The following is a 112438-nucleotide window of genomic DNA, read 5'->3' as shown; positions in this document are numbered from 1 at the left end:
ACCGCTGCCTTTGAGAAAGCCTGCTCTTTCCCCCTTTCTTTTTGACCATGTTCCTCTATATCTGTGTCTTTGCTCATGCTGTTCCCTCCTCTAGAAATTCCCTTCCTTTCTACATTGCCCAGCAAATTCCTACTCATCTTTAAAGTCCCAGCACAAAGTCCACCTCTTCTATGAAGCCTTCCTGACTCCCTTATGTAGTTATTAGTCCCTCCCAAGTGCTCCCACAGCTCTTGGTGCATTCTTTATATGTATGACTTGCATGTCAATGTTCTGTTCACTATTAGTCTGTCTGTCTCCCCATATTAGTCTTTAATCTCTTGAAGGTCAGAGACTGTCTCTTATTCTAGGAATAGGACTATCCCTCATACCTTGAACACTGCCAATAAGTGTGGAAGGAAGGGATGGAGGGAAGAATTAAAAAGGAAAGAAAGAGGGCATCAGTGCTGGTCTAAGTCACGGGCAGCTGTGCCCAGTGGCCCAGCCTCCTGGTTTTATCTGCCTCACATGACCCGGTGCCTCCCAGATTGAGCCCTCGGCTTCCTCTCTCCCCCACTCTGGGCCAAGGAGGACACCCTTCCAATCAGCTGCCTCCTTTAGCACCTGCCCAGATGCTCATTAACCCAGATGGCTCCGCTCTGCCCTGAGAGGTGGGGACTGGGCAGAGCTCAGGGCTCCAGTGAGTCTCCTTGACCTTCCTGCCTGTGAAGAAGGGAGAAGAAATTTGGGCCCCCCTATGCCAGCCCCAGAGAGTTATCCTACTGCTGTATCAGGTGGAAGTTTCTGACCCTCAGTGCTCTGATCTTGGACAGACACCTCATCAGCTGTGGGGTTGAGCTGGGGGCCCAACGAGGGGTATCTGCACTGGGAGAGAAACTGAGGCATGGAGAAGGGATACGACTCAAGCTAAAGATGTGAGGAAAGACTGGGGCCAGCCAGAAAGAAAGGCAAGTATCCAGGTCCCCTCTCTGGGCCAAAGGCCAGGTGCTCCCCAGTACCACTTAGTAAGGGCCAATCCTCCAACCTCCCAGTTCTTCAGGCTTCATTCATGTGTCTTCTCTCCACAACACAGAAGGGCTAGGGAAAATGGAGGTTATGAGAACAACAACCTGACAAGAAGACCAGAATAGACCAATTAGAACACAGGGATCCCACCTCCCAGCCCACGTAGTGACCTGCCACACCTCCAGCTTTAAGACCCCAGCTTTCCTGGGAACCTCTCCTTCCAGAGAGGCTGAAGACAGGCTCTGGGGCAGGCAGTAGATGGAGACTGGGTTCCAGTCTTGCAGGAAGTGAAAGGGTTAGTTTTCCTCATGTCCATCGGGCCAGTCTAGCTATCTCACCCCAGAGTGCTGTGAGCCCAGACTTGTCTCTGGTGTTCTCTCAATTTCAATTTCCCTCTTACTCTTCCTTCCACCTCCTTCTGGGAGGCACTGGAAGGAGAAGCTAGGGACCCTTGGCACCAACTATCCCTGGGGTGTCATTTAATGCTGCCAGTAATTACCCTCTCCAGGTTTATTATTAGCTCTCTTTCCCTCATGACTACTCTTGTCATCCCTGGATCAATTGATATCTCTGTGTATGAACAACGCTCTGTGGTTGAGCGTCGACCTATGAATCAGGAGGTCCACACAGTCCAATTCCCAGTCGGGGCGTAAGGGCATATGCCTCTGTTGCGGGCTCTATCCCCAGTGTGGGGCATGCAGGAGGCAGCTGATCAATGATTCTCTCTCATCATTGATGTTTCTATCTCTCTCTGTCTCTCCCTTTCTCTCTGAAATCAATAAAAATATATATATTTTAAAAACAGGGTAGTGATAATAGACACACACACACACACACACACACACACACACACACACTGTGAATGGGAAGAGAAAAGGGCTTCCCTCCACTGCAATTCCTGCTCTAAAACCCTCCAACCCACTGGAAGGCAGGAAGCTGGAAGCAGCATGCAGGGGGTAGAGGCACAAAGAACTCTTCTGAACCAACAGAGCAATCACGTAACAGCAAGCTCAGAAAAAGAGTGTCAAAGGGCCGAAACCGGCTTGGCTCAGTGGATGGAGGGTCGGCCTGCGGACTGAAGGGTCCCAGGTTCGATTCCGGTCAGGGGCATGTACCTGGATTGCGGGCACATCCCCAGTAGGAGATGTGCAGGAGGCAGCTGATCGATGTTTCTCTCTCATCGATGTTCCTAACTCTATCTCTCTCCCTTCCTCTCTGTAGAAAATCAATAAAATATATTTTTTTAAAAAAAGAGTGTCAAAGGGCAAATATGAGGAAGGCAGACAAAACTAGCAACCAATGAATGGGTGTGGGGATGGCAAGAGGGAAGGGGGTTAGGGGCTGGGTGGAGGGAGGCAAAGTGTGTGTGTGGAGGAGGGGGATGGGACATCTGTAATAGTGTCAACAATGAAAATAAAGTTTAAAAAATAGTAAAAAGAAAAATGAATAGCATAAATAAACGTGGCAAAAATTGATAGTTGTTGAATCTGAGTATATGGGGCTCATTATACTATTATTTACACTTTTTTGTATGTTTAATTTTTGTATCACAACTTTAAATTATGTATGTTGCTTAAATAAAGCTGTTTGACACTTTAAAAAAGACAAAGAATGATAAAGAGTGGGGGTAATGGAAGGATAAGGACACATATGTAAAACCTTAACCAATAAAGAAAAAAATAAACATAAAATATAAAATAAAATAATGATAAAGATTTCTCTCCCAAACAAAATAGAGTCCTCAGAGTGAGGACGAGAACACTGCAGATCATTTAGGTGTTTAATTTGCCAGACAGGAGAGCAGCGTGGAGAAAGATCTAGTGACCTGACATTATGCTTGTGAATGTGTTTTGTAAATTTCGGGATGCTCTACAAATGCAAGAAGTCGTATCAGTCCCTGCATAGCCGGGCTGCAGGAGGAAGACCCAGGATGGGGGAGGGGAGCCAGGTGGGGGCACTCAGACCTGCCCCCGCCCCCATTACAGGGTCTTTGGCTTCATGGCTGTAAGATTATAATGATCACACCTCCACGGACACTTCTGACTCCCAGTATCCACCCTTCTGTCAGACAACCGTCATGATTTATGGATGCGACAGTGCGGTCCGTCCATGGCATGTCCAGCAAGTGCCCTTCCGTGAGCAGGTCTGTTTGAGCAGCTGCTGTAGGTGTGAAACCTGGAGGGTGCCTGTTTGCCATGAAGCATGAAGGTACCCCCATGGGCGGCTCCTGTCCTCCCTCCCCAGCCTCGGGTGATGGGAGAAATGTTGGGTCAGGGACCTGGCCCCAGGTGCGGTCCTTGGAGCAAAGGCAAAGTCCAGCCTGCCACAGATGGCCAGGGCAGTGAGAGATAAGGGTCATACTTTGGACTCCACGCCAAAGAGCCCCATGAGGCCCCCAGCATCCCTGAGCCCCTACATCCCTTCTGCTGGCTGCCCCGCTCCCCTGCCTGGTTGAAAAAGGAAGACGAGGCGGAGGGGGGGGGGGGGGGGCGGAGGCCAGGGATAGCCGGTCACTCACTGCACCCCAGAAAGCGAGGTGGCCCCCTCCTCAGCGCGCTCAGCCCCGCGCTTAAGCCTCAGCACTCGGGAGCCTCCGGGGTCCGGCCGAGAGGGGAGCGAGCGCCTGACGGTGGCGCGCGGCTCCAGCCCTTCCGCTCCGGCCGGGTGGGTGGTGAGCTCAGGTGCAAAGGAAAGAGGGAAATGGGGACCCCGCGAAGCGAGCTCTTCTTCCCGGGAGGGTGGGGGCTGCGTCCCGGACAGGGGCTCCTCGGTCCCCCAGGCCCCATGGGCGTCCCCACGGCGCCGTCGGTCCGGCGCCCACGGTGAGAGGGCGGTGCCTGCCCGCGTCCCCGCCCCTGTCCTGCCACCTTCCCTCCGCCCGGCCCTGCGCTGCGCTGCCCGGGTCCTGCGGGCCGCTCGGTCCCAGACCCAGGCCCGGCAGCGGGGCCAGCATCGCTGGGGGAGCCGTCCGCTAGCGGGAGCCCCGCGGGCGGGGGCCGGCAGCGCGACCCGCTAGCGCCGGGACACCTGCAAGCACAGGTGAGCGAATGGGGGCGGGGCGGGCCGGGGGCGCCGGGCGAGAGACGCAGGGAAGCCGAGTAGGAAGACAGCCAGAGAGAGACAGAGCCCTCGGAGGGAGGACTGCTGGGCGGGGCCTGGGAGACAGTGACAGCTTTTCTTCCCGGCTCATAAATCAGGGAAAAGGTAAGGAGAGGGGGCCCAGGCCCACCGGAGAGGGGCCAGCAGCTGCTTAAGAGGCCTCTTCTATTCAAGCCCTGCCTACTCAGAGGGTGGGTCCTCTACCCAGGTAGAGGGGGAAGGGATGGAGCCCCACACCTGGCCCCCTGCTCCCTAGACGTGTCCACAGAAACTGGGAAAGACCCAATGTACCCGGAGACCAGAGAGACCTTGCTTCTGCTCTGCTCATCTCCAAGGCCAAGGGCTCCATAGCCGCTCCTCCCTCACACCGTGTCTGTGGCCAGAAGCGTCCAGGTAAGGGGTGGGCAAACTTGTCAGTGAAGGGCCAGGTGGTAAATATTTTAGATTTCCAAGTCTATACGATCTCTATCGAAACTAGCTGGAAAGCAGTGAGGGCCCATCAGTAAACGAGTAAATGTGGCTGTGTCCCAATAAAACTTCCATTATGGGCACTGAAATGTGAATTTTATATACGTTTTCTCTGTAATGAAATCATATTTTTAATTTCTTTTTCAACGATTTAAACATGTAAAAAGCATTCTTAGCTGGCAGGTTGTACAAAAACAGATGACAGGTCCAGGCAGTCTCCTGTCCTCTCCCACATGACCTCCCTGCGGGCTGCGTATGGGGAAAGGGAAGCTGTAACTGGGTGCAAGGGGAATCCCCTCACCTGGGGGCATCCGGGAAACTGGGGACTTGTCTATCCAACTCCTCTCAGAACTACAGCCTCGTCTGAGGCCAGTGTGGGAGTTTATACGCCAAATGTGCACACACGTGGAGGAAGTATAGTTCCAGGGGCTTTCTAACCAGCAACCGGGGGCATTCCCCACCCCCACCAAGTCAGAGATGAGGCAGCCAGGCTCTCCCAACAAGTGACCAAGCCCTTGACCCTCCATCCTCCTCACTCCCCACCTCCATCACCTTGGTCTCAGGTCTAGTGGCACCCACTGATCAAGGCTGGCCCTTCCATTCATTTTCTCTTTGCAGACTCAGGGGACCCCTTTCTCCTGGACCTTGGAACTATGAACCTTTGGAGGTGACCTAGGAGAGAAGGGATGCAACCTTTTGGTCCTCCAGATGAGCGTCCCCTCCGAGGACTTGTGGAGTCCCGCATTGAGACCTATGGGGGCCAGCATCGGGCTTCGGCCCAGAGTACTGGCAGCAATCTCTATGCCCGAAGAGGCCTCGTGCTGGTGAGTCCAGGCCGTGCCCCAAAGGTGACCTGGGTGGGGCAGAGGGGAGGATGCCCAGGCTTTCAGGTCTCTGCCTTTTACTGGTTCGTGAGCTGCTCTATTCCTATCCCTCACCCTACCTTCTCTCCTGGGTTGGAGAGGTTGAGGAGGACAGTGCTGGGCCAGGCTCCCAGGACTCTGCACTCATCCCAGACAGATGGGGCACTCGAGGCAGAGAGCCAGGGGTGCCAGGCCCTCAGAGGAGGTGCTGTTAGACAGGTCCAAGTCAGGGAGCTGGGGAACTTCGCCAAGCCCTGGGGATGGCACCTCCCAGACTCCCACCTCTCCTGGGAGGAGCCTGTGGGCTCTGAGTCAGGGCTGGAGGAAGAGCAAAGGTTCAGAGTGTCCCTACTATGAAAGTGGGGAGGGGTGTGGGGGCTCCCTAGCTCCACCCTGGCCCCACCCTCCTGGCCTGCCTCCAGTGCTGACCAAGGAAAGGGGTGTGGCGGCCAGCGGTCTTTCCCTCGGCCTCCACGGTTCCCTCCACCTTGAGAGCAGTTCTGCTTCCCGTTGGGGGTATCCCCAGCCTTATTGGAGGAAGATGTGTCCCTGGGAGACAGGGAGGACAGCTGGGGGCTCTCCCAGTCTGAGGGCGGAAAGGCAGAATAGGAAGTCTGTGGAGTAAATCCAACCACAGGCCGATCAAGGAATGTGACCAGGCCTGTCCAGGAGGAGACTTGTGGCCACGGCCTCAGCCTCTCACATGGAAGGGCAGCTGCCCCCACTGGATGGGACGCAGGCTGCATGCCCCTGGGGAGGAGCCACACATGTGTGTGCCCTCATCCCCGGGTCAGGGAGGCTGTTCCCAAACCAGGGAAGCTGTGAGGGACCCAGATGTAATGTGCACCATACATTGTGCATGCAAGCCTAAGGTGCGGGGAGCGCACACGTGAGTGGGCAGACACGGGGAGGACACACACCAGAGCCCAGGCGTGTGCGCACCGGTGTGCTGCTCTGCAGGAGGCCCTGCTTCTGCCCTGGGCTCACTCGAGGAGCCAGCTTGGCATGTCCCTGCCCAGCCCACTCGGCCTCCCTGGCAGCAGCCACTGTGACTCAGGGCAGGAGCGGCTCACACCAAACTGGTTTGAGGGGAGAAGTGAGTCAGTTCAGCTTGGACGGGTAAGGGCCTGGCCCCCAGTCCCTCCCTAGGACTTCTGTGGGAAGGGAGACACCCCCTGACCTTTCCTTGCTCTTCCCCCAGGATCCCGGTCGCCTACGCCTCCAGGACTATGTCCCCTTTGCCAAGAGCTCTGGCCAGACCCGAATCCTGTCTCCCATGAGGTTTCGAGAACCAGAGCCTGAGAAAAGGCTTGGAAGCCCTTTTGGGGCTGGCCCACCTCACTCCCCCAAACTCAAGGTGAGGGGTCCCTCTCTTCCCATTGCCGTGCTCACAACCTGAGCTGTGATGTCCTTCAGAGATATTAGAGCAGCGAGCTCAGGCAGCCCCTCCAATAAGCCACTGGTCCTGTCTAGAGTCCTTCCCAGGGATACGTCTCTAAGCTATGCTTCCTCATAAAAATGTCCACATTATGGGCAAATATCAAAATGCTGCCTGAGACCTCTGGTTTCCTAAGTCCTGTTCTGGTCTCCCCCTGAAGGTCCCGCTAAAGGGTTCTGTCTCAAGAGACCCCCTGGAAGGCACCTTTCTGGTCAGGGAGCCCAGGTCAGACCCCTCTGTCCAGGGACCTTTCTGCAGACCAAAGTGCCTCTCCATCCATGTTCCAGGGCACCCTTGCCCCTGTAATCCCAGCAGGGGTTGATCCCTGTCCCTTAGGCTTCCATACATAGACACACACACACACACACACACACACACAGCCCTCCCTGGGCTGTTGGGCTGCGTGCCTGGGCTGTGGCCACAACTAATCCCTTTCTCAACTCCACCAGGAAGTCACTAAGGCCCATGAGCTGGAGATGAGGCTGTATACGTTCAGCATGTTTGGGATGCCCCGCCTGCCTCCTGAGGACCGGCGGCACTGGGAGATAGGAAAGGGCAGCGACAGCGACCTGACCATTGAGAAGTCCTGGAAGGAGCTGGTGCCTGGGCATAAGGTGAGCCTGTAACATAGTGTCTGTCCCCATGGGGTTACAGACACAAGTACACACATCTCACCTCTGTCTCTTCCCAAGGAAAAGGCCTCGGGTCATGTGGGGAAAGTGTTTGGAGAGATCTTACTCTAGGTCAGTGGTTTCCAACATGGGGCACATGCCCCACAGGGGGACAATTTGATTTTTAAGGGGGGCAACTTGAGAATGAGTTATTAACAGTGAATTTTTTGCATTTCTTATGGTTCTAGGGGCCTTATCTACAGTATATAAATATATAGTGAACCCAGCCAACATTGCTCAGTGGTTGAGCATCAACCTATGAGCCAGGAGGTCCATGGTTCAATTCCCAGTCAGAGCACATGCCCAGGCTGCGGGCTTGTTCCCCAGTGTGGGGTGTGCGGGAGGCAGCCAATCAATGGTTCTCTCTCATCATTGATGTTTCTATCTCTCTCCCTCTCCCTTCCTCTCTGAAATCAATAAAAATATATTTTTTAAAAATTAAAAAATATATAGTGACATATTTATGCATTTCAGTTCTCTATTACTAGTATATGTTTTGAAACTTTATTTGCTATTTTTTCATATCACTTCATATTATTATTATTTTTAACTATTTCTTGGTGATTTCTTCCTCTGTACTTCAACTGTCCTTTCGTTCTTTTATTTTTCTCTTTCATGGATGCCATGTCCTTTGTAAGCCTGTTTAGACCAAGTTAATGGCCTTTTAGGCTTCCTCCACGTGAACAGAAATTCACTTTTTGAATAAAAGAATTATATGTCATGAGGGAGTAGTAATCAGGATTTTAGAGATGGTTAGGTGGGGCATGGCCAAAAAAAGGTTGGGAATCACTGCTCTAGGTTCAAATCCAAACTCTGTCACTTACTAGTGAGACCTTGGTCATGACAGCAAACCTCACTGAACCTCAGTCATCTCACCTGTAAAATGGGGATGACACCTATACTCTGGAGGTTTGGTATAAAGATTAAAAAGTCATCTATAAGCCCTAACTGATGGAATCAGTGGTTAGAGCATAGACCCATGCACTGAAGGGTCTTGGGTTCAATTCCCAGTCAAGGGCATGTACCTGGGTTGCAGCTTCAATTCCTGGTTCCAGTCAAGCTGTGTGCAAGAGGCCACCAATATCTCTCACATTGGTGTTTCTAGCTCTCTCCCCCTCCCTCCTTCCTTCCTTTCCACTCTCTAAAAACCAGTGGGGAAAAATATACTCAGATGAGGATTAACAACAACAACAAAAAAGTCATCTATGAAGTAGATCCAGTAGCATAACAAATGGTAGCTGTTGTTCTGTTCTTTTCACTGTTCCCCAACTGAACCAACCCCACTCCCATCCCAGGAGATGAGCCGGGAGCTTTGCCACCAACAGGAAGCACTCTGGGAGCTACTGACCACAGAACTGACCTACATTCGAATGCTCAAGATCATGACCGATGTGAGCCTCCCTCGGTCCCAGTCCTGGCCCCATCCTCAGCCATATACCCATCTCCCTTACATTTTCTCTGATCCTCCCAGACCAGAGGAGCAGGGTTGCTGGGGGAAGGAGAGGCAGGATACCAAAAGATCCCCCCGATTTGAGACCTTCCCAGGATCTTGGGAGAGAGGTCGACAGTACTGAAGTTGGGGGTGGGGATGCATTAAAGGGCTAGGCTGGGGTCCTGAGAGGAAGAGGCCGGGTGCTGAGACCCTCATCTCTCCCTTCATCTAGCTCCTAGCCGCTGGTTTGCTGAACTTGCAGCGCGTAGGGCTGCTGATAGAAGTAAGTGGGAGTTCAGGAGGGGAGTCTGGTACATCCCAACCTCTGAGCCCGAGAAGTGGGGGGTAGGGCTGGAAGGGGTCACAGAGAGCCCTCTAGGCTGCCCAGTCTGAATTTCCACTGTCCCATTTTCTAGGACACCTGCCCTTCCTACTCCCCTTCTTGGTCTAGATCCCAGTAGCCACAGGTCCCATCCCACTCCTCACCATCCAAGCTTAGCAGTTCTTGTTTGTCCATGGCCAAAGTTGCCTGCCGGTGACCTGCCAAGTCATGCTGCTAAATTCTGCTCCCTTCTCCAGGTGTCAGCTGAGACCCTGTTCGGAAATGTCCCCAGCCTGATTCGAGCCCACCGGAGCTTTTGGGAAGAGGTGCTGGGGCCTACCCTGGGGAAGACTCGAGCCTCTGGCCAGCCTCTGGACCCTGTCAGCCTGCAGGACGGTTTCCTGGCGGTGAGGCATGGAGAAGGGTTTGATGAAGTGGGACTGGGGGAGCCCAGGGGTCCTGTCTGCAAGGCATGTCTACACAACTGGAATCCTTCCATGACTTGAGGGCATCCCGGGGCACAGCCCCTTTCCCAAAATATCACTTCACCCCCTGCCCTTCACTTGACAAGTATGACCTCTGTCCCAGAGGTTCTTTGGGCTTCTGGAGACCCTTACGTATGACGTGAAATTGCAGTTGTCTCAGGAAAGAGTTCCACCTAAGCTCTTATCAACTATAACATCTTACTTCTTAGACAGAGATCCACTGACAAACAGCTGGAAGCAAGAATGGGGCCTGGGTGAGGGGTGTAAAAGGCCACCAGGGTACCTGGAGCATGAAGTATGACAAGAGAAAGAAAGAGAGGCCCAGGATCAGACTTTTCCAAGTTTTCTCCAACCAGGAAGATGTGGGCCTTGCAGAGTTGGAAAGGGGTAGTGAGTTGGGGAGACAATCTCCTGGGAGCCATAGGTGGCCCCCTTCCACAGGACAGGGCTTCTGGGCCAGCCTCAGATCACCACACCCCTGTCGGGTGAAATGGGATCTGCATGTCCTGAAAACGTTTCGGCTGAATTATTGATGGCAGGAGTGAATTCAGAGCAGCAGGGCAGGCAGGGGCTGTGGACAGGAGCTCAGAGAGCAGCAGTAGGTCGGCCTCTCAGGTCCTCAACTCCTCCTTGGAATCCAGAGAGAAGGGCTGGCAGTCATGGGAGGTAGGGATTGGCAGGAGCTGAACTAAGGGTCTATGAGAGGCTGTCTCCACCCGCACCCTACCCTGTACACTCTGATCCCCATGCTCTGCAGCCAAAGCCTGTATCTCATGACCTTCTTTCCCTGCCTGCTCCCCCTCCACCCCCCGTCCCCCTAGATCAGCCAGCGGTTCCAGCCCTATGTCCAGTACTGCCTGAGAGTGAAGCAGACCATGGCTTACGCCCGGGAGCAGCAAGACAATAACCCTCTCTTCCGTACCTTCGTGCAGGTGGGAAAGGGAGTGGCAGGAAGGGAGATGGGCGGACCCTAGACAACTGGATTCCCCTCTACCCCTCACCCCCGATCTCCAGCTGGGCCCAAGGCTGAGTCCATCAATTAGGGTGGGGTAGACTGCTGACCCCCTGCCCACCTTCCCTGGCAGTGGTGTGAGAAGCACAAGCGCTCGGGGAGGCAGATGCTGGGTGACTTACTCATCAAGCCCCACCAGCGCATCACCAAGTACCCACTGCTGCTACAGGCCGTGCTCAAGAGGACCCCTGAGGCACAAGCCCGCCAGGCCTTGAACGACATGGTAGGTGGCCTGGCAGGGCCAGTACCCTGGGAGTTGGAGGGTGGTGTGCGGGAGTTGCCCTCCAGGAACTCTTGAGGGTCTCTTTTCTTGAATGTATGTGACAGTGTGGCACTGACTGGCCAGCCTGTAAGGAGGCTGTGGTTGCCGTTGGTAGGGTGGGATGTACAGGGTGTGGAGCTGAGCTGCTCCTCCTGCCACACCCCACCTTCACCTAGATCACAGCTGTGGAGTCGTTCCTGCAACACATCAATAAGCAGGTCCGCCAGGGCGAAGATCAGGAGAATTTGGTGGCGGCAGCCCAGCGCATTGGGCCCTATGAGGTGCTGGAGCCGTCCAGTGAGGAGATGGAGAAGGTGAGAGAGGGAAGGGGGCTCAGAGAAAGCAAGGTCCCCAGGAAAGTGGATGCAGCAGAGGCCTGGAGAGGAAGGGGTGGAGGTGCCACAGAGGGGTGTGCCCATCATTCCTTCCTGGTGGGGAGGGTCCCAGGGGCAGAGTTCAAAAGAGTAGAAAAAAGGCCCTGAAATGCTTCCTCTCCCTCCAAGCGGAGGATGGAGGACAGATGGAAAGAGCCAGTGCTGGTGACAGAACAAAGAACCATCTTGGCCAGGAGGTACACAGGAGTCCTATCCAGTCCCCTAACCCTCTCCTTTGTGTCCCTCAGAACCTGCGTCCTTTCTCCAACCTGGACTTGATGTCCCCCATGCTGGGGGTTGCTCCTGAGCACACCAGGCAGCTGCTGCTGGAGGGACCTGCGAGGGTGAAGGAGGGGCGAGAAGGGAAGGTGAGGGAGCATGGGTAGGAGCAGAGATGATGTGAGATGGATTGAAGAGAAGGGAGAGATGATGAGAGGTTAGGATAAGAGTCATATAAGATGAAAATGGGAGAGGGGTGTGTGTGTGTGTGTGTGTGTATCTTTGTGTGTGTGTGTGTCTATGTGTGTGACTGGGTCACTTCTGTGTATGTATGGGGAAGAGGACATGGTTCTGGCTACAGCTCTGATTGTTTGTACAACCCTGAATCAGCCACTTTCCCTGCCTGTAAAGTGAGAGAAGGGACCAAGCTGACACCCCCTCCGGCCCTAGCATTCCACGGTGTGCACTTGTCCCTATGTATGTGCACACCCACATGTGCACACTCATGCATGAGCCCCCATGTGTGCACACTCATGCATGAGTCCAGTCCCTGTCCCACCCTTCCCCCTGCTCCAGCTGACCTGGCCTCTTTCTCCTACACATGCCCCCAGCTGGACGTGTACCTGTTCCTCTTCTCTGACGTGCTCCTGGTGACCAAGCCTCAACGTAGGGCGGACAAAGCCAAGGTTATCCGCCCCCCCTTCATGCTGGAGAAGCTTGTGTGTCGACCACTCCGGGACCCTAGTATGTCTCCCCTGCGGGGACTTTGTTCCTCTCCTTTCCTCTTGGCAGAGGGAAGAGGAGTCAGGATGGGCTTCCAAAACAGTCCAGCCCTTGAAGCAAACCTTTTCCCCCACTCAGACAGCTTTCTGGCGATCCACCTCACTGACTTCCAGTGCGTCTCCAGTGCCCTCATCGTGCACTGTCCCAGCGCTGCAGACCGTGCCCAGTGGCTGGAGAAGACCCAGCAGGCCCAGGTATGTGAGAGCCAGGTGTGGAAGGGGTGGCTGGGGGCCCTGGAGCTCAGGAACTGGAGCACAGAGGGGAGAAGGAAGAGAGAGAGGCTGGAGTTGATCCAGACTCAGACTGTCCTCAGGAGGGAGACACAGCCTTGACTATCCCTGACCATCACAAGAGGAGAGAAGAGCCCCTTGAGCCACCTGCTCTGCCAGTCCCTGGGAGAGTCCAAGACAGCATCCCCTAGAAGTTTCTACGCCTTGAAACAATTTACTTCTGAACTTCAGTCTTGTCAACAGACATTAATGGGGCCCTTACTGGCTGCAGGCACCAGCTCAGCGCTAGGCAATCAGAAAGGAGTAAAACAATGTCCCTGCCCTCAAGGAATGTGCATGGCAGCCTAGCTAGACAAGTTAGTGTACGACTATAGAAACATGCATACGTAATGGAACTCAGCCCAGAAGGGAATAATTCGTTCTGCCTGGTGGGTTGGTTAGGAAGGGGACAGACGAGGGGGAGGGTGCGCTGAGAAGCCTTCACTGAGGAGCCCTTATCTGAGCTCCATTTGGGGGAATATCTAGGAATATCTAGGAGTGTTTCAGGGAAACAGGGTGGGAAGGAAAGGTATTTTAAATGGAGACACGGAATGTGCAAAGGTCGGAGATATGAAACAGCTGTGTGGTGTGTTGAGAGACGCACCAGTCTGGGAGTTCGTATCACCAGGACATAAAACACAGGCAGGCACAGCGGCAGAGAGGCTGGGAGGCAGGCCCCGCCAGCTTGCCCATCTCCCATGCCACGTAAGGAACTTGAACTTTGTCCTTCAGATGACAGGGAACCAGTGAAGGTGCTGAAAGTGATGTGGGCAGATGTAGGTGATTAGAGCTAGAGGAGTTCAGAAGGCAGAGCCAAATGGAGCTGTACTGGCACCACAAACGGAGCGAATTAAAGTAGCAGAAACGTGTTCTTTCCCAGTTCTGGAGGCCAGAAGTTGGAAACCAAGGGGCCACACTTTCTCTCCAAGGTTCTAGGAGATAACCCTTCCTTGCTTCTCCCAGCTTCCAGCTGTTCCTTGACTTCTCTATTCTCTGCCTCTGTCCAAATTTCCCTCTCCTATCTCTCATGAAGACACCAGCCATTACATTTAGAGCCCACCCTAAGTCCAGAATGGTCCTTAACTTAGGATCTTTGCACCCTCTTTCCGAATAAGGTCATATTCCCAGGACCTAGACAAATCTTCCTGGGCTACTGTTCAACCCACTACAGGAGCAGAATGACCAAAGTAGTGTGAGGAGTGGAGCTGGACTTAAAGGACAGGGAAGATCATGAGCAGAAGAATCAAGGGAGCACTTGGTGGGATTTGTTTGGGGGCAGTGACCTTGTGTGTCTAAGTCTGGAGCAAAAGAGTTTATGTGAGCTTGTGATTGAGAGGCCAGGCTCTGCAGGACCCCAAGAGCTACAGAAGAGGGTGGACTGGGTGAGACTGGAACTGAATTGGGTTGATGAGAGAGAACCACCATAGATTCTTGAGCCAGGAATGCCATGGTGAAATCAATGTGTTTTGTCTTTGTCTTGAATTGTCAAGTGACTGTGACAGGTGGGCTGGGGGAGGGGAAGATTGGTGGCAGGAGATTTACTCTGCTGGTTTGGGTGTAAAATACTGAGGTTTATTTAATGCCATGGTCTTTGGGACATGTTGCCAAAAAAAGGCAGGGGGCGGGGGGGAAGAGAGGAAGAAAGGAGCTAAAGAAGAAGAAACAGGTGAGCCTTAGGGAGACTGGTTAAAAGCCTACACTGAATGAATGAACATCTAGGCTCAAACACCAGTTCTACCTCTCACTAGCTGGGTCATCTTGGGTGAGCTTCCATTTCTTCGCTTGCAAATGGATATACTGTTATTATTTACTAGAGGGCCAGTGCACAAAAATTTGTGCACTTGTGGGGAGGGGGGTCCCTCAGCCTGGCCTGTGCCCTCTCGCAGTCTGGGACCCCTTGGGGGATTGGGGGATGACCACCTGCTGGCTTAGGCCTGCTCCCTGGGAGATTGGGCCTAAGCTGGCAGTCAGACATCCCTCTGGCAGCCCAGGAGCCCTCGGGGGATGTCCACTTGCCAGCAGGGAGCAGATCTAAGCTGCAGTCAGACATCCTTAGCGCTGCTGAGGAGGCTGGAGAGGCTCCTGCCACCAGCGCTGTACTGGCAGCTGGCAGCCTGGCTTGTGGCTGAGCAAAGCTCCCCCTGTGGGAGCGCACTGACCACCAGGGGGAAGCACCTGCATTGAGCGTCTGCCCCCTGGTGGTCAGTGTGTGTCATAGTGACCAGTGATTCCCAGTCTTTCTTCTGTTAGGGTCAATTTGCATATTACCCTTTTATTATATAGGATAGAGGCCTGGTGCATGGGTGGGGGCCGGCTGGTTTGCCCTGAAGGGTGCCCTGGATCAGGGTGGGGGTCCTGCTGGGGTGCCTGGCAAGCCTGGGTGAGGAGCTGAGGGCTGTTTTCAGACTGGCTACACCCCTTTAGGGAGGGGGGTCCTGCTTGGGTGCCTGGCCAGCCTGGGTGAGGGGCTGATGGCTATTTTCAGGCTGGCCACAGCCCCTTCAGGGTGGGGGTCCCTGCTGGGGTGCCTGGCCAGCCTGGGTGAGGGGCTGATGGCTGTTTGCAGGCTGGCCACAGCCCCTTCAGGGTGGGGGTCCTTGCTGGGGTGCCTGGCCAGCCTGGGTGAGGGGCTGATGGCTGTTTTCAGGCTGGCCACAGCCCCCAGCAACCCAAGCTCCCAGTGGAGGCTGGCTGGAAGCAGGTATCTGGGATTTATTTATCTTCTATAATTGAAACTTTGTTGCCTTGAGCAGAGCCAGCCAGGACAGGCAGGAAGCTTGGCTTCCTCTATCGCCAGGGCAACCAAGCCTCCTGCTTGCTCCAGCTCCATGGCTGCCAGTCGCCATCTTAGTTGTGTTAATTTGCATATAGTCTCTCTGTCTGCAGGCTGAGGCTGTATCCACCAAGCCAAACTGGGCTTACATATAGTCTCTCTGATTGTCTGGTGGACGTGGCTTATAGGTGTGGCTTGTGAGTGTAGCAGAGGTATGGTCAATTTGCATGTTTCTCTTTTATTAGATAAGATAACAGTCCTTGCTTCACAGAGAAGATTCCAAGGTCATTCTGATTAAGCAAATGCATGGTCACAGCTCTGAAACCCTTCCACAGAGACCAAGGATGGTTGCTCCCCAAGGTTCCCGTATGAAAGACTGCTTTGGCTATGGTGCCCCTGACAGAAATGAATCCTTAGAAAGAGAAGCCTGTTTGTTAAGTTGTTGTTTCCTGGGAGTTGTTTCCTAGGGTAGCAATATTCAGTTTTAAACAGAATCACTTTGGAAATGCGTCAGTGGGAGACAGCCAAGGGGAGGCATCTTGGAGGCTTGTCGAAACATGGAAACACAGACCTGAGTTCAGGTGAGAAATGAGGGTGAACTATGAAAATTGCTAAAAGAGTAAATCTTAAAAGTTCTTACCAAAAGAAGAAATTTTTTTCTAACAATGTATGGTGATGGATGTTAACTAGACTTAGTGTGGTGATCATTTCATTATATATCCTATATAATAAAAGCCTCATATGTGAACTGGTCGGCCATTCAACCAATCAAAGCATAATATGCTAATGATAAGCTAAGGCCGCTCAACCGCTTAATATGACATGCACTGACCACCAGCAGGTAGACGCTCTGACCGGTAGGTTAGCTTGCTGCTGGGGTCCAGCCGATCAGGACTGAGTGAGATGGGCTGGACTTGCCCTGGAGCCCTCCCACAGTCCCTCTCCAGCTGGCCAACCTCCCGCATCCCTCCCTGACCCCGATCCTGCACCAGTGGGGTCCCTCGGCCTGGCCTGTGCCCTCTCGCAATCCAGGCTGAGGGGGACCCCCCAAGTGCACAAATTTGGTGCACTGGGCCTCTAGTTTATATATAAATATGTATATTTATATATTAAATCATAAACTTGTACACCTGAAATTAATATAATGTTATATGTCAATTATACCTCAATTTTAAAAACAGAAGAGGCATTTTGAACAAGGAAAGAAATCTTATTGTAGATTATTTCTAAAGAATGCAACTTCATTATGTTTAAGGTGTTTAAGTCAAATTAGTGTTCCTCATAGAGCTTGCTGTAATGAATAGATAACAATGATTTGTCATTAGCACATCAGGCAGTTAGGGCTTCTGAAACTTCTGAGAATATGTGAAGAGTCTGTTCTTTAAATAATTTTAAGCATTCTTTCCAAATCTTATTTATGATATCATATCATAATATGGACAGATTATTTGAGGAAAGAAAAACCAGAGCTTAGTCTCTGTTTAAATACCGTATTAAAAATTCTGAATTGGGGGAGTAAAAAATAAATATGGGTTTTTTGCCATTTAAAAAAAAGAAGAATGAATTAAGGGTGAAAGGAGGAACCTTAAGATTGTATGTCCTCCAGCCCTGTGGGCTGCCACTTCCTTAAATACCTAAAACAGGATGGTGACAGTCCCCAGGAAGGCAGAGATAGGGGACAGGGTTGGGTGGGGGATGAGCGTGGTTTTAGTGGTGACTGGTCTCCAGCTGCCCTGCTTCAGGCCCCCTCATTCTTCCCTCTCTCTATATGACAGGGTCCTTCTCTCTGTCCCACTCTCCCAGCACAAACACAGTGTCCACATGGCTGGACTGGCCGACAACCGGCACCACTCCAGTGGCCAGTCGAGTTGACCTGAAGGCTGGATAGGAGTGGAGCTGAGGACAAAACTGGAGACCAGCCCAGCCTGTCAGGACCGCAGGTGGGGCCCTGACCTGCAGGCAGCCTCCCTTCTGTACCAGCCCCGCCAGCAGGACCTTCTCCTTTTCCTTTGGTTCCTAGTCCCAGGACAATACCCCCACCCCTTCTCCTTTTAGAACCCCCAAGGGACCACAAAAACGTGCTGACATTTTATTATGCAAAATAATTGAGCCCCCTGGTAGTCTCACTACTGACTAACAGAGGAAACGAGGTCACTTCTGATGCCTAAAACTCCGGCCTCCCTTTGCAAAACAAAGAACGGAAGCTTTGAAATTAATTTGTCTTGCTGTTATCTCACACCAGATTCCCAGAGAACCCCCGCTCTCTATCGCCATCAGTCACTGTAAACTGCAGAGGGCAGTAGAGGATCTACAGCCAACCCCAGGGGTCAGATATTTTTTCTCCCCTCACAGAAATGCAGATGGAGATTTATTCCTGGCGAGTCTGCCCACAGTGGCTTAAGCTTTTAGAGAAAAGGAGCTTCTCAGGGGAAAGCAGACTGAATCTTGGGAAATGCCCATATTTAGGGGATGAGAAGAGGAAAAGACACCAGTGACAGGAACAGAAAGAGATGAAGGCCAAGAAATGAGAGGCGGGGCGGAGCCCAGCTCGGGTTGTCTGTGTTCTCGCAGGAGTCATTACGTGTCTCAGGGGAACTGCCGTGACAATGGGAACTGCGTTGTTTGTAAACTGTTTGGCCCAAAGCCCAGCCCGAAATGGGCGCTCCATAAATGCTTGTTGTTGTCATCATGAGACGGGTGGGGGACCTCAACATCTGGGGGCCTCTGGAAGGAGAGCGGGTGGATCTGGGAGCCGCCCCAGGGGCAGCGAGACAGGAGGCATTTCCTCTCAAGGCGTCAGGTCCCCGCCAGGGCAAGGGAAGAGTGTGTGCTGAGGGGGCCCTCCCTCCTGTTCCCGGCTGCTGGGGTGTCACAGTCTGGCTCAAGAACCAATTTCCTCTTCCTTTCCCACCCTGCCCCCAGCATGTCTTTCCTGTTATCCCTGCTGAGAAAACCTCTAGGTTACTGGAGAGGCTTTGGGGTGGCCAGGGACCCTTCAAACAGCCCCAGCCCCTGGTGTCTGAGGTCCCTGCCTCCCTGCTTCTTCCTGGGGCAGGGCCAGGGGCAAGGTTAGTGGAGATGCTGGTATTGGATGTTCCTTACAGACACCCCACCCCCATTTCCAGTTATTTTCTTCCACACACTGTCCCTATCCTGAACATCCCAAACACTGCATTGAACTTTGGTCTTGTAGGGTAAAAGGGCTTGGCATCTAAGCAGGACAAGCCGGCTGTCCTGGCCACTCCCAGGCCCCAGAATGGCCCCTCCCACACTCAACACGGAGAGGGGACAGGGAGAAGTCCCAGGCCCTGGCCTGGTGTGCTGGGTTCCTGCTCCCAGGCACCATCATCCCTTGCTCTAGCCAACAGACCAAGTCTTATGGGACCGCTAAGAATCCTCACAGTGCTTTCTCCCTCTGGAGACTGACTGGACAGCCAGGGCAAGGAGAATTGGAAATAGAAGCTCATGTCGCTGATGTCATTTGCCTATTCCTGTCCACCATTCTCCAATATGTCTCTTGTCCTGATCTCCCTAACCACTGTGTTCCTGAGAAGCTTTAGGGAGGTCTAGGCACCCAATAGTTGCTGGTTCATATACCTGAAGTGGGGAGATATTCAAATGCTTACCAACCAGAATGGCATGGACACCAACCAATCAGAGTGGAGCATTGGGAAGGTGGCGGGTCTTAGAGGTCCTCTGCTGAGCAGAATGCTAACTGTCCCCTGCAGTTGCTGGATTTGGGGGAGCAGGGTAGTCCTAGGGAAAGGAGGCAGAAAGCTCAGACAGCAGCCCTTGGCTTACCAGCATGGAAGTACTTGAGTATTTTAACGATGGCCATCCAGTGAGTACTGACATCAGCGCTGCCCCCAGCAGCCGCCAGTCCCTTTCACCACACCTCCTCCTTCAGCCTCTCCTGGGTTCCGTGGCCTTCCCTCCTCCTCCCCCAGCAGATGTTATCCTTTCACAACCCTGAACCCTTTCTGCTGCCCTTGATTACTGCCCTGAGACTCAGGGAAAGGCCCAGTCCCAGTGCTGTTTCTCTCTACTGTGCAACTTTGAGCAAGTCCCTTCATCTCTCGAAGTCTTGTTTTCTCATCTGTAAAATGGGCTAATATCCATGCTTTTCCAACCTGCAGGGTGATGGTGTGTCTCAAATGACTGTGTGCATGTGGAGGTGCTCTGTAAACCACTTCTCAGATGTCACTATTTTATTCTGATGATGCCCCTATGAAAATGTTGAGGCAGGAAGACAGAAAACATAATGTATCCTCTCTCCAAACCTCTTGAGACAGCCTTGTTTTCATCTCTGAAGGACAGCAGAGTCCTCAGTGCAGGACAAAGCCTGCCTCTACCCATCCTGGTGGCAGGAGGAAGAATAGCCTGAGGATGCAGGACTTATACCCCACCATCACCACCAATCAGGGAGGGCTTCCTGAAGGAGGAAGCAGACCAGATAGAGGGCTTGCCAAGGGGCATGAGAAGCAGGAAGAACTGTATATGGAGGAAAGAGGGCTTTCTGTCCAAGAGTTCAAATCCTGGTTCTGTCCCACTTCCTTACTGCATGATCTTGGCAGTCACTAACCTCAGTCTCCATTTCTCAGTAGCAAAGTAGAAGTAAAAAAAATGGTATCTGCCTCATCTGGTTGTTGTGAAGACTAAAGGAGATAATGTATGTAAAGCACTTAGCCCAGTGCCTGACATACAGCAAATGCTCAATAATCGAGGATCTTTTTTTTTTTTTTAGATTTTTAAATCTTTTAAAAAATTTTATTAGAAAGAGAGAGAAGAGAGACATCGGTTTGTTGTTCCACTAATTTATACACTCATTGGTTGATTCTTGTGTGTGCCCTGATGGGGGATCGAATCCGCAACCTTGGCATATCAGGATGACACTCTAACCAACAATAATCAAGGATCTTAATGGAAGTATTCCCTTCCCAGGTCACCCTGCAAAAGCTGAAGGCACAGGAATATGTCCAACAGAAGAGGGAACTCCTGGCCCTCTACAGGGACCAGGATCAGGAGTCTCTGGGCACCAGGCCCTCCACGCCTTCCCCAGAGGGCTCTCAGAGCAGCGTGGAAGGGAGGTAAGACCCACAGGGACCACCAGCTCTCCCACAGGAAGGAGGCTGCAGGTAAAGAGGGAGAGACGGGGAAAGGCTGCAAAATGATATGACAGCGCTTGGGGCAATTAGAAATAGACTGGGGAACCCAAGCTACAGGTTGGAGAACAGGTTGGCATCAGCCATGTGCAGGGCCTCCTGGGGCAGCCTAGGAGGTTAGCCAGCCTAGGGTTGGCGCAGACTGAAAGAGCTAAACACAAGAAGCGTTAACTCCCTGAGAGGAGCAGGCTCCCAGGCTGGGAATGAAGAGTGAAGGCCGGTAGGGATTTGCAGAAAGTCAGAGCGGCAGGGACCAACTTAGTTCAAATTCCCAGAGTGTGAAAGGTTCATCCTTAAAAACAGCTGTTCAGCAGCATGGTTGGAGAAAAAAGAGCCATCAGGGGGATAACCTCGGATGTCAGGAACCCCACAGAAAATACCTGAGCACTTACTTGAAACAAGGACCTGGACCAAGTGTTGTGAGCTTACGGTCCAACCAGAGATGATAAAACAGTGTAAAGGCGATACCAAATTAAATTGGGAGGAGGGACCATTTCTGAATGGAGTGATCAAGGGATACTTCCTGGATTTGAACTCGACCCCTGAGCATCTGACTCTGACCATTCATTCATTTGTAGGAATTCTGAGTTCTGCACCGTCATCCCCCACCTGGTGGTGACGGACGACACGGATGAAGACATTCCCTCGGTACCAGATGACACCTCAGACTCTGGCTACAGCACTCTGGTCCCAGTCTCCCCCAAGGAGTCCCACTCCCCACTGAGCCGGCTGCGCCCGTGGGCCCTTCGGCGGCACCCCGGCTTCACCCTCTCCGCCCTGGACCTCCGGGATGTTACTTTGCGCCCCCAGCCTCCTGACCCCCAAGCTCCCCAGCGCCGAAGCACCCCTGAACTGCCAGGGGAAGTTATCCGAAGAGGAAGCAGTCTTCCCAGGGGAGAGCGGCCCGCCTGGTCTGAGGAAGAAGATGGGACCTCGGTGGGAGGGAACGTGGTAGTGGAGACCTTGCATAGGGCCCAGCTTCGGGGGCAGCTCCCACACTCCCCGACCCACGCTGACTCTGCTGGGGAAAGCCCCTGGGCATCCTCAGAGGACGAGGAAGAAGAGGGGCCCCTCTTCCGGAGACCCTCCCCTGGCCCCCTCAGTGCTGAGGACATGCTCAGAGAGATCCGGGAGGAGCTGGCCAGCCAAAGGATCGAGGGCAGCCCGGAGCCCGGGGACAGCGGGCCTCGGAAGCTGACTCGGGTCCAATTGCAGAGGATGCGTGGGCCCCACATCATACGGCTGGACACCCCCCTGTCCACATCGTAAGTGCTGAAGGGAAGGTGGCCTGGGAGGGAGCAGAGGGGAAGGAAGGCCAGGACGGAGTGGGCGGGGTGTCAGGGTAGGAGGTCAGTGGGGAGGGGTCGGTAGAGAAGGGCAGAGCCAGAGCAGGGGCCATGGCAGGGCCGGGCCCTGAGCCTCACTCTTCCTCCCTTGTCTTTTCAGAGAGGTGTGAGGAACACGCAGAACCTTTGGTTTGGCATTGCTTCCCGAGGAAATCTCTCCCAAGAGTGCTGGTCACCACCACCCCGCCCCCCAGGACTGCACCTCAAGGTCCACACTCCCCATGAGGAAGCCTGGCCCGGAATACCCCGGGCATCCTACTCTAAGAACTCTGGGGATCGAGCGCTGTACATTGTGTACCATAGACACCGAAGCCCCACATAAAGTTGTGCATAAACATGACTGCCCGTCAGCGCTGAGAGGGGGAAGAACCGGAGGGGGCAGCAGTGCTCACAGGCTGCTCCTCTGGCAGCGGGCATGATGGTGGCGGGGGACCTGGCCCGAGTGGACTTGTCACCATCCCACCCAGCGGGACCCAGGTCCGGCCCAGGGCTCCCACCACCACTCAGAAGACCACTCCCTCCGGGAGCAGAGCTTTAATTCTCCAGTTTTAGTGTATTTACAGAAGTCCAAGCTCCAGCGGGAGGCTCCAGGGTGTGTGCTTGTCCCTGCCAGGGAGAGTCCAGCTTACTCTGTGCTTGTCCAGGCAGGGACTGGAGGGGTGCCAGGTTTCGATTAGCATGACATAGTTGATATGGATTGCTTATGGACTGTGGAAAAGGCCCAGGGACCAACCAGGGCTGCTAAAGGGCCTTGATGGGTCCTCCAGGCGAAACAGGAAGGAGGCATGGCGCCTGCCGTCCCCACAACCACCCGCTTGGGCTCGGGGCACACTCAGACTTTCACAACCGCACACAACGCATCTATCCATCTACATTCTCTCCCTCCCTCTCTCTCACACACACACATACACACACATGCACACGCACAGCTGACCCTCCGGCAGTGCTCAGCTGAGAGAGCTCTGAACACTGAGGGAGTAGCACCAACTAAGTGGCTGCCAGCTCATGCCTGCCCCTGCAAGACCCTTCCTCTGCAGAAAAAAAGAGGTCCAGAGGGCATCTTGCGAAGTCTTTCAGAGGTCCCAGGGCAAGAAATCGCCGTCTTAGGGTCCTCGGGTCCTCGGGGCAGGCCCCTCCCGGGGGCGTGGCCTCATCGGGGAAGGTGCGGCTGCAGGGAGAGGGAGGCGGGGCCGCGCAGAGCCGCCTTGATGTCCTCCAGGCAGCCCCGCAGGTCCATGTCGCGGAGCACGAGGCTCAGCAGATCCAGGGTGGCCTCGCGTCGGGGCGTGCGCTGCCGCCAGGCCGCCAGCATGCTGTAGTGCGCCTCCCGCAGGCAGCGGCCGTTCTGCAGCTCCAGCCGCTCGATCTCGTTCTCGCTCAGCCCCAGGCGCCGCATGAGCTCCTTCCAGCGCGACGGGGGCACGCTGTCCACCACGGCGTACAGCATGGCTGGGTCCGCTGCAGGGAAGCGGGGGGTGAACCTGGGGCTGCGGCTCCCAGGCTCGCCCGGGCCTGCCGGCTCCCGGCACATGCACGTGCTCTCTTGGAGCCCCGCCCGCCGGCACTCCCACCGGGATTCCTGGCTGGGCTTCCTGGCTGGGTGCTCACCCTCTGGGCGCTGCGTGTAGGTGCTGCCCTCCCACTTCTGAAGAAGGGTGGCCGTGGGCGTGGAGGCTGGAGCCGCTGTGAGGAGAGGGCCGGCCTGCTGGTGGGATGGGGCCATCTCTCTGGGCGGTGGTGCAGCTCTGAAGTCGGGCCAGTCACCAGGGGTAAAGGTGGAACTTGGCATGGAGCTGGGGATGGGACTGAAGCCTGTGGTGGGGCTGAAGCCTGGGGCGGAAGGCAGGAGCTCCGGCACCCCCTGAAAGAGACGAGGTACAGCATTCGTGGGGGAGAGTGAAAACAGCCCGGCCCTCTTCATTCTGGATGGGGTTGGGACTAGAGGGAGTTAGGGGATCCTGAGGGTCAGAGGCAACAATACCTAATTTGGTTCTTACAAGATTACAAGGGACAGTCAGAGAAGTGGGGGGTGGGGAGAGCGGGGGGAGGGATGCCTGGTTTCATCTTACCTCCTTTACAGGTGTCGATTTCCCACAAACTGAGAAAAAAAAGAGAGACAATATGTCACAAATTTCACTTCCTCTCTCAGCCCTGGCGCTCATACCGGTGCCGGCCCTGGGGACTTGTGGTGACATGCTTCAGGGCCTATGTAGTCCCAGGGATGAGAGAGCTACTGATGCAGTGTGACCTCTTACCACCATCCAGGGCCACCTCCCACCAAGGGAGCCCCACAGCGGACTAGGGGGATGCTCACTCCCCTCCTCACTGGTGCGCTGGTGCCTCTTACCACACCGGTGGGTCTTACCACCCGGCCTCTTCTCACGTCCCCACTGGCACCCTTTCCCTTCCCAGAGGCCCCACTCACCAATGGACTGGAGCTTGGGCTTCCACCGTTGGAAGTGGCATGTTAAGCCCATGAAGAGGAGGCATAAAAGGCAGAAACCAAAGAAGATCACCAGGGACAACAGCACTGGGGACAAAGCAGATTGTGATCAGGGCGGGCTGCAGGAGGAAGCAGGGCAGATGGGTGGGTGCAGGGGCAAGGGCAGGTGAGCATGGGCATCCGGTTATTTCTCCTCACCTGAGTCCGGAGAGCCCCCAATAACTTCACCTGTGGATGGGCACAACTTCGTGCACTCCGTGTTTTTCTCACAACTAAAAGAAGAAATTGCGCAGGTGAGTAGGGGCCCTACCATAGGAATACAGGTTAAAAAATAAAGAAAAAAACACATTGTTGAGGATTCTCTGCTTTACAAGTATTTTAACTACCTCTTGAAAAAGAATGAAAATTAAAGCTAGCTTGGGAATTGATGCAAAGGAATGAAACAAATGAACCACAAAATCATCTAATTTAGCCCTAGCTGGTCTGGCTCAGGGGATAGAGCGTCAGCCTGCAGACTGAAGGGTCCCGGGTTCAATTACAGTCAAGGGCATATGTCTGGGTTGTGGGTTCAGTTTCCAGTAGGGGGCGTGCAGGAAGTAGCCAATCAATGATTCTTTCTCATCATTGATGTTTCTATCTCTCTCTCCCTCTCTGAAATCAATAAAAAATATTTTTTAAATAACAATTTAAAACTGGAATTGATCTTGAAGAGGCTGTGTAGGAAAACAGTTAAAAGCAGTCAGGGTTGGGGGTTTAATTCCAGCCCAGTCATTGGCTAGCAGTGTGACTCCAAGCAAGTCATGTAACCTGTATGTCTCGGTTTCCTCATCAGGAAAACAGGGATCCTACCCACCTATCAGGATTGAGGACTGAGTGAGAAAATCCTGCCTGACATATAGTAAGTGCTCAACAAATGGTAGCTGTCATTGGATTGTTACTTTATCATTGTTCTGCTGAAGAGAATACTGTGGCAAAGAGGTTAAAGAGCTTTTTCTCAAGATGGCACTGCTATAGACAATACCTGACTTTGAGGGAGGGGTCCAACATGCATGTGAAAAATTTAAAAATACACATTGCTGGCCGGCACCAGAGAGCACTCTAGAACAAACACATCTTCCCATGTTGGGAGCGGTCACTGGGCAGCGTGGAGTGATGAGAACTCCATGGGAGGCCTAGAAGGACCTTGAAGATGTGAGTTCTCACCAGGAATCTGAAAGCAGAAAGATTCAGATTCACAAGCTCATGATGAGAACCATATGGGATGGTTTGTCTCTTTCAAGCAGAGACAAAACTTAGCGGGGGAAAAAGAAGAGTTTCTTGTCAGACATTTTGTAGCTATATATCGTGGTTCTTACAGCTTCGCCAAGTGGATGTCATTATACCGTTACTTTATTTTTTTAACATATTTTATTGATTTTTTAGAGAGAGGAGGGGAGAGGGAGAGAGAGAAACAAACATCAATGATGAGAGAGAATCATTGATCAGCTGCCTTCTGCATGCCCTCTACTGGGGATGGAGCCTGCAAGCCGGGTTTGTGCCTTGACAGGGAATGGAATCGTGACCTCCTGGTTCATGGACCAATGCTCAGTCGCTGAGCCACACTTACCAGGCATTACCCATACTTTAAAGGTAAAAAAAACTAAGACTCGGAGATGTTACGTCACTTGCCCAAAGGTGCACAGCCAGTAAATGGCTAGGTTGAGATTTAAACCCAGGTCAGTTCAACTTTAGAGCTCTCAGAGTTTTTTCTTTGCAAGCAAGTATGCAAGAACATCCAGGAGTGAGGAGGCCTGGTCAAAGGGACTGGGGAGGAAATACCATATTGCATGAAACCTACGAAACCATCAACACTAGGAGGCACTGTTATTTGCATAAAACACTCGCACAGAGCTACCAGTTAAACCATGCTACAGCATCCACTGTTGTCAGATGCAGTCTGATTTCAGAGATGTGAATTAATTATAGGCACTGTCACCCAAGAATTTCAATGTCAAAAAAAGAAGAATCTGAATGCCTGAGTTAGGAGAACTACAAGTCCCTGGTGTCTGAGCCTCTATCCCCAAAGACTTCTTAAGATTTGACCGATAAGTTGGGGGAAAGGAGAAGGTCTACCTGCTGTCTTGACATGAAGTGTCTCCCACTCAAACAACCAGTGGGAGCCAGAGCACCCTGGGGTGTCCCCCTTGTCCTGCTGGTGGCTCTCACCACGGCCACCCCGTGCTCCCTGACCCAGTGCCCAGCAGCTGGGAGATACTCACTTATCACAGGGGACGCACTTGTTGTCTTTTAGGAAGAACCCTGCGTGGCAGGCGCACACGGTGTTCTGCTTCGCACTGCCTGTGGAGAGAGGGGCGGCACAGTTAGAGGAGGGCTGGCCTGCAGCCTGAGGAGCAGCAGGGAGCCGGGAGGGCCCGGGATAGATGGCCCGAGTGGAGGTGTCCCCACAGACTGCAGGAGTATGAAGGATAGAAAGTGCTGCCTCTTGGGGAAGGAGTGCAGAAACGGGGAGACCCTCCCCCTAAGACAGGGCCCACCCCTGCAATGAGGATGGGGCTGGGGTCAGGAGGGCCATGCTCACAGGGGATTTGCACCGTGCCATTGAGGCAGGGGCTGCAGTTCCGGCACCGGAAAAGAGTGTCACTCAAAGACTCCTGGTACTGGTTCTTCTTGCAGCCACACACGGTGTTCTGGTCCACTGTGCAAGGAGAAATCTCCACCTGGCCCATTTCTGGTGAGAGGAAGAGATGGGGTAGGAGCCTCTCCTCTCTCTGTGGCACGCACTCACGCCCACCGACGCACTCTATCACACAGACACACGCACTTCTGCCCGCACCCAGCAGCACAGACTTGCACACCCTTCTCAATGCCCACCTGGCCCATCCCTACTTGGAGCCCTTGCCCTCTCCTGAGACTCACCTTTCCGGCATATGGAGCAGCTGATGCATTGACTGAGGTAGTTCTCGGAAGCAGTATAGGTGCCATTTTCACACTTCTTGCAGTATGTGTCCCGCCCTGGGGCTGGACAGTCATTGTACCGGTAGGTCCCTGTGATTGGGAGGGTCTGGATTAGGCTGCAGCCAAGAGCTCAAGGAAGGAACTCCATGCTAGGGAAAGCAGCCTGGGCCACCTCTCCAGAGAGGAAAGGAGGGAGAAAATCTCAGTCAGAGAGAAGCAGCTAAGTTAGGAGACTTGGGGACAAAAGGAAAGAAAGTAGCAGGACCCATAACGAGGAGATTCACGGTTACCACTTCCTCCTACCTTTATGGCACTTCGTACAGCAAATGGAGCTATTAAGAGAGTGGGTGTATTTTCCGTGGGGACACTGGCTGTCTCTCTTCTCCCGGGTCCTGGAGTGAGGGACCAGACCAATAACCCCTGAGGGGTATATTTCCACCACCAGCACCAGGAGCACCTGGGGAAGAATGAGTAGAGGAGATCCCATCAGGATCTAAGCTTGAACAGCTGGCACCGTGCAATCGCGTGCTTAATTGTCCTCTAGTTGTTCTGTGTAGTAATGACCTATGTCCCTTCAACTCAAGTCTGGGAGACCCCAGGCCCAGCTGTATCTTTATCCTGATTTCCCCATAGCAGCTAACAGTGTTGGACACAGGGCAGATGTTCAAGGAAGGTGTTTTGTTTTTTTTAATTGGGAACTGATAGGTCACCTCAGTTCTGCCCCTTCCTTCCCAATAAGCAGTCCCAAGGATTGAGCTTGTTTCTTCATCTGAGTGCTGAGGTGGCCAGGGGATCTGTGCACTTTTCCTCTTTTATGTTATACCAGCAACAAGGTTCTCAGTCACATCACAGTGGAATGGAGGTAAGTGATGTCCCTGTGGGCACCACTCCTGGGCAGCACGCAGAAGCAAGAGTTTCTTGATAAATTTGTATCAAAAACTCACTCAGAATCCCACCCTCAGACTCTATGCCACACCCCTTCCACCACCTAATCTGCACAAATACTCCAGGTCGGCCAGGGCCAGTGGGAGGGGAGTCAAAGGATTCAAGGATTCGGGGAGGGGGGGGTGGGGGGGGGTAGGGGGGTGACAAAATTCCCATGAAGACAGGAGTAGGCAAAGGCATGTAGGTTACATGCAGCTGGCACTGGCCAGAGGCTGGGGATCCAGCTCAAGTCTCAGTCAAGTCAGGATCGAAGGGGGGACTCGGGGGGGGGGGGGGGGGGGGGGACCAGGAAGTCCCGAAGCTCTTTGCACACCTAGGCGTTCTGGAAGCCTCGGGGCAAGCCCATGGCAGCTGACTCACTGGCCCATTTCTGGCTTAGGTGCCTGGACGGCAAAGCCAGGGGTCAGTGCTGAGCTCCATCCAACCCAGACTTCGCTCTTTGTCAGCCTCTTGCTGGCTTTTCCTAGTTCTCGGTTTTTGTTTCTCTGCTGTAAGAGCTGTTTATGTAAAGAAAAGAGGATGTCCTCAAAGTACATTAAATAATGGGGAGCCACAGACTCATCAGGTCACGGAAACCTCGGCCCCAGTGGCCCCGCATATCAACAGGCAGTTAGGCAGCTCACACACCTCAGTCACCCCCTGGGAGACGCTGCAGCAACCCAAACGCCGGGGCCTCGGGCACCCACAGGGGAAGCCTCGCTCAGAAACACAGCAGCAAACCCGAGCAGCTCCCCAAGAGGCATGTCCCCCTCCTCAGAGGGCAGCGGCCCTTCCTGGCCCACTCCGGGCGGGTGGGCAGGCGGGCAGGCAGGCAGGCGCTGCACCATTTCCCCTGAGCAGGACTGGGGCTTCCAGGGCAACAGGAAGAGTGTGAGAAGTTAATGAGAAGAACTTCCTGATCCCAAAAGGAGCGCTTTCCCCGAAGGAGAGCTCAGCACCTAAGGTCGTGGGCACTTGGCATTCCATCCAGGAGGCTGGGAGCTAAGCCAACCAGCAAAGGCAGAGCCAGGAAGAACTGGGGGAGGGGGGGGGAGAGGGGGGCGTGGGAGGGGGGCTTCCAGTCCCAGGACAGCCTTGGGGGGAGCTTTTCAGGGACCTCAGCCTGTGAGGAATAAACTTCCCAGGACGGCGGGAGGGAGGGAAGCTTTCTCGGCCACGTGTCCCCTCTACAGCAGCACTTTGGGGGTTAAGTCAAATCCGGGAAAGGGAAATCTTTTCCCAGAAGCACCGCCCAGTGACTCAGGCCAGAGGGAGGGAGAGGACCTGGGGGAGGGGAGAGGGAACCAGCAGTTCCCCAGCTCCTCAGGGGTCATGAGTCAGCAGAAAGCCAGCCAGCAGTTGGTAGCACCCGATCCCTTCCTCCTGTGCGCCCCCTTTCCTCCCTCCCCTCCCTCTCAAAAGAGCCAGGCAACCGACCCCTGTCCCACTAGGCCCCTGTATTTCGGGAAGTGGCTCCCTCTCCCATTCCATCCCAAAGGGAAGTCTCCCTCGACCCCTGGCTTCCTCCCATCAAGTCACTACCCACCCCTCCCTGAGAGCCACTCAATCCCTTCCCCAATTTCTTCCCACCCCCCAGCATCCTTCCTTTAGACTAGGCCCCGTCCTGGCTCCTTCTCCCAGTTCAACCAGTCCCTACAGATGAGCCCCATCCCTGGGTTCTCTCCCAGGCCCCAGTTCCAGAAGGAAGCCAGCTAAGGCTGCCCCCCTCCCACCGGGTTTGCTGCATTCCCACAGCTTGGCTGGTTCTGACCAGTTAGGTTGAGTTTGGGGACTTCTCTGGGCTCCCAGATGATCCTTAGGAAATAAGGCCAGTTCTGCCTCCTCAGTCCCTCCCCAAACACACTAGCAGCACAGGAAAACCTCGGAGCCCCGAATACCCACGTCCAGGAGAGAACAAACAAGAAGGGATGCCAGACAGTCAGTACCATCGCCCAGGTCTCTTGTGGGCCCAGCAGCGGCACCGTTTGTTAGCACTGGCTGGCTCCAGTGAGCACCATCCTTAGCAGCTGCATCTTGCAGCAAAACAGCAGAAGCAGGTGAGCTCAGAGCACCCAGACCCCAGCTTGTGTAACTGTAACTTGGAGCAGGGGAAAGGCAGGAAGCCGGGGGTGCCTGTGGAGAGACAGCTGAGGGGGTGGCCCAGCACCCCTCCAACTCCCCCACAACTTCCGTCTGGGGAGGCTTTGAAGTTCGACTTCCTGTGCTGGGGCTGCAGCAGGGGGTGGAAAGCGACCCTGTGGTCTACTCTGACCCAGCCACCTCGCCAGACTGCTCAGCTCTTCCCTTCCCCCGTAAGAATTTTTAAAAGACTTTTATTGGTTTTTAGAGAGAGAAGAAACGAGAGAAACATCAGAGGGGAAACATGGATCAGCTGCCTCCTGCACACCCCCTACCAGGGATCGAGCCCGCAACCCAGGCATGTGCCCTGACCAAGAACTGAACCAGCAACCTTTCGGTGCACGGGACGACACCCAACCAGCTGAGCCACATGGGCTAGGGCCCCTGTAAGAATTTGTCCATTACATTGGGTTTGTTCACTTAATGTCAGAACCTTTGAGGAGCTCATGAAGCTTCTCTAAAGCCCTGTTGCAATCCCACCTCCCTGCCCTGAAGCCCTCCATTAATGAGGCTTCCCCCACCCAAGCTCATTAGATGCTCAGCCCCCTGTGAACTTTAATAACACGAATTAACTTTATGTATTCTTGGCACTTATCATAATAGAATTATCTTGGGTGAGTAGATATGATCTTCCCACTAGACCATAAACTCTCTAAGAGACCAGAGAGAGTATCTTGGTCAGAGATAGTGGCCTATCTTTTTGGGTATCTTCTCAGCACCCAGAACTGGGGGAGCAAAAAAAACCAAAAAACAAGGTTGACCTAATGGCTGATCGGCCCTCCACTCCAGGTGAAGCCAATGACTTCCAAAGAGGGAGTCAGTGTCCCCCCTCCCCTTAGGAATATGTTTATCTTCAGGGGAGAGTTCTTAAAGTACCCGCCTCCATCCCACACATGCACACCCTCACTGGAGATTGTGATAAGTGTCCCCCCACTCTCCCTTTGAGAGTCACTGGTGAGTAAAAGCAGCACCTACGAATGATACAAAGGCCGATAAGAGTTTGAGAACCTCTGCTCTGGCTTGTTAAGACACGTGATTCACTTGGCTATTCCCCGGACCCTTCGCAGGCCCCAAATTAAATCCATCAATCTCCTGCCCTAGAGAAATGCCGCACCACCAACTTCTCAGCACCAATGCTGAGACCTCTGCCACCTTTCTCTCCTCGGGGCCCTCCCCACCTCTGCTGCCATCCAGTCTGTCATTCCTCTTGCCAGTCCCTCCTCTGTGATCTCAAGGCCCTCTCCATGTCCATGGTTGCCTCACACCTGGATTCCTGCAACTGCCATCCAGCAGACTGCCCAGCCCCTTTCCTGCTTCAACCCATCCCACAGACTTTCTTATCTGCACTCATGCTTCAACTTGCACCCACATGTGTGGGAATCTTCCTCTCCAGAGCCTGACCTTGACATCATTTCCACAGGTCACTGCTATCCTGGAAGTAGCAGAGGTGTCTCACTACTATTCTGAACACATTCCTGGTCAGTGGGCCCTCAGAGAACCCTTTCTGAATGAATGAATGAATGAATGAATGAATTCCTACACCTGGGACCACGGTTCAAGATTCTCTTTTCATCCCCTCCCACACTCCCTCCAATTTTCTCATTTCTTTCTTTCTTTTTTTTTAATCCTCACCCGAGGATATTTTTCCATTGATTTTTAGAGAGAGTGGAAGAGAGAGGGAAAGACAGAGAGAAATATCAATGTGAGAGAAACACATTGATTGGTTGACACCCGCATGCACCCTGACCAGGGACTCAGCAAGGGGAGGAGCTTGAAACCAAGGTACGTGCACTTGACCGGAATTGTGCCCTTGACCGGAATCAAATCCGGGACCCTTCGCTCTGCAGGCCAACGCTCTATCCACTGAGCCAAACCCACTAAGGCTCATTTCTTTCTTTTTGTAAATTTTTAATGTTTTATTTTATTTTATTATTGATTTTAGAGAGGAAGAAAGGGAGAGAGAGAAAAAAAAAAAACATTGTTGAGAAAAACATTGATTGGGGGATTGAGCCTGCAGCCCAGGCATGTGCCCTGGCTGGGAATCAAACCAGTGACCTCTCAGTGCATGGGACAACACTCAACCAACTGAGCCATATCAGCCAAGGTTCATTCTCATTTATTGTTCCTCAACATGGTCTTCCACTCCAGCCAAGGTGTTCAGCTTCCAGCCACCACCACGCAACACAAAAACCCCTCTCTCCCTTCTCTAATTTTCTTCAACCAGTCTCCCTTCTTTCTAGCCACCCTGCCGGTCAGTGACTTCGAATCTCAGCGCTAAATCCACTTTTCCTTTCTCTTTTTTCTCCTCACCCCAGAATATATGTTCATTGATTTTTAGAGAGAGAGGAAGAATGAGAAAGAGAGAAACATGGATCCGTTGCCTCCCATATGCACCCCACACCCCGACTGTACCCCATGCCCTGACCGGGATGGAATTGCAACCTTAGGTGTGTGCCCTGACCGAGAATAAAACCTGAAACCTTTTGGTCTATGGGATGACACTCCAACCAACTCAGCCATCCAGCCGGGGCAAATCCACTTTTCTACAAGGTTTTCTCTGCCTCACCCCATCTAACCAATCTTTTGTTCCTTTAGTCAGTCAACAAATAGTTAAGGAGCAATCAATCTATGCCCCAGGGCCCTGGCCAGTGTGGCTCAGATGGTTGAGCATCGACCTGTCCCAGGCACCAAAAGGTCCCCAATTCAATTCCTGGTCAGGGCACATACCCAGGGTGTGGGCTCCATCCCTGGTCAGAGGAAGTCTGAAGAGATTTCTGGAAGAGAAAGTTAACACCCTGAGGAAGGAGAGGAAGGAGCCATAGGTGGGCAGGGACTCAGAAGAAACGGCATCACAGGTGGGAAATGCAACTGATCAGTGTTTCTCTCTCTCTCCCTCTCCTTTCCTCTCTCTCTAAAAAAATAATCAATAAAAACATATATTTTTTCAAAATCTACGCACCAGGGAGGTAGAGATGAGACAACACCGCTCATGCTCTCTTGAGTTCTCCACGGTCGCAGACAGCCACTTGTAGGCTCTGCAGTCTGTGCAAGGTGTGCTCCGGGAGCACAGACACCAGAGTTGGGGTCTGCTACCCAAGAAAAGGCAGCTGGACAACACTCCATCGGTGTCCCAGGGCACCACGGCACGATGCTTTCGTGAAGATTTCCCTCCACACTGTTCCAAAATCATATTTTTGCTGGAAGCTGTCTTGGCTCCTAGACTGTAAGCTCTTTGAGAGTAGCAACGTCCTGTTTGCTTGTCACACTCTCTCCTGTATTCTTTCCCACTCCCTCCCCAACACACACACACACACACATACACACACACAAACACACACACACACACACACACACACACTGTGTGCTCTGAATTGCCCACTGAATGGTGAGCAGCTGGAAAGTTCATGGACAGCCTTATCCAGACCTTGCATACCACCTGTTTCCCCTCCAACTCCAGGCTGAGGTGGTGTCAGACTCTCAGCTGGGCTGGATCAGATCAGCCCCAGCCCCCAGACACTTTCCTTTATTTGTTTGGGCTACTGTCCCCTGTTTTCCAAATGCAGTAGCTATCAAGTAATGACTACTGTACTTTTCTATGGACTCCTAGCACTAACGATGTAAAAGCTAGCATTTACTGAGCACTTTCTATTTGCTATATCCTGTCCCTCTTCTAGAACGTAGACTCTATGAGGGCAGTGATTTTGTGTATTCTGTAGTCCCAACATCTGGAACAATGTCTCTAGCACAGAGCAGACACTTAATAAATTGAATATTTAATTTATATCAATCTATTTAATCTTCCAAACAACACTATGAGGTAGTGACTATTGCGTCCATGTTAGAGATAAGGAAACGATGGCATGGAGGGCTTACATAACCTGCTCAAGTTTAGGCAACTAGCATGTGAGGGAGCCAGAACTGAATCTACTGCCAAACAAAGAGAAGATAGCAGAGCTGCTGGATGGGGTGACCTGGGAGGCCAGCCGTGAGAGAAGCGAAGAGATGGGGCTGGGAGACAGGAGGTGGGAGAACCCGAAGATTAGGGTAGAGAGAGGTTGCCTGGGACACTAAGGTCTAGAAATATGGAAAAGAGAGGGAGAGGGAGGGAACTCAAGAGAAAGGGTTTCCAAAAGGAGACTTTGAGAAGTCTGAGGATATTTCTGGAAGAGAAAGTTAACACCCTGAGGGAGGAGAGGAAGGAGCCATGGGTGGGCAGGGACTCAGAAGAAACTGGGCATCACAGGTGAGAAATGCACCTAGCCAGGTGTGTGTGTGGGGGTGGGGGTGGGGGGGGCGGAACTTGGGGCATCTGCACAGGGTGACTCCAGATGCAGAGAGTGATAAGGGATACCTGACATAAGACCAAGGCAAGAGAAAGGGACATTTTCCAGTGACGAAAACAACTTTCTTCCAACTTCCTCAAACTGACTCTAGAAGAAACCAAGGGATTGTTGTCTAGGGCTGTGGGGAGAGGCCGGCAGGCAGGCAGAGGGACAGTGTCCAGGTGGAGCTGGTGCTAGCTACCTAGAGAGGAGCAGTCCAGCAGAGGCCACCAGCCTGGAAACTGAGGCAGAGGCAGAGGTTGAAGAATGCCCCCACTGGTACCAGATTTACCACTGTAAGTGTGGCGTCTCAAAACAAACAAGAAGGTCCCCAGTGGGAGACCTCAGCCTGGGGGGAGCCCTGGACATGCTCTCCACAGGCGGCCCATGCCAGTGCCCACTCCATTCCCACATAGCTCCCACCATATGCCACCCCAAACTTACCACACCCACCTACCCTCTCTCCCAGACTCTGTTTCCCCACTTCACTATCGCCCAACTCCTGCCTCTAGCAGGGTTTGCTTTCCCGCTGGCAGCCGCACCTCCACACCCCAACTCACTCCTGGGCCGGCCAGCTGACCAGAGGGCCCGGCCAGAGTTCTGAATCATCTGGAATCCGAGAGACTGACTTCTTCCCCGACTCCTTTCCTTTCCTACCAAATCTGCCCCACCCTCAGCCATCACCTGTCCTCACTTTTTCAGACACCCCTTAAGCCCAGCGAACTTCCTTGGCTGTCAGGGGCCAGGGCTCCCTTTCATTCCCCACCTTTCAAACTTCTCCCCTGCCCCTGATTCAGGGAAACCTGGGCTTCTGGCTGAGGTCAGGCCATGGGCCCTCTCCCGGCGGCGGGGCGGCGGCAGCGAGGGCTCCTTCCAGCCCGCCGGCGGCACCCTGCGCCCACCAGCCCACTCCGCCCTGGTCCCTGGTCTCACCAGTGGCAGCAGTGGGCCAGGCACGGTGGGGAGGCCCATGTCCGGCCAGCTGTGGCCTCTTACTCCCCCATCAGGGCTCAGGCAGTGGAGGCAGCAGTGGTGGCGGCAGGCGAAGTGGCATCCACCGAGTCCCGGAGTCCCGGGATGAGCCGGTCAAGAGGTCCCAAGAGGAGCCCTGGCCTTAGGTGGGGGAGTGAAGGGTTGAGCTTGGGATGAAGATCAGGATCCAGTCCCAGGGGCCTCAAACCCTGAAGGCCAGAACCCGAGCCTGAGCCCGGACTACGAGAAAGAGGTGGGAGGGAAAGGGAGAGAGGCTGATGGGTGTTGCAACAGCAAGACAGGAAGGACTTGGGGGAGGAGGCTGGAGGAGGCGGGTAGAGGCGGGAGGAGGGGGCAAAGGTTTTTTAACTCTTTGTAGCACAGTGAGAGGCTCCACAGTCCTGGATCCACCAACCTGACCCTCCCAACCAAACACCCACGCGCAGTAAGCCCCCTCCCTCCTCACCCCCATTCCCTGTCTTCTCCCAATTGAATAGCAATAGACAGAACCAGGGTTTTGGGTTCAGATTCCCTGGGGTACAGTTCAGAGTCCTCTGCTTTTTAGCTGGGTGGTCTTGGACAAACAATCTAAACTTTCTGAGCCTACTTTCCAACGTGCCAAATGGTGAGACCCCATTTCAAGTGGTTGCTGTAAGGATTGATTGAAACAGGGCAGATATGTGTCTGATACATGACAAGGACTCCATGTTCCTCAGTAACTCTTCCCGTTCTCCCAGAGTTCTCCACTGACACCCTCATCTCCCACTTTCTTGGGAATGTACCCCTCCAATCTAAACCTCCGAGTAAATCCTAACCCCAGTTTTCTGCCCTGGCTTGTGGCCTTCACACCCTCCTCCCAATCTGGTTCTCACCCAGCCTGTGCTAGGCTGCGTCTCACAGCTGCTGAGCCTGGCTCTGCCACCAAACATTGGTGGGACCTCCACTGGGTCTTGGCTCCCTCGTTATGGAGTGAGAAGAACAATGCCTATCCCACCAACACAGGAAAGCGGTGTCACGAGGTTTAATGAGATCACATCTGTGAAAACGCTTTGGGAATTCCAGATATCTCAATCAGATATTACTAATACGTTCCCAGAGCCCTTTTCCCAAATATCATTCTGTATTTCAGTCCAAAGCGACCTTCGAGATCATCTACTGCACCTTCTTGTTTTATAGATGAGAAAACTGAGAGCCAGAGACACACAGAGCATGTTCCCTGAGGACCCTGAAACCCAGGGGCCCATTTTGCTACCTTAGACACATGGCCACTTTTCTGTCTGTCCCTCTGGTTCAGACACCACTCCCTGACTCTGAGTATTTTATGTCACCCCAATTCGTGCAGGACATCTCCAAAATGAATCACACAAGGGTACAATGTTCACTCAAATATCCTCTGAACAAAATGACCTTCCCTCTACCCAGCCCAGGCCTGTGGTCCTCTGGTGGCTGAGTTTGCTAGAAATGCAGGAAGACAGAGGAGTGAGGTCCAAGGGCTTTGTGACTTGGAATAAGAGCTCCTGGTTCCTTCTCCCCTTGATCCAGCAGCTCAGCTTCCTACCCCAGAGTCCACCCTGCCTGGCTTTTCCTGGCCTCCCCTCTCTGATCCTAAGGACAGAGCATCCATAAGTGAGAATGGAGCTTGGATGTCCCCACCTTGGGCTGATTTCACTCCACCCCACCCCCCAGCCTCTGAAGAACTGGAGAGTTGAAGCTGGACTCAGAGGAACTCACCTCTACCAACACACAGGGAGCCTCCAAGGATAGTACAGTGGACCGGAAGCAGGCCTCTCAAAGCAGAGTCATTGGAATCAAGTGCAAGAGTCAGAATGCCCAGTTTCCCCTGTGAAGAAGCAAGGAGGGCCATCGCCTCCTCACCTACAAAACGGGGAACACCCCAGTACCCTCACGTCATAGGCACTGATAAGTAACTGCATACAAAGTGTTTAGCAAGTGTTTGTGGGATACCAAGGATTCAATAAGAAAGAGGCAGCAATATTAACCGTTTGTGTTAATAATTAATAATGACCTCAATGTCCTAGTTTTAATGTTACAAGGAATTTTAATAGTCTCTGCCAACTGTTCAAGCCATTACACATAGCCTGGTAGAAAAAGAGAATCTCTATCATTGTTCAGGATAAATGCTAATTCACTCAATAAGTTTAAAGTTTTGAGAAATGTGGTATTAAATTGTTTTTATTTTATTATTTATTATTTTTTTAATCCTCACTCTAGATGGAGTAGAAGTGGGGGAGGGAGGGAGAGAAACATCAATGTGAGAGAGACACATTGATTAGTTGCCTCCTGCACCCGCCCCAACCAGGGCTGGGGATCAACCTGCAACCCAGGTATGTGCCCTTGACCCAGAATTTAACCCACAACCCTTTCGTCTGAGGGCCGATGCTCTAACCACCGAGCAAACCAGCCAGGGCTCAATAAAATTGTTTTTAAAAAGATGGTGAGAGGTAGATAGACCTATGAATATGAAAAGCTAACTAGTTTCATGGAGAAATTTCTTCCAGGGAAAGAAGAAGGAATAATGGTGAGAGAGAGAATGGGATAGATGGAGAAATCGAAGAGGAGCAAATTAGGGGATGACAGAATTGGTTGTTAGGGTCTATGGAGCAAAGGATAGAGAAGAGAGCTTCAGATGGCAGAGTCCCCCCTCTCCCCCCATCACCTCCCTCTCTTTCTCTCACACACACACACACACACACACACACACACACACACACACACTCCACAGCAGTAGAGAGTGATCCAAAGGGCACTGGACTCCAGATGAGGATGATGTGGGTTGCAGCCGCAGCCCTGCCATCCTGACTCTGTGGGTCATAGAAAGAGACCCAGATTCCAGGCTGGTTCTGTAAGAATCATGAACTTGAGCAAGTTATGTCGCCTGCTAAGGAAAAGAAGGCAACTTAACTGGATCTTCCCTAACACTCAAATTCTAACTCCTAACCCTGAGGTCCAGGGGCAGCATATAGATACGGGATGGAGAGAAGGAAACCCCACAGAGTGGAAACTCCACAGGCCAAGACAACTCCAGGTGAGGAGGAGCTGATTACCATTATCTGTAACAAGTCAGCTGTCCAACAGGACTGCCCACCCCAGCCAGAGGACAGGCCGCTGGGGACAGGTGGGGCAAGGCTGGGCTGTGGCAGAGAGTACACAGGGCTCTGACGGAAGAGACTGTTGTAACACCATCATTTCCCTCTCATCAGCTTGAGTCTAGGAAAGGGAAGTCGGAAAGCACCGCATCAGTTCCTGGTCACAACCTTATCCATCTCTCCACTCCCTTCACCATCTCTTCCTCTTTTCCCAAGATGCACTTGGCTCCTCAGGACAGGGAGACTGTAACTGAGGGGAGTAAGACCAGGGCAGTAAGGGAAATGTCCGCAAAGTGACAAGGAAGGGTAACTTCTAGGTTTCAAGTGTCATGCTGCAGTGGGGGGAGGAACCCGGGGCTTGAAAACCCGGGCTCCACTCAGACATCCCTCAGTCTCTCCTCTATTGAAACCTGGGAGGGCCTGGCTGGTGTGGTTCAGTGGTTGACCATTGACCCATGAACCAGGAGGTCCCAGTTTGATTCCCAGTCAGGGCACATGCCCAGGTTGTGGGCTCGATCCCCAGTTGGAGGTGTGCAGGAGGCAGTTGATCAATGATTCTCTCTCATCATTGATGTTTCTATCTCTCTCTCCCTCTCCCTTCCTCTGTCTGAAATCAATAAAAAACATAGTTTTAAGAAATAACCTGGGAGGATTCCCACTGCTCTCACTCTAGGATGATGCAAGAATGAGAATACACAGGCTTTGAGGGTCCAGAAGAATGTGGCCTGAGTCTCATCCTCCTCCACCACAACTGTGCAGTTGATGGGGAGGAAGCAGATGAGGACGTTATGTTGCAGCTGGGTGGTGAGTGGTGGGTGCTCCGCGAGTGGAATGAAAGATTACCGATGATGGTAACTAAAGTTGGGAGGAAAAGGACATTCAGACAATGGACGGGTGAGGGAGTACTCGACTGGGGGAGGTGGGGGAGTTATCTCAAGCACTGCCTAGTAGGTCTGAGGGGAGTGCCCACGTCTTTGCCCTCCCACCCTAACATGGTGATGGGCACATAACAGATGCATGTCAATGTCCATGGAGGAACTAGCAAGACAGTTTGTCTCTCCTGAGGCCCCCAAAGAATGGTCATTTCCATAGTGAAGCTGAGGGGTCAGAGTCTGTCTCCCTCACCCCCACCCCAGGACCTCCTAGGAGCTTGAACAGAGACCCAGGGACTCAGATCCACTCCCTACCCCCTATAGGGCACCCCATTCAACTCTCCAGACATTTTTTTATGCAACAAATATTTATTGAGTGCCTGTCTACTTGCTCCAAGTCAGACACTGGGCTAGACCCTGAGGTTACATAAATGAACAACAGTCCCTGACCACAAGGAGCTCACAGTCTAGTTGGGGAGGCAGACACAAATGAACAGGAAAGTAAAATGCAAAATCAGCATTCCAACCAATGATATGGTGCACTATGGGAGTCCAGGGAAGAGGGGAGTGATCAATTCTGGGGAAGACAAGATGGGGCAGAAGCCTTCATAGAAGTAGTTGTGTCTGTGTAGGATTCTAAGGGATGCATAGGAGTTCTCCAGCCAATGGTGGGGAAAGCTTCCAGGTTTAGGAAATAGTTTGAGACGACTTGCAGAGGTGTGAAGGATACAGGCAGAGTGCTAGGATGGGCTGTGGGGGTGGGCGGGGGGGGGGGGGGCGGTGGTAGGGGTATGGATGAAGCTGGAAGAGTCCTGGGTCCAACTGGAAACGCCAAACCTTTACTGCACTGGTCTGCTCCAGCCCCTACTCTGGGGAGTCATGGAAGGGGACTTGCCCAAGAACTAACTCAGGGGGCTTTTGGGTGAGCTTCCCCACCCAACTTCAAGAAGAGGAGCAAAGGTCCATGTCACTGGAAAGCAGTGTGGCCGGGCCAGTCAGAACTGGCTTCAGTCATCCTTGGGTAGGAGACCTGGGCATGCCTTTGTGTGCCCTTGTGTGTTTTGTTCTGGTCTTCATTTGTTTCCTAGCAAAGTTCCTTGTCAAAGCTCCAAGTCTGACTTGGCTGATCCAAGGGAAAAGGAGATTTCTCTCCACTTGGATGAGGAAGCCAAAGGGTTCTAGAGGCAGGACCAGGGGGTACTGGGCAGGAGCCAAGGGCAATTCTGGGCAGCTTCCGTGGCTCCTGTTTTCCAAGCAATTTCTGTAGCTCCTTATTCACCCCACTTTCCTCCTCCACACCAAAGGCAGTTGGGGCAGCTGAGAACAAGCCCAAAACATTCCTTAATCCTGCCAAGGTCTGTCCCCACCCACCAAGGGAAGCTGCTTGCCTCGGGGGCTGACACCCTCCTTTCCTCTCAGGTTTCCTCTCAGGGCTCCTCCAGGGTGAAGACAGAGGAGCTGGCCCCTGCCAAGCTGGATGGAGCTGGGCAGGGGCCCAGGGTGGCATAGGCTGGTGGAGGGGCAGTCAAGGTTGGGGAAGTATCAGGGCTTGGCAGGGATGAGGCCAGGGAGGAGAGCTTGGGGCAAACGCTGGAAGGGAGGGAGGAAGCTGGAGTGGAGGCCACCTCCTGGGCACCTCTGCCCCCTCGGCCTGGAGACCAGTATCGGCTTCTGAACCTCCGGAGCAGCATGAGGAATGTAATGACCATGAGGTCAAAGATGAGCTCCGCCATCTCCACCACAGAGAGCACCGAGGAGCCGAACCACAGGCTCCACTGGCTGCCCAGGTTGGACAGGAGGGTGACCATCTGTGAGGGCGAAAGGCACACTGACCACTGGGCAGAGGGCCCAGGGTGGGCTCCGGCAGAGGAGTCCCATCCTTCCTTACCTGAGGTACTCAGCCACCCCTCTCAGCCTCTCGGTGGCCCCCTGGACCCCTTCTGTCCAAGTCATACCCACCTGGCACACCCTTCCCTCCCTCTACCCCAAGAGGCTTCATCCCCCAGCCAAGTTCCCCTTCTTCCAACCCTCTCCCCCTCACCCCTCTCCTTGGTCCCCTACCTCAAGGCCCAGACATCTTGGCCCAACAAAGGCAACCCCTTGTTTTCCCTGACCCCCCAGAAAATCACAGGCTCAGTGAGGCAGGACGTACCGTGACGGAGGGAGACTCAGAATTGGTTTTGTAGTTCAGCTCCTTGAAGAAGACATTGAGTTTGGCAACTCCGTTTCTTTGGAGAAGGGGAGAGGGTGGGAAGAAATGGCAGAGGATTAACTTCTCGGAACCTCACAAACACCCTCCTCTAATCAACTGTATCAATCCTTCTTTCCAGATTTGATTTTCCTCCCAAGGATTCCTTTCTTGGGGCTGGGACCAGGGTAGGACTGACCTCTTGTTTTTGATGGTGTAATTATTCTGTAAGGATAACATCCGGAAGACCCAGTCCTGGGAGAGAATTGGAATGTCAAGGGGGCCACCCATACTCTCCAGGTTTACAGAGTTGGGGGTGGGGTCAAACACACCCACATACATATACCCAGAGAAGACCACAGGGTCATACACACATCCCCTGTCCTTCCCCTTCCCCACTTTACCTGGGATGTCACTGAGGGCCATCTCGAGTAACCTGCAGAGAGCTTGTAACTGGTCACACTGGGAATGGAGAGAGGCACTCAGTAATGGGGGTGGGGCTCTCCCACTCAAAGGCTTAGCTGAGTACCTGTATTCCACCCAGCCAAGCAGCCCGCTGCCCAACCTGTGTCCAGGCGAAGGGGACACTCACCTGCACGGCTTCAGGCACTTGGTGAAACAGCCCAGGCGATCTGAGGAGAAGGCACCCTGGAGCTTATAGTAGCAGTAGCCTGTGGGTGCAGAGCGGACACCTCAACCTTCTCTGCCCCACACCCAAGAGGCCTCTCAAGATCCCGGGCACCCCATTCACAAGAGTATCAGATTACAGTGATGTCTCCTGAGTGGCTGCACCCAAAACAGTTTAAGAAATTAAGCTAATTTGGGGGGGGGAGGGGCGCGGTGCACTACACCTATGTAAAGATGTGTAGGATTTAAACAAAAATTAGAAAGTCAGAAAGAATGGGAACAATTGTGTAAAGTAATGAGATTAAAGCACAATGAGATATCACGTCATACCCACTAGAATGGCTATAATTGAACAAAAGACCAACGTCACCCCAATAAATTCAATTAAAAAAAGGACAACAGCAAGTGTTACTGTAGAGAAACTGGAACCTCCTACATTGCTGTTGAGCATGTAAAATGGTGCGGCCACTTTGGAAAACCATCTGGCAGTTCCTCAGAATTTTAAACATACAGCTATGATCTGACTCAGAAATTCCACTTCTAGGTATATACCCGAGAGACTTCAAAACATATGTTCACACAAAAACTTGTACACAGATGTTCATAGTCACTATAGTAAAAAAAAAAAAGTATAAAAAACCCAAATGTCCATCAAGTGATGAATGAATAAACAAATGTGGTCTGTCCCTACAATGGAACATTACTTGGCCATGCTACAAGATGGATGAATCTTGAAAATATCCCAGTCACAAAGGACCATAGGTTACATGATATATGAAATGTATGGAATAGGCAAATCTAGAGACAGAAAGCAAACTAGTGTTTGCCAAGGGTGGGGGGGGGGGTGGGGAGAGGGAGAAGGGCACTGTGGGTGCAGGGAATGGGGAACTTGAAGAGTGCTAATGGGTACAAAGTTTCTTTCTGGTGTGATAAAAATGGCTGTGGCCATTGTTGCACAACTCTATGACTATACTAAAACCTAAAACTATCTTAAAATTGAATTGTGCACTTTAAATGGGTTGAATTGTCTCAAAAAGCTGTTACCAAAAAAAAGAAAGAACAGTAGGTTTATAGATTCCCTTTCTCCCCCATTTGCCAAAGTCTAAGTAAGGTTATATTGTTCTTCTTGCTACTCTTAGTCACCCAGTCTGGAAGTCCTCCTTCATTTCTGACCCAAATTTCTCAGTCTACCAGGACGGGGGATCTTTAATTAGGAAGACTGGGAAACAGCGGGGTCCTTTTCTCTGGGGAGTGAGCAGTCCTTAGGAAACGCAACAGACTGAATTTTTAACCCAGTGCCTTTCCCTCCTCCTCACAGCTTCTCAGCAATCAGTACTGTTATTTTTCTCCCACAGATCTTCAAACTCACAAACACTTAGAAATCACTGTTTGGGGGCCGAGGGGAGCAGTGGGCAGGGAGCCATGTCTCCCCTCAGGGTCTCAGCTTGCTTATCTGAGAGAGGAGAAGGTGAGGCCAGGAGGAAACACTCCAGCTCAGATGCTCTATGATTTTCTAAGGTCAGAGACACAGGAAGGGAGGCCACAATGACAAAGTCCAGCAGGGGAGAGAGTTGGGTGGAGCAGACCCAGGAAAGGAAGGAGGTGGCAAGATCAACACAGACAGAGCCAAGACAGGCAGACACGGAACTCCAGGGTCTGCAGGGCCCCTGCCTCGTCCTGAAAGGTGTGAAGGTGTGTGTCCTCCAGCAATGGCCAGCCACCCACCTGCAGGGGGAGAGTTGGTCCCAGGGGAACCGGGGAGAAGGAGACCCCGGAGGATCAGTCAGCTGCCACAGATAAGAGCATATGCACCAGGAAAGCCAACCCTCTGTTCCCACGGTTTCCTGTTTAGGATTTTCTCTCCCTCGGCTTCCTAGTACACAGCTTCCCTGCTGAGTAGCCCAGCTGTAGTGAACAGAAAAGGGGATCTGTCTACTCCCAGACCAGGATAAGGAGGAGACTCCCGGGCTCTCCAGACTTCTTTGATTGTGCCCTCCTGGAGGTAACAACTTCTTAAATAAGCAACTCCAGTATATGTATTTGGTTTATAAAGCACATACCTGCTACTATTGAATTGATGCATTATGTACATTATAAAACATACATAAAATGGGATGTGTAAGAGAATGATAGAGACACATTTAACTTCTGGTATTTCCTCCCTGCACCCAGTGAGTTATCCCAGTGCCTGGCCCGGAGCCTTGAGTGAGACGAGGAAGCTATAGACAGAGTGTGCACAGAAACCTCAGCAGGCCCCAGAGGGGACAGGGAGATTTTTCACACACTCTTCCTACCTTATGCTGCAAGTTATTTTAAATAGAGCCATCCTACATAATAAAGAGCTAATATGCTAATTAGACCAGACAGTGGGAAGGGGGTGGGCCCGTGAGGCAGCTGGGGCTGCTGCGAGGGCCAAGCCCCTTGCACTAATTTTGTGCACTGGGCCTCTAGTTCCTTTATAAACACACAGAAGCCAAAACAGAAGGGGAGAAACTGTGAGGGAGGGACAGAGATAGTGCATAGAAAACTGAGAAAGGCCAGTCTAAGGACTGGAAAACAAGAGACAGGGAGAATTCATCAGGGCCAGTGTGAAGCAGAAGCAGCCCCACAGATGAGGGTGCTAAGAGGAGAGGGCTCTCAGGAAAGGCCTGGTCGATGGGCAGCCCAGGGGCTCCCTCCTGGACTCTCACCCCAGGAATCATGCTTCTTGTAGTCACAGTACTCCACATGCTTGGGCCGTGGGTAGAAGATGTAGGCACAGCCACACTCCTTGACCATGCTCTCCTGGAAGCAAGAGTGAATACACACCTACAGAGAGGAGAGTGACAGGGGAGGAGGTCAGGCCTGCCCTCGCCCACAAACAGCCCAGAAGAGACAGAGAAGGGAAGGACAAACAATTCTCTGTGCTGCACATCCATCCCTCTTTCCCCTGTTTACACACACACACACACACACACACACACACTCACACACACACACCCTTCAGTTTTGACTGACCAACAGTGCAGGCCTGGGAGATGGTTGCCATAGAAACAGACTGGCCTCACCTGCTGTGTGTACTTGGAATGGTAAAGGTTCTTGACAGGGACGTCACTGCCATTATAGGTACAGTCTCCATAGTTGCCCCCAAGTCTGTCCAGGGTTTCCTGTGAATATACACACACCAAGATGTCAGAGGTCGCAGAGCAGAGCAGTGGCCCAGGCCTCCTCCTGAATCCTCTGTCTTCCCTCAGTCTCAGGTTGCATCTCCTACCCTGCCAGCCTGTCCTGTCTGCCTCCCCATTTCAAAACATGCTCCCAGTGGCCCCAACATCCACCTCAGTGCCACATTCAAGGACACCAGGCCCACAGCATCCCCTGGAATCCTAAGCATGTTCTGAATCCCTTCTAAGCACTCTCATCCAAGGCCCACTCCTCTGCTCCCTTCTTCCTGGTGTCCACTCTTCCAGCCCCTCGCCCCTGGTTTCTGCTCCTGGAGACCTCCACATACTCAAGGTCCCAGCCTGCATGATCCCCCTCCTCAGCCTCTGGTTGTCAAGTCCACTTCCCATGCCCCTAGCCAATCTAGGGCTCTCCTCCCAGGCTTCCCAGGCAGCATCCTTGCCTTCCTCATGCTGATGGAGGTCTCCACACCAGGCCGCAAGTTAAAGCCACCATCATCCATAAAGGCAGGCTCATCCTGCCCGTGCACCGTTACCCTGGCCCCGGTCACTGTGGACAGCAGCGGGATGAAGTCATTCTGCTCTGTGCGCAGTGTCAGGGACAGACCTGGGGTGTGTAGAGGGAGCAGAGTTGGGGGAAGGTCTTGGAAAAGCATTAGGGGATAGAAAACACACTCCCACCCTGCCCAGTTCCTAATGCTCCAAGGAGAGCAAAGCAGAAAGACCTATAAATGGATGTGGCAGCCCCTGTGCTGGAATCTGGGGGCGGGCTGGAAGGACTGGGACAGGGTTCCTATCACCTGGAATGGACAACGTGGTACCCAAGGTGGAGAAAGAACAGCGAGGACTCCTTCCAGGACTGAGATAGGCACATTACGGTGATGCCCAGAGGCTCACGGTATCTCTAGGATGGAGCTCAAGGTGGGTAAATGTGGGTGGGCAGGGCAGTAGGAAGGGCTGAGGCAGAGGTCAGGGATTGAGAGTATGGGGTGTTGCTCACCATTGTTGACCCCAGGCATAGAAGACATCCAGAGGTTGGAGTTGTTCTCGCCATTGAAAGTGTAGCAGTTTCCATATATCGGGTGGTGAAAGTGAGAGTAATTCCTATTCAGGAGGGAGATAGAGAAGGGTCACAGAGAAAAGGGACCAGGGAGGGAGGGACTTTCAGAACCTTTTGTTTCCTGGTCATCTTCTATGTGCCAACAGCCTGCGAGGGCATCATCTCCACAGCACAAAAGAGGAAGATGGGGCACAAACAGTGATGACAACTTGGGAGTCAAACCCAGGTCATTTACCTGCTAGCCCGGGTTTCTCCCAGCAGGCCACCTGACCTGCCTGGCCTTGTGACCTCTCTTGTGTCACTGTGTTGCATTATGGAGACTCTTGCAGTGTCCCTAGCTTCTCACATGTCTACATCATAGTTCACCATTTGGATTCTGATCTCCTTAAAGACCGGAGCCAGATCCCATTCATCTCTGTATCATCTCTGGGTTAACTGCATAGTTCTTGGCATATAGGAGACAGTTAGTAAATAGTTAATAAATGAATGAATGAAATGGAAGGGAACAACAGAGAGTAAGGCCAGTGGTGAGTATGGAGCTGAGAGGAGGAAGATCAGATCCCAAGGCAGAAATGAGTAGGGTTCTGGTTGCATGGCTCTGAGCAGGTCATTTTTTCTAAGTTTATTCTTCTCGTCTATAATAATAAAAGTGTAATATGCTAATTATACCAGACAGCCTAACGACCTTCCAGACATCATTTCAGGTGTCTTTCCGGACGAAGCTGCAGTGGCGGGGGCCAAGGCAGAGAAGGTTAGGGGTGATCAGGCAGGCATAGGGGTTAGGGGTGATCAGGCAGGCAGGCAAGCAGTTAGGGGGGATCAGGCAGGCAGGCAGAGTGGTTGGGGCAATCAGGTAGGCAGGCAGGCCAGCGGTTAGGAGCCAGCGGTCCCAGATTGCGAGGGGGATGTCTGACTGCAAGACTGGGCCTAAACCGGCAGTCAGACATTGCCCGAGGGGTCCCAGATTTCGAGAGGGTGCAGGACTGAAGGACACCTCCCCCCACTCCCCCACCCGTGCAAGAATTTCATGCACTGGGCCTCTAGTCTATAATAATAAAAGCTAATATGCTAATTAGACCAGACGTCCTTCTGGAAGACCAGCCAGACGAAGCTGGGGCTGCGAGGGAAGCCTGGATCCCAGGGGCCAGGGGAAGGAAGGTCTACTCTTGCATGAATTTTGTGCATCGTGCCTCTAGTTGTAAAATAAGGAGATTGGAACAAGGTGATCTGGAATATCCCATTGGCCTTGAAGAAAGAAGGCACAGAGGTGTGAAATATTGGTGCACATTCTGGAAAGCACTAGAAAGTCAACATTTCCAGAGCAAAGGCTGGATTCAGGGAGTGATGGAAGAGGAAACTATGAAAGAGAGCAGAGGCCAGGGCTGAGGGCCTGTGAGCCCTGCTCAGTGGTAGAGGGGACAGGTGCCATGTGGTGGATGCACACTATGCAGCAGGTAACAGAGCAGATGCAGCAACATGGATGGATCTTAAAATGAGAGCTTAGTCAAAAAAGTAAGAGGTGAAATGAGATATACAACACAACACCATTTATATTACATACACATTGTGCAAAAACAGATACAAAGAGATACACACTAAGTATATTGTAAGAACATATGAGAAGCATTATAACGTGAAGAGCACAGACTCCAGAACTAAATGACTAGTATTTGAATCATAGCTCTAACATTAGCTGTGGGACGAATGAAATCACTTTATCTGTGTGTGTTGTAATTTCCTTATCTGTAAAATGGGATACTACTTACCTCACAGGGGTGTTATGAGGATTAAATGACTCTCAAAACAGTGCTTAGCACTTAGGAAGAGCTATATAAGTTTACTATTAACATTATAGGGATTTATTAAGATGGCTAACATCAGCCCTGGCCAGGTAGCTCAGCTGGTTAGAGTGTTACTTGATCCCCAGTCAGGGCACATACAAGAACCAAGTGCCTTCATAATAAGTGGAACAACAAATCTCTCTCTCTCTCTCTCTCTCTCCTCTCTCTCTCTCTCTCCCCTTTCCCTTCCCCTCTCTCTCTAAAATCAATTTTTTTTAAAAAAAGATGGCGAAAGTAAAAAAGACAGACAATAATAAATGGAGGATGTGAAGAATTTAGAACTCTCATACATTGCTGGTGGGAATGTAAATGGCACCGCCACTTGGAAAACAGCCTGGCAGTTCCTCAAAATGTTAAACATAGAATTACCATATGACCCAGCAATCCCACTCCTAGGTATATACCTAAAAGAAATGAAAACATATCCATACAAAAACTTATACAGGAATGTTCATAGCAGCATTATTTATAATAGCCAAAAAGGGGGGGGGGGGGGGGGAGGATGGGACACAAAAGTCCATCAGCTAAGGAATAAACAAAATGTGGTATATCCATACAATGGGATATTATTCAGCCACTGAAAGGAATGAAGTACTGATACATGCTGCAACATGGATGAATCTTGAAGACATTATGTTAAGTGAAAGAAGCCAGATGCAAAAGAACACATGTATGATACATTTATATGACATATCTACAGTAGGAAAAGCTATAGACACAGAAAGTAGAATAGTGGTTTCCAGGGCTTAGAGGAGAGGAGGGAATAGGGAATGACTGCTAATCAGTACAGGCTTTCTTTTTGGGGTGAAGATGTTCTAAAATTAGTGGTAATGGTTGCAAAAGTCTTTGAATATACCAAACACACACACACACACACACACACACACACACACACACAAAACAACAACAACAACAATAAATGGTATATGTTAAAAGGATGGTTTTAATGGTATGTGAATTATATCTCAATAAATTTGTTTTTAAAGAAAAAAATGTTGAGCCCTGGCTGGTTTGGCTCAATAGATAGAGCGTCGGCCTGCAGACTGAAGGGTCCCAGGTTCAATTAGGGTCAAGGGCAGATGCCTGGGTTGCGGGCTCGATCCTCAGTAGGGGGCGTGCAGGAGGCAGCCGATTGATGATTCTCATCATTGATGTTTCTATCTCTTTCCCTCTCCCTTCCTCTCTGAAATCAATAAAAAAAATATATTAAAGAAAAAAATATTGAGAGAAGGGGAAAGGGTGCCTGACATTGGGGAGAAGAGTTGGGTGAGAACGACATGATAAAGAGCTTCAACTTGATTCTGAAGGCCATGAGAGATGTTGAAGGATATTAAACAGGACTAACTGGCACAGTTAAGTACAGTGAATTGAAGTAAGAACAGTAATGTATAAAGCTTCCTGTGATTACAGAATGAAGAGAGGATATAGAGGCAGAAAGGCAAATGGGGAGAGGGTGGTGATGGTGGTAACAATAACCTAGGTGAGAAATAATGAGGCTCTGAGCTAAGGAAGTGACCTAAGCATCAAGACTGAGATGAACCTTGGTCTTTCCATTGATAGGGAGGTAGGAGCATAGGACAGGCAGAGTGAAAGGATCAGTGGGAAGGTGACAGACAGCTAGAGAGAATGGGTGGCAGTTGTGAGCTGACCCAGGTTCAGGTGCTGCTACTGTCCCACTTCCTGGCAGCTCCTGTCCTCAAACAAACATAAGACTAGATAGAGGCAGGAACAAAATCGTGTGCTGGGCAGAGTGTATGTGCCAGGTGAGGGGTGGAGGCAGAAGCAGGTGACACCTGGCCCTACTGCCATTCAGCAGCGACATGGGAGGGAAGGGCTCCCTGTAGAGTGGAGAGGCTGCCTCAACACCCTTCCTCAGCCAGGCAGAGGCAAGAAGATGGCACCTGAAAATTAAGGATCCGAATCAGGGAGGGAAAGGTAGGGGTAGGAGGAGCCAGAGACTACAGAAGGAAACTTCCCTTACACCTAGCCTCTCCCAGCCCTCAGAGAGCTAGCAGCTGCCATGACCTCTTTACAAGGTCATTATGACAGGAATCTTAACAGAAAGAATCCCTGGGGGAAAAAATCCTTAAACTAGGGCTGGCCTGGTGGCCTAGGGCAAGTCACTTCTGCTTGAGTACAGAGTAATGAGACTCAACATTCATTGTAGTTTACTAAGTGCCCTAGAATTTGACATCTCATGCACTTGGAGATGTATGTTATCACCATCTTCATCACTAGAGTAAACGTGCCAAAAGGGCAAGGATTCTATATATTTTCTTCTCTGATGCATCCCAAATACCTTAGACCAGTGACTGGCACATAGCCTACCCGTGGTCGGCAAACTGCGGCTCTCGAGCCACATGCGGCTCTTTGGCCCCTTGAGTGTGGCTCTTCCTAAGCCTTAGGAGTACCCTAATTAAGTTAATAACAATGTACCTTACCTATATAGTTTAAGTTTAAAAAATTTGGCTCTCAAAAGAAATTTCAATCGTTGTACTATTGATATTTGGCTCTGTTGACTAATGAGTTTGCCGACCACTGGCCCAGACAGTCAAAACTATTTGTTGTATGAACATTGAATAAATCTCATTTTCAGCCCATTTTACAAACAAACAAACAAGTTCTAAAGAGTGATTTGAAATGCCCAGGTTCACCTGGTCAGGAAGTAACAGAGCCAAAGCAGGAACTCAGGTTTAACCCCTCACTTAGTCCATGCTATTTCCACCACACGCCTGCCCATCTCATCTGAGAAAGTGGAGGATGGAACCAGACGACCTTCTGGGCACTTTTGAGTTTGATGCTAGTGAGAAAGAGGCCTTAGATAGACAGGGAACCATGCCTCCAGCTCTTGGTTTCTCAAAGCTGGACCTCCACCCCAACCTTCCCAGGGCAGCCATCTGAGGCTACTTCACTCAGATCCAGCCCTGCAGGGAGCAGCAGAAGTCCTACAGAATGATCCAGGGGACAGAGGTGTGGACCTGAGGTCAATGCATCCCCTCCTCTGTACAGGCATTTATTTAGTCAACAAGCATTTCCTGGGTGCCACTCCTGCTGAGCCTCAGGCTGGCTCTGGGAGGGAGACACCAGGGGTGGGGAGCACAGAGGCAGGCAAGACAGACTCACGCCTGGCTGCAGGAGGCCTGGTTGAAGCGACAGCTGAAGATGAAGTTGCCCAGCTTGTCCTCCTCCAGGGATGTGAAGGAGTCTGGTAGTCTCGACAGAATGTTGATGTAGTGGAAGCGATACCACTCCCTCACCGCATCCACCCCTGATGAGTATGTCTGGTAGAAGCAGTCGGATTTGTTCTGGTTACACTGGAAACAGAGACCAGAGCGTCAGAGGGCCAGCAGCAGGGGTCAGGCAGCAGGGCAGGGCCAAGATCAAGGACTGAAGGGTCTAGGGTCCTGAGGACTGACAGACAGGAGTGGGGAACCAGGAGTAGACCAGAACAGAAGGCAGAGAGGAGCAGAAGCCCGTTGGAGAGTGGACCAGAGGGCATGGGATTAAGGGAGTGGGGGGCCGAGGAGACCAGAAGCTGTCATTTATACAGTCTCGGCCAGAAAGTGGAGCAAGGATTCTTCTCTCCATTTCACTGATGGGAAGACTGAGGGACCAACAGGTTTATCCCAGCAATAGAGCTAGGACTAGCTAGCTATGATTAAAGGAGGCTTCTCTTTCTTCTTCCCCCTGCTGCTCTCCCACTTCCTCTTCCTCTCTTTCTTTCTTTCTTCTTCTTCTTCTTCTTTTTTTTTTCTTTTTTAGAGAAGAGATCGGGCACATTCAGGGTGGTATGGCCTTTCTCTATTTTTTAAAATTTTTCATTGAAACACATTTTAAGTCTGCGTTTTTACAGTCTCCTGATTCTCTGCTTGAGACCTGCAAAACCCCGGTTCCCTATCACACTGGAGGTTCCCAAATAAGTCCCACCAGGGGGACCTGTATTTCAGAAAGGGGCATTTTCCACAGCAGATTTGACTTCCGGCCACCTAAACGCTCCCACAGAAGCCCCCGGAGAGGAGAGACCCCACAAGCTGACGCTCAAAGAGATGTTATTTCGTTTTATTTTTCAAAATGTATTAATTTTGACAGCCAGCTGACGAATCGCTGGCTCATCACTAGCCAACAGAGGCGGGGTGCGGAAAGGGCGCGGGGTCCGGGGAGTGGGCGGAACCGGAAGGGCGTGGGCTGCGCCCGTCGGGCCGGGGGGCGGGCCATTGGGGGCGGGGCCTGTGAGCGGGGAGGGGCCTGTGGTGGCCGGGGGCGGGGCCTGAGGGGGCGGGGCCTTACCAGCTTGAAGCCGATCTTCCAGTCCTTCCAGTTCACCGGGGGGTTGTTGTCCCGCAAGCTGGAGGCTGCGCTGCGGGCTTTGCGGGCCGCGGCGGGCGAGGCCGGGTCCCACAGGAGCTGCAGGGGGTGCGGCAGGGTCTCCCGGAGGCCGCGGCGGCCGCGGGCGTGGCTCCCGAGGGTGTTGAAGGAGTTGTATTTGTACAAGTCGGAGAGCGTCTGCTCCGTGATGCGGTCCAGCTCCTCCAGATCCCCTTTCATTTGCGTGTACCTGGAGGGGCGATGGGGAAAGGGTTGGCTAGGGGGCAGCTCGCCTGGCCTTTGGCCCTCAGTTTCCTCCTCTGAAACTGGTGAGGCGGGAGGAGGAGGGTGGACAGGTGTGTCCGCCGGGATTAGCGGAGGCGACAGTGAGCCCCAGCGGTGACGACATTTATCGTGGCCAGTGTCCTGTTTATTGAAAGGGAGAGGCAGGCGGCGCCCGCCGATGAGGCGCTGTCCTCCCACTCGCCGCGGCCTAGAAGGGAACCCGGAACTGTGTACCCCTCCCCGAGACGGAAGAGGAGGTGGCCTTGACCTGGGCCCCTCACTCATCCCACCCGAATCCCCTCGTGGCGGGGGGGGGGGGGGGAAGGTGGCCTTTGGTCCTGTCTGCCACCCCGCACCTTCTAAACCAGGGGTTCTCAATTGCACTTCTACCGAGGAACTTCAAAAAATACCAATGCTGCACACTAACTGCCCCTCCCCACCAGGATTAGATTTTAATGAGTTTTGGGTGGGGCCCAAACTCCCTAAGTTAAACACTGCAGGATAAATAATCACATTCTTCCTAATACTGGTCCTCTTACCGTCTCTATCATGAAAGTACAGAGTAGCAGGGCCTTAGGGATAGAACCTTCCAAAACAAAACACACGCACACGGACACACACCTAGAAGTAATAGATTAAACAAGGTTGCAGGATACAACATCAATACACAAAAATTGATCATATTTCTACATACTAGCAACAAAAAATTGGGAAATGAAATCATAAAAACACCATATTAAATAGCATAAACAACATCAAATACTAGAAATAAATTTAATGAAAGATGTGCAAGACCAACCTCTACACTAGAAATCCTGCTGAGTGCAAAGACCAAAAAAATAGAGAGTTATATGTGTTTATGGATCAGAAACCCAATGGAGTTAAGATGTCTCCCAAATAGATCTTTAGATTCAACACAATCCCTATAAAAACTTCAGCAAACATTTTTTTAAAGAAATTGACAGGCTGGTCCTAAGACTTATATGAAAATGGAAAGAATTCAGAAAGGCCAAAACAGTTTTAGAAAAGAAGAGCAGAGTTGGAGTACTTACTCTTCCTGACTTTAAGACTTACTGTAAAACCACAATAATCAAAATAGGGTAGTACTTATGTAAGGACAGACAGTAGATCAATGGAACAGAATAAAGTCCAGAAATTAATTCACACATATATGGTCAACTGATTTTTTCCTAAAGCACCAGTCCAATTCAATGGGGGAAATGTGTGTGTGTGTGTGTGTGTGTGTATGTGTGTGTATTGATTTTAGAGAGAGAGGAGGGGAGAGGGAGAGGGAGAGAGAGAAACAGCTATGCAATAGATGAGTTGCCTCATACACACACACCGACCTGAGGAACCCAAAACCTAGGTATGTGCCCTGCCCAGGAATTGAACCAGTGACCTTTTGGTGAATGGGATGACTCTCAACCAACTGAGCCACATCAGATGAGGCAGTAAAATAACTTTTTTTTAACATTTGGTGCTGGAACAATTTGCATACTGTACTGGAGGAAAAAAATGATCTTCAACCTCTACCTCAGTTCATACACAAAAATTAAGGCATTAGACCCAAGCATAAAATTCAGAACCATAAAGACTCTCGAAGATATACACTGAGTGGCCAGATTATTATGACCACCTGACGTTTGTAGGCAAATTTGCTATAATTTCGAGTTGAAGTTGCTAGAGGGCCAGACCATTATAAATAGGTTGTTTACCACGACAGTAGAAGTGATTTTTTTCTGAAGATATGGGTAAACAACACGATTTAACAGCCTTTGAACATGGGATATAGTATATATACTGTTTATCTTCATGACCTTGGGATAGGCAGACATTTGGAGGATAAATATCTACGGAAGAATTCCTCCTGAAATATAAAGACCTCTGGCATCTCCAGCTGCAGCCTCATCCCCTAATAGGAGAAAATGTAGCTCAGGTTGAAGGTGTGTGTGTGATATTCTGAGAGATTTGTTTGTTACTGGTAATTAAAAGAATAGCTGTAATAGCTAGTACTTATTGAGCCAGGCACTGTGGTATTAGAATGTACATTATTTAATGTCATCTTTAGAGTATTCAGCATACTATTAGCCACTGTTAGCTAATACTATTGCTATTCCCTTTTACAGATGAAAAACCTGAGGCGGGTGACTTGTTGAAGGTCACACAATGCGGAAGTGGGTCAGAAAGCTCTCTAACCATCACACTGCCCTTCACTGTGTCCCTACCAGCTCTGGCTATTTCAGGAAGTTGTAAAGGTGCCCCAGAAAGAACACCAGAGTTAGTCGGCTGGATGTGGGTCCTGGTGTCCCAGTCACACTTTCTAACTGTGTGATGTTGGTAAGGACACTTTCTGAATCCAACCTATTTCCTCATCTGTAAAGTGGGCCTAACACTAAATCTGCCTACATATGAAGCTTTCAGAGGTTAAATTAGAAAACAGTCAGTGACTTCTTGTCCTGCAAAAGAAGGACCCAAGTGAGAAGTAACCAGGGCTGAGGGGGTGTAGAATGCAGACATGAGGGCTTCAGCAAGACAGTCCAGCCCTTCTAACCTTGACCTCCTACCCAGGTCATGGTCACCACCCTCATTTTCATCTGCTCTAGCAGCCCTGCACTGGGGAGGGGGGGAGGGGTGTGAACCGTTGCATAATTCGATCAGGCAGGCATTACTATCTCCATTTTACAGTTGAGGGATCTGAGGCCCATCAACCAGGCAACTTCCCCCAAGGTCACTCAGCTAGGACGTACAGGGAGTAAGATATGAACCCAGCCTTTTTGGACTCCATGGCCCCAGCTGTTTTTACGACTCTGCCTTGAGGCTTGGAAACACTTAAGACTAGGCAGCATGCCCTAACCAGTTTGGCTCAGTGGATAGAGCGTCAGCCTGCGGACTCAAGGGTCCCAGGTTCGATTCCGGTCAAGGGCATGTACTTTGGTTGCGGGCACATCCCCAGTAGGGAGTGTGCAGGAGGCAGCTGATCGATGTTTCTCTCTCTCATTGATGTTTCTAACTCTCTATCCCTCTCCCTTCCTCTCTGTAAAAAATCAATAAAATATATTTTTTTAAAAAAAGACTAGGCAGCAAAATCTTTCCTGGCAGCTGGCCATCTCCCCTCCAGCCCTTCTTCTCCACCCAGGACAGACTGGCAGGGTCAGGGACACTGGGAGCCTTGGGGCTGATACCCTGTTCTCTTCCTTCCTGTGTCTCCTCCTCCCTCCCTCTTTCCCCTAGGTGATCTTCTCTCACATGATCCTCATGCTCAACAGGCAACCTTGGGATTAGCCCAAACCCTCATTCCCCCCACACACACACCAGGCAACCCCTAGCTGAGCACTCTCAGTCAGCATTCTGGAAGTACGAGACAGGACTGGGCACCGGAAACTCACCAGCTTCCTCCCCTGCCATGTGCATCTGGGGACCTAGTCCTCCTTCCTCCAGGATCACCGAAGTCTTCACTTCCCCAGCTCCATTCTCCTCCACATCTCAGCACCTCCAACCTGTCTCCCAGGTTGGCCATGCTCCCTCCACCATGGCCCCTATATGAACCCGGCCAGCACCACAGCATCTCCTCACCTGTGAGCCCCCTGGGGACAGTCCTCCCCTCCAGAGTTGGTCCTGAGCTCTCAGATCACATGTGGAAGCAGCCTGGCTGTGACATTTTAAGAGTAATAGATGCTCACAAACCAATAATTATTCAGAGGATAGACAGCTAGGGTAGTGAGAGCTCTAGAAACCATTTCATCCAGGGAGAAGACACAGGAACTAAGTTCTAACCAGGCTCATAACCTTGCCAGGTTAGGCAGTTAGCCTTGGAGAAGTTACTTATCCTCTGTGCCTCTGTTTCACCATCTATACAATGGGAGTATTGATAGGACCTGCTGCATGGAGTTGCCATGAGAATGAAATGAGCTAACCTATGAAAAGTAGTACAGCTCAAAACACCTGGCCGAGTAGGTACGGTACAACTGCTGCTGTTGTTCTTATTATCATTACTGTTACTATCACTATGATTGGAGAAGAAAACGCTAAGGAGACACAGGAGCACTGCCTGCCAGGCATCTATCATGTGACTCTGGTCTTAATAAAAGTGGATCCTAAGATCAGATTCTAATTCTGACCCCTCCACTTAACAGCTGGGTGATTGCAGAGCCTCCATATTCTCACCTGCCTCCTCACCTAACAAGCTGGTTATGAGGATCAGAAAGCAATCGTGGACTTTGCAAGCTGTGACAAAGTTTCTGCTCTCCTAGGGGCACCAGAGCTGATGACCGCTGGGTAAAGAAGGAGGCAATGTCTTTAGGGTTGCTTCAAAGAAACAGAACCAAGACCAGAGGGTAGATACTATCATGAGGTCAGCTGCAGCTTTAACTGAGGAAGAACTTTTTTTTTTTTTAAATATATTTTATTGATTTTTTTTACAGAGAGGAAGGGAGAGAGATAGAGAGTCAGAAACATCGATGAGAGAGAAACATCGACCAGCTGCCTCCTGCACATCTCCCACTGGGGATGTGCCCGCAACCCAGGTACGTGCCCTTGACCGGAATCGAACCCGGGACCTTTCAGTCTGCAGGCCGATGCTCTATCCACTGAGCCAAACTGGTTTCGGCGAGGAAGAACTTTCTTACAGCAGCTTCCCAGAGATAGTGAGGTTCCTGAGCCCATCACTGAGAGGACAGTGGGAGGAGTCGGCTTTAAGGGTCTGGGTTTCTGTCCCTGCTAGGCCTGCCACCCCAGACCCTGGTTTCTGGATCCTGCAGAAAGTGTAGATCTCCCCACCAGGGATAGAGACTGGAAGACCTAGCTCAGATCCCTGCCCTCCCTCCCTGCAGCTTCTCCCTTTGGGGAACGGCCCCTCTCCTCACCCCATTCCTGCTGCCCTGCCTTCTGCTCTGCCATCTCCGGAGAGTCCATGACCTCCATCGTTGTTAAGAACCTCAAGTCCTTCCATAGCTCAAGCCTAAATCCTTCTAAGAATTGGGTGAAAAGTTATGTTCTGTTTTCCATAGATGGGAAGACTGGCCCTCTCTCTTGGGTGAACAAAACCACCTCCTGTGTTGGCCGGAAAGAAAGGAACCACAGTGGCTGACCCTTTACATTGGACTCTTAGAACATCCTTGCTTAGAGTGGTAGGTCTTTAGCCTTTACCCCTTTCCTGGAAGTTACGAAGCAGCAGAGAATCCTGCACCTCCTCCTCCTTCCTCCCTCTCTGCTGGCCCAGCTGCCACTAAGTGGGCATCCCTGGTCTGATTTTGCCTCATTCAGTTGCCTTGTCTACTGATTCCCACCTCCTCCCTTCTTCCCCTGTAGGCGTCATTCATCTCACCTCTGCTTCCTGCACCTGCCACCAGCATGATTCACACTTGGGTCACTACCTACCAGGCTGCATTAACTTATCCACCCACTCCTGCCTCTCTTCTTAAACAGAAGCCAACAGCCCTAGACCCCTCCCTCCTGTACTTCTGACTAGTACCCCCTCCTCTTACTGCTGCTGTTCCCCAGGGACTCTCACCAGCTGCCCTCCCTCCCTCCACCCCCCAACACTGGATGCCTCTACCTGGCCCCTCAAAGTGCAATGGGAGAAAGAGCTTTGAAATCAAACACATTTGATTTGTTACTCGGCTGCTAACCGAGGAGGCACTGGCTTCTGGGGATGGGGGTGGGGGGGGATTGTTTTTTAATCCCAGGTTTACTACCTGCTTCCTGTGTTAACTTGGGCAAGTTATTTAACCTCAGTTTCCTCTTCTATAACATGAGAGTAATACTGGTACCTACTTCAGAGGTCTGTGGTGAGGATTAAATAATTAATGTAGAATTTAATTTGTCTGACACATATTAAGTTTATATAAGTTTTAGCTCTTGGTGCTCTTGTTGTTGCTTTAGTTGCTGTGTGACCTTGCTCAATTGTTTCGCCTCCATTTCCTCTTCTGCAAAATGGAAATAATAATAACGCCTGCCTCCATGGGCTTGTCGGGATTAAATGAGGTAGTGCTTGTAAAGCATCCAGTATCCGGTCGAGCACATAGCAGGTATTCAATAACCTCCCCCTGCACTGAGGAGCTTCCCCTTTCTCCCCTCCCTTCCTGGGTTCTCTCTCCACTAGATCCTGCAGCAGCCCAGCCCATCATGCATGAGAAATTTTTTTTTTCTTTTTTCTTTTTTTAAATTGATTTCAGAGAGGAAGGGTGAGGGAGAGAGAGATAGAAACATCAATGATGAAAGAGAATCACTGATGGGTTGCCTCCAGTACGACCCCTACTGGGGATCAAGCCTGCATCCTGGGCATGTGCCCTAACCAGGAATTGAACCCTGACCTCTTGGTTCATAGGTCGGTGCTCAACTACTGAGCCACACCGGCCGGGCACAAGGGATTCTTTCTGTATGGGTGCCTGTCTCCCGGCCTTCAGGCACATGGAGGCAGAGGCTCTGGTTTTCATTCTCTGAGGCTTTTTCCTGGACTGTCCAGGGCCTGCACCCAACAGAACCTTAGAAAATATGCAGGCCTCAACAGATTCACCCCTGCCCTCTCCATTTCTCACCTACATCGTTCAACTGCAATAGTTTTTGAGCACCTACTACTCTGCCTGTTGTCCCTCCTGCTTCCTAGCCCTTCCCTCCCTGCTGGCTCAGAGCAGTCCAGTGTCCTTCCCCTCCACCAAGGCCAAAGGCGATGAGGGTTGGGGAAATGGGGGAAGGATTAGGGCAGAAGAGCTACAGAGGTCCAGGAAGAAGAGGAGCAAAGCCAGTGGCCACCCAGGGAAGAGAAAAGAGGCTGAGGGAAGAATAACAAAGAACTGGGAAATGACATGTAAACATCTCAGGAAACTTCATTTATTCTACATCCCGAATCTTGGGTATTGAGACGAGGTAGGGGTTTGTGACCAGGCAAACAGAGGGTAAGTCACAGCTCAGTTACTATCTCTGTGGCCCTGTGAGTTGTCTCTTTTTGCCTCAGTTTCCTCTCAAGTGCCCAGTGGGGTATTAATAGTACCTGTCTTGGAGGATTGTTGGGAGAATTAAAGGAGGGGCCTGTAGAGGACTCAGTAGTGCCTGGTGCATAAAGCAGCTTCGTAGTAAATGGCCCCTTACCCTGGACACTCTACAAAACAGCCCAGCAGTTTTTTCCCTGCAGGACAGGACGTCCTAACCCTTATTAGCCCAAGACACACCTTTGGGTACAATAGAATATATGGGACCTTCACCGCCAACATGTGACCAAACCCAATCCTCCATTGCACGCACACCCAATGTGTTTGCTCACCCACATACACACACTCACACAATTGCAAACACACGCACCCATAAATCTTCCACTCCTTGAAGGTAGAGACTAGACCTCACACAATCTTTATTATAATTAGCACAGTGCGCTGCAGGCATTTGTCTATATGCCTCGCGCTTCCATTTTTTCTTTCCCTGTACCCGGCAAACTACCTGGCCTTCCATGAAAATTGTCTGAATTAAGAAGCCCATCTGCCCGGTGCCTAGCCCTGTGTCTGGCTTGCGGCAGGAGTTCCCACCGTGCAGCATGGCTGAGTGACCACAAACACAAGGTACATACAAACACCAGCCCCACCCTCCTTTCTTCTCCACAGTTTACCACTCCCTCTGGCTTCCAGACCAAACGCTGGCAAAAAGCACTGATGAGCCCTAACCGGTTTGGCTCAGTGGATAGAGCATTGGCCTGCAGACTCAAGGGTCCCGGGTTCGATTTCGGCCAAGAGCATGTACCTTGGTTGCGGGCACATACCCAGTGGGGAGTGTGCAGGAGGCAGCTGATCGATGTTTCTAACTCTCTATCCCTCTCCCTTCCTCTCTGTAAAGAATCAATAAAATATATATATTTCTTTTTTTTTTTTTTTAAAAAAGCACTGATGAAACCCAAAACTTCAGGACACACCCCGGCTCCTGGGCAGGGGTCACCTCCCCATTTCCGCCTGGGTCTTTGGGCGACCAGCTGGACAAGGGAGCAGGGGAACAGCTATCCTGTCCCATTCTCCTTCTGGCTCCCTAACTCTCCACCCCCAATCTCAAGACTCACCATTGCTTTGCCGCCATCCCTCATTTTGCTTTCTCCAACACAAACTCCCCATCTGACCCAAGACAGACATAGCAGTGTCTAACCCAGGGGTGGGCAAACTTTTTGACTCAAGGGCCACAATGGGTTCTTAAACTGGACCGGAGGGCCGGAACAAAAGCATGGATGGAGTGTTTGTGTGAACTAATATAAATTCAAAGTAAACATCATTACATAAAAGGGTAAGGTCTTTTTTTTTTTTTTACTTTTATTCATTTCAAACGGGCCGAATTCGGCCCGCAGGCCGTAGTTTGCCCACGGCTGGAACCCCTGCCAGCTCCCACCACCCATGCCATAGCACCTGAGATAGGTTCTTCTCTGGAGGAGGAGGCCCTGTTCTTTGCTCTCCTCTCCCTCCAGGGAAAGGCTGGGGATGACCTCCACCCTGCCCTTTTGGAAGTTACCAGCATCTTGACCTCATCAGCGCCCCCTACTGCTTGCAGGAGGAAGGGAGGAGGAAGGCACTGTTGGTCCAACAACCACACTTTGAATAAGCCTTGGGCACTAGGAAAACTCCACTGGAAAGAACTGCCAGCCCAGCAAGTGGGGAGTTCCCAATCTTGCCCAAAGGGAGGTCTGCCTGGGGGCGGTTTTGGCTTCTACCCCTGGGCCTGAGGGTCTGCCTGCCCAGTGGGCACCTCGGTACCCTCTGCGCCACCCTTGCAGGCACCAGGAAGTGGCGGGGGGCCCAACTGACCTGTAGGGATTGAGGGTGCAGACGGTAACGGCGGGGAAGACAAGCTTGTCGGAGTTGAGGTTGATGTTGAGGCTGACAGGGTAGCTGAAGTACTCTTCGAACAGCAGGGCGAACTGCCAGTACATCATGCCGAAGGTGCAGAGCCAGAGCACGGCCCAGAAGGCCGTCTTCATGCGGTTGTGCTGGGAGCACACCAGGCGGATGGCGCCGTGGATGGTGGTGTTGTTGCAGAAGAACTGGAACAGGTCTCGGTAGGAGCGGTGGAACTCGATCAGGGCCTCCTCCTCCTCCGTGGGCTGCAGGGGGGCCGCCGCGGGCTTGGGGTCTGGCCCCGGCTCCTCGCACTTGTCTCCCTTCATGAGCCCTTGGTGAGTTGTGGAGGGTCAGGGTCAGGGTCAGGGTCAGGGCAGAGTTCTGGGCTCCAAGTGCCCTTCCCATCATCAGCCTGACCCCAGAGAGAGGCTGCTCCAGGCCATGCCCACCTCCCACTCCTCCCTCCTTCCACCTGCCCAGGAGCCCGCTGACCTGCTGGAGCCAGGGCCAGGGCTGGAGCTGGGTTTCGCTGGAGTGGCCTCTCCTCTGCTTCCCTGATAAGGTCACCTTTTGGTTTCAGTCCCAGAACCTCCCTTTTCGTTTCCTCAGCCATCAGCCTCTGCTTAGTAGTCAGTCCCGTTCTTGGTCTCTCTCTCTCTCTCCCTCTCCCCCCACCTCTCTCTCCTTCTCTTGGGTTTCTTTCCCAACTCTCTCCTTCCTCGCCCGGCTCCTCTGTGTGCCAGGCTCTCTGATCCTGCCTCTCTTCCTCTTCCTCCCCCTCTCCCCTCTCAGTCCAGGTTCTCTCCTCCAGTCTCCCGTCCTGCTCCTGCCTGGTCTGTGTCCTGACTCGCTGTGTCCTGACTCCCTCCGTCCCAGGTCCCAAGGATGGCAGGTCTCCAGCAGTCCTGGCTGCCACCTGCTCCCCACTCCCAAGTTGTGACTGGACTGGGACCGGTTCCTTTCTAGCTGAATCTGGCAGCCAAGAGCCTCTCCTCCCCCTCACCTGACAGGTGCAGAGACGGGCCTGGGAGCCCGCCTGCCGACCGGGGTGGAAGCAGCAGAAGCCTCATTAGCATCTCAATTAAAGGTGAGCAGGGCAGAGCGGGGGAGGGTCAGAGGAGGAGTCTGAGCTGCGAGAACCAGGAGGAGGAGGACTCCCGAGGGCTGATCTGGGAGTAGGGACAAAGAAGCAGAGTCGGCCTGGGGAGTGATAGGAAGCTGACAGGCAAGGAACAGACTGGCAAGTGAGAGTCAGAAATCTTGACCGGGGAGAAGGATCCCGAACACAAAGCTAGGAGGGCAAAAACGAGGAAAACGGACAAGCCAGGACCGTGAGACTAAGGGGGAGAGACCAGGAGAGCAGGAAAGGCAGAAAAAGGGAGCCAGGTGCAGGAAGGACTGGGAGGGGGCATGGAGGAGAGGCAGAGAGAGGAAGGTGAAAAGGCGGGAGCCAGGCCCAAAGGGACTCTCCCCTCCCCTGCAGGAGAGCAATGGAGGGAGCCTCAAGTGGGCTTCCAGGAGCTAGGTCCCCTCCCTGGGGAGTCCCTCCAAGGGCACCCACAGGTCAGCCTCACCCCCCAGGTGGTGGAGAGGATTCTAGTGGGAGTACCTACTGGCACTCAGCACGAAGCTCCCCTCTGCCTCTCCCTCCTGGTTTATCCTCTTCCCTCCTGACTCCTCACCATCACCCCCTACCTTGTCCAGGCCAGGGAGGGGCCCAGGTGAAGCTGGGGGCTAGGCGGGGCCCTGGGACATTCTGTTCTTTTTTACACCATTGGCTGCCAGACCAGGAATGTGTAATGTCCCCTGTTGTGGTCACGGGGTTGCAGGAATGTGGGCACTGAGAGGCAGGTAGGGGACAGGCCGGGGCACTTAGGCACAGACCCGGAGCCCAGGGACAGCAGGCACTGAGGGGGCAGGGAGGGATGTGGGTCGCATTGGGCGTCCGGGAGGAAGAGGGCAGGCATGGCCAAGTCTACACCAGCCCTGGAAGGAAGGAAACGCTCATTGTCGGGGCTTTTCCTCCAAAGTCTCTTCCCAAACGTAATCCAGTAAGAGGATAAACAGTAAAATACCAAGCAGAGAGGGAAGGGTCAGAGAATCAGGCCCAATAAGAGGGTCCAAACAGGCACAGGATACCCATCCACACAGCCCAGGCCCCTTGTGAGAGCGAGCGGTCGACCCCTTGTGGACCCTCAGCAGGCAGCCCCGAGTGTGCTCACTGGTTTCTCCTTCCTCCTTGCTTCCTCAGAGGAGCAGGCATGGGCATCCCGCTGACGTGCCCACCACAGGCACTGATACCGGGTGGAAGAAGACAGGCCTGCAATATAGGAAGAGGAGGATTCTAGTGGCAGAGATAAAAAGCCCTGGGTTTGCCCTGGCTGGTTTGTCTCAGTGGATAGAGCGTCGGCCTGTGAACTGAAGGGTCCCGGGTTCGATTCCGGTCGACGGTACATTTCCTGGTTGTGGGCTCGATCCCCAGTGGGGGGGCATGCAAGAGGCAGCCAATCAATGATTCTTTCTCATTGATGTTTCTCTCTCTCTCTCTCTCTCTCTCTCTCTCTCTCTCTCTCTCCCTCTTCCTCTTCCTCTCCCTTCCTCTCTGAAATCAATAAAATATATATATATAGTTAAAAAGCCCTGGGCTTAGTGAGCCTGGGGAGGGAGAGAGAGACTCTAGCCTGGAGAGAGTCATGAAGACTTCCTGGAGAAGGTGGCATCTCAGGTGGGTGTTGTAAGGAACAACAGGGACTTTAGCAGGCAAAGAAGAGGGAAGCAGGGAACTCTAGGCTCAGGATACAACCAGGGTGCTTTCTGTCTGGGCAGTCTCTTGTGGCCTCTTAAAGCGAGAGCTACTGTCAACCAGGATGCCAAACCCAGTCCTGTTTTTTTCCTTTGATGTCTGCTGGGGACACCCAGCTGAGAAGGGAAAGGCTGGCTTTTTCTTCATTTTCCAGGTGAATAAACTGAGCCTCCACAGAGATAAGCCAGTTGTATGAGGGCACAAAACAAAATAGCAACCGAGGGAAAACAGAATCAGAATTCTCCTTCTCTGGGGTTGTCTACTTAGGGCTTTTGCCATTTACTTCCCTAGACAGACCAGCCACAGGCTCCGGGGGAATCAGGCTACTCTGGCCCTGGTTTTGAAAGCCAGGAAGGTTCCCACATTCACACAGAGTCCATGGATTCACCAGCAGTCTGGTCCTGGATTACCTCCCTGGCCCTGCAAAAACCTCTCTGCCTTGTTCCCACCTTCCCAGGGGACCCAGGCACCCCTAGAAGCTCCATTCTCCCTTGATCCAGGTCCTTAACTTAGGGACAATCGTGCCTACAAATGGGATGGCAGCGCCCAGCCTGTTTGATCTCAAAGGTTCTGAGAGACACCCCCTGCCTTTTCCATCTGCTGCCTGGTGCCTGAAACCCCACTGCTGGCTTACGGAAGTACAAGCAAATAGTTTTCATCTCAAGGGCTCTGGGAGGAGAGCTGCAAGGGCCGGGTCTGGGCTGAGCGGGAGTGCGGTGTCCCTGCAGCCGCCTGCCAGGGTACAGGGTGGCAGCTCAGAGACCGCAGCAGCCTGGATCTGGAACTGGCCAGAGCAAGCTTGTTGTTGGGAGAAAAAACAGAAATCTGAAACCTGTACTTTTGTCATAGCTCCATTTAAATATTATCTTTCAAAGTGCAGAAATGCCCAAATACATTTTTTGTGGCAATACAATTTTCCAGTAATACGTAAGTGGGCAGAACTCTGAAAGCTTCTCTTAGTCCCATGCCTTTCCCACCCCTCAGCCCAAGGGGAGCCAGTGTAATTGATGTATCCATTTCTATCTTTTTGGTGCCTGTATAGACTTGCACGTATTTTTTAAACATATCTTTATTGTTGAAAGTATTACAGATGCCCCATTGACCCCCTCTACCATGCATTCATATATTCTGAGTTTCATTTTTGCCTTTAAACTCTGGTCCTAGCTGGTTTGGCTCAGCAGATAGAGTATTGGCCATGTGGACTAAAGGGTCCTGGGTTCAATTCCCAGTCAGGGCACGTGCCCAGGTTCTGGGCTCAATCCACAGTAGGGGCTGTGCAGGAGGCAGCCGATTTATGATTCTCTCATCGTTGATGTTTCTCTCTCCCTCTGCCTTCCTCTCTGAAATCAATACTGTGTGTGTGTGTGTGTGTGTGTGTGTGTGTGTGTACTCTGTATGTGACTTTGAAAATGACACTTGACCTCTCTGAAAAACAAAATGGCAGGAGTGGGTGGATAAGGCAGCCCAGACGGTTGCAAAGGCCCTTCCCAGCTGACTCTGCAACTAGCTGCTTGCTTCACACATGAGGGAACTGAAAAGCCCAGAGAAGCAAAGCGACTTGCCCACAGTCACCCAGGGGTTTCAGTGGGGCCAGATTCAGAGCTGAGCCTCTGCTCTCCAAGTTCAGTGCCGCTCCCCTAACTTCCAGAGAAGCCGAGTCTTGTTCTGTGGGGACCTGGGGTCTTGCAGACTTTGTCTTGGAAGCTACCCCAGCCTCTCTCAGAGCTCCAGTCCTTCCTTCCTTCCTTTTAGGGCTGCCTCCCCCCACCCAACACCAACCATACTCTAAGCCTGTGGTGTGGCCATAAAATGTGCACAGGCTACAGGGAGAGAAGTGAAACAAGAGGGTCTGTAGTGGGATGAGGGTTATGAGTTCAAAGGGTCTTCCTGCCTCTTGCTCTCTGGGGAACAGGAGACTATAGAAGTAACCACTTTCTCCACCACACTTCGAGACAGAGCCGTGTTTAAAACACAATTGCAGCACTTCCATCTGCATACTGTTCTTATCCTGGTGTGTGCGTGTGCATTTGTGCATCTACATATGCATGGGTCATATTATGAGTTCTCTGAAGTTAGGCACCAGGCGTATTCATCTTGGTGGCCCTACTTGCTGACCCACTGTGCAAAAGACACCAGAATTAGCATCTGGGGTAAGACCCAAGGTTCCTTTTTGACTGAGAGTGACATATATGACAAAGCACCCCCACTACATCTTAATTTCCTCTGGCAACCCTTTCATTTGTGCTCTATTAATTAACCTACATTTTATTCGCTTTTTCCATTTCAGCCTGTATCCTTTCTAGGGTAAAAATGTGTCATTCATTGAAGTGGAACTCTTTAGTTTTAAAAACGTAGAGATAATTAGCCTCTCCACAGTGGCCACCCCAGTGTGGGGAAAAGTGGTCCTTTCATCTGCACTTATATAGCATGAATTTCTCTTTACTCTAAAATGATGCCCCAGAAAATCCCTTCCAGCCACTCCTAGTCCAGTTACCTGGCCGGATGCATAGAAGTTCACCATCACAAGTTTATTCCTTTGGTTGAAGGCAGGAATTTTCAACCTTGGCTCTATTGACATTTAGACAATTAATTGTCATGGGAAGTACTGCCCTGTGCACCATAGGATGCTTAGCAGCATCCCTGGCCTCTACCTACTAGATGCCATAGTATCCCCTGAATTGTGACAATCAACCCCTCCAGATGTTGCCAGATGTCTTCTGGGGGGCAAAGTCACCCTAGTTGAGACGACTGGGCTAAGGGATTGTCCCCAGTGGTAGTGGAAATGCTCTAGAGAAGGACAATGCTCATCAAATACACGTTTCTCAGTGTTTATCAGACCCTTTCCAAGGGTCTGAATTAATTCTCACCAACCCCCTTTTGGATTCTTCATGGGCCTGTGGGAAGAAGATTCACTCAGCAATCTCCTCCAAAGAAGGCTTGGGAGAAGTGCCCCACCCACCCACATTCTGAGAGTCTATGGGGCACTTAGTCTGAGGCTGGTGTTGCCCAATGGAAACCAGTAACACTTCAAGGAAGCTGGCAAAGAGCATGAAAGAAAAGAAGCAGAGACAATGCCCTGATCACAAAGAATCCATGGATTCCTCACTCCTGTGAGTCTCCCTTCATCCTCTTGGAAAAGGTTGGGTAGACATAAAAACCATGCATTGACAAGATTTGTCAATCATGGTCTAGCCGGGAAACAGGAAACACTCTAAATCTTTCAAACAAAAGAAATTTAACACAGGCAACTGGTACATGGCTGATGGAGGAGCCAACAGGAGACAGTGAGGCAACCTAGAAAACAGCAAAGCAGGAAGCAGCTATCATCTCTAGGGCTGGAAAGACAACAGGGTAATGTCACATTATAGACCCAGAAGCCTCCAGAACTATTTGCCAGGAACTAAATAGTAGGGGCTGCCTGGTAGGACATGGGGTTATGGAAGAAGAGAAGGAAGAAACAAGCCAACTGCAGGCAATGTTAGAAAGCAAATGTGGGGTGAGGGTGGTGGAGAAACAGCCTGGCTTCTTCTCTCTTCCCACCCACCTGTCCTCCACCTACCTGTCTTCCTATTGGCTGACCCTATCCAGCAGCCAGGGGGAAAAGGAGTCTGGGAAATGTAGTTCTCCGTAGAGATACAGCTCAGAACAAGGGAAGGGAGGAGAACAGATCTGCAAGGAAACCAGCCATTGACTAGTACAAATAAAAGAGCCCCAGAGAGGTGAAGTGGTGGGGCCAGGATTAAAGTTCATCTCTTTAGGGCTCTTTCCTTAGGATGCAGGGAGTCATTGCAGGCTGAAGTGAGAGCATAAGACTGGCAGCAGAAAGAAGATGAAGTTCAGCCAGCTGGGCTTGAAAAGAATCTGAGATAGTGCCTACTGTGAAGCCAGGGGTTTTGACCAGTAAGGGCATGCAGCAAACATTCTGGGGAGATAACAGGATACAGAAAAGTGAAGATCTTTGATCTGCATACGTAAGAAAAAGAGTTGCTATCTTTTAGAGTAAAATCCTGAAGTAATTTCAAACAAAATGACACATATGTGTGGGATTCGCGTCAGAATAATTAAGGGGAGATTAGATGAGTGCGGGAGGATTATATGGAAGAATAAGACTGGCCCTGAGTTGAAGCTGGGAGTTCACAATGCTATTTTCTCTCCTTTTGTATATGTATATTTATATTTCGGTGTGAATTTTCACAATAAAAAAAGTAGAGTGAAAAAATAATCTAAGGCCACTACATACACTTTTACACCCTTAGGAGCTCAGTAATAAGCCCCGTCCAGGCCCCCAATTCCCTTGGCCTGGAAATTAGTGCCCCCTGAGCAGTGCACGCTGTTCTGGCATTTCTTCCCTCTCCAGGAGGCCTGCACTACAGCAGAGTGTGGGCCCTAGGCCTGCACCAGGAGAGGAGAGTGGAGTGTCTAAGTTCAGGCAAACCCTTCATCCCGTGAGCCCTCCTCCCCCGGCCCCCTCACCCTGTGTGAGCCCTCCTCCCCAGGCCCACTCACCCTGTGTGAGCCCTCCTCCCCCGGCGCACTCCTGCACCAGGACTTCTCAGATCCATCCCCTAGAGCCTGTTCAGCCAGTCAGACCAACGGAGGGTAAGGATGAGCCCTGAACTGGGCTCTCCAGGGTGCAGGGTGGGGACAGTGCCCAGGTGACCTATCTCAAGAGAGGAAGTCAGCCCCTCACACTAAGGGCAGCAATCTGCATCACCAGGAGGCAGTGTGGTTGCTAAAATGAGCTGGGACCCAGACATCGGTCGTCCTGGACTCTAGGCCTGGCTATGTGACACGGGCAAGGCATCAGTCCTTCACCCATAAATATGTACTGGACACGTGGGATGTCAGACTAAACACTGGGAACCCAGACATAAAGATCCAGGCCATTGCTGGGCTCGCAGTCAGCCCGTAAGGGGTAAGCAGCAGGTCACAGAGAGCAGGCTGAGTGGAGCTGTGCAGCCTGGAGTGGGCATGCTGCCCAGAGCCCCGGGGAACCTCAGGATAGGTGGGACTTAGCCAGGAGCACAGAAGCTCGGAGGCCAGAAAACCTGACACAGGGGGAGGGGGACAGGCTACTGCAAGTCACTCCAGGGCCACTGTTGACGGTGAGAAAGAAAAGGGACAGCCCTGGACTAAGCCCTGCCGGAGTCCTGGTCTCTTCTACCTGAGCCACAGTCTCTTCATCCTTTAGGTGAGGGGGCTGGACTGGGTGCCCCCTCAGCTCCTTCCCGTTCAAAGGGATTCAAAGGCTCCTGTGCTGCCCTGCTCTCGAGGATCTGTCTCCTGTCCTCTCCCTCCTCTGAGGACAGGGGAGCCCGGGGCTGCACCCTCTGCAGTATCTCGTAGGTGACCTGGGCCCATCAGCGTGGGGACTGGCTGGATCAGGGGAGGGGAGGACTGGCTGGTTTTTTATTCCTTTGTAATTTATCTTAAAAAGCCACACAACAGGGCAGGAACCCAGGAGTCCAGACAGTCTGCATCCAGGACTTCTGGTTCCCAGATGCTGTGTGTCTGGCTGGCTGTGCAGCGGGCGGTCCCAGGGCCTCTGCACCCTCCATGTCTGGCAGTCCCAGGCACTCCATTTTTCAGATCTGGCACCCGGAACTCCATCTCTTCTGGTCAGCTCTGCTCCAGCCAGCCTCTTGAGGCCCATCTGAGCACTGTTCACTGGCTCTGCTGCCCCTCTCCCACCAGCTGGGCCTGCCCCCTGCAGCCCTCTCCCAGCCGGGCTTCCGAAGAAGGGAGGAGGTCAGTTCCGGGCCGGCTGCCCTCACGTGTTTTCCCGGCTGCCCCCTCCCGCCCTGCAGCAGGGCAGCCAAGCCTGTTCCTCTTCCCGATTGCGACAGAGGCTCAGCTCCCAGCGCTCCCTGTCCCCGCCCCGTGGCCGGCTAGCTCCACTCCCACTTCCTGAGCCTGGTGCTGGAGCCCTGGAGGCCAGGCCAGCCCGGCCGCTCTGGCCCCCCGGGGCACGTCGGCCTGAGTCCTGTCCCAGCCCTGGGCTCCGGAGGCTGCTGTCACCACTGCTCCAAGAGCCAGGCCTCTCACCTTACCCCCAGGCCTCCACCGGGCTGGACTGGCAGCCATGCGCCCGCTGTGGGCCTCCCCCGGCGGCCTGGCCTGGGGGCCACTCGTCCTAGGCCTCTGCGGTCTCCTGACAGCATCCCAGCCCCGACTGGTGAGGGAGGGGCCACGCAGGTGGGTGGGTGCTGGCTTGGATAAGGGCAGCTCCTTCTCTGGTCTCTCTGCCCTCCCCAACTGTCCCCTCAATAATTCTTCCCCCAAATCTATCTCCCCTTGAAGTTGCCCCCATACCGCACGGAGAACCAAACCTGCCGGGACCAGGAAAAGGAATACTACGAACCCAAGCATCAGGCCTGCTGCTCCCGCTGCCCCCCAGGTGAGAGGCACTGGCCGGAGGAAGCCTGGGACAGGGAGGCGGGTTCCAGGGGGCTCCTTCCACCTCGCTGCCTCCAAAGGCAGGGAGCCACCATCTCCCAGGAAAACCAGCTGGCAGGGACAGTGAGAGACACTGGCCATCCCTCATGTGCAGGCGCCGAGAGGGACAGGCCCAGGGTCACACAGCCGGTGGCAGAAGTAAGGGTGGAACCCTGGTCCCCTGACACTCCCACTGCCCCACTCACATTCCAGGCACTCACGTCTCTGCTGAATGTAGCCGCGATCAGGACACAGTTTGTGACACGTGCTCTGAAAACTCCTACAATGAGCACTGGAACCATCTGCGCATCTGCCAGCTGTGCCGCCCCTGTGATCAGAGTGAGTGAGGTGTGCCTGGGGAGGACCGGGATCCCCTGGAGTGCAGCCCCTCCACCGAGCTGTCTTATCTCCCCACAAGTCCTGGGCTTCCAGGAGACTGCACCTTGCACGAGCAAACAGAAAACCCAGTGCCACTGCCAGCCAGGAATGTCCTGCGTCTATCGGAACCATGAGTGTATGCACTGCGAGCCACTCCCCGACTGCCCACCAGGCACTGAAGTTGAGCTCAAAGGTCAGAGGTCACTAAGGGCAGAAGGCAGGGAGGAGGCTGGGTGCTGGTGATCTTGCATGGGGGCAGGAAGCATGGTACCGTGTGTATGGTGAGCCCCCGGGTAATTCTCTTTGGCTTAAAAAGCCTCTACCTGCCTCTGCAGTTCCAGAGGCAGGGATAAGGGCAGCTCCTTCTCTGGTCTCTCTGAGGGGATCGTGGGTAGTCCCCTCAGCACTGGGGAAACTCGGCAAGGGGGAGATCAGGAAAGGTACCAGCTCACAATAGGGTAGGTGGGCAGGGAGGGGCCATCCATGGGCGTAAAGGAAGCTCACAGCTGGGCAAGAGGCTCCTTCTGCCCACTCATCCTGGCTGGCCTGGCCTCTCTCTTGCCAGGTGAGGCTGGGGAGGCTAATCACCAATGTGTGCCCTGTAAGGCAGGGCACTTCCAGAACACCTCCTTCCCCGGCGCCCGCTGCCTGCCCCACACCAGGTGAGTGTGCCCATGTTCCTCCCACCCTCCCAGAAGCCCCAGCTGCTGACAACCCCACCCCCGTGCTCAACTCTATAGGACCCTCCTTGCCACTTGCCTCTTCCAGTCGCGTGCCCTCTTGAATTGGGCCTTTCTTTCCTCCACAGGTGTGAGGACCAGGGCCTGGTAGAAGCAACGCCAGGCACCACCAAGACTGACACCAGCTGCAGAAATCCACAAGAAACCCCCGAGATGCCAGGTGAGGGGCCAGGGGTGGGGGACATGGGGTGGGGGTATCTGGGAAAATACCTTAATTCCTCCCATCTGAAAAAAATAGGGAAAAGGTGAATCCTTCTCTCAGAATGGGGTCAAGAAGAAAAGTTCCTTAAAGAGAAATTGGGGTGTCCCCAAGCCAGCTTACTTACACACACGCTCATACACACGCACCCACGTGCCCACACACACACACTTTTTAAGTTACATATTATACATATAATATTCGGCTAAAGAGATGTCACTGCTGACATCACTGTCACCATTTTGTACTTGCCACCATCGTATAATCCATTTACTAGACTGAGTACCTCTTTATTAGATTGCACACTTTCATTGTTAAGAGAGGTAATTCCACATTTGACTCTTTTGGAGGTTTTTTTGGTGGAGTTATTGGTTTCCTAGCCTAATAGACAATTACAGGATGTTTCTAACGGCTGGAATCATTATTCATTGGGAAAGAGTTTATTTTATTAGCTTTTTAAAATTAGCAAATATTTATAATCTTAGCTTCCATTTACTCAGAGCAAGTGTGTCAGGCACTCTTCAAATATTTAACATTCACTAGTTATTTTAATCCTCTTATTGATCCTATCAAGTAGTTCTATTATCAGCCTCACTGACAGGATAAGGAAAATGAGGCTCAGATGTTGTGTGACTTGCCCAAGATCACCCATGTGGTAACTGGTGTTATGAAGACCTGTACTCGGGCCATTTACTTTTTGATGCATGCACACTATAAAAAATTATAAAATTCAGACACATAAAAATTAATCATCACCCACAGAACCATCACCTAGAACCATGGTCGTCAAACTGTGGCTCTCAAGCCACATGCGGCTCTTTGGCCCCTTGAGTGTGGCTCTTCCACAAAATACCACGCGCGGGCGCACGTACAGTGCGATTGAAACTTCGTGGCCCATGCTCAGAAGTCGGTTTTCGGCCTGGGCGAATCTATTTTGAAGAAGTACTGTTGATATTTGGCTCTGTTGACTAATGAGTTTGCCGACCACTGACCTAGAATATCCACTCTTTAACATTTTTTTATATATCTTCCCAAACATTTTTTCTATGTATGTTTATACAGATAATTTTTTTTCTAAGAGTGGAGTCATTTGAGTATTTTGTAACCTGACTTTTCATTCAACTATGTCATAAATATTTTCCATGTCCTCTTATTAATTTGAGTATTTTGTAACCTGACTTTTCATTCAACTATGTCATAAATATTTTTCATGTCCTCTTATTAATTTTTAACTGTATATCAAATATGATTGGCATTTTAGAGAGTCGAATCCACCTTACTTTATATATGAAAAAAATTGAGGCTCAGAGAGGTGGACTGACTTAAAAGGTCACACAGCTGGGCAGCCAGGTGTCCAAGACTCCAGGTCCAGTTTCTTCCCATGCTTCCCTCCTGTACTCCCTTCAGCCACAGATCCAGGTGCACTGGAGAAAGCTACCTCCCAGGTGCAAATGTCCAAGTCTTCCTGACCCTCCTCAGGTGTGGTTGATGGGCACCACAGACTCCAGGCTGTGGATGGCAGCACTGAGGCCCATAGAAAGACAGAAGCTATCCACTGCCCCACATCAGGTCCTGGGAAACTGAACACCCAGCCTCCTGTTCCCATAACGTCCTGGAACCTGCAAGCGGGTGGAGACTTTGCAACCCCTAGTCTTTCAGGCAACCACAGGCAGAATTCAGAAGCGAGGCTCCCCACTCTCCCACCTCTGTGAACACCCCACAGGTACAGAGGGATACTCTCTGTTCCTGCGGTGGCCTCTCTGTAAGACAGTCTACCCTGTGGCCTGAGTCTGCTTATAGCCCTAAGCCCCGCCCTCCCTGTACTGCCTCTCACCACCACTTCCAGCCCTTGAAAATCAACTGCCTCAGGCCGCTGGGACCTGCACCACCCCAAACACCTCCATCTCCCACACCTTCTCCTGGCTATCTGGAGGTCCCCCCAAGTCCAACTGAGTTCCCTTTCTCTGCCACCCAGGGAAGTGTCTGTCTCTAATTCTGCCTTTAGGAACTTATTTTTTGTCTGGGTTGCCCGGAGAATTGAAAAGCTATTCATGAACTTCCTTCCCCTCTGCCTTTCTCCCCTCATCATGCCGCCTGCTGTCTGCTGTCCTGGCAGGAACTATGCTGGTGCTGGCCATCCTGCTGCCCCTGGTCTCCCTGCTGTTCCTCTCCACCATCCTCGCCTGCACCTGGAAGAGCCACCCGTCTCTCTGCAGAAAGCTGGGTAGGGTAGGAAGGGCTGGATGCAGGCAGGGATGTGGTTGTCAGTCCCCACCTGGATGCGGGAGGGGGTGGGAGGGAATTTTCATCTTCCCCATACAACCCTTCCACCTGCCCAAGACTCCCAGTGCCTGCTCCCAACATAGACATCGTCTCCCTTTAGCCCCCCCCCCCCCGCCCCCCATTCTAAGCCCAGAGAGAAGGGTCATGATAGCCTATTCCTTCCGGGACCCCAGGGTGGGCAGCAACACCTCGTGGTGGGGTGTGGAGGGAGAAAGCCTGGGGTCTGAGATCTGCCAGAGGCCCTACATCCATTTTATTTTCATTGCAGGATCCCTGCTCAAGAGCCGTCCAGAGGTAATGAGGGAAGCTGAGAAGGCAGCAAGGAGGGGCAGGAAGTGAGAGTGAACAATGTGGGGGTAGGCAGAAAAAGAGCGTGCAGGCCTCAACATTCATTCATTCAATGAATAACTTTTGAGCATGCCATCTGCCCAGCACTGTTCTAGGCACGTGGATATAGCAGTGAACGAACAAAGTAATTCCCCTCCTGGAGTAACATACCAGTGGAGCAAGAGTGAATAAGTATGTATCAGGTCCCGATAACGGACAAACAAAGCAGGATAGGGGAACAATGAATGACAGTGGCAGAGGATGGGGGTATATTACCTTAGACAGTGGACAGAGGGCCTCTGATGAGCCAATCTTTGAGCAGAGAGCTGAAGAAACGAAGGCATCGGGATGCCTGGGGAAATGCTCCAAGAGGCAAGAATGTCAAGTGCAAAGGCCTGCGGCAGGGAGCTTGAGGAGGAGCAGAGGAGGGCCCGGGCTGCCTAAGCTGGGGTGGGATGTGGGAATTAAAGAAAGATGCGGGTCTGAGGCCCACATCATTGGTTGATTCTCTGCTTCCCTCCTGCAGGGAGAGGAATCCAATATTGCTGATGGAAACTGGCAGCCTCCAAGCATCAACCCACATATCCCTGACCTGGTAAAGCCACTTCTGCCCATCCCTGGAGTCTTGCCCCTGGCCTCAGCCAGGCCCCCAACACCCCCAGTTGTGGAGCAAGAGGTGCTACAACAGCAGAGTCCTCTGAGCCAAGCCCGGGAGCTGGAGGCTGAGCTCCCAGAGCAAGGCCAGGTGGCCCATGGTAAGCAGGCTGCAAGGAGGGGAGGGGTGGGGAGGTGCGGTGGGAAGGATGGTGGGCAGGGAGAGAAAGTGCGAGGCAAGACAGAGACTGGAGCCAGCCAGAATGTCCCAACTAGAGAGAAAGGAAGAGTCTGAAAAACCCAGAAACAGAAATGAATGCAGGGCTCAAGAAACCAATAGCAAATGGGAGTGGGACCAGAGAGGAAATGGAGAAGGCAGAAGAGTGAGGGCATTCAGGATGTAGGGGCACCAATGCGGGGGGCACACAGGCCTTCCTTCCCCCACAGTGCCCCTCAGCCCCTCTCACTCTGCCTCCCTTCCCACAGGTACCAATGGCATTGTTGTCGGCAAAGGCGGGTCTGTGACTGTCACTGGCAATATCTACATCTACAATGGACCCGTACTGGGGGGAGCACGAGGTCCTGGAGACCCCCCTGCGCCCCCGGAGCCTCCATACCCCATTCCCGAAGAGGGTGCCCCTGGTCCTCCCGGGCTCTCTACACCCTACCAGGAAGATGGCAAAGCTTGGCACCTGGCCGAGACAGAGACACTGGGATGCCATGACCTCTAACAGGACCAAGGACCCAATCTGTCACCCATGCCTCATGGTGTCTAGAAGAAGCCAGGAGAAGGGAGGCACAAGAGCACCTTCTCCCTGAGGCTTCCCTGCCCACACAGGATTGACAGGGGGCCTGGGTAGGGCCCCTGAGAGGCAAGCCCTAAGGGGCCAGGCCTCAGACACCTCCGAGAGCAGGGCCGGGCACTGGCTGGGTACGGTGCCCGCCACAGGACTCTCACTACTGCCTGGACAGGCCTGAGACTTCATTGCAGATCCCCTGGACACTGGAGCTGCACCAGCTCAGCTTCAGGCAGACAGAGCATATGATGCCTGCTGCTGCCCACCATGGCGCTCTGCACCCAAAACATGGCATAGAAGGAAGCCAGCCACATGGTCACTTGCAAGGACGTCACGGAACCTCTGACAGACTCGTGGCACTCATCCCAAGCTTCAGAGGCCCCTTGAGGACCTGCACTTCGCATGGACTGAGGTAGACCCTATATGAATATGGAGTTACATGGACCATCACCCCTCTCCTCTGGAGAAGAAAAGGAGTCATTAAAAACTGGGGGTTTGGGTAGGGTTACTAGGTAAAAGGAAAGTTTCGGAGAGGAAGTAAAATGGCAAGTGTATTTATAATTTGTAACCACATGCAAATAAAGTGGAGATTGAGACCTAGATAATTTATTTTCTGAGGATTCATATAGAAACACTATTCCACTGGGCAATGTCAAAGGCAAAGGTCAAAACTAAAATATAATTCCACAGAGGTATGTCTATGAGGGACTGGTATATGTGATTCTGTTAATAACAGTATTAGCCAGTGATCACTGACAACATGCCAGGCCGTGTTGAAATGCTTTGCAATAATAATTTATGTAATCTTCACAACATCCCTATGAGCTAGATACTACTACGATTCTCGTTTAACGCCTGAGGAAACCGAGGCACAGAGAGGGTACGTCACTTGCCCAATTCGACTGCTAATGGCAAAGCTGGGATTTGCACCCAGTTAGCCTGGTTCTAGGGGCCTCAAGTAAAAACTCCACGTACCACATTCTTCCAGAATTTCTTTGCAGGGGTAAAATGGGCTGGTTTTCTCAGGGAGCCAGACCCCCTGCATGTTCCACAGGCATGAACCCTCACAGTCACATTGCAGAGTGCAAACATGTTCTGCGGGGTTGACTGAAGGGGAAAATATGACTTGAGGCATAAAACGTGAGAGGCCAAGTTCACGTTCTGTTGGTGTCGAGATCTAGGCTGACCTCCTGTCACCCAGAAGGAGCACTCACGATTTTTATTTTGTTTATTTCTTTTCGTCTTATTTTATTTTTTGCCCGAAAGAAGTTGAAATCTTCTCAAGCTCTCTTAGTAAATGTTTGGGCCTCCAGAATTTATTTACCGTGCTGCCCGGTAGAGACGATCTTAGCTTGAAGGATTGTTAAGGGAGCGGCTGCCAGCTGTCTGCTCCTTCCATAAAAGGCCACCATCTGGGTCTCATGTTAAGAACTCTGTGGCTGGGGCTCATCAAGATTGGGTGGCTCTAAAACACATACTCCAGGAGTCGCCTGATCCAAGCAAGGGGATGGGTTATTTAAGGTTGACCTCATGAAAGTATTCCAACCATCTTCCTTGGTTGAGAAGTCAACAATGGTGAGCTGTATGTTTAGATAGTTAAATCCTCCTGCTTTGCAGTACGCTACAGCCAGACAACATGAATCCTTAATCATTGTTCCCATGTGTTCAGATAAAAAACAACTCTTCTACACTGTCAACAATATAAAAGGAAAAACACTTTTAGAAAGTGGTGTGAAGACAGAGTTCTATGTAACACCATTCAAATGTAAGATTTATACCTTCCTGTATTAATCTGCTAGGATTGCTCTAACAAAGTACCACAGATTGGGAGGCTTAAACAACAAAAAAATTATTTTCTCACAGTCCTGCAGGCTACAAGGTGTCGGCAGAGTTGGTTTCTTCTGAGGCTTCTCTCCTTGGTTTGCTGATGGCGTCTTCTCTGTGTGTCTTCACAAAGTCCTCCTCTGTGTGTGCCTGTGTCCTAACCTCCTCTTCTTATAGGGGAACCAGACATACTGGATTAGGGCCCACACTAATGACCTCACTTAAATTTAATTTTCTCTTTAAAAACCCTACGTCCAAATGCAGTCACATCCTGAGGCACTGAAGGTTAGGACTTTAACGTCTGAATTGTGGGAGACATGACTCAGCCCATAACGCTGCCCATGCTTGTCTTACCAGGGTCGAATTCATACAGACTCCAGGAGCAAGAGTTAGACTGAGGAGCTCCTGTCTAGAATGAAAGCGGATAGAAAATCAGTGAAGACAGCCTCTTGACAGTTGCCTTAGAAAGATGGGACCCGATACAATAGTAGTTAATAACGGGATAATTAAGCCTGAATCTAGGTAGCCTCTCATGTATTAATTTTGAGAACCCCACTCTGATATCACAGGGAGCCAAAAGCCAATACTGAATCCAGCAATGTGAACATGGGTACGGCGAGGCCAGGGAGGAGGCCACGCCAGCAGCCCAGGAGAGAGATGGATTTAACTGTGTCAAGTGGCAGCAGTGGGATATGTCGGGGTAGACAGGCCTGGTAACTAAGAATTTCTTTTTCAGAAGATGGATTGGTTCACATTGGCAGCTGTAATGGAGTCTTTCTGCAACCTACCCAGCAGACTTCCACACCTTCCCTAGCAACAGAACCCCTTTTCTGTACCAATACAGACATTCCATGATGTCAGGAGGAGCAGCCCTTCCTCTAGAAGCCAGTAAAAAACCATTCCCCTTTGCCAGGAATTGGTTGAGGATGGGGCCTAGGATCCATTTCAGGCCAATAACAGTACAGAAACGTCTCATTCTTAGGACAAAAAGCATCATTAGGGAAAAGTTTTTGGTTTTCCTTGTCCTTTCTTTCTTGTTCAGGGTATGTTTGTTTGAGGACATGAAGCTTGAATTGTCGCAGCCATCTTACTGTCACAAGGAAGCAACCATGGAGATAAAAAGCCAGTCCTCTGAGGACGGCAATCCTGGAAGAAAAGAAAGAACGAGGCATCCCTGAGCAGCTGAACAAGTCAGTTTGGGCTTCTTTTTATGAGAGAAAAGCAAACCCTCGTTTGTGTACATCACAGTCAGTCAACTTTTCCTCACCTTTTTTAGGTTTAATTTTATGTGTTTCCTTTTTTTGGCCAAATAATTTATTGACATGGTTCAAAATCCAAAAAGTATCCAACAGTAAACAGTGGAATGTCTCTTCAGTCTTGTCCCTCAACTACCATGGTCCTCTCCCTTGAAGCAACCAATGTGACTGTTTCTGATGCTTTTCCAGAGGTAACTTATGCACATTCCAGAATATATATACACATATATTTCGTTCCTCTCCACCCACCTCTCCCCCCCACAAATGGTAGCATGTTCTCTGTATATTCTTCCCCTTGCCTTTTTCATTTATCAAAATAGCTTGGCCAGTCCTAGCTGGTTTGGCTCAGTGGATACAGCGTCAGCCTGTGGATTGAAGGGTCCTGGGTTCGATTCCGGTCAAGGACACATGCCAGAGCAGCCAATCAATGATTCTCTCTCATCATTGAGGTTTCTATCTCTCCCTCTCCCTTCCTCTCTGAAATCAATAAAAATATATATTTTTTTAAAAAATAGCTTGGCCATAATTCCATATCACTATCACAAAACTTCTAAATTTTTTTTTTATGTCAGCATAGTATCTCATTTATATGGCTCCACCATTTAGCTAGATCCCTTTGAGGATTTTATTTTATTTTTTAATATATTTTATTGATTTTTTACAGAGAGGAAGGGAGAAGGATAGAGAGTTAGAAACATCGATGAGAGAGAAGCATCGATCAGCTGCCTCCTGCACACCCCCTACTGGGGATGTGCCTGCAACCAAGGTACATGCCCTTGACCGACGCTCCAGGCTGACGCTCTCTCCAGTGAGCCAAACCGGCTAGGGCCCCTTTGAGGATTTTAAATTCATTTCTAATCTATTACATTCTATACTAATAAACTATGTAGTTTTGCACATATAGGAGTATTGCTATCAAAATTTTGCTAGAAATGAAATTGTGGGTCAAAGGTACATATAATATTTTGATAAAAATTACCAAATTGTCCTCCATATAGATTGAATGTGAGCAATATTTAAGAGCGTCCATTTCCACATATAAACACCAACATTTCTGTGCTATCAAACATTTTGATCTTTGTCAATCTGAAAGGTGAAAAATGTTATCTCAGTATAATCTTTAGTTGCATTTCTTATTGTGAGGGAAATTTTCTATTTCACTGTGAGTGAACATTTTCATATGTTAAAGAGTCATTTGTAATTTATTTTCCACTAACTATTCATATCTCTTACTATTTTCACTGGACAATTTCCTAATGTTATCTTATCCCAGATCATTTATTGAACAATAATTTTTTCTTCACTAATTTGAAATGCTACCATTATAAATCAAATTTGTGTATGAATTTGAATTTACTCCTAGATTTTCCATTCTCTTCCCTCTGTTTTTTTTTTTTTTTAATTTGTTAGCACCACAGTCTTTCAACTATTTTAGCTTTATATTTTAATATCTATTTGAGCTCCTTTTAATCTTCTTTTTCAAAATTTTCCTAACTATATTTTCTTATTTCTTATTCCACATGAACTTTAAGATCAACTTATCTAGTACTCCCCTCCAAAGAACTCCTATTGGTATTTGTATTGAGATTGCATTACACATCTAGATTACTTAGAGAGAATTGACATCTTCCTAGTGTTAGTCTTCCTTTCAAGAACATAGTTTTCCTTCCTATTTGTTGATTCCTTTTGTGTCCCTCGGTAGTATTTTAATTTTTAAAAATATAGATCTTGAGTATTTCTTGTTAAGTTCATTCATTCACAGGTGCTGTATCTCTGTGTTATAGAAGGGGATCTTTTCTGTCTTTTAATTTTTTCTACTTAGCCACCGACTAAATTCTCTTATTACGTACTAGAGGCCCGGTGCACTAAATTCATGCACTGGAGGAGGGGGTCCCTCAGCCCAGCCTGCGCCCTCTCACAGTCTGGGACTCCTCGGGGGATGTCCACCTGCCTGCTTAGGCCCGATCCCCCGGGCCGGCAGTCATACATCCCTCTCGCAGGCCGGGGCTCTTGCAATCCGGGACCCCTCACTCCTTACTGCCCACCTGCAGCAGGGGCAGGAAAGGCTCCCGCCACTGTCATGCGTTCGCCAGCCATGAGCCCAGCTTCTGGCTGAGCAGTGCTTCCCCTGTGGGAGCGCACTGACCAGGGGCAACTCCTGCATTGAGCGTCTGCTCCCTGGTAGTCAGTGCGCGTCATAGTGACCGGTAGTTCTGCCATTCAGTCCATTTGCATATTAGGGTTTTATTATATAGGATAATAGTTTTGCAGTGATTATCTTAGGGTGTCACCTATAAATAATGTGAAACTTATCTCTGTCTAACTTTTATATTTCTAATATTTTTTAAAGAAGCATTTTTTAAAATAAACTTTTAAAAATTTATTTTATTGATTTCAAAGAGGAGGGGAGAGATAGAAATGTCAATGATGAGAGAGAATCATTGATCGGCTGCCTCCTGCATGCCCCACACTGGGGACCAAGCCCACAACCCAGGCACGTGCACTGACCAGGAATGGAACCGTGACCTCCTGGTTCATAGGTCGATGCTCAACCACTGAGCCACGCTGGCCAGGCTATGATTGCTTTTTTAATATTGGCCTTGTATCTTACAACTTTGCTAAACTCACTTCTTAGTTCTAAGAAACTTTTTATAGATTCCTTGGTGTTTTTACATAGACAATCATGTTATCTTTAAACAAAAACAGTTTTATTTCTTCCTTTCCATTTTTTATGCTTTTTATTTATTCTCATGCCTAATTATGATACTGGCTAGGACTTCCAGTGTGATACTGAATAGGAATTCTGGTCATAAACTCCTTACAGCCAAATGATCATTTCTGTCAAAGCATTTACACTTAGTGCGGCATTTATAGGCTAGCTATAGCAATTGTACAAACATTAATATGCCTAACATTTGGAGAAGCCAGTGTGGAGTAGGGATAGACAAAAAGAAACAACTAATAGGTTCTATAAAGCCATTACATACATTTTTATATTCTTGAACTAATTTGATTACTCTTTTCCCATCTTGATCTACTGCTACTTGTACCTTATAATAAACCTGTGCAGAAATATTTAGGACAGAAATCAGCTGATGGTTAGATAGATCCAGTTCTTGCACAGGTCATTTTCCATAGGTATTATATCCTGAGGAGACTTTAATTCAACTCCCAATACATTTGATCATCAATATCAGTATTATCATAAGACATTTTCATGAGGTAGTCAAATCTTACCAACACCACTAGTATTACACCTTATCGCAGTATGATATCCTATGTAACAGATGTAGCCTGAAAATTATGAGTTAAAAGATACTGGCATAGCCCCGGTCAGCTGGCATGGCTCAGTGATTGAGTGACAACCTATGAACCAGGAGGTCACGGTTGGATTCCTGGTCAGGGCACATGCCCAGGTTGAGGGCTCGATCTCCAGTGTGGGGCATCCAAGAGGCAGCCAATCAATGATTCTCTCTCTTCATTGATGTTTCTCTCTCCCTCTCTCTTCCTCTCTGAAATCAATAAAAAAAAATTTTTTAAGATAGTAAAAATGATGTGGGAAAAAGAGCTGAAGAGGGATTTTCAGGGAATAGTTCTTATAGATAAGCCTTGCTAATGTGGGAATAAAGGAAGTCAGGTTTGGGGGTGGGAGGGAGAGAGATACTGGCATATTACTGAAGTTCCATTTAGTCATTTTCAGTTGGTGTAAGTCACCATCATACAGTATGAGCAGGATATCTCCTAGAGCAATGTCCATTCAGGCTGCCATGGGACCTTATCAGGTTATAAAAGCAGGGGTTGTCTCAGCAAACATAGCTTTACCCTTTCTAGGCATCTGGTATAATTATCTAAGAGATAATATTATTCTCTTGCTCTGAGTCTTTCTAGAGACATTAATACTATGTTGGATTTCCCTCATTGCATAACCCACTTATTCCTTTACTCTCAGCTATTATTTCTCTTTTTCACCATTTATTTTTCTCCCAACATTTCCACCTTTGGAAAGTACATTAGTTCAGCCACTGTGCTGGTCCAGATTGCTGGCAGCAGTTCCAGTTTAGCAAGTCCCTCCCTGACAGTCAACTCGCATTCATAAAGGGATGGAACTAATGGGCTGACCCAACCACTAGGCAGCACAGCAGAATTCACTGATAACCCTGACTTTGCCAGATCAGTAAAGGCACAGTCCACCCTATCAGGTCCTCAGGAATTCTGGCATGAAGGTTTAAAGGTATGATTAATGTTGCTTGCTTAGGAATCCTCCCTGCTTCCAGCACCCACAGTTGCACCCTTGATCCTGGGACCATTGCATCACGTAGGGAAAACAAAAGTTGAAATGATGTGGGGAAGACCTGTATAGTGACAACACCATTCTCCCTAACCACCCCCTTTCCCATCTCCTCCAGAAAATTGCAGGAATCTATCCAGGAGGAACCCACTTAGCCCCCCTGTGTTGAGTGTGAGCACACACTCGGAAAGGCATGCAAGCTAGTCTCTCTTGCTTTTATCTTCCCCATTTTAATTTTTTTATTGATTTATGAGAGAGAGAGAGAGAGAGAGAGAGAGAGAGAGAGACATCGATTTGTAGTTCCACTGAATTATTCATTCACTGGTTGATTCTTGTATATGCCCTGACCAGAGATCAAACCCATAATCTTGGCGTACTGAGACAATACTCTAACCAACTGAAATACCAGGCCAGGGCTATCTCTCCCCATTTTAGACAGCAATTGTTTCAAGTGCCCATTCCAATTCTCTATTAGACCATTACTTTGAGGATGATATGCAACATGATTTGTCCATTTGATACGATATCTCTTGGCCTACTGTTGGGTACTATGGGCTATAAATAGTATGCATCCCTTGGTCTAAAGAAACATTAACTCAGAGGCCAAATTTGGTACAGTATCTTCTACTAGTATACCAATCCTTTTGTAGTATTTTGAGCATCTGTGTTGTTAAAGAACAAAAATTTGACCAAGTAAATTTAAGATCTAATTGGCTTTATATAATGATTCATGAAGCAGGAAGCATTCCATGTTGTAAACTCAAGAGCTATAAGTTTCTATAGGCTGAAACAGGGTGGGACAAGGAAGTTGAAAGAGTGGATGGTTTCAAGCAAAGTCATCTTCCCTTAGGAGAAGGCAAGGGGTCTTATCAGGCAGGTTTCCTCACTAGTGCTGACCAGAAAATTCTAGATCGACTGGTTTAAAATTCCACTCCTGGGAGAGGCTGAAACTGCAATTAAGTTAGGCTTACCACAGTGACTCCATTTTGGGTAGGTTGTTTATTTTTAACTGTGTCTACCACCAGGTATGCAAAGTCCAGAATGTCTATCCCTGTCAGGACCTTGGGGCTACCAGCATTGGTCCAATGTAATCTACTTGCCAACTAGCAGGGCCTCCCCCAATCCCACACCCAGTGAAATCTTCCCAAGAGCCAGTTTCTGTCTCTCTTGTTGAAAGAACAGTTCTTGTTGGCATTTTTGAGCTTCACAGGGTGCAAGAGGAGTATATCTATATTCAGCCCATTTCTGCATTACTACAGCACCCACATGTCCACTCAAAGTGGCCATCTCAAGAGAGCACGCCATAAGGTCCACTTGACAGTTCCAATCACCTTCTGAATCTGGAAGAAGGTTCTTCTGATGGGCATTGACATGTCCTACTTTAACAGACCCCTTAAATTCCCAGAGTGATTTCTACAGGGCCATGCCCCATACAGGCATCCCCTTAATAGTCCAGTTTTCTATCACCTATCTACCTTAACCATATGGCTAGGCCATTGGCTATTGCCCATGAGTCTGTAAAAACCCAAACATAGGATTTTGAGGTGGTTTGTTGTTGTTGTTTTACCATTGTTCAATTCTTTCATCACTGCTAGAAAACAGCATGCAATTCAACCCAGTGAGAGATGGCCTGTTTCAATCAGCCTTCCATCTAACAGTCTTTCTGCAGCAGCTTTTCATACAGGATGCTGTCCATTCATCTTAGAACTACCACCAGTTTTCATCCAAACTTTCACCGTAATTCCATCAACCATTGCATCTGCATATTTTCCTAATCTAATGTAACCTCACCCCCATTAAGACTTCACCAACAGGTTTTGGAATCACAATGCATTGGGCTCCTGTGTCAAGGAGTCCCAGAAAAGTCTTTCCCCAGCCATTTTATCCACACATGCATATGATTTTGGATCCCCAGCTGGGGTTCAGGCCAAGAGGGCCCTAACTTCTCAAATCTGTGTTTGGTCAAGAATTAAGGTCTGACCCAGTATTCTCTTTTATTTTCATTTTATTTTTTTATTTTTAAAAAAATATATTTTATTGATCTTTTACAGAGAGGAAGGGAGAGGGACAGAGAGTCAGAAACATCGATGAGAGAGAAACATCAATCAGCTGCCTCCTGCACACCCCCCATGGGGATGTGCCCGCAACCAAGGTACATGCCCCTGAGTCCCCAGGCCGACGCTCAATCCACTGAGCCAAACCGGCTAGGGCCTTTTATTTTCATTTTAGTACTCTCTTTTATTTTCATATTACCAATAACAACAACCAAGGATCTGTATGTTTAGCCTGCTTCCTTTCATTTTTGCATTTACTTACATATCCAATATAAGAATCAAGTCTACCATCATTTATAAATTCCATTATTAATGGCAGCACAGATACAGTTTCAGACCATGAGTGACTAGGTAGCCATCCAGAGATCAAAGCATCAGAGAGTTCTCATCCCTCCCCCACTTCATACTTTCTTTTCCCAAACCACATGTTTCTGTGAGCCGGGGCTGTTTTTACCCAATCCCACTTCTGACACCAATTAATACAATCCATTTTTATTCACAACATTTCTGACACCAAATGTGTGGGTTTTCCACACCAGTATATTCTCCAATTCTCTGCAGACACTAACTAGGTGTCTTACAATTTAATTCCATTTTGATACTAACTACCCAGAGTTAGCAAGTTATACACAATTCTGTCCAACTTGGATTCAAATCAGGGATTCCCAAGACCCCTTTTCCGTTTTGATAATTTGCTATAACAATTTACAGAACTCAGAAGAACACTTTACTTATTATTACAGGTTTATTATGAAGAATATTATAAAGCACACCAATGAGCAGAGAGATAAAGAGATACATAGTGAGAGGTTTGGAAGGGTCCTGACCACAAGAGCTTCTGTCCCCATGGAGCTTGGGGTGCAACACTACCCAGCTCATGGGCATATTCACCAACCTGGGAGCTCTCTGGGCCCTGTCATTTAGAGATATTTATGGAGGCAGCTTCATCATGTAAGAATGATCGCTTATTAACTCAATTTCCAGCCCCTCTCCCATTCCTGGAGGATGGGTGGGTAGAACTGATAGTTCCAATGCCAAATATATATATTTTTACATATAAACTAGAGGCCCAGTGCACAGATTTGTGCACATTGAAAGGAAATTAATTAGAAGAAATATTTTAGAGGGGTGGGGAGGGACCACGGAAGGTTGGCTCCGGGGTGTGTCCAGCCCCTCTCACCCTGTCCTGATCGGCTGGACCCCAATAGCAAGCTAACCTACCAGTTGGAGTGTCTGCCCCCTGGTGGTCAGTGTGCATCATAGCGACTGGTCAAATGGTCAGATACTAAGCCATATTAGGCTTTTATTATATGGGATATTATATATGTATATATAGCTCAACCTCACCAATAGTCATGAAAATACATATTAAAATAACAAGATACTATTTCATACATATCAGATTCAGCAAAAATTAAGAAATCTGATGATACCAAGAATTGACAAGGATTTAGAGCAGTGATGGTGAACCTTTTGAGCTCGGCGTGTCAGCATTTTGAAAAACCCTAACTTAACTCTGGTGCCGTGTCACATATAGAAATTTTTTGATATTTGCAACCATAGTAAAACAAAGACTTATATTTTTGATATTTATTTTATATATTTAAATGCCATTTAACAAAGAAAAATCAACCAAAAACATGAGTTCGCGTGTCACCTCTGACACGCGTGTCATAGGTTCGCCATCACTGATTTAGATCAACCAGAGCTCTCATACATTACTAAGGATAATATAAATAAATAAAATCATTTTGGAGAGCAATTCAGCCATATATATATAATGGAGATATTTGAAGAAAATTATAAAAATATGCATGAAAATGATGAAATCAAATTCAGGATATTAGCTACTTCTGGGAAGAAAGGTAGGGGATAGGAATATATAAAGGTCCTCAATTTCACACACAATGTTTCATTTTTTAAGCTAAGTCGTGGTTACATGTGTGATTAGATACTATTATCTACACTTTTTTACATGCCAGAAATATTTCATTAAAAATATTTTTTAAAAAGAAAACAATAGAGAGAACTTACAGGTTCCAGTAATAACAGACTAGGTTTTTTTTAGTCCAAACCTCTGGCTGAAAGCAACTAAAAATAATGGGTACTTTTTTAAAATCATGCAAAAAGCACCAGAGATGACAAGATACTAAGGAATTACCCAGAAAAAAATCTGAGAGACAGTGAGTATCCAGACATACAGGTGGCAAAAGCTAAACTCTCACTTTGCCAAAAAGGAAATCCAAATGGCCAATAAACACATCAAAAGTGCTCACCCTCAACAGACATCAGAGAAATACAAATAAAACCACATCCACCAGATTGGCAAAAGGTCAAAACTCTGACAGTACACAATACTAAATGTTGATATATGTGTGGAGCAACCAGGAGTCTCACATACTGCCCAGGAAGTGTAAATTGGTTCAATTGCCGTGGAAATCGGTTTCCACTCTCTGACAATACTCTATGGTCCTGCCAGTCTACCCCGAGGTACATACTTAGAAAAATGCATGCATACACTTACCAGGATACTAGTACAATAGGGTCAGTAAAAGGAGTGCTCATAATATTGGTTCCAAAAACTGGAAATAAATCCAATGTTCATCATGATGAATAATGGTATAGTCACATCATTGCTAATAGTGAAAGTGGGTGAACTATAGTGAAACTTGGCAATAAGCATGAATCTCAAAATCATTTTGTTGAGAGACAGACAAGAAAACATACAGTGTTCCCTAGCCAGGTAGCTCAGTTGGTTAGAGCATTGTCCTGATACTCCAAGGTTGCAGGTTCGATCTCCGGTCAGGGGATATACAAGCCTCAACCAATGAATGCATGAATAAGTGGAACAACAAATCAATGTCTCTCTCTCTCTCTCTCTCTCCCTTTAATCTCTCTCAACTCAATTAAAAAAAATTTTTCAAAAGGAAACAGTGTGATTCATAAAGTTTAAAAAACTTAACTACAGCCAAAACCGGTTTGGCTCAGTGGATAGAGTGTCGGCCTGCGGACTGAAAGGTCCCAGGTTCGATTCCGGTCAAGGGCATGTACCTGGGTTGCGGGCACATCCCCAGTAGGAGGTGTGCAGGAGGCAGCTGATCGATGTTTCTCTCTCACCGATGTTTCTAACTCTCTATCTCTCTCCCTTCCTCTCTGTAAAAACTCAATAAAAAATAAAAAAAATAAACTACATTGTTTAGGGATGCATACATAAGAGTTGAAACTAATATAACAAAAAGCAAAGAAATTATTATCACCAAAGACCATGTACTCATTGCTCTAGGAAGGAGGAATTTTATTATGATCAGAGAAGGGCACATGAATAACTTCTGAGCATCCTATAATGCTCCATCTCTTGATGTAGGTGGTAATTACATAGTAATTTCACTTTATAATTATTCATCAAATATACACACACTTATGCAATTTTCTGCTAAAATGTATATTTCACACATAAAGTAAAATAAAAGGGAACAGGTTTGGGTTAAGTATGGCAAAGGACCTTAAAGATTCAGTTTTGAGCATTTTGAGCAAGAAGTACCTGTGAGACAATCAAATGTTGGTGCCAAATAGATTGGAGACAAATTTGAGAGTCCTGGATACATAGATGTTAAGTTAAGCATAAGAGTAAAAAGAGTATGTGAGGGTGACATGAGAAGAGGGCCTAAGACAAGACCCATGGAACTCCACATTTAATGGTCAGGTAGAGGAAGAAGAGCTGGCAAAGGAGACTGAAAAGCAATAGTCACAGAAATAGGAAGAAACCAAGGAAATATTTGGTGGTGTGGGGCAGATAGATTGCAAAGGGGCATAAGGGGACTTCATGGGGTGATGGAAATATTCCATAACTTGATTGGAATGGTGGTTATATGGGTAAATACAATTGTCAAAATTAATCCAACTGTACATGTAAGACCTATGTGTTTTACTGTTATGTAAAGTATACTTCAAAACAAATACCAGTTTCTTTAAAAAAAAAAAAAAGCTTTTGTCAGGTGCTTCTGCATCCTGCCACATTGCAATTACTGGAAATTGTAATCAGAAATGAAGAATGCACAATCATTTATCTTTGGGGTATTGAGATTCAGGGATCCTGCTTTAATACATCTATTAAATGGCCCAAAGTGGCTTAATTTAGCTGGCTTGGGCTACGATGTTGTGGAGCCATTCAAGAGTTCATACGGGAGATAATTTTGGAAGAGCAAGATAACAGAGTTCAGAGAGCATCACTACTGGTTACAGACTTGAGAAGTGATGATAAGACTGAATAAGGTCTGGCTTGGAAGGAGAAACCCTAGCTGGGTATGATCTTGGAAGGAAGTGGTACAAAGGGTCAGAGTGAGCCCTAACCAGTTTGGCTCAGTGGATAGAGTGTCAGCCTGCGGACTCAAGGGTCCCGGGTTCGATTCCGGTCAGGGGCATGTACCTTGGTTGCGGGCACATCCCCAGTGGGGTGTGTGCAGGAGGCAGCTGATCGATGTTTCTCTCTCATCGATGTTTCTAACTCTCTATCCCTCTCCCTTCCTCTCTGTAAAAAAATCAATAAAATATATTTTAAAAAATATATTTTATTGATTTTTTTACAGAGAGGTAAGGAGAGGGATAGAGAGTTAGAAACAATAAATCAATAAAATATATATATGTATATATATATACATATATATATGTATGTGCCCGCAACCAAGGATGTGCCCGCAACCAAGGTACATGCCCTTGACCGGAATCGAACCCAGGACCCTTGAGTCCACAGGCTGACACTCTATCCACTGAGCCAAACCGGCCAGGGCATAAAATACATATATTTTTTAAAAGGGTCAGAGTGATCTTTTTCGGTGGGCAAGATTGTCACTGGAATAGACTCAAGACAGGAAGCAGGATTCTCAGTTGATATGTGCTCAGGTTTGAAATATGGACAAAGGGGAGAGTGACTGAGCCTTTCTGGGAGTAGTAGGCTTAGTGAGGCTCTCTGAGGGGTCCCAGCCTCTGCAGCCCTTTTCCCAGTCCCAGGCCTTCAGACCAAGGCTGCCTGACCTGAAGCAGAGTCACTTTCCGAACTCCAACCCAGCACCAAGGCCAGGACCTGGCCTGGTAACTGACTCTCCACTTCATTTTCTAATCTCTAACTCTGCCTCCCATTCAAATGTTGCTGCTGAAGCAAAGCCTTTTCCATTGGAAACCAAAATTATAGCCCCAGCCTGTCCCTTTCCTGGTTTCAGCTTTGGCCCTGAACCACAGCCAATAATAGTAATGTGGTGAAAGTCATGGTGTGGGAGTAGTGCTGTTGTTGCCATAGGACTAGTAATTAGAGTAGTGGTAGTTATTATAATAGCATCAGTAGCTTATATTTAATGACACAACTATTTTCAGGCCCTGAACTGAATGTTTAAATGCTTTATTATTTTTTATATTGATTTCAGAAAGGAAGGGAGGAGAGAGAGAAACATCAATGATGAGGGAGAATTATTGACCGGCTGCCTCCTGCATGCCCCCTACTGGGGATCGAGCATGCAACCTGGGCATGTGCCCTGACCAGGAATCGAACCATGACCTCCTGATTCACAGGTCGACGCTCAACCACTGAGCCACCCTGGCCAGGCTACTTTATATTATTTAATTCTAAGTTTCCCCTTCTTCCAGAGGAGGAAATAGAAACTCTTTGTAAATACTCTGTTATGACTTTGTTGTTCCTATTCTTTATAGGAAAAAATTGGAAGATTCAGGTTAGCAAAAAATATAAAATAAAAGTCATCCATCATCTCATCTCTTTAAGTTAACTACTACTACGCCCTACCAGGTATAAATTCTTCAATAAATTTTTAAAAACAGAACTATGCAGTATGTGGTTTATTTTTCTTAATTCATCCAATAAGATGTCTAACTTTTCTCCATTAATAAATATACTTTAAAAAATCATTTTAATAGCTATTTTATATTCCATCTTTTATAATACAATACAACTATCCAATCTCCTTTGTTGGACATTTAGATTGTTTCCTTTTTTAAAAAAAAGTGCTGTTATAAAAAAAATTTCCATAGACCATCTTTATAGCTAAGTATTTGCATATATCTTCATTTATTTCTCTAGGATAGATTCCTAGAAGTAGACTTGTTTCATTAGAGAGTGTAGGCATTTTTAGGGCCTTGAAGTCAGAGCCCCTGACCGTGAATCCTGACTTAGGGCATGTGGCCTGAGGCAAATCACATCTGCAATGTCCAAAACCATCTTCAAAGTGGCTATACCACTTTGGGTGCTGAGTTCGTGCTCTGTGCTCCTTCTTCTCCTCTATTTGCTACTTATCACATTTTCCTATTATTACTCTTTGTCCATAGGTGGCGCACTCTTCCTTGATTGTAAACCCTGGGCTTGGCCTGTGCATATTCTTCACTGTGTCCTCGCCAGGACCCAGCACACAGCTCAGTATCTAGTTAGAGGCAATTTGGTGCTGCAGAACGAGTAACAGTCTGGAAGGAAGACACCAAGGTTCCATTCCCAACATTACCACTACTAACATTGTGATCACAGCAAAGCCCTCAGGACCTGGCCTCGCTGTCCCTACTCATCACCTCACTCCATGCTTTTACACTGGGAATTCTGAGATAATGGTTGTCAGAACTAATCGTTTTCAGAACACACCTTGCTCTTGTACATTTCTATGCCTTTGCCCACACTCAGGATGGTAGCCTATATTGTGCCTTCACACAAATTAGGGAAAGATGGCCCTGTCCGGGTAGCTCAGTTGGTGAGAACATTTGATCCAAGGTTGCTGGTTAGATCTCCGTGAAGGTACATACAAGTATCAACCAATGAATGCATAAATAAGTGGAACAACAAATCAATCTTTCTATCTTTCTCTCTCCCTTCCTCCCTCTATCTCTCTCTCTCTCTCTCTCTCTCTCTCTCAAATGAGTAAATAAAAAAATTAATAATTAGGAAAAGATGCCTCTTCCACCCTGTGGAGTGCAGCTAAATTTCTGGCCCCACTCATCCCTTGGCCTAACACCATATTGCATTGACCAGCCTGCAGACCATTTCCAAAACCTGGAACAAATTCAGCTAGCCCACCTAGCAAACCCCTTGTCATGCATCATGTCACAGCTCAGATGCTACCTCCTCTGTTAAGTCATCTTGCTCTAGCTAGCTGATGTATTTGGCTTCCCTGCTAAGCTTCTCTTATTTTTTGAATAGCCTCCATTAAAGCCATTATCTTTATTGAATTATGGTTGTTTGCCTATATACCTCTCTACCCAATTAGGTTATTTTCATCAGTGTTTTTCTTCTTTTATTTCTCATACAAAGCCCACCTGACACATAGGAAGTGATTGATAAGCTTGAATGAATGGATGAATGAATGAGTGACATTTTACATCTCTGGTCCTCGTGTTGCTTGTCTGAGAATAAAGGAATCAAATTAAGAGATGCCTGGAATTCCTACCAACTCTAAAATTCTCTTTTCCAATATACATTAAGTAAACATTTAGTGAACAAAGTGCACCCAACCAAAAGAAAAATCCCTTTAAAGATGTGTCTTAAAGGGACGCGAGTCAATTTGTTTAAGTTTTCTTCTAGAAGCGAGGCAGTATGCGTTTTTTTATTCTTTTATATTTTGTCTTGTCTCTGGAAACTCCTTAGAGACATTTCCGACCATCTGAAATAGAGTTTAAGAAGAGTTGTTTTAGGAAAACCTTCCAGAGAATGGCTTTCACCTCATTGTGTGGATGACCTAGTTCTGTTATTTGTCTTTCTTAGATATTTTCCCAAAAGAGATGACTGTTTTCAACACAAGGAAGCTTTTTAGGTTCAAAGAGGCTAAAGTTACTTCTCTTGTGAGAAGAAATTTTACCCTGTGTTCTTCCTCCCCCTCCAGAGATCTTGTCCCTAAGAGGACATTGCCAATCTCCTCAGAAGGGCAGCAAATCTATTCAAGGGCAACAAGTTTCTGAGACCAGTGGAAGTAGTGATCTAGAGTGGGGCTTTTACAAACTATGTGGGTCCCTGGATCCCCAAAGAGTTCGTTATTTCCCTGGGATTCCATACACAACATTGTGTGCATGTGTATTTTCTAAAGAAAGATCAACAACTTTCTCCAGATTCTCAAAGGAGCCCCTTAACTCCAAAAAAGCTAAGTAAGAACCACTGGTCTAGAGTCTGGGCTAAAATAGCCTGGAAAGTACTTCAAAGGGGCTTTGAAGATCAGATAATGCTCTGGTGTATTATTTGGATTATACTAAAGAAGGGTTCCCCAACAGCCACAGAAGGGAGTCCTTGGGACTGAGTCCCTCTGCCCATACAATGGTCCTCCCTAAGGGCTTCCCCAAATCCATTGGACTTGCTGAAATCCAACCTGCTCTGCAGATACAGGGAAGTTTTTTGGGTGGTAGGGAGGGGAGTGTCGGAGGTGTGACATCTCTACTCCTATGTTTCAATAGCAGTAATGGCCTTGGAGAGACAGAAGATTGGGTTCCTGAAAGGGCACAGACCCTCTGAAAACAAGAATCACTTCTGCCACAAGGGGGCACCCAAAGCCCAGACAGATGGGACACCAAACATCCTGCCTCCACTCAAATCAAGCCTGTGACTGGAGACCAGATTAGTCCCTCCACGGGGACCCAACGTTTGAAGCTCCTGGTATTACAGTTGGCCCCAAAGCCCTCTACTCACACCCAGTGTCCTTTAAGGGTCCTCAATGCTCTTTTTAGTGAAAAGTTTGTGTATGGTTCTTGCTGGCTTCAGTCCTCTCCCTAGGGGTGACCTGAACCCCATATTCCTCCCTAGAGTCTGCCCTGGATATGTCATTTGAATGGCAAAGATCCTGATTCTGGGTGAATGTAGCACACACACTTCTGGTCTCCATTCTTGGAGTTACTCCTGGGAACTCAGGGTTCACACCCAGTGTTCAGAGCCATTAGCATGATTTCGGGGTTGTGAGAGAGCCCTGCAGAGGTATGCAGGGGGTGTCATAAAATATCTCTAGAGCTGTGATCCACTCAGAAAAGAAGAATAAGGAGAGGATCCAGTATTCACTTAGACCGGGTTACTAAGAGTAGCTGTATCTTGGTTAGGGATCCCGACTGCATTGTACTCTAGTGAGGATGCAACTTAGATCCAGAAGTCAGGACGCAAATCTGAACCCATCAGAAGGATATGGACTTAGACAAAATCAAAAACATCAAATGCTTAGAGTTCAAAACATTTAAGGAACTTTAGTGTACTCAATCAAGAAGACTTGTCTACATGTATGTAGACCCCAGGTCTGGCATCCCATCATCAAATCTCTGGCAAATAGACAACTTCAATGTTCTTAAGATGATAATTACAGATCATGGTCATAGACTGTCCACTTGAGATAGTAAAACTGTTCCCTTAGTGGACAGGTATACTTTTAACTCCAGGAAAGTTTGAAATTAACAGGGTGGCTTTTTAGGGTGTCATCTTAGCTAAGGTGAAACTATATTTCTTGGAATTCGCTCCCAGTATGGTTCCTGGTTAGGGTTGGCCACAAGAGAAATGTGTTATGAGATTTGAAAGGTAAAAAGCCAGAACTGAAGCAACAGCAAGGCCTGTGTGCATCTCCATGACAAAAGGAAGATGTGGAGAAAGTCAAGAATACAATGTGTGCCCTAACTGGTTTGGCTCAGTGGATAGAGCAGTCAGCCTGCAGACTGAAAGGTCCCGGGTTCGATTCCGGACAAGGGCATGTACCTTGGTTTCGGGCACATCCCCAGTAGGAGGTGTGCAGGAGGCAGCTCATCGATGTTTCTCTCTCATCGATGTTTCTAACTCTCTATCCCTCTCCCTTCCTCTCTGTAAAAAATCAATAAAGCCGAGGCCGGTTTGGCTCAGTGGATGGAGCGTCGGCCTGCGGACTGAAGGGTCCCAGGTTCGATTCCGGTCAGGGGCATGTACCTGGGTTGCGGGCACATCCCCAGTGGGAGATGTGCAGGAGGCAACTGATCGATGTTTCTCTCTCATCGATGTTTCTGACTCTCTGTCTCTCTCCCTTCCTCTCTGTAAAAAATCAATAGAATATATTTGAAAAAAAAATCAATAAAATATATTTTAAAAAAAGAATACAATGTGTGAACAAAATGGAAATATCAGTAAAGAAATAGAAAACCTAAAAAGAAACAACAACAAAATTCTAGAGCTGAAAATCACAATAACTGAAATGAAAATTTCACTAGAGGAATTCAGAGGCACTTTTGAGCATCCAGAAGAAAGAATCAGCAAACTTGAAATAGGACAAATATGATCCCAACAATATGAATATTTAATACCACTGAACTGAAAATACTGGTTAAGGTGGTCAAGTTTATATGTACTTCACCACAATAAAAAATGTCACCCAAAAAGTCAAGATTATTTTATTTGTTTTACTATAAGTTGTCAAACAAAATCTATAGGTTGAAATTAAAGAAAAACAAGTAATATTTTCAAATTTTTATTAGATTCAAAATAGAATGACAATTTGTAATTTAAACTTAAAAACATAAGGAAAAATAGATTTTGACATTGATGACTTTAATAAACTAGTATCTAAAATTTGAATACCGTAACTATGTATAGACTTTTTTTCTGTGCCCTCAAATATCAAAACACATAAACTTGCAATAGCCTGCTTCTTGCAGCTGTCCCTAGTTAGCTGTTCCATTCCTTTGGCGTGAAAATGTTATGGGGTCTCCTCAGCCCCAGAGCCACCACACTGTCCATCTGAATTGCTAACTCTGAGCGCTAGTAAAGGTGAGATTTGTCCCATATGTCTCCCATATACCTCCTCCTGGTGGATTTTCCCACTCTTTCCATTCCATTATGAACTCTATGCCACTTGAGCAATCGTGAACTCTCACACTGCCCAAACCCCAAGAAGGAAAGGAGCTTAATAATCAACTCATACTCCCAGGAACATTAACTGGCACCTTCTGGGTCAAGCCCTGTACAGGGTGTTCCCCTGTACATGTTACTGCTCACATCCACCCTGTGAGGTAAGTTCCCTCATCCCCATGTTATCGTGGAAACTAGCAGCTTGAGCAACTGGCCCTGCTAACAAGGGATCAAGCAGAGAGATGGCCTCGGACATGGTTCAGGCATCACATATTTACCTTGAATGGTCCTCCACTTCTCTGATTTTTACCATATGGTTGATCCTTATACACCCTCCCGACTCCTCTAACTCCACCGCCTCCAGGACTCTGCCTGAACCTGTCCCTCTCAATATTCCTCTGTGGCAGTGATTTCCAACCTTTTACATCTCGTGGCACATAAACTAATTAGTAAAATTCTGTGGCACATCAAGAAATATATTTTTTGCCTAACTGACAAAAAAAAAAAAAATAGGTATAGCCCTGGACGGGTAGTTCAGTTGGTTGGAGCATCATTCTGATACAGCAAGGTTGCAGATTCAATCCCCAGACATGGCACATATTAGAATCAACCAATGAATGCATAAATAAGCAGAACAACAAATCAGTGTTTCTCTATCTATCTATCTCTATCTATTCCCCCAATCTTCCTCTCTCTCTAATATCAATAAAATAAAAATGTTCAAAAATATAGGTATAATTGTGATTCATTCACACTGGACTGCTATTGTTACGTTGGCTGTTGTCATTTTTTGATTTGACAATCTAAGGGAAAACAGGCCAATACTCCTAACCAAATAGTCAGGTATTGCATGTTTAAAAATTCTGGTGGCACACCAGTGTGCCATGGCCCACCGATTAAAAATTGCTGCTCTGTGGGCATGACGTCCATTAAAAGAGGGAGGATGCTAGCCCAAATTGCAAGTAAGAGAAGATTGCCACAGCCCTGCCTTCAGGGCTTTAGAGGTGCCCCCCAAACCCTGAAGAATACCCACTCTGCTCCTCTCCCAGTGAGGGAGCCATCAGAAGTAAAGTGAGTGTGGGGAAGATGAGTCAGACACGTTTCTCTTTGTGTCATAGAATCAAACGCTACACCTGTGACTTCAGATCAGTCACAGGGAAGCTTAAGCAACGGCCCACAGGATGTAATAGCAACACACCTACACCCCAAGGCATCACCTTCCAACTCTGTGGGGTAAACAACTGCCTCCTTCAAAAGCCAACGTGTGAGGTGAACAATGAACACTTTGAAAATGAAACTAAGAAAACAATTCCATTTACAATACCATCAAAAAGAGCAAAATGCAGCCCAGCCCACGTGGCTCAGTGGCTGAGCGTCGACCTATGAAGCAGGAGGTCACGGTTCAATTTCTGGTCAGGGCACATGCCCGAGGTTGTGGGCTCGATCCCCAGTGTGGGGCACGCAGGAGGCAGCCGATCAATGATTCTCTCTCATCATTGATGTTTCTATCTCTCTCCCCCTCTCCTTTCCTCTCTCTAAAATCAATAAAAACATTTTTAAAAAATAGTGTAGTGCTGTCCTGGCTAGTGTGGCTCAGTTGGTTGAGCATAGTCTCATGCACCAAAGGGTCACAGGTTTTGATTCCCCACTCAGGACACATACCCAAGTTGCAGATTTGATCCCCAGTCCAGGTTCTGATCAGGGAGTGTGCAGGAGGCAACCAATTGATATTTCTCTCTCATATCAATGTTTCTCTCTCTCTCCCTCTCTCCTCACCTTTCTCTAAAAATCAATAAAATTTATATTTTAAAAAATACTGTGGTACTGGTATAATGATATTAGACCTCAACTCAAATCATATACAAAAAGTAACTCAAAATAAATCTAAGAGCTAAAACTATAAAATTATTAGGAAAGAACAGGTGTAAATCTGTGTAACTTTGGATTAAGCAACAATTTCTTATTATGACACCAAAATCACAAGCAGCAAAAAATAAAAGAAAAAGAAAAATTAGATTTTATTAAAATTTAAAACTTTTGTATATCGAAGGACACTATCAAGAAAATGAAAAAACTTCCCTAGCCAGTTTGGCTCAATGGATAGAGTGTCGACCTGCGGACTGAAGGGTCCCTGGTTCAATTCCTGTCAAGGTCACATGCCTGGGTTGCAGATCCATCTGTAGTAGGGGGCGTGCAGGAGGCAGCTGATCAATAATTCTCTCTCATCATTAATATTTCTATCCCTCTTTCCCTCTCCCTTCCTCTCTGAAAATCAATAAAAATATATTTTTTTAAAAAAACAGCCCTAGCCGGTTTGGCTCAGTGAATAGAGCATCAGCCTGTGGACTGAAGGGTCCTGGATTCAATTCCGGTCAATGACACAAACCTCAGTTGCAGGTTCCTGGCCCTGGCTGGGGTGTGTGCAGGAGGCAGCCAGTCAGTGTGTCTCTCTCACATGGATGTTTCTCTCTCTCTGTCCCTCCCCCTTCCATTCTCTAAAAATCAATGGGAAAATAACCTTAGCTGAGGATTAACCAAAAAATAAAAAATGAAAATGAAAAAACAGCCCATAGAATAGGGAAATGTTTACAAATCATGTTTCCGATAAGGATTTAGTATCCAGACTATATAAAGAACGCTTACAATCCAAAAAAGGGGGCAAATAATCCTATTTAAATGTAGACAAGTGATTTGAACAGACATTTCTCAATGAAGATATATAAATGGCCACTACACACTTGGAAAGATAGATGCTCCGGTCCTGGGCAGGTGGTAGCTCAGTTGGTTGGAGCATTGTCCCAATATGTCAAGGTGTGGGTTCGATCCCCAGTCAGGGAACATACAAGAATCTACCAATGAATGCACAAATAAGTGGGAAAACAAATCAATGTTTCTTTCTCTCTCTCTTTCTCTCTCTCAAATATCAATTTTAAATAAAGATAGATGCTCAGCACCATTCATCTTAGGGAAATGCAAATCAAAACCACAAGGAAATACCACTTCATACCAACGTGGCTGGCTATACTCTTTTATGAACATTAATATGTGTTGGTTAAGCACACAGACAAACTAGAACCTTCATGTATGACTGATAGTAAAATGATTCAGCTATGGAAAACAGTTTGTCAGTTCCTCAAGAAGTTAAACACACAGTTTTCATATGACCCAACAATTCCACTGGTTGGCACATACTGAAAAGAATTCTAAACATGTATTCACAGAAAACTTGTACATGCATGTCAACAACAGCATTATTCATAACTAGAGGCCCAGTGCATGAATTCGTGCAGGGGTAGGGTCTGGCCGGCCCGCCCTGATTGGGTTGATCGGGCTGGTGGCCGGGGGCAGGGGCCACAGGAAGTTGGCAGGCTGGCCCCGATGGGGGGTGGGGGTGGGGGGGCTGATCGGGGCCATAGTGTGCGTCAAATCAAGCGGTTGTTCCCATCTTTCCTGCGTTCTGGTCTCTTGGCTTTTATGTATATAGATAGCCAAAAAGTGGAAACAACCCAAACATCTATCAATTGATAAACAGATAACCAAATGTGGTATATCCATACAATGGAATATTACTCAGCCACAGAAAGGATTGAAGTACTGATAATACATGCCACAATATTGATAAACCTTAAAGATACTATGCTGAATTGAAAGAAGCCAGACGTAAATGGTCATATGTTATATGACTCCATTTATATGAAATGCCAAGAATAGGCCAATCCATAGAGACAGAAAATAGATCAGTTAGGTTGGGGGAGGGGGAGAGGGGTAGGGGGAGGGAGACGTGATAAGTTTTAGGTATGAGTTTTCTTATAGGGAAGATCATAATGTTCTGGAATTAGATGGTGGCTGATACTTGCACAATTTTGTGAAAATACTAAAAGCCACTGAATTGTACATTATAAAGTGGCTAAAATGTTGAATCTTATCTCAGTTTAAAAAGTCAACAGGCACCATGGAGCCCTCCAGTCTGGGCTGGAGGCCAGTGTAGTCTTGAGGCATTCAGTGCTAAGCAGAGGAGTCTAGGGGTCACTCAAGTCCCAAATGTCATCTCACAAATGAGGTGAGGGACAGGTCTGAGGTCCTCTGAGTCTGCAAAAAGGTGACAGGAACACCTCCCCTGCCCCAGGAGGCTTTCCCCAGTCCCTGGAGCCGATGGCCAATATCTGCAGGGACCCACAGGCTGGGCAGAGGCCCTGCAGGCTGGGTCACAAGACAGAGGATTTTCGTAGAGAAGAGCCACGAGTGGACTTTAGATCACTGGTGGTGACACAAGGGTAAGAAGACATTTGTCACAAAGGAGAAAATACAAACCACCAGTGATCATGGAAAGATGCTCGGCTTCTCTGGCCATCAGAGGAATGTACCCTGAAACATTGAGGCAGGATCTTTCCTCATTTAGCTTGTCAAATATGGTTAGCTAATATGAGCGGTTGGCAAGATGTGAGAAAATATGTGCTCTTGTTCCACTGCTGTGTGAAGTGGTAGAGCCACTTTGGAGGGCGACTTGCCAGCATCTAATAAAATGAAAAATGTGCATACCCTATGACTCAGTGACCCTAATACCTAGTATTTACTCTAAAGCGACACTCCCACATGCACAGGGAAATGTAAGTTACATATGTGACACTATTTGTAATAGTGAAACATTGGGGAAAACCTGATTATTGAATTCATGAATAGGAGAATGGCTAATAAGCCTATTTTCAGCCATTCTCTATTTAACAAAATGAGCAGTTCTATCTGTATAACATAAAATAATCTCCAAAGATATATTATGGGATTTAAAAAGCAAAAAGCAAATTCTAGGTGGATATACTAGTATAATATATATATACTAGAGGCCCGGTGCACAAAAATTTGTGCACTCGGGAGGAGAGGGGGTCCCTCAGCCCGGCCTGTGCTCTCGCAGCCTGGGACCCCTCGGGAGATAATGTCCTGCTGGCTTAGGCCTGCTCCTGGGTGGCAGAGGGCAGGCCCAATCCCTAGGTGCAGCCCCTGGTCAGGCTCAGAGCAGGGCTGATTGGGGATTTGGGGCGCCGCCCCATGTCATGCACAGAGCAGGGCGGATCGGGAGGTTGCGATGCCACCCCTAGTCATGCTCAGGGTAGGGCCGATTGGGGGGTTGGGGTACCGCTCCCTGTCACACTCGAGGCAGGGTCGATAGGGAGGTTGCGGCGCCACCCCCTGTCATGCACAGAGCAGGGCCAATCAGGAGGTTGGGGAGCTCCCCCCTGTCACACACAGAGCAGGGCCGATCAGGGGGTTGAGGAGCTCCCCCCTGTCACTCACAGAGTAGGGCCGATAGGGGAGTTGGGGCACCACCCCCTGTCACACACAGAGCAGGGGCGCCGCCACTGTCACACTCAGGGCAGGGCCGATGGGGAGGTTATGGCTCTACCCCGTCACACACAGAGCAGGGCCCGTGGGGGTGGTTGGGGCGCCGCATCCTGTCACACACAGAGCCGCAGGGCTATCAGGAGGTTGGGTTGCTCCCCCCTATCAGGCACAGAGCAGGGCTGATCAGGGGGTTGGGGCGCCTTCCCCTGTCACGAACAGAGCAGGGCGGATAGGGAGGTTGTGGCCCCACCCCCTGTCACACACAGAGCCACAGGGCGATCAGGGGGTTTGAGCGCTGCCCCCTGTCACGCTGATCCCGGTGCCAGGAGGCCTCGTGGCTCCGCTGATCCTGGGTTCAGGAGGCCTCGCGGCTCCACTGATTCTGGTGCTGGGAGGCATATTACCCTTTTACTATATAGGATAGAGGCCTGGTGCATGGGTGGGGGCCGGCTGGTTTGCCCTGAAGGGTGTCCTGGATCAGGGTGAGTGTCCCCACTGGGGTGCCTGGCCAGTCTGGGTGAGGGGATGATGGCTGTTTGCAGCTGGTCACACCCTCTTCAGGGTGGGGGTCCCCACTGGGGTGCCTGGCCAGTCTGGGTGAGGGGCTGAGGGCCGTTTTCAGGCTGGCAGGTGACTGAAGCTCCCAACCTGTCCTTTTTTTCTTTTTTTTTAATTCTGGGCCAGCTTTAGCTCTGAGGCTTGGCTCCAGCTCTGAGGCCTCGGCTGCTGAAAGCAGGTATCTGGTTTGTTTGGGTTCTATAATTGTAACACTGTTGCGGTCCTGCTCACTCCAGCTCTGAGATCCCGGCTGGCTGAAAGCAGGGATCTGCGTTTGTTCTATAATTGAAACAATGTTGCGGTCCTGCTGGCTGAAGCCCGGCTGGCTGAAAGCAGGTTTCTGGGGTTTTGTTTAGCTTCTATATTTGTAACAATGTTTCTTAAACTGCAAGCTCAGAGGCTGGCAAGGCAGGCGGGGAACGTTGGCTTCCTCCGTCACTGAAGCAAGCAAGCCTCCTGTTCACTTCAAGCTGCCTGGCTGCCGGCCGCCATCTTGGTTGGCAGTTAATTTGCATATCACCCTGATTAGCCAATGGGAAGGGTAGTGGAGGTATGGCTAATTACCATGTTTCTCTATTATTAGATAGGAGATATATATATATATATATATATATATATATATATATATATATACATATATATATAATTTATGCGGGGGGGAAAAGCCAAAATACAAATGTGCTGGGCCCCTTGGAGAATTCTGCCTGCCAGATTGAGATGCTAGGCCAACAGAAAAGATGGGTTTTAAAAAGCAATGTAAGAAAATCATGCAGAAAATTATGTTCACGAAAAACCAAGATGGCGGCATAGGTTAACGCCGGAGTTTGCTGCCTCGAACAACCATTTCAAAAATACAACTAAAAGACGGAACGGACATCATCCAGAACCACAGGAAGGCTGGCTGAATGGAAGTTCTACAACTAGGAGGAACCGAGAATCAGAGGAGGCGCAGTGCTGAAGTAAAATACTAAGGTGCGGAGTGCGCGCGGTGCGGGCTGGTGGCTGAGGGTGCGGTTGTCTGTTTCAATCCGGAGGGAGCTTCAGACTCAGAGCTCCAGATCCGGGCGAGTCTCTAGGGACCCAGACTCAAACGGGAGAAGCAGGACTGTCTGGCTACGGTCCCTCCGCGGTTTGCAACGGTTGCTGGGACAGAGAGGCAGAGCCCCTGGGGACGGACTGAGAGCAGCCATAACTGCTCCCTCCTCCGCCCTGTTGATCCCATGGGACCCGCCCTGCCCAAGCCCTGCACAGAGGCATTTGCCGGATAGCCTCAGGCAAAGGCTAGATTAGCACCTCCCTAGAAGACACAAGTTCTTCCACTGCAGACACAGCTGATTATCACAGCCAGTCGGCCTGGAGGTCAAATCCCTCTAGTATTAACTATAACAATCAAGGCTTAACTACCACAAGACTTCGCACAAAGACCACTAGGGGGTGTACCAAGAAAGCATAAAAAATGCGGAGACAAAGAAACAGGACAAAACTATCAAGGGAGGATATTGAGTTCAGAACCACACTTTTGAGGTCTCTCAAGAGGCTTCTAGCGTCTGTCGATAAACTTGATGAGATGTACAGGAAATCTAATGAGACCCTCGATGGTGTGATAAAGGACCATCTAGAAAGTAAGCATACACTGACTGAAATAAAGAATATTATACAGACTCCCAACAGCAGACCAGAGGAGCGCAAGAATCAAGTCAAAGATTTGAAATGCGAGGAAGCAAAAAACACCCAACCGGAAAAGCAAAACGAAAAAAGAACCCAAAAATACGAAGATAGTGTAAGGAGCCTCTGGGACAGCTTCAAACGTACCAACATCAGAATTATAGGGGTACCAGAAGATGAGAGAGAGCAAGATATTGAAAACCTATTTGAAGAAATAATGACAGAAAACTTCCCCCACCTGGTGAAAGAAATAGACTTACAGGTCCAGGAAGCGCAGAGAACCCCAAACAAAAGGAATTCAAAGAGGACCACACCAATTCAAAGAGGACACATCATAATTAAAATGCCAAGAGCAAAAGACAAAGAGAGAATCTTAAAAGCAGCAAGAGAAAGACAGTCAGTTACCTACAAGGGAATACCCATACGACTGTCAGCTGATTTCTCAACAGAAACTTTGCAGGCCAGAAGGGAGTGGCAAGAAATATTCAAAGTGATGAAGAGCAAGAACCTATAACCAAGATTACTTTATCCAGCAAAGCTATCATTCAAAATTGAAGGTCAGATAAAGAGCTTCACAGATAAGGAAAAGCTAAAGGAGTTCATCACCACCAAACCAGTATTATATGAAATGCTGAAAGGTATACTTTAAGAAGAGGAAGAAGAAGAAAAAGGTAAAGATACAAATTATGAACAACAAACATGCATCTATCAACAAATGAATCTAAGAATCAAGTGAATAAATAACCTGATGTACAGAATGAACTGGTGATTATAATAGAATCAGGGATATAGAAAGGGAATGGACTGACTATTCTTGGGGGGAAAAGGGGTGTGGGAGATGCGGGAAGAGACTGGACAAAAATCGTGCACCTATGGATGAACACAATGGGTGGGGAGTGAGGGCGGAGGGTGGGGTGGGAGCTGGAAGGAGGGGAGTTATGGGGGGGAAAAAGAGGAACAAATGTAATAATCTGAACAATAAAGATTTAATTAAAAAAATAGAATTATGTTCACTAGCTAAAAAAAAGAAAGAAAGAAAGAAAGAAAGAAAGAAAGAAAGAAAGAAAGAAAGAAAGAAAGAAAGAAAGAAAATCATGCAGCAGAGCCCTGGCCGGGTAGCTCAGTTGGTTAGAACATTGTCCAGGTATACTAAGGTTGCCAGTTTGATCCCAGGTTAGGGCACATACAAGAATCAACCAATGAATGCATAAATAAGTGGAATAATAAATCTCTCTTGGTCAAATCAATATTAAAATTAAAGGGGGGAAAAAAAACATGAAATTGCCATTTCCAAAAGATAATTTTTTTTCACCCTCACCCAAGGATATTTTTCCATTAATTTTTAGAGAGAATGGAAGAGAGAAAGAAAGACAGAGAGAAATATCGATATGAGAGAAACACATAGATTGGTTGCCTCCTGCACGTGCCCCAATCAGGGCCGGGTCAGGGAGGAGCCTACAACCGAGGTACATGCCCTTGACCTGAATCGACGCAGGATCCTTCGGTCCATAGGCCGACACGCCATGCACTGAGTCAAACTGGCTAGGGCCAAAAGCTAATTTTTTATCAAGCAGAGAGAGCCAATGCATGATTTGTTCCCTAGGCTTTACTTCTTGCTTTGTGTTAGATCACTGCAGACTTGTGTAATATTTCCTTTGGAGAACATAAGCAACCTACCATGTCCCAAATAAGAAGGGGAAAGTTAAGTTAAATGTCTTTGCTGTCGATCATCTTAGGTATAAAAGAGGTGGGTAAGCCCAACGGGTGTGGTTCAGTGATGGAGTGTCCACTTATGAACCAGGAGGTCATGGTTCGATTCCCGGTCAGGGCATATCCCCAGGTTGCAGGCTCCATCTCCAGTGTGGGGCGTGCAGGAGGCAGCCAATCAATGATTCTCTCTCATCATCGATGTTTCTATCTCTCCCTCTCCCTTCCTCTCTGAAATCAATAAAAAAATATATTTTTTTTAAAAAGAGAGTTAGGGCTCAAATGACACCCTTGGAGGCTAGAAGGGAAAATAAAGGCAAGTTACTCACAGGAGTCACAGTGCTTTAGACTCAGTGTAAGTTTGGAGAAATCAGAGCTGCCTCCCCTCTGCAGGGAATGTCACTGTATACAGTCTTTACTAATTTGGGTAGGCAAAAGGAATCACTCAGGAAAAGACCAAGTAGGAAATGCTAGGGCCCAGGAGTCCACTGTAAGAGAAAGTATCCCGTACCCCTTGCAAAATCACGTTTCTGCATTATGAAGAATGCTCTGACTCTGAATAGTACAATAGACCTAGTGCCCATGCACAGCTTGCTCAGTTTGGAGAGTTGTTCTGTCTCTTTCATGCTCCTTTGGCTTATTTTCCAGTTGAATAGATTGTGTGTTCCTTCAACCCCATTTCTTGGAACTTGCAGCCTCAAACACCAAGAAAGGGAAGGCAGAAATGAACATTTATTGAGTACCCAAACGAGGCAAGCCATTTTATTTACATAGTTACCCATAATTCTCCCAACATGCTGCATAGTACGTTACACTATCCCCAAGTGGACACAGACTCAGTTCAGAGAGGTTTTAGGACTCACCCGAGAAGGTCCGGGTAATAACTGGAGGAGATGCCTGTGGACCACCAATCTGGGTGATTCTGAAAACCATACTCTGTCCACCTACCCCGGGATCCTCGTGTCTCAGTGGGTTTGGGACCCAGGACCCTCAGTTTCTCCTCTTGCCCGGGCATCTTTGAGAATTTCCCTTTCCTGGTTTTGTCCTTCACTGGCTACATGACTGACAGAAAACCTGAGCAGTCAAACCATCCATGGGTCTATTTAGATAATGTCTGATTTCAGAAATTAGCTTTACCTTAAACCAGAATTACTTCTTTAAACCACATACCACATAAAATCAGGATACTCGACAAGCTCTAAATAAGAAAGAGTGCTTAGGAAGAAGGTCACAGAGCACCCTGTGAAATTGGACTTCTAACTTCTGCAACACAGGTCTTGAAATGCTACATAACATTCTTTTACGTGAAGAGTTAAACTCTCTGGAAGGACCTGGAGAGCATTATGCTAAGTGAAATAAGCCAATCAGAGAAAGACAAGTCTCACATGATCTCACTCATATGTGGATTCTAATGAACAAATTAAACTGATGAACAAAATAGATCCAAAGACATAGAAGCATAGAACAGACTGCGGAATCTCAGAGGGAAGGTGGGGGAGGGTGGGTGGGTGGGAAGTGATCGACCAAAGAACTTGTATGCATATAGATGCATAACCCATGGATACAGACAATAGAGTGATGAAGGCCTAGAAGGGTCAATGGGGGACAAAAGAGAACATATGTAATACCTTCAACAATAAAGATTTTTTAAAAAAAGAAAAAGAGAGAGGAGCTCTCAACAAAGAAAGGGGAATCCTAGGTGCCAGAGAAGCATGCGGAAGTGGACATTACTGGGGTAAGTGCATAAACAGCCACTGAGGGGCTCTGGTCACCTAGGGGCTGAGGTTTTAACCCCACATCAGTCCAAAGAGGAAAACCTTGGGCCCCATCAGCCAGGAAATTAGAAAGGACGTCCTCCCACATAAGCTGGAAACATGTAAGGGAAATTTATAAATAAATAAATAAATAAATAAATAAATAAATAAATAAATACCATTTTAATGCCCTGGCCAGGCAGTTCAGTTGATTAGAGCATTGTCCTAATATGCCAAGGTTGTGGGTTTGATCCCCAGTCAGGGCACATACAAGAATCAACCAATGAATAAATGCATAAATGGGTGGAACAACAAATCAATGTTCTCTCTCTCTCTCTCTCCCCGCCCCTACCCGCCTCCTTTACACTCTCTCTAAAAATATTAATGGAAAAAATATCCTCGGGTGAGGATTAACAAAGAAACCAAAAAAAAAAAAGAGTATTTGCCCTGGCCGGTGTGGCTCAATTGGTTGAGCATTGTCCCATGCAACCAGAGGTCTTCGGTTTGATTCCTGGTCAATGGTACATGCCTGGGTTGCAGACTCAATCCCCAGTAGGGGGCATGCAGGATATAGTTGATCCATGTTTCTCTTTTTCTCTCCCTCTCCCTTCCTCTCTCTCTCAGATAAATAAAAATATATATTTTAAAAGAGTACTTAAAATAATAATAATATAATGGGGAAAAAGATAAATGGACAATAATAAAAACACAATATAGCAAAACTTATGAGATGTAACTAAAGTAGTTCTTAGAGGGAAGTTTATGGCCTTAAATGCATATATTCAAAAGAAAAAATTTAATTAATGAACCAAGCATCCAATTCAAGAAGTTAGAAAAATAATGCAGAATAAACCTAAGGACAGTAAAAGAAAGAAAACAATTTAAAAATTAGATCAAGCCCTTACCAGTTTGGCTCAGCGGATAGAGCAACGGCCTGCGAACTCAAGGGTCCCAGGTTCATTTCTGGTCAAGGGCATGTACCTTGGTTGTGGGCACAGTCCCAGTGGGGAGTGTGCAGGAGGCAGCTGATCGATGTTTCTCTCTCATCGATGTTTCTAACTCTCTATCCCTCTCCCTTCCTCTCTGTTAAAAATCAATAAAATATATTTTTTTAAAAATTAGATCAAAGTGTAAATAAAACAGAGAAGAAGGAAATAATAAGGAAACACAAAATCAAAAGGTGGTTCTTTGAAGCAATTAATAAATTAGACCTATTTCTGGCAAAATGTATCAAGAAAAAATGAGAAAATTATAAATAAATAATATTGGGAGTGAAAAGGGGGCAATAACTGAAGATCTTGTGATAACTTTAAACATTTATGCCCATTAATATGAAACAAATTCAATAGACAGTTTTCTGGTAAAACATAACCTACTGAAACTGACTCTAGAATAATCAGCAGTGAAAAAATCTACACTCAAAATACACACACACACACACACACACACACACACACACTCCAGGCCTTGAAGGAACAGATCATTCCTATTTTGTAAAATCTGTATATGAGAAAATTTATCATTGATCAAAGAATAGAAGTGGTCAAAGGAAGAATAGGGTGATATCTAGAAACCAAAGGAAGAAACAATTTTCCAGAAAGTGAGAGCTGTCAGATCCACACATCTCTCAGCTAAACTTTGCTTCCTGGTTGAAGCACTGAACCCCCCTATTAATTTATTGCACCTGACTCTCCCCTTCATGGTGCTGAATAATGACCATTACTAATAACTTTACATTTGTCTTGTGAGGTTATTTTATCAGTGTCTGACTCTCTCACTGTTGTCTCAACTCCATGAGGGCAGAAATCACGTGTTTATTTTTTTTCACCTTTGTGTCCTATTACTTAATTGGTACCTGGAATGAATGGATGTGCAACAAATACTTGTCAAGTGAATGAGAAGTAGAATTTAGGAGGTCAATGTGGCCTGGGATCCCTGAAATTTCAATTTTATAATTGTGGATAGAACCGTCAAGGAACAAGGCTAAGACTAGACCATCTAATATATAGTGAGTGCCTTACATGCTAGGAGATACTAGGAGCTGGGGCCGAAAAGTGATCAGAGATGGAAAGAAATGCCACAGCTGAGTCCCCCTGAGACCCAGACTGGGGAGTCCCAGGAATGCAAATTACAGAATGGGGATATGAGTAACCAGACCCTTGTTAATCAGTCCACCCAACTTTCCTGCCCAGCTGTTCTCTAAAGGCTCTCTGGGAAGGAGGATCTAAAGCAGTGGGGGAGAGGATGGGGTCATCAAAGAAAACAGGAATGGAGAAATAAGAAATGGAGTGAAAGACAAAGAAGGCTAGAAAAACTAAAGGGTTTGGTTGATAAGGATCACAAACAGTGATTTCTGACATCTATGTAATATAACAAAATTTCCTTTTAAGGAAAAATCTTGAGGAGAGTTTAATTCCATGGAGTATTTTGATTCTGGTTATTAATTTATAAAGAGCCAAGATTGATTTTGGGATTAGGGGCTGAAGAGAGATGAGATATGATGCCTGACATATTTCTGAAAGTTAATCTGGGACAAAAAAAAAAAGGAGGGAGGAGAAGAGAGAGGTGTCAGCAAGATGGTCAGTGCCTTTACTGCTTTGTAGGGTAACTAGACCACTGATCAATCTCAGGGGTGGAAAGGACCATTAAGAATAAAAATATGCAAGCAGAGAATCAAATCAGATATTGGGAAGATAAGGAAGCAGAAAACACCCAATCCGAACAGAAAGAGAGAGAGAGAGAGAGAGAGAGAGAGAGAGAGAGAAAGAATTTTTAAAAATGAGAGTAGTATAAGAACCTCTGGGTCAACTTAAAGTGTACCAACATTCGCATCATGGGGGTGCCAGAAGGAGAAGAGAGAAAGCAATAAATTAAAAACCTATTTGAAAAAATAATGACAGAAAACTTCCCTAACTTACTGAAGAAAATAGACATGCAGGTCAAGGACGCGTAGACTCCCCAACAAGATAAACTCGAAGAGACCCACACCAAGGCACATCATAATTAAAATGCCAAAGGTTAAAGACAAAAGGTGAATCTTAAAAGCAGCAAGAGAAAAGCAGTTAGTTAATCAGGGAGCTCCCATAAGACTGTCGGCTGATTTCTCAACAGAAACTTTGCAGACCAGAAGGGACTAGCAAGACATATTCAAAGTGATGAAAAGCAAGGAACCAAGATTACTCTAGCCAGCAAAGCTATTGTTTGGAATTGAAGGGCAGATAAAGAGCTTCCCAGACAAGAAAAAGCTAAAGGAATCCATCACCATGAAATGTTATAGGGGGAGGAGGAGGAGGAGGAGGAGGAGGAGGAGGAGGAGGAGGAGGAGGAGGGGGAGGAGGAGAAATATGAACAAAATGCCAATAAATACATATCTATTAACAATTGAATCTAAAAAATAAAATAAACAAGCAGAACAGAAACAGACTCATAGATACAGAAAACATTTTGTGGTTGCCAGATGGGAAAGGGTTGGGGGGTTGGATGAAAAAGGTGAAGGGATTAAGAAGTACAAATTGATTGTTACAGAATAGTCATGGGGATGTAAAGTACAGCATAGGGAATATAGTCAATAATATTCTAATAACTATGTATGGTGCCAGATGGGTGAGAGATTTATTGGGATGATCATATATAAGTTATGTAATGTCTAATCACTGGGGTGTACACCTGAAACTAATATAATAATGTATGTCAACTGTAATTTTAAAAAATCTAAAAAAAAGAACAGGAATATGCAAAATACTATTTTAAGTGGTATCCTTATGATATATAAAACTTCTGTAAAAATTTTGCCACACCTAACAACCTTCTGTTTACAGCTGGTTTATAGGAAAATTCAAGAAAGGACTGTATCCCAAATTTAGAACCTGTGGTAGGGCAAAGATTAAGGAAACAGCCAGACTGAGGGTTTGGTCAGGATCCCTCAAAAGTAATGAAAGTCATCAAAAGAGAGGCTTCGGTGGGTCTGTCTCGGAAGATGTAAGAAAAGGAGGGAGTTGTTGAAAACACCACATATCTGTGCCAGAAACTGTGGGGAGCTGGACCCCCAAAAAAAAGAGGTGATGGAAGATTCTGAGGGGAAGGTCAGCAGGTTGCACTTTTAGAGCCTGTAGACTGTCCAGGAAGCCAGCCTAGGACAGGCTAATGCTCACCAAAAGTAGATGCAACTTTTGCATCACAGAAGGCAGGAGAATAGTAAGGTCTAGAAACGTGGCTCTCCTTCTCCCAACCAGGGGTCCTCCAGGAGAGCCAGGCAGACCTTTCTCTTGCCCTCTCCCCCATGGAGAAGTGATGAGTAGAAGAGGGGACATGGGCCTTGGCACAGAGAACACAGACTCACGTGGGTGAGCAGCTCAGGGTCTAGTCAAGGTTTTTAGTCTTCTGTGTCCTCCAAGTCCCCCTTCGGCAAGCTTCTCCTTATAAGTCCCCAACTCATCATTCCTCTGGGGTCACGTCCATCCCTACAGGGTCCCACCTCTCCATGGCCTCCTTGATGTTGAAGATTAACAGTAGAGAAATTGACCATCATCTGAGCATGGGGCAGGACTGTTAGCGACCGCAAAATCCTCAGATCCCAAAGTTAACATTCTGAGATGGGAATTCAGGCACCCTGCCCAACAGTGAAAATGGAGGTTT

The 112438-nt window shown here is 49.0% G+C and overlaps 4 protein-coding genes across 10 annotated transcripts; 2 read left to right on the top strand and 2 right to left on the bottom strand.

The window, feature by feature from the left end:
- The first annotated feature begins 3919 nt into the window (after positions 1-3919).
- PLEKHG6 (pleckstrin homology and RhoGEF domain containing G6) lies at positions 3920-22320 on the top strand. Of its 5 annotated transcripts, XM_070410826.1 has the most exons (17): positions 3920-4041; positions 4358-4494; positions 5188-5393; positions 6634-6789; positions 7320-7484; positions 8837-8932; positions 9206-9256; positions 9553-9702; positions 10602-10712; positions 10866-11015; positions 11231-11368; positions 11677-11796; positions 12259-12391; positions 12509-12624; positions 20414-20559; positions 21213-21899; positions 22081-22320. In XM_070410826.1, exons 3-17 carry the CDS (start codon positions 5256-5258, stop codon positions 22088-22090), a joined length of 2367 nt encoding a protein of 788 aa, XP_070266927.1. In that variant the 5' UTR covers positions 3920-4041; positions 4358-4494; positions 5188-5255; the 3' UTR covers positions 22091-22320. The 5 variants fall into 5 exon arrangements, 3 of the variants coding, with proteins under 3 accessions (XP_070266927.1, XP_070266929.1, XP_070266928.1); XR_011470848.1 differs by lacking the exons at positions 21213-21899; positions 22081-22320 and adding an exon at positions 17248-17412 and having other exon boundaries at positions 20414-20463; XR_011470849.1 differs by lacking the exons at positions 20414-20559; positions 21213-21899; positions 22081-22320 and adding exons at positions 15718-16053; positions 17248-17326.
- Positions 22321-22499: 179 nt separating this feature from the next.
- TNFRSF1A (TNF receptor superfamily member 1A) lies at positions 22500-36014 on the bottom strand. Its single transcript, XM_070410829.1, has 10 exons — positions 35697-36014; positions 27682-27835; positions 27340-27468; positions 27002-27151; positions 26682-26760; positions 24622-24695; positions 24406-24510; positions 24050-24078; positions 23589-23841; positions 22500-23438 (listed from the first exon to the last, which is right to left on the bottom strand). The coding sequence occupies exons 1-10, from the start codon at positions 35733-35735 to the stop codon at positions 23131-23133; spliced, it is 1320 nt and encodes a 439-aa protein (XP_070266930.1). The 5' UTR covers positions 35736-36014; the 3' UTR covers positions 22500-23130.
- A 4049-nt stretch (positions 36015-40063) lies between these two features.
- Positions 40064-63621, bottom strand: SCNN1A (sodium channel epithelial 1 subunit alpha). 3 transcript variants are annotated; one of them, XM_070410824.1, is made up of 13 exons: positions 63599-63621; positions 61953-62316; positions 52879-53146; positions 51715-51905; positions 46691-46794; positions 46134-46297; positions 45577-45675; positions 45220-45337; positions 42495-42573; positions 42307-42364; positions 42102-42157; positions 41867-41942; positions 40064-41522 (listed from the first exon to the last, which is right to left on the bottom strand). In XM_070410824.1, exons 2-13 carry the CDS (start codon positions 62309-62311, stop codon positions 41142-41144), a joined length of 1953 nt encoding a protein of 650 aa, XP_070266925.1. In that variant the 5' UTR covers positions 62312-62316; positions 63599-63621; the 3' UTR covers positions 40064-41141. The 3 variants fall into 3 exon arrangements, with proteins under 3 accessions (XP_070266925.1, XP_070266924.1, XP_070266923.1); XM_070410823.1 differs by lacking the exon at positions 63599-63621 and adding an exon at positions 62989-63579; XM_070410822.1 differs by lacking the exon at positions 63599-63621 and adding an exon at positions 62478-62982.
- A 7166-nt stretch (positions 63622-70787) lies between these two features.
- On the top strand, positions 70788-77161 carry LTBR (lymphotoxin beta receptor). The gene is made up of 10 exons (XM_070410825.1): positions 70788-70963; positions 71089-71185; positions 71437-71562; positions 71642-71794; positions 72167-72263; positions 72410-72501; positions 74657-74764; positions 75092-75117; positions 75677-75905; positions 76231-77161. Exons 1-10 carry the CDS (start codon positions 70871-70873, stop codon positions 76473-76475), a joined length of 1266 nt encoding a protein of 421 aa, XP_070266926.1. The 5' UTR covers positions 70788-70870; the 3' UTR covers positions 76476-77161.
- The last annotated feature ends 35277 nt before the right edge of the window (positions 77162-112438 follow it).

This window comes from Myotis yumanensis, unplaced genomic scaffold, assembly GCF_028538775.1.
Source record: "Myotis yumanensis isolate MYYU_CA2020_CCGP unplaced genomic scaffold, mMyoYum1.0.hap1 SCAF_3, whole genome shotgun sequence".
Classification (NCBI taxonomy): Eukaryota; Metazoa; Chordata; class Mammalia; order Chiroptera; family Vespertilionidae; genus Myotis; species Myotis yumanensis.
The sequence above is the reverse complement of the archived record's forward strand: the minus strand, read 5'-3'. Positions and strand labels throughout refer to the sequence as shown.

Bases quoted from the DNA above. Each gene is read 5' to 3' on its own strand.
- PLEKHG6 (XM_070410826.1), top strand. From the start codon at position 5,256: ATGCAACCTTTTGGTCCTCCAGATGAGCGTCCCCTCCGAGGACTTGTG. The intron at 9,257-9,552 runs GTAAGTGGGAGT...TCCCTTCTCCAG, and splicing joins GCGTAGGGCTGCTGATAGAA to GTGTCAGCTGAGACCCTGTT. The intron at 11,797-12,258 runs GTGAGGGAGCAT...ACATGCCCCCAG, and splicing joins AGGAGGGGCGAGAAGGGAAG to CTGGACGTGTACCTGTTCCT.
- TNFRSF1A (XM_070410829.1), bottom strand. From the start codon at position 35,735: ATGGGCCTCCCCACCGTGCCTGGCCCACTGCTGCCACTG. The intron at 24,079-24,405 runs GTGAGTGGGGCC...TTTTTTTCTCAG, and splicing joins GCCCAAGCTCCAGTCCATTG to TTTGTGGGAAATCGACACCT. The intron at 23,842-24,049 runs GTAAGATGAAAC...CGTCTCTTTCAG, and splicing joins AATCGACACCTGTAAAGGAG to GGGGTGCCGGAGCTCCTGCC.
- SCNN1A (XM_070410822.1), bottom strand. From the start codon at position 62,598: ATGGCTGAGGAAACGAAAAGGGAGGTTCTGGGACTGAAACCAAAAGGT. The intron at 53,147-61,952 runs GTCAGTTGGGCC...TCGCCCCTCCAG, and splicing joins TGCACCCTCAATCCCTACAG to GTACACGCAAATGAAAGGGG. The intron at 42,365-42,494 runs GTGAGTGTCCCC...CTCCATTCCCAG, and splicing joins AAGTGCCTGAAGCCGTGCAG to TGTGACCAGTTACAAGCTCT.
- LTBR (XM_070410825.1), top strand. From the start codon at position 70,871: ATGCGCCCGCTGTGGGCCTCCCCCGGCGGCCTGGCCTGGGGGCCACTC. The intron at 74,765-75,091 runs GTAGGGTAGGAA...TTTTCATTGCAG, and splicing joins GTCTCTCTGCAGAAAGCTGG to GATCCCTGCTCAAGAGCCGT. The intron at 75,906-76,230 runs GTAAGCAGGCTG...CCCTTCCCACAG, and splicing joins GCAAGGCCAGGTGGCCCATG to GTACCAATGGCATTGTTGTC.